The sequence below is a fragment of the Arvicola amphibius genome, chromosome 11, assembly GCF_903992535.2.
Source record: "Arvicola amphibius chromosome 11, mArvAmp1.2, whole genome shotgun sequence".
Classification (NCBI taxonomy): domain Eukaryota; kingdom Metazoa; phylum Chordata; class Mammalia; order Rodentia; family Cricetidae; genus Arvicola; species Arvicola amphibius.
This window is the reverse complement of record NC_052057.2, coordinates 118623831-118768009: the sequence shown is the minus strand read 5'-3', so window position 1 is coordinate 118768009 and position 144179 is coordinate 118623831. Positions and strand designations below refer to the sequence as shown.

General features: G+C 46.0%; 1 protein-coding gene across 1 annotated transcript; it reads right to left on the bottom strand.

Moving 5' to 3' along the window:
* Positions 1-82486: 82486 nt before the first annotated feature.
* On the bottom strand, positions 82487-141203 carry Cdh17 (cadherin 17). The gene is made up of 18 exons (XM_038347954.1): positions 141146-141203; positions 130656-130725; positions 126597-126695; positions 118237-118368; positions 117338-117476; positions 115224-115382; positions 114927-115126; positions 113456-113587; positions 113023-113170; positions 109063-109278; positions 105781-105857; positions 103758-103949; positions 98832-99076; positions 96604-96734; positions 94011-94250; positions 86096-86212; positions 85851-85964; positions 82487-83416 (listed from the first exon to the last, which is right to left on the bottom strand). The coding sequence occupies exons 2-18, from the start codon at positions 130701-130703 to the stop codon at positions 83316-83318; spliced, it is 2490 nt and encodes an 829-aa protein (XP_038203882.1). The 5' UTR covers positions 130704-130725; positions 141146-141203; the 3' UTR covers positions 82487-83315.
* Between the last annotated feature and the right edge of the window lie 2976 nt (positions 141204-144179).

Here is a 144179-nt window from a genome sequence, read left to right as displayed (position 1 = left end):
AAAAAACATAAATAGAAAAAGAATGTAGCAAAAAAATTCCTTATTAGGAAAATGCCTTTTTCAGATTTTTTTCTTTAAAATGTCTCAAAAAAACATCTGTCCGAAAGAGGTTAGATCTGCGTCTCCTTTCACATTCTAATAATTAGCTACAAATGATGTTCTTTTCCATGAATTCATTTTCTGACATAAAAATGCAGGAATGTCACCTTACCAAAATAATTTTCTCGAGAAAAAACATATAAAAAATTGTCTCCTATAATTTGAAACGAGTTGGCCACGGTCGTCTGTTGGGATGGGTGTGGTATACTTCCTGAAATACGTTTCTTAAATTTCATACATATTTTATTGCTGGTAAGCTTTGCAATATACATGTTCTCAAAAGTAAAACTTCTTAGAAGATGAATTCAACTTAGATCAACTTGATTGGTGGATTTTATCAGCAAGGTAGTTTGCAGAACGAAGTTGCTCTTTGCTGAAACCCCCACCTCATTAACGCTGCTCCTTTCTTGTTCTTCAGATAAACCTAATCCCGTTGGTAGGAGGACAGTCTCTCGCCTTGACGTGAGTCTAGTGAGAAGCAGTGTTTTGTTTCTTTGTTTGTTTGTCTTAACCTGGTTGTGCATGGACGCCGAAATCACCAGGAACTGATTCTGACACTGGCTCCGTTCACTTACTTCTTGTTTGTCCAGACGTTCTCCACCTCTCCAGGCTGTGATGTAGGCAGAGACAGCAGGGACATGAATGATGGCTCCAGCCCTGGTGGAACTCATACCCTAATGACTTCGCTCTGTGTATCTTACGAAGCTGCTGTATTTCTCCGGATTCTGTTGTTTGTTTTGAGACAAGATATGGCTGTGTACCCAGGCTGCTTCAAGCATATCACCACTATCTCCTCGCTCCTCTTGAGTGCTGAGAAGCATAGGCTTAGACCACTGTGCTCAGTCCTGGGTTTCAAATTTGTTTCCCATCCTGGGATTGTATTTAAGGCCTCACACACTAGGTGGGCACTCAACCACAAAGCCTCATCTTCAGCCTTTCCTTTATAGTCTTACTAAGTTGCCTGGGTTAGCCTTGAACCTTGAATCCAGACTCAAACTTTCAACTAGCTAGGACTGCAGGCACCACCAAGCCCAGCCGAGCTTTCTGTAACTGTGAAATGTCTAGGAATGGGTAGGAAAATGAGTGAAGCTTCTCCTTCATTAGACTGCGGTGAAAATGACTTTAAAAGCATGAATTCCCTGATTTTGTGGAGGATGGTCTTTGAATACTCTCAGAACCGTCCCTGTTTAATTAAATCAAATGTGGCAGCAGAGAGCAACGACGTCCTTGGTCACCTCCATTGTCTGAAGATGCCCAGTTAGGCTTTACCCATTGCTCACTGAAGCTCTCCTCTGGGCCTCTTCTGGCTGGGGATCTCGGGTAGTTTACCTCATGCTCTTCAGGGTTTTGATGGATCACAGTCACATTGTCATCCACGTTCTGTTCTGCCTGCCCTGACTTCCCTCACTAAAGCATGACCGTGTTTCCCATTTCCCGGCTCCTCTGGCTGCTCGCTCTCTTCCTCTTCCTCACAGAGCACATCAGCACCGCAGAGATAAAACAGGAGCAGCTGCTGAAGCCAGGTTTGTGAGCAGCGGCAGAGCGATGCGCTCGGAACCGTGGACGGCTGCCGAATCGCTCGGAGCCGTGGATGGCTGCCGAGCAGGGCAGTCAGGCCTGTACACCACTCAGCTGATGAAGTGCGAATGGCAATTCTAAGACAAGTGGTCCACTCGGGGCCTTAAGTGGACTGTTGTCTGGACCAGCATGATAAAAACAGACACGGAGGAGGAAGGCGAGTTAAAGGGAGCCAGGAAATTACAGTAAAATTGCCTGGAGAAAGGGAAAGATGTATAAAACTGTAGGATGCTTAACCCATGCACCCCAAATGCAGGGCCGTCTCATAGCACCCCAGATGCACTGCCGTCTCACGGCGTCCCAGATGCAGGGCTGTCTCACGGCGTCCCCAAAAGGAGACAAATCCTTTTGACTTTGTACTTGCTGGTTACACATCTTAAATCTCATAGATTGGCTGATAACCCTCATATAAACTCTGCTTTTCTTTCATGGCTGTATGCTCTTGTCCTATGCCTCCTTGTATTGTTCCAAGTTCAGATTGTGGCATCTAGGAAGTAGAGACCAGATCTGTTTGGCTGGCAGAGATTCGTTGGGAAATTGGCTGTCACGGAGCTGGGCACCCTTTGAGGACTTCTTCCGTTTATTGTGATGGTGGAGAACAGAACAAGTTGACAGGGAGCTGACGGAGGCTAGGACTAAGTGGGGAAAGGAGGTGTCTGTCTTTCTCACTTATTCCTTCATCTAGAATGAAGTATGTAGGATGATAAGCTTCTAAAACACATCTGTGTGGGAAGAGAGCGTTTTTTTCCAGCGGGCGTGGTGTAGAACTTCACAGGCCGGCTCTGGAACACGGGTGTCCGCATTCATGATGGGGCTCTCCTACATTCTAACTATGGGGATTTGAAAATGCCTCGCCCTCTTCATCCCCGGTTGTCTCATCTGTAAAATGGGCTGTTAGTACCACTCTGCCAGTCATATGGCTATCTGAAGATCAGTGGGGATGCCCTGAGAGCGGACAGACAGATATCACTCAGCGCCTGCCCACTGCTTTGATGGCAACCAGTCCTGAATGGATCTCAAGATCCTTTGCTCCAGATAATTTTAAATTGCTGTGATGGAGTTTGTGGCACTTTTTCTCGTTTACTCTACAGACTTTATGCTGATGGTCTGTAGAAATGTATCCTTGAAATTATTTTTGGTCAGGACTAGACGTTACTACGACATTAACCCAAAGAACAGAACACAAGAGTCATCCTGGTTTTCCCCTGAGTGTGAGAGCCTGAGACCAGGTGCCTTGACAAGTGAGACATCTGGAAGAAAAGGCAATTACGTAGCTAAAATCTAACAGCTGCAGGGAGCACGGAAATAAACAGCCTGGAGATTTGTGTAACTGGAGGGAGGACGGACCTGGGCGAGTCCTGTACTGCCTGGGAAAGCCAGATGAGAACCATCTGTTCAGGAAATCTGGGGGATGAGATACTTTCCTGTCATTTTAGAGCATTTATTGCCATAATGTTGACTTCTCAAAGGCAGCTAGCCTGTCAGCCAGCTGTAGGTTATTGGCGCGGTTGCCATGATGAGCCATATCCACGCTTATTGGCTAGTCAGAATTTCTAGCCATTCCTCCGGTTTGCCGGTGATTTTTCCAGTTCTCATGACTTTTCCTTAATGGTGGGCTTTGGAAGGGTTTTAATGGTTTAAATAAATGAAGGGAGAGGTAGAAAGAAGAGAGGAGGAGCCCGTGATAGTCTAAGAAATGAGCAGACAGAACAGTTGAATGCCAGTCAGTATAATGGCGGGACAGCCTTGTGTACGTATCTCTCTCTCTTGCAAATTGTAGCTCAAACCTTTGCTTATAAAAAATCCACCCAAGCTGTTTGGGAAGAGAACGAGGGGGAATAGAGAAAAGTACAGCCAAGGCAATAGGGGAGTGGAGTGTAATCAAAGTATAGATTATACACATGTGAAAATGTTACAAGGAACTTTATTACTTTATCTAATTAGTATTTGCAACTAAACTAGGGGGAAAAATAGTCACCACTGGTTTGGCTGGTGATATAGCTCAATTATAGAGTACTTGAGGCCTCTAGTTTCATCCCAAGAACCAAGGAAGGAAGGAGGAAGAGGGGAAAAGGCAGGAGAGGGGCTAGAGAGATTGCTCAGCAATTAAGAGCACAAACTGCTCCTGCAGAGAACCTAAGTTCAGTTCCCAGCAACCAAGCAAGATGGTTAACTTGACTCTGGCTCCGGGAAGTCCAGTGCCCCCTGCTGGACTCCACAGGTACCTGCACTCACATACACATACCCGTGCTTCCTGCATAGTTCGGGGGCTGAGAACCTCACAGTCGTTCTATTTGCAGCCAATGGGAATGCCTTTGTCTGCCAGAACCACAGGCTGATGCAGGACTATTTGAGTTCCTGTTTGACGTCCTTCAGTGATGGACTATGATGAAGAAGTATAAGCCGAATAAATTAGCTTTTCTCCACCTAAGACAGAAATTGGTACCAGGATAGTGGGATATTGATGTGATGTACCTAACCATGGTATCGGAGGGATTGTGGAAGAACTTTGGAAGTCCGGCTGTAGTATCTAGTCCATTGGAGCTGAGGAATATGCATAATTAACGAGAGACAAGAATCGCTAAAGAGAAACCTTTGCTTTGCTGGAACAATGGATGCTCGTCAGCTTGGGTTGAAGAATCAGCTGTGGTTAAGAAGAGAGCAGCATCAATGAGGTGAGGTCTGGAAGGTGCTCCTCAGGGTCAGCACACAGACGCTGCGCTCCAGAGGCAGCCAAGGCTGTACCTCGTGCTGGCAGCCGAACCTGGTAGCGTGAGAGTCACCCACGTGGTACTGATTTTGAAGGCGTGAAAGGGTCCTGGAGAGCAGCTGAGGCTTGGCAGGTGTGGCAGGAGTGAAGTCCCTGGAGAGAACCCCTAAGACGCTAATTGGTGAAAGTGCATCTTTGTTGCAGGAAGAGACCCCAACATTTTGGAGATGCCAGGACAGTGGGGTGACCACCACAGACAGCAGCCGTGGAGAGGAGCCAACCGGAGCCCTTAAGAGGAGTCCAGAAGATCGTGAATGAATCCCAGACACTGAATGATTTAGGCTGTTGGAGTTGGTTTTTCTCTGTTCCGATTGTGGCGATGCCCTGGTACTTTCCTCTTGAAGCAAGAAAGTGCTTAATTTATTTTTGATTTAACAGAAGTCCAGAGTTGAGAGATTTTAAACTTTTAAAGAGATTTTGGAATTCTGCAGAGACTTTGGATTTGAAGAGGCTGGAGTTTTAGGTGTTTACATTTTTTTAAGACGGTGGGGCTTTCACAGCTTGAAATGTTTGCACTGCGATGTTGATATTCACTTCTGGTCTTGGGGATGAGCAAGAAAGGAAAGGCTGTGACTTGAGAGTGATGTGTTTGTGTATCGGGCTGACAAAGGGCCGGTTGTGCTGGCCGGTTTGATGTCAGCTTGACACAGGGTGGAGTCCTTTGTGAGATGGGGACCTTAATTGAGAAAACTCTTCCATAAGATCTGGCTTAAGCCAGGCCAGTACAGGGCATTTTCTTAGTTAATGAATGCGTGTGTGTGTGATGGCTATTCTTGGTTGTCAACTTGACTACATCTGAAATCAACCCCAAAATGGAGGGAACACCAGTGAGGGATTTTTGCTTAATTTGAAGTAGGGAGATCTACTTCTAATCTGGATATTTTTTTTTTTTTGAGGTAAGAAGACACACCTTTAACCCAAACATTTAATCCAGATCTAATCTTGGTCATACCTTCTGCTGGAAGCCTCTGTAGGGACGTGGAAGCAGGAAGCTTTTGCCCTTTACCTGCCTGTTCTCAACTTGCTACCAAGTGTGTTCCTTTGCTGGCATTAGAGCCTACTTCTTCAGGATTCTGCTGTGTACTGAAGACCAGCTGAGACTTCCAGCCTCATGGACTGGGCAACTTCTGGATTCCTGTATATTCCATTCACGCCCATGGCCTAGGTTACTGCCAGGGACCGACTGTATACTATCTGTGACCCCTGCTGCCCTGGAGGCCATGTTGACGTCCTTGGCCTGTGCCACACTGAGGGTTATAATGGTGCCCACGGTCCATGCCGCAGCAGAGGACCTTGTTGGTATCTGTGGTCTGTACTGCTGCTGGAAACCAGGCTGAGGTCCGTGAGGTCACGAGGCCAGAAGCCATGTGGATGTCTGTGGTTTCTGCTATCACCAGAAACCTTGTGGAAGTCCATGAGCCACACTCCCACTAACTAACTATAAAGGGAAAGGAAGCTACTTTAGCAGTGGTGTTAATGACTGCAGACTCACAACTGAGAAAGAGGTGTGTGGAAGGCTTCTCTGACAGCCCCTATCTCCACCCCACCCCCACAAAAGTAACAGACTAGACAGAATGCCATCAAAGAGAACTCTCAAAAATGGTGGTAAGGATGCTGAGGTGTAGCTCTCCACAACTGAAGGCTTCTGGGGGGGGGGGTGAGGGTAGCGAAGGACTCAATTTAAGGATCTGGCACCCACTGGGAGTTTGACCATGCTCCAGTGAGCATATGGGCACTTTTTTTCCTTCTTTTTTGGGGGGGGGCAGTTAAGAAAGGGTGGACTTGGGAGTACTAAAAAGTAAGTGTGATTGGGGTGCATAATATGAAATTCCCAAATAATCAATAAAGATAAAATAAGATAAAAAACAAAACAGGCCGACCAAGCCATGTGAAGCAAGGCAGTAAGCAGCAGCCCCCCGTAGTCTCGGCATCAGCTCCTGCCTTCAGGATCCTGCCCCTTCCGCGTGCCTGTTCTGACCTCCTCTGGTGACGGGCGACTGTGTGGAAGCCTAAGCCGTCAAACCCTTTCCTCGCCCACCTGCCTTTGGTCATGGTGCTTGATCAGAGAGACAGCAGCCCTGACTAGGACGGTTACTACCCTCCAGTTCTCAGCCCGAGTCACTCTCCAGCCCTTTGTACCTTTCTGGATCTTCTTATTACTTAAGTTATACTCATTGCACGTGCCTCTCGGCCACCCCTGGGCTGTAGCCCTGGGTGTGAGCTCCCGCAGGCTGAGCATCACGTCAGAGAAGAGCGACAGAGGAGCGTGTAATTATCTAAGGCAGCGGTCCTCAACGCCCCTAGAGCCGTGACACTTCACTACAGCTCCTCATGTCGTGCTGACCCCCAACCGTAACATCATTTCTGCAGCTATCTCCTAACTGTAATTTTGCTACTGTTATGAATTGTCATGCAAACACTTGTGTTCTCTAACGGTCTTCGGCAGCCACCGTGGAAGGCCATTCGACCCCCAAGGGTGGTCACAAGCCACAGGTTGAGAACCACCGATTTAAGGAATCGCCCAGGGCATTTGAGCAGGTAGGGATATATTGATTAAAAGTGGCTACAGGTGCATCGGCGAAGGGAGAATAACATTAACAAGGAAAACAGTGGTTGCCATAAAAATCTAGAAAAAAAATACCAGGGGACAAGAATTTGGCAGTGTTTCTCCATTTGAGGCCAAGGTTAAAGAGATCAAGTCAGAGCATTCAGTCCCAAGATCATTCCCTTGCTTCTCTGGAGCCTGAATGGAAATGCCTTTGGGAGCATCCCTTTCATGCGCTTTTGTAAATCAGCATCCGGCCACGATCTGATGTAAACGGTCCTTGTTCCGGGGTTCTGCATGGCAGACATGGGCATTTTGATCTCTGAGAACAGCTGCCCCTTCTTGTAATTACTGAACTGGCATTCTGGTTTATGTGCGCTTTGTGCCCAGACCATTACTGATGCAAGATCAAGGTTAGCATTTGTCAGGCTGATGAACAGACAGCGAAGATAGGTCAAGGGCAGCGGACCAGTCTTCAAGGTTTGAATACCCTCCAAGCTGGTGCCCGAGCCGGCATCACTGAATGACGCAGGAAGCTTTTATAAACATCCATTCCTGGCCACCGCTCCCGCCGTTCCTGAGCCAGTATGAGATGAAGTCAGGAGGACGGACAGAGGAGCTATGATTTTCACAGAGTCCTTTGATACTCTTAGGCAGCAGATTTGGGGAATGCTGTCCAAGACTGCTTTACCACTCCTCTTGAATGTGTCCTTTTAAAATCCTCTGCTCCAAAGTAATCACTGAGTTTAACGCAATTCTCAGTGCTGTAGACTTAATCATCCCGTGGGTAATTGCATTTTGAAATAAGAGCTTGTTAGTCAGATAAATCCCTTCAGCATTAGGGCTTTCTCATCTTCTGGAGCAAAGAAGGTCAGCCTCGGACACAGCGCCCTAGTGGTCAGGTTCCTGCTCCTACTTCTGGGTCCACTCAGTCTTCCTTCTCCGTCCTAATACAGGATGTGTGTTCCCATGGTATGAAAGGTGCTGGCACCCGGTTCTGCTATGCATAATTTCAGCTGACTCCGGGAGATTCCTTCAGGGCCCACCCTCCCCAGAGGAGCATCCACTGCCTTCTGTTTTCTTGATAGAAGAGAGGCCATCATTAGCGTTAGGGTCTTGGGATGCTGGGATTCAGGGTCCTTGTTGTCTTACCTTCTGCTTACTGTTGTACAACTCAGAAGCCAATCGGAGTTAGCAAAGGATGGAGGGTTTCAAATTCAGTAAGCTGGAAAGTGGCTCTCATGCAAGAATTGGGTGGATGCTCTTTTTACAATAGCTGTTTCGGAGAACATGCTTCTCCAAACTCATCTTTATTCCTATAATTCTCATATGGGTAGACTTTTGTTATATTTTAGAACAAGCCAAGTGGGAAAACTTAAAGAGAAGCATTGGTTACTGACCAAACCTATGGCATGGCGCCCTCACCCTACCGTGCCAGGGTTAGAGGGTACAATTGTCATCAGTGCATAGCATGAGGGGTGGTAACACCCCCACAGCTGCAAAGAGCCCCATTCCATTTACCTAATTCTTATTTTATTCAACAAATACTTGTCTGCAGTCTAACTCATACAAGACATCTTTGGAGATTGTGCTGGCGGGTTTTGCATGAGTTGGGGGATTTGAAGGTGTAATTCAGTATCTATTGAGGTAAAATCTGGGGATGTCCCCGAGAGCCACATGAACTTGATTGCCAAGTCAGCTTTCTCTGCAGCAAGAAGAACCCACTCATGTACTTCTGTGCCTTAAGACAGGTGAATACTGACTCGGACACCCTGTGGAGTTCACATGCAGTGAATGGCAGAAGCATTCCTCACAGAAAGCTTTGTACGGTCAACGGAAGAGCCAAGCGAATGGTAGAACTCCTCACCTGCCAGGGAGTAGGGAATAAGCATTTATTGCATAAGTAGCCACCTTGAATGACGCTGGGCAGTGGATTTGTTAAGTGTTTTCTTCTGAACTGGTACCTTTCAAGGTGAATCCAATGCCATGCCGTTAGTGTATTTCTATGCAACATAAAGAATTTTCTGCTTTCAGGGGAAAAAAAAGAGTAGCTTAGTCAAACCATTGAATAGAATATACTGGAGTCAAGAGAGGTTAAACTAACTTTTTCCCTTTCTTCTTAACTCTGAAACTGTCTTTAAAAATCCATAGTGATTCACTCATCTGGCATGCTATCAGACATATTACAAATACTTATATCTACTTATGAATTGCCTCTGTCTCCTAATTGCCTGGCAGAGTTATGAAACGGGTAAATCTTTGAAAGTTTTATCATTGTAAAAAATTAGTTACATTGTAACATATGTTACCATATATTATCACATATATACCACATATTTATGATATCCTAAATTATAGTAACATTCCATTATGACACCCATCAACCTTGATCACGGACTGGTGGGTGAAGACAATGAATAATTCTTGAGCATATGAACATAAGAATTTGAGACCTCCTGCGATTGTGGCTTTAAACTGGGTGGTGATGTAAACAGAGACTGCTCGCTCATTTCCTGACTGCTCAGACCTGAATAATCATACAGATACTATATTAATTACAACACTGATTGGACAATAGCTTACGTGTATTACTAGCTAGCTCTTACATCTTAAATTAACCCAGTTCTATTAATTTGAGTATCACCACAAGGCTGTGGCCTACTGGTAAGGTTCCAGCATTCGGTGTCTTCTTCCTTCTGAAGCTACATAACATCCCTTTGACTCTGCTTACTCTCTCTCTTTATCTCTTCTAGCCTGGCTGTATTTTGCCCTGCCATAGGCTGGAGCAGGTTCTTTATTAACTAATGGTAATAAACATATTCACAGCATACAGACGGGAAGCCATATCATTGTGAGACACTAAGAAAAGGCAAACAAAAGGTGCAAAGATAAATGGAGGGCGAAGGAAGCAAGTGGTCCACTAAAGTATTTCCACACAAGGCCTTGGAGGAAAATGCTTAGCAGATCTCCTCTTGCAAGGAGGAGGACACATCCACACCCATGCAACAGATCTCAGGAGGAATGCCTTGAGCGCCTGCCCAGGATGGTGGGAGGGAGCCAGCTAAGGGCTTGTACTTCAATGGTTCCCTACGGGCCTTTCGCTTCCCTCACTGTCTCAGAGAGTCCCCTAGGGATCTTTAGGATTCTTTTCCCACCTATACCTTTGCTGTTGTTCCAGAGTTCAGTCACCCTAAACACATGTCTAACAAATGCCCGAGGGAAAAAAAAACACCCCCAATCAGAGCCATCTGAAATTCCGTGGGTCTCAATCCAGTCCAACGGGAGGCTCGGATCTTATACAGCGGAGTCAAGGGCTGTGTGGAGAAGAAAACCACTCACAGTGGTGGGAAAGACAGAGTGGGCAGCGTGGCTTCCAGAGCCAGCACAGAATTCATCGTCAAAACACCTAGGCTTTAGTCCCAGCTCTTCCATCCCGGCTTTTATTCCTCTCTACGCTGTGGGTTGGCGCGGTGCCTCGGGGTCGACACCTGCGTATTCGAGTGATCCAGTGAATGAACGAATGGCAGCTGAAGAACGAACCTTCTGTTCTGGCAAGATGCAAATGGAACATCATTTGCTGGCTGTAGAGGTTTGTTTTGCTGGTGATATCAGAGAATACACCTCTCAGTTCTGCAGAAACCACAAAGAAGCCTGAAAATTCTAATAATTTTATAGTTGATCTAGTTATAATAGTAAGTCTGGGATTATGGAGTCTGTCTGTATCAAAGCTGAATGAGTATGGGTTTTAGAATCTGCAGTATCTGCTTCAAAACCAGGCGTGGGCTACATCCTCAGCCTGGTGGGTACTGGATTGGAATGCAGGACAGACAACAAAACTAGGAAAGAAAAGATGGTATAAAAGATTTTTTCATAAAGTACTTTTATATAAATTTCAGGACAATAATTTTTTAGATTATGCTTTTTGTTCATTTTTGTGTCAAGATATTATTGTGAAAATAAGATTGTTTAAGCAAAAATCCCATTGCAAGGTGAGGGATATTTCCTTGCGAGCTGTGGCCAAGGAGGACGCAGAGGCTCCTGACATGATTCTGGCTATTAGCATGGCTCTTAGTCGCCTACTGGAAATAAATGATAAAGAGCACATTGCTGGATACAGCACACGTCTTAGATGTGGGGCACAGAGAAACCAAGCTGCAACAGAGCAGGAAGCTTTCCACTGTCTAGCTTATATTCATAGCGGCAAAAGGTGCTGTTCCACAGGCTGCTGGAAGAGAAAGGTAATCATTGTTCCCAGGTGTGAACCCTGGGCGTTAAAATACCTAGAAGTATACGGAACAGTAGTGGCATAACTGTGTGTGTGGGGGGGGGCGGATAACCAGCCGTTCTCTGAATGGATTTGAAGCCCACTTAATAAGAAAGAATGTATTTCCAGTACTGGTTTTATAAACCAGGAAATCACAGGTGTGTGTGTGGGGGGGGGGGGGGTTAACTACTGATGTTTGCTCAATGGACTTGTCCTCAAGTGACCGTCTAAGTATTTATGTTTAGCTCAGAGAAACTCTTTCTGCAGTGAGCTATGGTTGCTGCAGAGATCCATAGCTGCTCGAAATGCTGAAAAGAAGGGAGTGCTAAGTGCCCAGTCCTAATTGGAGCAGCTCTATCACGGCCCGCAGGGCTCAGAGGGAGAGGAGACTTGACACACGGCCATGGCGGTCATGAACACACAGCAGCCGTGACCATCTACAAAAGGCCTACACAACACTGGACCATTTAAACCCCACCATGATGCAGACCCACAATCAAACATTAGGCCGAGCTTGGGAAATCCTGCAGAAGAGGGGGGGGGCAAGGGATTGTGGGATCCAGAGGGCTCAAGGGCACCACAAGAAAACTCAGGGAATCAACTAACGTGGGATCATAGGGGCTCACAGAGACTGAACCGACAACCAGGCAGCCTGCATGGGACTGACCTAGGCCCTCTGCATATACATGACAGTTGTTTAACTTGGTCCTCTTCTGGGACTCCTAACAGTGAGATCAGGGCTGTCTCCAGCCTTCTTACTGGCTTTGGGGACCCTATTCACCATACTGGGTCACCTTGCCCAGCCTTAATACATGGGAGGTGCTTATTCTTACTGCCATGTTTTGTTGATGCTCATGAGTACTTGCCCTTTCTTAAACAGAAATGGAAAAGGAGTGTATTGGGGATGGGAACAGAGGGATGGGTGAGGGGGAACTACAATGAAAGGAGAAAGGGGAAACCACAGTTAGAATGTAAAATAAATTTACATATATATAAGAAATTCCATCATGAATGCAGGGGGTGTTCACGAGGCCCACAATCCTCCCCCAAGGAGCTGTGGACAGCCAGCTGTCATTGGGGGAAGGGGTAGAAACCTTCTTCTCCCCCAGCAGCATAACCACGAGTAAGTTGTCCATTGTCTAGTAAATAGTTGGCCTACCGATGCCTGTGTGAACAACCCTACTTCAACAAAGTGAGTACAGGGCGGAGGCAGGATGGAGACCAGTCTGGAAGAAGGTCGGAAGTGAGGGGGCTCAGAGAGGGCCGTAGGGTGGACATGATCACAGTACATTGTACACATGTATAAAATGGTCAAAATTAAAATTAAAAATGTAAGATTGTGTCAGTATAGATACTGGCGGTGAACCTGCTCATCCAGCAAGAAATGGGACAGTGCAACTCCTCCAATGCCACTTCTCACATTTTTCTTTAAATTTACTTATTTTTATTGATGTGTGTGGGTGTTTTGCCTGCATGTTTGTAAGTGTGCTGAGTGAGTAACCTGGAGCCTGGGGACTAGCAGAGGACACTAGATCTCCTTGAACTAGAGTTACAGACAGTTGTGAGCCACCCCGTGGGTGTTGGGAATCTGGCTGGGGTCCTCTGGAAGAACAGCCAGTGCTTTTAACTGCCGAACCCCCTCTCCACTGCCACCCTGGCACCTTATTTAGAAGTTTTATCCATCCACAAGTCTTCAAGTTTAGGAACTATCCCCCTAGGAGAGTTCCAGATGTATGTACAGGAATGTGGGGGCTTTGATGTCTCTGTCTGGTTCTTTAACCCACTAGGTTTGGCAATTACAGAAAGAGTTCAGATATTGTAAGTTAAACACTTTTGTAATGCCTTTCTGTTCTGTTTCTCAAATGAAACAGAGAGATACAAAAATAAGTTTGGTCCTTATGACATCTCTTACGAACAAGGCAAATGGATGATAACTCTACCTTTGAACAAAAAACAAGAGCCCCAGCTGAAATATGAATATGAACCAGTGTTTATAACAGTTTCCCAGCTAGTTTAATTAACTGGGCGAAATGAGCTGCCTGTTCTTATTCAACTGCGTTGATATTCTCCATCTTCCAAAGTTACTCTTTTAAGGGACCAGATTGGTATTTAGTTATATTCAGTGTTGATATGCAAGTCAGTTCATAAGCTCACAGCAGAGCATTAGCCTGTTAAAAATTCGTGGACCCGAGATGGCAACATAATTCACTGCTGAGGAGTTAACTAGAACTGGCCTAGTGTATGCAAGGACCTGGGTTTGATCCCCTACAGCACATTTTTTTAAATTAAGCTTTATAAAAAAGAATGTTCAGTTTTCAACTGAATTATTTATGTGAGTGAAAGTTACAGTATTTGTATCACCTTTAAATCCTTTGATGTTTTCAGGTCATTCTCTGATTTTCAACTCTTTTGCCCCCAGTTCTCCCATATGATTTCTCCATACCGTTTGCAATGTTTGAGTATGACCTCTGTCTTAGTTATGGTTTCTATTGCTTAAAGAGACACGACCATGGCAGTCCTTATGAAGGGAGACATTTAATTGGAGCAGGGTTATAGTTCAGAGGTGTAGTCCATTGTCATCATGGCGGGATTGCAGTATGGTGGCATGCAGGCAGACAGGGTGCTGGAGAGGTAGCTGAGAGCTCAACATCTGGATCCACGGGCAGCAGATGCGACACCCTGGCCAGGCTTGAGCTTCTGAGACCTCAAAGCCCACCCCTTAATGACACACCTCCTCCAATAAAGCCACACCTACTTCAGCAAGGCCACATCTCCTGATAGTGCCTCTCCCTGTGGGCCTATGGGGCCGGTTTTTTTTTTTTTTTTTTTTTTTTCCAAACCACCACCACCTCATGCTAGGAAAAGTGCGGAGGATGTTCTGGAACCTGTGTGTCTCTCCGCAGGGTCGTCTGAGATTCCCATCCACCCACGCCTCGGTTTTCCACAGTCATGGACTCGTTGTTATTTAGTTTACCACTTCGAGTTCTGTAGCTGCACAGACTGCACACGCGTTTGATTTCCAACACATACAAATCAGAATTGTCGGTGTTTAAGAACTGATCTCTTCAAACTCACAGAGAAACTCAAGGTCAACCCACCTTCCCTGGGTGTCTGTGAAGTTTCAGTCGTCACTCTTGAACGGCAGCTACGAACTCTCTTGCCCACCCTTTGGCAGACACGGTTCTATGAGGACCACTCTATTCCACAGATGGGCAGATAGCACGGGGTTGCACCCATGTCTCAGGCAGCACCAATGCTTGAGACACATTGTTGGTTTCATGCCATCACTTAACTTAAGGATTTGCTGACATATCTGACCCCTTGATTAGGTGATACTCAATGCAGCTTAACGCTTACTTACCCATGACATCTACTGGGGTGGAATATCAAAGTCCAGACATAGCCCACCAGGATTTATAAGCGGCCCTTAGTTTTGAAACTGGCTGGAATCGTGCGCCATGCTTTTTGAACTCAGATTGTCCTGTTTTTAGCCCTAGACTCCCTCCATCCTTACTGATTCGGCTGACGCTAGACACTGAGGATGGATAGCGTTCCATTAGAATATGCTTACATATTTTGTAAAGGGTTTTTTTTTTTTTAAATTGTGGAGTTTCTAAATTTAAGTGCCGAACCATGTTAAATCACTTATCATTTTCCAAATTCTTAATTCCTCCCCTCAGTTTGTCTCTGTCCATGGAATTCCCCTGTGTGGAACCTCATAATAACCTTTCAGCCTGACAGAATCCTATACACCCTTCACGGCCCTGTTCGGAAGCAGCCACACCTGTGATACTCACCTGGGCTCCCGTGCTAACCCATCTCCTCTCCTGTATGAGCATAAACAGATCACGGTTGCGCACACATAGGCCTGTGTCTCCCACTAACCGCAAACACCCTGGAGAGAAGGGGACACATTTATCATTCCTGTATTTCCAGTAAGTACAGCACTTGGCCCAGGGCAGACAATTGAGTAACAACAAAGCACTGAATGGATGGAGGTTAAGGACTCTGCATGACGTCGCCTGCGTTTCTCTGTCTCATTACTTCCGTCCCTTTCTGCTGTTCAACTGTGTGCAATGCTAGGAACTCGGGATGCGTCTCGTCTACCAGATCAATGTGAGTGACTTTTGCAAAATACCCATGAATGCCATCTACCGAATTACCTTCTAGAATGGAGCTAGACAAAGCTTTCAAGAATTTATCAATTTAGATGAACTTCCCAGTGGGGCTGGTTAATGGTCTGAGGCGCAGGGTTCATTGTTAAATTCGTGAGGACTCTTGTCGCTTGAGCTACGACACAGCTCTTCTGAGCTCTGAGTTACATACATTGCTCCTGGAAGCCCTGGACCCCAGCAGCAATTCCCAATCATAAATACTCTGTCACCTTGAGGGTGTTTCATGGCCACTCATGGCACATGGCTACAAAGCTGACATCATCCAGCTTTGCTAACCATGGGGTACAGATGAGAAGCTGCCCAAACAGCAGAACACAGACTGGAACATCCAGAGATTCACAGAGGCAGGTGGCACAGCGGAAGAGAAGGGCCTGGTCTGGGGTTCTAACTTTACAGATTCAGCAACACAACTCTAGTTCGGCCCTGGCACACTGGGCTATGTGATCTTGCATTGCCTTAAATGGTTCCCTTCTTGTCTCCAGTCATCTCATTCTGTAAACGGCTGCTGCTTCTGATAGGACGCTGTGACTGCACGCTGTCTCGGCAGCATGTGTCGGGACTGTGTTGGTTCCCTTGCGTTTACCTGTGTTTTGGGTAATTTGACACCGAATGCAGGTTTCAGCTCCTCGTCTAACTACTGCTGAATTTCTTTGTGCTAAGGCAAGAGCAAGTATGTGAGTTATGATGATAATGACAGGGTGTTTACACTAAGTAACGTGTGTCGTACGTGTGCACGCGTGCAGAATTGCCTCAAGGGATTCACCCCTGTAGAGACTTAGCCGAGAAGAAGCTTCCAGAAAGGAAGATTCAAGTATGTCTGAAGAATGCAGAAATAAATGGCCAGGCTGAGATGTCTCGCCAAACCAGTGGTGCAGGGGATAATGGGGTGCCCTCCCCTATGGCTCCACAGGAAATAAGGGATAATAACACATGTTATTAAGATGATGGCTCAAACTTTAGACCCACCATTTCCTGTATGTGTGACTGAAGATACATTATTTAAAGCATTTGAGCCTTACTGCCTACATCTGTGAACTGAAACCAAATCAAGTCCCAGGGCAGCTGAGCTAATCAAAGTGATGGACTCAATGATTTTACTCAGAGGGGGACTGACACGCAACGTGTGTTTCAACTATTAGCTTACAGGAATCACGTCATGGGGGCTGAAGCGATGGCTCAGTGGTTAAGAGCGCTGACTGCTCTTCCAGAGGACCCGGGTTCAATTCCCACCCAGCACCCACGTGGCAGCTCACAACTCAAGTTCCAGTGGATCTGACTCCCCCAAACACAAAAACACATAAAATTAAAAAGGGGAGGAAATCACATCACTCAAAGCTGATGTTGCTCAGGAGACCCGCCTCCTAGGTAGAGTACTTCAGTAAAGGACGTGTGGAGATAAGGAAGGGGCTCCGTGAGAGGAGACACTGGTGAGGGTCGTTCATGTCTATGCACAAAGTGAGGAGAAGTGATCTGCTGTGGGCAGTCAGGACTGGGTAACAGTCTTCTGGGACATGCGGGAAGACCCTCAGCTCTCATCCTGCATGGGAGGATGCCCAAGGCTTTGGGGCAGTGTGCCATCCTAGGTGGGTCTGTTGGAGGCTCTACTATGCATGTCCCAGATGTCAGGGTGAACTTCCAGGTAGAGCTATGGCTGAATGTAGCGTTTGAGGGACTTAGAGTCTCACAAAAGGAAGTCGCCTGAAGTCGACATGGGTGGACTGACTTTCTGTGACCCGAGCCCTATTTGCCTTGTGATTTGTACTTGAGCAATATTCTCACCTATCCCATATCCCATGTTGATTTTCTCCTATATATGCTTACAGTTCCCAACCTCCAACCTTCATTTCTTCATCTGGCTACTTTCAGTAAATTTTTTTGACATTTTCAAAGCTCAGCTGAGGAATCACCTCCAGGATATCTTCCCTGAGTTCCCTGAGTTAAAAATAGAAACCGTCTATTGGGTACTTAGCTGAGTGGAAGGCTAGCACAATCCCATGCTTTCTTTGTGTTATGTAATAATACTTCAGCAAAGGAAATGGGCCCGGGCAAAGTGGAGTCACCTAGTCAAGGTGGCCTCTAGAACCAGGACGTGCTGGGACCTGGGTTTTCAGCTAGATCTGCTTACACACTCATGGTTTCCAGCCACTGCTGTGTGCTTCTTGCCTGCACCATGTGTCTTTCCAGAAAGCACCCTCACCGTCTGAGATACCACATGGAAATAATTATCATGTCTTTTGGTTTCTACCAGATAAAGACTCTTCCAGCAGACGTTATACATGGTTTTATCCCCAGTTCTTTACTTGGAGAGCGTCAGAGAACAATGTAGGGTGTGTAAATTGCACCAACGTGTAAGAGACTTAATTTTAAAAGCTAACAGTTGAGTCCAGAGATACTTTCATCTAGTCAGAAAGAGAAAAATTTTAATAAGCAAAATAATGGGTGTTAGTCGTGTGGCCCCGGCTCTGGAGCAGAGTACCGCCACAGTGGGGATCACCACAGAGGGGCTGTGCAGTGGACACAGCCTCTTCCCATTATGATGGACAGGGGGCAGGAAGGGGAATGCCAGTGCCCGCCAATTTTCTTCTTTTGCCCTGTCATTGGGGCCTCCAGCCCACACGGTGACACACACATTCAGGCTGTCCCTTCCGCATTCACTAAGTCCTCTGGAAACACCCTCAGAGACACCCAGGAGAGCGCTTCACTCTGCTAGGTGGCTGCACACTATTCAAGATGCCAGGGGAGATTAGCCCACACAATAGCCATGAACATAAAACCTAAAACATAAAGCGTCTGGGGACTCTAGGACTAGAAAGCCCTTGTAACTATGCGTTAAGCAAACATTGCTTAGACAGGGACAATAAAGGTCTCCAGGTAAAAGAAGGATTTAATTAAAATTCATCATCTGAATTCAACAAAAGCCATTGCTAAGGCAAACGTCACCTGGATGAAACCTTCACAAGTCTGACTGACCGAGGACTTCCAGGTGGATAATGTAAGTAGCTCCCACAGCTGATACTAAAATCACAAGTAACCAGTGGGAAAAAAATAGAAGACTTGGGCTGATATTTGTCAAAGAATATACAAAAAAAAGCCAATATGCACCTGAGATGCAGATGCTGAATAAATAATCCAGCCACAGAAGAACACGTAGACTTCAATGCGGTAGAAAAGTCTGAAACTTTTCCTGCAGATGCCGGAGGAGTCGTGGCTTCTGTAGTGGGACAGGAACGAGGGACCTTTCTGGGGCAATGGAAAAGTTTTGAGTCTTGATTCTGTTGGTTGGCACTTTAGAAACTGAATTCTTCTTCTTATTTATCATCATGGTCATGCATTGTGACATGTATGTGTGTGTGCACGTGTGTCACGGTGCACATATGGAGGTCAGCCCTCTGGAGCTGCTTCTCTCCTACCTGCACGTGGTTCTGGGAATTGAGTTCAGGTTGTCAGGCTTGTACAGCAAGCTCTTACCTGTCGCGTCCCCTCATTGGCCCAGAACTGTATTCTAAAAGCGTACTTATTTTGTGTGTATATCACTACACATTACAACTACATTCTAAAAGCATATTTATTTTGTGTATGGACATTGCACTCATCTGGACCTCCTTGTGGAGAAGCCACAAGTCAGTACCAAATATCTTTCTTAATTTCTCTCTACTTTATTTCTTTTTAAACAAAGTCTCCCCCTGAACCCGAGACCTTCCAGTTCTTGTTGACAGGCTGGTCAGTGAGCCCTGAGGATGGGCTGGTCAGTGAGCCCTGAGGCCTGTTGGTTTGCCTCTATGTCACAGTGCCAGAATCACGGGCACGCACGGCTGCACCTGGCACCTCCTAGGTGATGTGGATCTAAACGCATGTTTGTGCAGCAGACACTTTGCAAAGGAAGCTGTTTCCCCAGATGATTTAAATCTATTTTATAAAAGTTACCAAAGAAAGAGAAGCACTGTGTTTTGTTCAGGTCACACATGAGATACTAGGCTTGATTCTTAATAACATTTTAAAAACAACTCTAAATTTAACTATGCTTCACTACAGAATAAAGATGAGAGCTGGGAATCCATGGAAATCAAGGGACTGGGAAGAGTAGGGAAGACAAGAAAGTGTTACTCTCTTCAGCCTGTGGGAGGGAAGCCATGCAGAGACCCTTATGTTGATTGTCAGGTCCCCAGAGAGCACAACTAGGAACAGCAGGTGAAAATGGCCAAGAGACAGGGCTTTGTGGATGCCAGAAGGTGAAGCTTTGGAGTAAAGCAGAGCCTAGACAGTCCTTCAGGAGACTGCAGACAGCTGGGCACATTCGCTGTAAGGATGGAGGGGCCCTTCTTGAGGGGGAAGCAGACCTGAGAAATTGCAGGAAGCCAGTTTGACAAGAATACGCAACACATTCGAGACAGGATGCATTAGCGACGGCTTTCGCATTTTGCCTAGTGTGTGTCATATGGCCGCATGAATCATGCTAAGGTGTTTCAAATTTACACCTTACAATTTGATTGTGTATGACTAAGCGACTGAAGTGGACTTAAAGAAAATGTGACTGAATCATAGCTGCTAGAACGGGAAGTCAGACCACCCACTGCCCAAGCTTTCCAGGTAACAGGGTGAGCTGTCACCCTCGATCCCGTCATTTCCTGCACTGAACCCCCACTTCATGTTTTTGTTTATTTATATTTCATACCATCTGTCTCTGCCCACTGGGATCTGAGCTTCTAGAAAGCAAAGACTGAGGTCTCTTCACACTCTGTGCCCCGGTTCCTAGAACACTGCCGGGAAGGAGCTGGTACTCAGTAAATAACGAGGGTTAGCGGAGTCTATGGCTACAGTTTCCTGGCAACAGGCGTGAGGAGAGGCTGCAGCAGCGAATCCTGCGAATCCTCGGGCAGATGGATGGGTGCTGCAGAGGTTTCCCAGCCTCCAGGCAGGGCACTGCGCCCACAGAAAACACATGTCGATTGTTTGGGAGGAGAGGGAGCAAGGCTTGGGAGAGAGGAAAGAAAGGTAGCCAGAAAGACTCCGCCTTTCTCTCGGGGTCCATATTTCTTTCTCAGGCAGTTTTCCTTCTTTGAATTGAGGTAAAATTCACTTATTGTAGAATTCACTTATTTCAGGCGTACAACCGAGTATCATTTCATCTCTTCATTATTGTGCAGCCCCTGCCACCCAGTTCCCCACCATTCCATCGCCCTCGCAAGGAAGGCTTGTGCCCACCCAACAACTGATCTAGACTCCCAGCCCCGTTTCAACCCTTGGCAACAGCTGATCTGCTCTGTTCCTATATTTCTCTATTCTGGGTATCAGAACAAACAGTATCATATGCAGAGTGTGGACTTTTCTACAGCGCCTCCTTGCTTAGCATGTTTTTGAGGTTCAACTGTGCTGTATTAGAATGTTTTTAATATCGGATTTATGGAAATAAATCAGCTTGTCTGCCCTTCCTCGGTGGATGGATGTTTGTTCTTTTCCACCTTTGCACTCATGTGATTTCGCTGTCATACACGCTTGTATTGGATGTGAATGGGTCCCTGTTTCAATTCTGTTGGTTGTATACTTGAAGTAAAATCATTGTTTTTCATGTGTGTTTCTCTCACTGATGTTTCCGCTTGAGCCTCGGGGACTCTGTTAATTGGATCACAGAGAAAAACCAAAGAACCCCCTCCCTTTTGAGAGGCAGTTTCTCTGTGTATCAGCTCTGACTGGCCTAAAACTCACTCTGTAGACCAGGCTGGCCTCAAACTCACAGAACTCTGCCTACCTCTGCCTCCTGAGTGCTGGGATTAAAGGTGTGCACCACCACCTGGTCCAATGACCCCTTTTTAACTGCATACATGGGAAAATTTAAGGGCACTACCTAATACATACCACACCCCATAGCCAAAGCGGGCTCCTGCAGGAGGGGTGAGATGCTTTCCATGCTTCACAGGAGGGCATCAGTCCCAGCCTCAAATGGACTGAGCTCTGGTGAATATCAAGAGGATGTGTGCATGACCACAAACCCAGCTTCCATACCTGTCAGTTTAACCAACCGTAACTGAAACCATTCAGAAACAACACTTGCTTCTCTACTAAACACATACAGGTCTTTCTGTAGTTGGTATTCCCTGAGCAGTTATACACTAATTTTATATTAGCTGTAACAGGCTGGCTAGAGGGAATTGACAGCCTCTGGGAGGATATGTGCAGTTTATGTGCTAATTCTGCTGCAGTTTGCATGAGGGCCTTGAGCACTTAGGGAGCATCCTGGAGCCAATTTCCTATGGGTATCAAGGGACGACTAAACAGAGATGTCTGTACCTCGGTGGAACTGTTCGAAAGTACAGACAGTATCTCCATGATCTTGTTTTTAGTTCTCTCCTGGGAAGCCTTTCAGCTGTGTGCTTTGTTTGTTTGTATTAGTTACCATGTAAACATTATCTACAAAAATAAAAAAAATTAAATAAGGAAAAAAAAGACTCAACAGTGAGGGAGCCCAGGCTCAGTTCTCGGAGTTAAAAAGTAGCAACTGAGCCCTGACAATGTAGCTGCAGTGAAAGACTTTCTGCTTTCCACTGTGGGAATGCCCTGCAGACTGCATTTGGAAACATGTCACTGTGCCAGTTTTAGAGATTAAGTCACTGCTGGCTTTGATTAGCTCTCATTCTAAGAAATGCATGCCATTTTAAACAACTGCTCCAAAGTTCTCTCTAGCACTTGCCGTGTCTTGGGAAGTGGAAAGTTACTGACCTGAGTAACACACACAGACACATACACACACAGAGACACACATATACATGCATACACAGATACACAGACACGCATATACACAGAAGCACACATATATACACACAGGCACACACATATGCACACACACACACAAAGACACGTACACACACAGAGGCGTACATATATACAGACACACACATGCATGCACACACACAGAGACACATATATGCATACAGAGACATACATATACACAGAGACACACACGCACATGCACACAAACACACACACAGACACACATATGTACAGATGCACACCTATATACACAGAGACACACATATATACACACAAAGACACATACACACAGAGAGACACACATATACACACACATGTATACACAGGATCATATACACATAGAGACACATATATACAGACACACATATACACATACACACACACAAACACATACACACACGGAGGCATGCATATACACAGACACACACATATACACACAGACACATGTATACACACACACACAAAGTATTAAATATAATCATGAGTGCTCAGGTCTCTTCTCTACCCTGACCTTTAACTCAGCTCCTGAGAGCTAAGCATGAGCTGGTGCAGCGTGCAGGGGCCTCTGCAGAGCAAGCCCTGGCTCTTCCTTGCCCTGTTTCTTCCCCCAGCCGTCGTGAGCACTCAGAGCCCACCCCAACCACCCCAGCCATTTGGACTCAGATTTTCCACTGTGGAGGAGTCACTGATAGCAGAGCAATGGAACAGAAGTGGAGAGGCTGGGAAATATAAACATCTGTCCCCAGATCCTGGTGGGAACTTTGCACTGACCTCAACTCTTGGCTTCCAGAATCCCGGGTCAGCAGGAACAGCCCTTTGGGTGCCAGCTCGGTGTCTTGATTGTTAGCTCTCCTCTTCATCAGTCTGTGAGCGTGTTTTAACTGGTGATGGCTTTCACAAGAAAGCTGAACCTAAACTGTGAGATCCCATGCACAGCTTAGCAACGTCCACAGGGAAAAACGCCACACGGAGGTACATAGAGTTTTACCATCTTCACCCCCAAACTGCAAACCTTCCTAGGAAAACCAAGGTTTAAACTCACTCTATGGTTCCAACAAAGCTTATTTTCTCCTTCCTTACTCTCTACTCCCTCTTTATCCCTCCTTTTCTCTTCAATCTGTGAGAAGAAACACGAAAACAATGTCCCTCGAATATCAATAGTTTATACAACGCCTTCGTTAGTCCAGCACCATGCAGTGTAAACCTTAGGACACGGCTATAAGTCCCATTTCACAGACAAAAAGGTTGAGAGTTAGGAGGAAATAGGCTATGTGGCCAATGGGACTTGGAGGTGAGTAATTTACCAAAGAACACTAAGCAGGGTCCTTCTACTGTCCCTCCTGTGACAGAGTTTGAGACCCTTAGCTTCTGTCCTTGGATCCGGTCCATCTGCTAACGTCCCTTTAAAAGAGGCAACGGGATGGAATTCATCCAGCCATCCACATCTGTGGGGCAATTACTTGGAAATAAAATGCAGTTTCTCTCTGTTATTAGGGCGATAAGAAAGGAGAGGACGCCGTGAGGCCGTGAGGACCGCACCCTGTACAGGACCACACGTCTGAGTGGCCGCTTATCACTACAGTAGAGTATCCCATGCTATTCTTGTTTCTGCAAGGTAGCCCTCCAAGTCTACCCTAACTTCCTTGGCTTTCAGTCCTAACCAAAGGAAGAAACACACTTATTGGCGTTTACCCTTCAAAGGAGTTTATGGCTCCTGTTCTTCACCCACATCGGTTTATTTTCCATTTTATATTTAACTGATTCAGCAATCCATGGACTTTGCCTGGAAAACATCCCAGAATAGCGTAAGGGGCTCAGTTTCTAGTCCCAGCCCTACACTGACACACTGATAAGTACCGTTGATCTTGGGCAAGTTACTTGATCTTTCTGTGACTTAGACAAAGAGAATGGGCCAATTCCATTTCACTGCTAAGATCATGTTTAAAAATCTCACTGTGTATATAAATATGAGTTTTCTTTTTTTGTAACTAGCAATTTTGTTATTTAAAACCACTTCACGATTATCTTAGTTAAGCCCTTTGCGAAGTGTTCTGAGGGGATAATACCCAGCATTCTGCATGAAATTAAGGAGGGGGGGGCAGAGTCTGAAAGCACAGACCTGACCTTCAGGGTTGGCCCTGGCTCAAATATCATTCTGGCTTAATCAGCTAAACCCAAATTCTGCTGAAGAACTCAGTGGACCCAAGGGATTGCCAGGGGCAGGAGAGGTCACAGCCCACCTTCCTCACTGTATAAGAAATGCTTCCTGTTTTTTAATCCTATTTGGCTTCAGACTTTTTTTTAATGCCTGAAAAGCTTCAAAAAAACATCTCCAGCGGTTCTCAGCAATGAAATCTCTACTTCTCATGCTTATGAGAACTCAGTGCCTTCCCCCGACTCTTGGTGGTGAGATGTTTACACCATCTGTGCACTTCCCATGTGGAAATTTGGAAGTGACTGCCTGTTTCCCCAGTGCACAGGAACCGGCTTTCCCTTGACTTCAAGCTTCACGGTTTAGAAGCCCGATGACCCCATCTTCATGATACTGAGGAAGCTTTAGGAGCTTGGCCAAAGCCATGTAAGATTCAGCAAAGCTTTGATAAAGATGGGGTGGTGACTAGGGAAATAAGTCTGTTCTTCAGAAGCCACCTCACCCGAAGAAGAATTCGACTTGGGTAGGACCATTCGAAATCCCTCCACAAGGAGCGTGATGGCACCCTCGTGTGCCCTGGAGACCTTGGGCTCTGGCCAGCCCACACAGCCTGGAGCACCTGTGAAGCAGAGTACAGCAGTGGGGACATCCAGGCCACAGTCACCACCAAGATCTTCCTCTGAGCCCCACAGCTCAAGGGCAGAGGAAAATTCACCAGCTCTTAACTTGTCTCCTGCAAAATTAATGTTCCCGGGAGCCTTCCTCTCCTGCAGGGCCCGAAATTTCCCCAGGAATGGCCTGTTCTTGCCTCCCAGAAGCGAGCAGTCAGCAGTCTCAGGAGCTCCAGAGGAGATACGGGAGTAGGGTGCTGGGAGACTAGAGGAGCCCGAGGGAGGCTGTGATCACCCTGCTATTTCTCAAGAGGTTAAGAGGAGGCAGAGCTGGCATTCGTGACAAGGTAAGAGGGTCCCCAGCTCAGCTGCAGAGAAAAGCAGAGTGATGGCCCAGCATTTCACGAGGCACTTCTGTGGATAACCAGGACCCCTGTTTCAGCAGCTGGTTCTAGTGTTTTCCCTTGAGAACAATATGTTGGGGTTGCTGCTCACCTTTGCCAGCGGTGACGTTGGCATGCTGTTTGCAGAGCAATGCATTAAGAAAGTCACCAACGTCACCAACGTCACCATCTTATTAACAGCCTCCTTTGTAGCTAAGGATACAGAGGCTCACTCAGAGGAGCTTAGTGACCTGGCCAAGGGCTCAGGTGAGTGGCGGAGGCAGCAGAATAGCCCATCTGGTCCACACAAGCTTGTGCCATTTCATCAGGTGGCACCTGCCACTGACTGGACATTTTCTGTATTGAGTGATGCATTCTGTTGTTCCAGAGAATTCTAGGCACTGAGTATCAGCAGGAGAATAAATTAATATGCATGAGAAAGTCAGGCTGGGGCTTTGCAGTGTGCTGTGAGCAGAATACAAAAGAGAATGCAAGGACGGCAGCTAAACAAGGAGGAGGATGGGCAGGGACACGGGTGGCACCAGGACAACTATAGAGAGAGCCTTCAGGATGGACTCAGGTGTGCCACAGAATTGTCAGATAGGAGTCTGAGGCACGCGAACCTGGCCTGCTCCAACAGACTCATGTCCTGACTCCTCTATGATCACAGTGGACTCGTCCTGGCTTTGGGATCATCCCCTGTCCACTAGGGAGGACATATCTACTAGAGTTCCCAAGACAGGTTTTCCCTCTACAGACTGACTCCAGAGATAAGTGCAGAGGACATGGCTGAGAGTCAGGCAGGCATCCTTTCCACAGAGTTGAAATATCTAGACAGAATTACAAACTCACGGGCTTCTCTCTGTACCTCTTTAATGGCTGTAATCATGGCTTTTAGTAGGGCAGTGAGCACTGATGTTCAGATGAAAGGGAGTGTAGGGAACAGAGGGTCCCCTATTACCATTCAGCTCAGGAGTTCCCATCTTCATGTTGGCGCAGAAGCACATTCATGCTGCTCCTTTCTTTCCACTCCCAGCCCAGTGTTCAGCGAATTATACGATGAGACATTAAACACCTTATTACAAGGTAGGCTCTGTATTCGACGGCTTTCATCTAGCTGTAGGCTAGTGTAAACTTTCTGAGGACACGTAAGGCAGGCAAAGCTGAGCTAAGATGTTCCTTGGGCTAAGAGTAGTAAATACATTTCTGGATTTCAATGAATGTCACATAAACAGCCCTATCATAAGTCCAGGAGCACGTGAAACAAGATTGGCACTGTGCCAAACCCAGTAACCCAAACCATATTGTAGCTTTCACTGATGACAATGGATGAGAAGAAGCCTTTAGGACACAGATGGGAGAAATCCAGGGCCAGTTGAAGACTCCTTTATGGGACAGATGGGGAAGGATTTCCTACTGAGAGGAGCAGGGTTTCCCACTGAGAGAGGCAGGGGTGAGGGTGGATCAAATGGTGGGGAGGCTGATGAGCCAGAGCTGGTGTGAGACAAAGGTCTGTATTCTGTCAATTATATTTTAAATAAACACTGACTGGCCAGTAGCCAGGCAGGAAGTATAGGCGGGACAACCAAACAGGAAGTAGAGGCGGGTCAATGAGAACAGGAGAATTCTGGGAAGAAGGAAATCCTAGTCTGTAGTCGTCACCCAGCCTCAGAGGAAGCAAGATGTGACTGCCTTGCTGAATAAAGTACTGAGCCACTTGTCTAATATAGTCAAGAGTAATGGGCTAATATAAGTTATAAGAGTTAACAAGAAGTCTGAGCTACTAGGCCAATCAGTTTATAGTTAATGTAGACCTCTGTGTGATTTCTTTGGGACTTAATGACTGCAGGAACCGGGCAAGACAGAAAACAGTCAACACAGAGCCAATCCCCTCCTAGGCACTCCACAGATATAACTCGTTCTCACAGATGCTCATGGATCCTATGGTTGCTGAGAAGACACTGCCAAAGTGTAAGATTAAGACTGTGTGTGTGGTGAGGGACTGGAGAGTTGGCTCAGGGGTTAAGAGCATGGTTATTCTTCCAGGGGACTTGGGCTCAATTCCCAGCACCCACATGGCAGACATATGTCTGTAACTCAAGTTCCAGGGAATCTGACACCTTCACACAGACATACATGCATGAAAAACACCAATGCACATAAAAAATAAATAAATAATTTTAAAAAGAATTGTGTGGATATTACTCTCATCTACTTTTCAGTATTGTTTCTATTCTATAGTAAAATTCAAAATAGAATTTTCAAAGTTCTGTAAGGGATTCCCACAGTAAATGTAACCCACAATTGTACCCATGTTGCATATGTTCTGCTCAAATTAAAGCCCCATAGGATGGTCTCTGAGCATCCAGCCTTAGAGCAGTGCACTGTTTGCTGTTCACCACCAAAAGCACAGGGTTAGCAAACCAGAGCAAAGGTTACATGGGCTGGCAGAGGAGAAGGAGGCTCCTTAGGGGGCTGGGTTTGATGGAGCTTCTTAGCTGATCAGAAATTGCACACCCTCCACCAGCGTGCTCCAAGGTGCTCACCACACAACTTTCTGGACTAGATGAATTCTGTTTGCCGTCATGTCTTATTTTTCCAGGCAGACATGCAGATAGCTGAAAATTCTCTACTTGGCTTGCATTATCTAGTTGCTGGCAACTGAACCTTGTATTGTAAGACCCTAGGAGAGGGAGCTTTGCAAACCACAGATGGGCAGCAAAGATGTCTAATGGTGGTCAAACCATGTACATGCCTCGTCCACACTGGTAGGATGGAGGAAATGCTGGGGTTACCAGGAAACTGGCTCCTCCATGTCTGTAATGGAATTTCAAGTGTATTTTAATAAATGAAGACTGCCTGAAGATCTGAGAGTAAAACAGTCCCACTGGTCAGCCTTATAGACCAGGTTATGATAATACACACCTTTAATCCGAGTAGCCACACTAGTTGCCATAGAAACTGGGTGGTGCATACCTTTAATCCCAGCCCTAGAGAAGATTATAAAACAGGAGGAGACAACTCTCAGTCACACAGTCTCCTTCTGAGACTCCTGGAGGCAGGAATATCACTTTTGGACTGGGGTTGAGGTAAGAACCAGGGGCTGGCTGTTTTGCTTTTCAGATCTTCAGGTTGAACCCTGAATTTTTACTAATATTGCTACACATGTCATTCCCTGAGTCCGAACTCAGAAAAGAGAACTTAATCCAGTCCTTCTGCCCTCCATAATTTTTGTTTTGTTTTGTCTCATTTTCTTTTCACTATGGCTGTGCTAAAGCTGTTGCTTACGTGAATTTAAGAATTTAAATGTAAGGGCCTGTGCCGAGAATTAACAAGAAGCGGTAAGACAGCCACATGGCGCAGCTGATTGGATTCAGCAGGGAAATCGCCCACTGGCCTCAGGGAGAGACACGTGCTCCAGCAGGGTCTGGTGTAAGTCACTGTGAGTCACAGTCACGTGACCTCATAGGTTTCCCCCCCCCCCCCACTCGGGGTCATGTTACCTGATACAGAAATAGCTTCTTCTGAGTGTCTGTGATAAATTCAGCTCCTCATCAGGCTTGATAAGGAAACAAGGGCACAGTGTAGCCTGTTTAAAGTGGCAAGTTAAAGTTTAGAATGCATGTTCCTTTTGCCATCAGACACAGAAAGATTCCCCCACCCCACCCCCCAGAGGGGATGTAAGCAGTCATCACATTCCTAAATGTGGTTCAGGTGGCCACAGGGGAAGGCTTGAAGACTATGTTGGGTGACTGAGGAAGGCCGGCTGAGTGTGACAGTTACCTCTGCTGGAAATCCTCAAGGCAGTCACAGCGAGATGTCTCTTCATCGGCTGCCATCCGCTCCCCACCCTTTCCTGAGGATCCACTGCCTAAAAGTCGTGAGTTGCTGTATCTCGTTTATCACGTGGGTGGTACAGAATGGGCCACAGGCACACACCACACAGGCTTGTCTCAGGCAGTGTCCCTGGTGGTGCTCATCAGTCAAGCCTGGCTGAGCAGAGAGGACCAGTCATGCCCATCAGGAGCTGGACGCCTTTGTGTGGGATTCCAGGAAGAGGTCAGCTCCAGCAAGGGCTCCAAAGTCAGAATGAGTTTAGTGCATGCAAGAGTCAGGAGAGCAGGGGTCTAGAAACAAGGTAGAGCAGCTGTCTCTATAAAGGTGGGCGTGTGGGCGTTGAGTTCGAGTCAAGCTTCTGAGGCAAGAGATGATGGTGTCAGGGGTGCAGTAGAAAGGATGCCAAAGAGAATCTCTGGAGGCAATGCTGGGGAACAGGAGGTAAAGAGGCTTGTACTGGCCACAGGAAGGATGGGGTGACCATTGGACGCTGATGCTGTTGCCTGTAACGGCTGGAGCTGGGTTTTGACTCAGAGTTTGAACACCTAGCCAGCCCCTCACTTGGCTCCTGCTCCATTCTCTACTCCCACAGCTGTCTGCGGGAGAGATTAGCCATATAGGGACCTTGCTGGAGGTAGAAAGAAAACAAGTGAAGGCCATTTTTCTTCCAAATGGTCGTTGCCAGGCTGTCTGGAGGCTGAGCCCTTCCCAGAGGTGAGGTCATCCAAGCTAGTACAGGTATAGACTCGAGAGCTGTTTTCTTCAGCCTTCCCTTTAGCAACTCAAATTCAGCCTACTTATCACGTTCTTATCTAACAAACTGCCCCGGAATCTTAAAAGAACGGAGCTACATTCCAGAGGCTCACATTTTGCGTGTGGGACTTTAGACACCTCAAGTCAAGGCCTTGAAACGGCCAGGCAGGGTGCACGATTGAAACCTGAGCACTCTGTGTGGATAGCTTTGAAATCGCAGCACTAAATCTCACAAGTACCACACCTCCGTCTAAGTCCTCTCTAAGAAAGACAGCCTGTTAAGAGAGGTGCCCAGTGATCACCGGGTATAAACCAGAGACCCAAATTGTGGTTCTAGAAAGAGCTGTAGTTTGGTTCTTCCTCTGTAAAATGTTTTATAGCAATTGTACAGAGGTTATCCTCCATCACTGAGTCTGGGGCATTTCAGATATAAGATGGCTGCAAAAGACAACAAAAGACAACGACCTGAGCCATGATCAACACAAAACACCAACAAATGTGTGTGTGAGGAGCATGTGCCCTCCCCTCCCCCAAGTCAAGGAAGGCCTTGAGAAGTTATACACGTTAATGCGCTAAACTCAAGGCCCAAACGTCCCCTCCTTGGTTTCAGAAGCGCCGCAGCAGTGAGCTGCAAGTCCAGGAGCAACACTAGCAGAGGCTAGAGGGTGGCTTTCCTCTGCAGAGAAAGTGAGCTGGGTGGAGGCACCCTGAGGGTTATCTCTTTGCTGAAGGAACAAGTTGGAAAGACCTTTGATAGAGCCTGAGAGAATACCCGAGCTAGAGAAAGGGCCAAGCTCTGTCCTGTCCTGGGGCCACCCCTTTGGTCCCTGTGCTGTGGTTCTGGGATTTGGGCCTGGCAAAAGCCAGTGAAGTAGGCTGGCTGTCAGAAAAAGCACAGTCTACACTGCCTTGGAGGAGGTGCTGTGCAGACATGGCTCTGCCCTCTGTAGTGAAGTGGAGCCTAAACTCTTGCTATTCAGCTGAAGCAGCAAGCAAGGCAGTGGACCCCAGTCATAAAGGAGGGGTCTTGGTCCTCTGAACTGCAGTTGGAGGAACTTGGACTTCTTCCGGAGTGGCCAGTGGAACTCTGGGATGCTTACAGGCATCATCCTTGAGGGACACAGCAGTGAGGTACGCAGACAGTAAGCAAACCATAGGCACTGGAGCTGGGGGTGAGTCTCGGCTGTGCCACTTAGGCCTCCATGACCTTGGACAGGTTCCTTGACTTCTGCAGTCTCCTTTCCTCATTAATAAAAAAAGAAGGCCAACAAGACTGCTCAGTATAATAGGCGATTGCACAAGCCTAATGCCCTGAATTCCGTCTCTGAACCCATGTGAACGTGGAATGAGAGCCGACTTCACAAAGCTCTCGTCTCATCTCTGTGCACGTGCTGCTGAAACAGGCCCCCAGACCTTTGCACCATTGACGCCATGATGGAAGGACCATGAAGGCCATGGAACCCAGCACATTAGGCAACACCGCCTGCCAAAACAAGAACCGAGACCCCATCCATCAAAGCCCATAGTCTGGGAAAGCCCCTAAATTACTAACCTTGCTCTTTGGCCTCTGTAGTTCCACTTTGGGCTAACTGTTCTTGTTAACTGAGGGATGTTAGAAGCTTGTGAGAAGGGCTTTGGGCTGCTCTCCAGTCCCAGACACACAATGTAGTCGCTGGTCAGCTAATAAAGACTTTCTATTGACTGAAATCCATGGTCGAGATGTCTTTTCTAGTGTGTACTTCATAATACTAAGGCATGTGCACGCCCCCCACCACACATACACAATAATAACAAATGAAATAAAGTTTAAAAAAGAGATCTGTGAGCCGGGCGGTGGTGGCGCACGCCTTTAATCCTAGCACTCGGGAGGCAGAGGCAGGCGGATCTCTGTGAGTTTGAGACCAGCCTGGTCTACAAGAGCTAGTTCCAGGACAGGCTCCAAAACCACAGAGAAACCCTGTCTCGAAAAATCAAAAAAAAAAAAAAAAAAAAAAAAGAGAGATCTGTGTAATAAAGTTGGTGATAACTGGGTTCATGCAATGTCCTTCCAAGAGTGCGTGGCAGAACTAGGTGGTCTTCTTGCTTCTCTGTCTTCTGAATGCCGCCCAGAGTTTTGTCTGTGGAGAGAGAGGGACAGCCCATCAAACAGCTACCTGGCTTCGCTGAAGTTTTTGTGTCCCACTTAGTCTTGTGTAGACCCCTCACAGAACCCTGGAAGTCCTCGGAGCACCACAAACCAACTTAAAACTACAGTAGATGGTCCCATTCCAGGTTTAAGGACCCATGTGATGAAGAATTCCTCCATAAAATGGTTTAGTCTAAAGTACCCACTTTAAAGGGAAAGTATTTCCTCTGGGTCCTGATTTGTAAAAAGCTACAACAACCAGGCCTAATTCCCAAAGCCTCTCCACGTCTCTTCCTGTAGTCTACAGCAACCAGGCGCCAAAGGCTCTGGCTGTCCAGGACACCCAGGCAGGATCCCCAAGTCTTCAGCCTACTTCTGTTTCTTCTCATGAGCTAGGGCCTGGTCCTGCTTTTCCCAGGCCTTAATCACACTAATCAGGGTCTAACTGAACTTGTATCTCAACCAACAGCTTCTTCATTATCTTCCATATCTTGCTCCGGGTCCCTCAGATGTTACTTTCCCAACGCAATTGAAAACTCGATCCCATTCAAAATTGCAACCTCTGCTCCCAGACTCTTCACACCCTTGAAGGCAACCGTGGTGATCCTCTGCTTCCAAGAACATGGAAGGGCCACTGACCTTCCCATCATTGACATAAGCAAATATAGAGGCTCGCTTTGAAAACCAACCCACTCAGCAGGAGAGGACAATGGGTTCTTGTGATGCCGGGGCTGACTCCGAAGTACAAACTTCAAAGTGGCGTGCCTAATGATAAAGGTGCTGCCTCCAGTCCACTGCTAGACTAGCAGCATTGGCTGCTCATTACTGCCCTCTGGGGCTCCCCGTGATGCCCAAATCCATGGAAGTCCCAGTCCCTTATAGAAAGGAGTGTAGTGTTTTCACAGAGCCCACCTACCTCTCCGAAGCCTACGTACTTCATATCATCTTTGAGTCACTCGGAATAACTGTGTGATGTCCTTCCTTGTGAAGAGCCACTGTGTAGGGTACAAGGACAGGAAGGAAGTCTGTTACACATACTAAGCGAAGGTATAGTTTTGTTTTAGAATGTCTTCAACCCACCGCTAGCCAGCTGTTTTTGCAGATGTGAACCTTGTGACTATCTTAATAACCTGGAAGTTTTTCTCAGGGAGATGCCTGAGGTGAGGAGAAGTCTGACCATTGAAATTTAGAAACCGCAGGCCTAGAGTGATTCAAACGTGCTGCTGTGCCCTGCAGAGACTGTTTGTTCTGAGGTGGGTGGCCTTGGCTTTGCAGTTTGAGCAACCATCAGTGCTTCTCACCATGCATCCAGGGCTGACAGAACTCTCCTTTTCTAAGTGGTTCTACTGGAGGTGCCTGAGCTTGGGAGCTTGAGACACAACTTCTGTCTCTGCTTCATCCACATCGACTCCAACTTCCACCTCTGCTGTTGAATCATAAGCTTAACAGGAGAGTATACAAATCAATGAGTTTCACAAACTTTAGTGTTCTAGAATTTTCTATAGAAGGAAACAAGAGAGTTGATCTTTCCTTTCTCCTTTCTGAGAGCAAGACACATTTGCCCGTTTCTGAATTTTTTTAGACTGGAGAAGACCACTCTGCATGGCATGATTACTTGACACAAAATCAGAGGTGTATAGGAGAGAGCTGGGCTGAACACAAACTTGTTGCCCATCTGTAGGCAATTAGATGACTTCGGGAAGAAAACACGAGGCCTAAGGAAGCACAGACAGAGCTTTGAGGGTTTGGAGTGGGGTTCTTGCGAGCACTGCCTTCCAACACTGGGATGCTTCATCTGCCAGGCTTGTCTAAACATTGGCCGACAGCTGGCATTTTTAAGTTTTTAGTGTCAGATTTTCTCAGAGCCCCAGCCAGACTCTTCTGGTAACTAGGCAACAAACCCAAACCTTGGGTAACAAGAGATCGGAGCCAATGTGTAAAATCCCGATCTGGGGACTCTCCTGTGCACCGTTACCTTTTGAGACAATAGTGAGAGCCGGAGGAGGAACATAGAGAGGGAGAAGATGCAGGGTGACCACGGAAGGGGCTCAGGCAGGAATATAAAGTCTCAAGGCCTTTTAAAAGCTGCCTTTTATCTAAAATGCTCATCATAAAACACCAATTGTTCCACATCCTGCCAAGAGTTGGCATGATTAAGCCTTTGTTGGTTTGGCTAATCTAGTGGGTGCACCATAGGAGTTGTGAGTGGAACCTCTCGGTCAGCTGGAGAGGTGAGACTCATTTCAGACGTTTGATTTTTTTCCCTTCTATAAAGTGACATGTTTATACAATCAGCAACTTCTGGCTTTGCTGACCTCTGACCAGTAAGAGAGGAAAGGGGAAGAGTTACAAGGTGTGGGAACAGGGGATGCCCCACAACTTCTGGGAAAGAGACGTGAAAAATGTCACTTGAAACATGCTCTGAGGGACAGACCGTCATCCCGTCCGTAGTTCTGTTAGCGTCTTAGTCAAGGTTCTCCAGGAAAACAGAACTGGATTGTGTTGGTTATGGTCCAACCATTGTCTCCCAGTGTGAAATCCAAGAATCCTTCATAGCTGTACCCAGCCACTTGAGTTTTAGCCAATTCCAAATGCAGTCGCGTTGAAAACCAAGAACAGCCATCCCAGTTAGGGTTTACTTGTGGTTGTATACTTCCTGTATGAATATTCAGTGACTGTACCCATCACTACAAACATCATAGAGTTTTCCTGCCCTGAAAACCCTCTGTGCTCTGCCTGTCCATCTCCCCAACCCCTGGCAACCGATGACCTTTGCTGTCTCCATAGTTTTGACCACTGCAGAATATTACATAGTTGGAATGACACAGTATGTGCTTTTCCACACCCATTTTTCTTCACTCAGCAATATGTATTTAATTTGCCTCTTTGCAGAATATTTCATTGTAATGACAGATATGTGCTTTTCCACACCCATTTTTTTCTTCTCTCAGCAGTATGTATTTAATTTACCTCTATGTCTTCTCATAGCTGATAGTTCCTTTCTTTTTTATCACTAAACAATATTCCATTGTCTGAATGTATCATACTTTGCCCACTGAGAGCTGAAAATTTAAACAGTGGCCATATACTTCATAAAAATAGAGCCGTGTTCCTAGACCTGCAGCAGCCTGTCCTGGAAAGCAGCTCCTTTATTCTAAGAGCAAACAGCCACAAAAGCCAGCTTGACATAGGTCAGGAAGCTAGATTGTTCTCTTGTTGCAATCCAGGAAGATAAACAGTAATTTCTACAGTTGGCCTCAGATGGCCAGGACATGATCAATAATTGACAGCTTCTCAATCTGTTCCTGCTTCCAATCTGGGACCAACCAGAACAGGATAAATACCCATCCCCGAGCCGTCATGTAGGATACCCCAATCCTCCCCTACACCAACAGCTTCCCATTGAGACCTGCCTCTCTAGAAGGCTTCCCACTCTTTCCTGCCTTTGAGTACCTGCTCCTGATGGTAGGGACTTTTCCTCGGTACTGAGTCCAGAGTAACTAGTGCTTGCTTCTCTCTTTGGTAGCTTTACCTTTATTTCCATACTGTCTGCCTATGGAAGGATGTGTCGATCACTTCTAAGTCTGGGAAGTTAGGGATAAAGCTAATTCTATAAATATCTGTGTGTGGATTTTCAACTGGACATTGGGTTTTCATTTATTTGGTAGGATGCCAACGAGTGTGATTGCCGCATCTTAAGAGGAAGATGTTTGGCTTTGGAAGAAGTGCCCAACTGTTTTCGAAAGCAGCCATACTATGTTGCCTTCTCACCAATAATGAATTCCTGTGACTCCGAAACCAGCACTATTTGACCTCGTAAGCCTTTCTAACAGGGGTGCAGTGGCGATGCTTGTTTTGTTGTTATTGGTGGTGGTGGTGGTGATGTGTGTGTGTGTGTGTGTGTGTGTGTGTGTGTGTGTGTGTGTGTTTCCCTTCTGGCACAATGACAAGCACCTTTTCCTGTGCTGTTTTTATCCTCTGTTTCTCCTGTGGTGAAGTCCTTCTTGTCTGCTATTCTAATTGGGTGCTTTGCTTTCTTGTTGTTGACTTTGAGAGCTGTTTGCATTACAATCTTTTTTTTTTAAAATTAGACATGACTTCTGGAAATGCTTTTTACACATAGTGATTTGCGTTTTCAGCCCCTCAGCAGGATCTTTTGCAGAAGTTTCAGGGCACGCAGCTCATCAATGGTTTCTTTCATGCATAGTTCAACAAAAGACCTCCTGCTACCAGAAAGGCTGGAAGAGTTTGGAGACCCCTATGGGAAAAACTAGGGGAAAGACAAACATATTTATTACTAAACCACAGTTAGTTAAAGTCAAGTTATTCTTCATGACCTGTTTGTTCAACTCACCAAACACAGCAGAATATGGCTTTTGAGTTTCCTTGTTATTAAGTAAGATATTTTTCAGGCAGGCATTATGGAAATCCCAGTTAGTCATGAGACACAGATAAGCATGAGAATCAAAAGTTCAAGACCAGCCTGGGCAACATATCTGTACCCTGTTTCAAGATGAGAAACGGGGCTGAGGCTGTGACTCAGTGGTAGAACACTTGCCTAGCATGCTCAAGGCTTTAGGTTGGCAAGGGCTAAGCTTTTGAAAATTAGGGAACATAAATTGGTGAATTCCACCAAAATATATACCCCAAGTTCTATGAACTTCTAGGGTCTTTGGTACCCATTTCCCCTCAAACTGAGAAGACACGCCAAGTAGTCTCTAAAGGCAAGCTGAAAATATTTTCATTTCCACTGTCTTCCTGGAGCTGAAACACGTGCCCTGAGCCACAGCACTTGAGGATGAAGACTATTTGGGAGTAAAATTTTTCCAGGTCTTACCCACAGATTGTGAAAAATCTGTATATTGATTAAGTACTTGAAGCCCTGAAGGACGTTCATCAGATTGACGTCTTCTGAGACAAAAACCAGAAAAGCCGACCTAGAGAGGGGATGGCTGGATATAATTTTCATATGCGAAGTGCCATCTCTTTGGCAAGGCAGAGTGCTAAAGTGGTGTGTTATTCCACAAAAACCTTTGATGTGTGGAATGTGGAAGGCCTTGCAGTTTTCTAAATTTCTCTGTTAAGTTCCTCTGGGCAGCTGTGTATGCTTTTTTTGTTTCCTGAAGCAAAGCCTATCTTATGCCTGGCCCTCCAAGATGAGGGTGGAACAGAGATTGAGATCACAAGCGTGTGGTCTCTGGAAAGTGAGTGGTATACACCCAGAGAGGTTGTGGTGTGTGCTGATTGTGGTGGGTGCCAATCCAAAAGAAACTCAGGACTCATGGCTAACTGTGATGCCTGTTAGCACACCAAAGGATGCTGGCCTCCAAACCCTCTCAGCCAGCCAGGACCTGTTATAGATAGAGTTTGAGTTCATGTCGGTATCTTGGCTCCTCTAGGCTCTCCTCACCACACCCGTTGCCCTAAACTTCTCCACCCCATGGGCTTCCCTTCCCCCAGCTTTTCATTCCTATAGAACCCTGCCATTTTGGCCATGTGATATCTTTGCTCCCTCTCTCTCTCTGCCCCATCTCTAAGCTCTCTCCTCTCTCTCTCTCTCTCTCTCTCTCTCTCTCCCTCCCTCCCTCTCTCTCTCCCCTCCCCCCTCTCTCTCTCATTTTCCTGAGTCTGTCAAGGACTCTGGGGTGTTGTGGGTAACCTCCTCAATAAGATGACCCTCTGAAGGAGGATATAACTGTCATCCACTAGCAGCTCATACCCACAGCACAGGGACAGTGAGTGTCCTTTCTAAGGACTACCCTCAAAGCCAAACTGCCATCTTCGGGAGTTCTACTGGGCCCCGTCACAAGAGAGCACAAAAAGGCGGGGCCATTATCTACCTTTACCCAAAGAAGGAGGGGGACAAGAGGATCCTGGGACCTTTACCTGAGTATCTGGCTACCTGTCCCAACCAGTTGTATGCAGTTCTCTCTGCATGTGATGTCAGGGGAGAAGCTAGAATATATAGGCAGGGAAAGAAGAAGGGAGGGTGCTCTGTGTATGAAGCCACGTGGATGCCGTCATCCCTCCCTATCTGCCAGTATGTCTGCTCTGAGGTCATGTGTTCCTTGTTTAATATTGCTTATGTTGGTTGTAATTTTATACTTGATATCTGTTCCTATTGTATATAGTTTTGAATTGGGTTTGGATCGCTCTTGCTTAGGGAGATGATGGGGAAAACCTTGTTAGCCAATTATCTTTAAGAGGTGGAGCCCAGGTAAGGTGAGGTTTACTGGGACCCGAGGAAAATCCTGTGCACTGCCTGGGTGTGCGCTCTCTCTCTCTCTCTCTCTCTCCTCTCTCTCTCTCTCTCTCTCTCTCTCTCTCTCTGTCTCTCTCTCTCTCCCTCCCCCACCCGCCATTCCCATGGGACAGTGCTGTGCTTGGATTTCTAGTTTCCTCTTTCCTGAGTTTTCCCCTTATAATAAATAAAAATATAATTGTTATTCCTTTAGCTAGCCTGGTTATTTCAACACTAGGACTTGCTAGACAGATGCATTGGTTGTATACGGTTAAATGGAAAAAGAAAAGCTCTACTATACATAATAATAATTGATACCTTAAAGTGCTAGTCATATATCAGACCATGTTCTCCAACTATTTTACATGACTATTTTAAAGTTGTTTTTAATCTATACAAATTTCCCTTTGATCCAAAGGAAAAAAAAAACAGAAGAATTCAAGAATTCAAGATCGCACAGTCACTAGATGTGATTGGTGTGAAGTCATACATATATATTATTGGCATGAAGTCATACATTATAAGTCATTCATTATATATGAAGAAGGTCATAATAGCAAACTGAGATGCAAGCCTTGCTGACCTGATCCCCAAGCCCAACTCTTTAGGCTCCACAAAGAAGCCATTTTTTTCCTTCTCTCTTCTGGGCTAGCCTCAGCTCTCCTGCCCCCTTCTGGGCTGACATCAGCTCTGGGCTCACCTGATGAAAATCTGAGACTGGACTGTGACTCGCAATGTGATGTCACACTGGGATGACTCGCAGACTTGGTCCAAGCACTTGCATCTGCCGGGCCCTTTACTTCTTCAGACTGAAGGAGTAGCCAGGATGGTAATGTTCCCACGTGCTCACTCCCAAGAGCACCGGCATTCGTGTATGCATCCTCTCAGGTAGGCCAGTTTGCTGAGGAGCTGGGCATGGAAAGGCAGAGGTGCAAGTTAGAATTGCAACAACAACAGTCCCTAGTGTCTGATTAGGACCCATCCCTCAGAGCTGAGGATGTGGCTCGTGGCGCAGCATTTGCCTAGCTAGCATGCACAAAGGCCTCCTGGCTCCTATCCCCAGAACCTCAGTCCATCAATTAACAAGCAAATCCTGCATTAGAAAGAGCCAAGTGTTTACTGAGCTGCTTTAGCTGCTGCCCACCGGCTTCTAATTCTGCAGCCTGTGTTCTTGCTCTGTGTCACTTTGACCTGCACCTGCAGGCACTCGCTCACTTTGTGGGAGGAGAGTTCGGTTTCCTAAAGAGCTCAGTCTCTTGGGCCAAGTTAGAAATATCAACTTGGACTGTAGAGTCCCAATCTAAATAGCCCACCCTGCCACATTACAGAGCCGTGAGCTACACACACCTTCCATGTAACAGAGCCACCAGGGGCACAAAAACACTAAGAGGGCTTATGTGGGATAGAAAAGGAAAGCTGTGTGTGCCTCCTTATCACAGGGTGGCTCCTCTATAGAAGCATGAGGCGAAAGAAAACAGACACCTCGACCTGCACGGACTGGAGGGAGAGGTGACTTACGGGTCTCCCAGCTGGACTGCCCGCGTCTCTAGGCCCGGGGCAGAACCCATGTCCTTCCCCCTCCTGTCTCAGCCCCAGCAGACAGTCAGCAGATAAGACTCCTGTGGGTAGAGGAGAGGGGACAGGAGATGGAAACATGAGGGATTGTGATGGTCCAGTTGCAGGGGGGATGGAGGAGGAGAGCAACGAAAGAGACATCTTGATAGACGGAGCCATTATGGAGTTAGGGGGAAACCTGGTGCTAGGGAAACTCCCAGGCACAAGGATGTCCCCAGCTAAGACTCCTAGCAATAATGGAGAGGGTGCCTGAACTGGCCTTCTCCTGTAATCCTATTAGTGACTACCCTAATTGTCATCATAGAACCTTTATCCAGTAACTAAAGGAAGCAGATGCAGAGACCCACAGCCAAGCACTGGGCTGAGCTCCTGGAGTCCAGTGGAAGAAAGGGAGGAAGAATTACATGAGCAATAGGGTCAAAGTCATGACAGGGAAACCCACAGAGACAGCTGACCCAAGCTAATGGGAGCTCAGGGACTCTAGACTGACAACTGGGGAGCCTGCATGGGACCAGCCTAGGCCCTCTGCATGTGGGTGACAATTGTGTAGCTTGTTCTGTTTGTGGGGCCCCTAGCAGTGGGACTGGGATCTATTTCTGGTGCACAAACTGTCTTTTTGGAACCCATTCCATGGTGGGATGTCTTGCTCAGCCTTGGGTGCGGTGGGAAAGACTTGGTCCTGCCTCAACTTGATTTGCTAGGCTTTGTTGACTCCTGATGGCAGACCTTACCTTTTCTGAGGAGTGGATGGGGGTGGGGAGAAAGAAGGTGGGGGAGGGAACAAAAGGAGAGGAGGGAGGGGAATCTGTGGCTGTTATGTAAAATAAATAAAAAATTAAATAACAGACAACTCTTATGTGGGTCTGGAGAACGGAGGAGGGAGACGAGCCACTAACACACACGGAAAAGGTAAAGGAGCTGGAGGGTGCTCAGCCTTCCATCATGCCAAGTCCTCCTGATGCCACTGACATCTGAATATGTAGCCCTGCGAAACTTCCAGGAGGTTCTGAGTAATGCAAGACTATTTCAGAAACGTAGGCTGAATAAATAAACGTCTGCCCTTTCTATGCATGAATACAGTCCCAGGACTAGTAATGTGGGCGTGTCTCGTCTTCTCTTCTTTGATCTCACACAAACGCCTTGTGTTCCTCTTTGGACCACAGTCTTTGGCAAGAGGAACCTCACTTCCCAGCCTTGCAGAGCCACTGTTAAAAGCACACAGGCTCTAATTTAGCTCAGTCATGTTAGATACAAGTATACACTATCTTGACAATTAAAACTTATCTCAGGTCCTGAATATCGATTTAAGACTTGGTTGAATTTTGAGAGTCATTTTCTAAATGTTCTTGTGGTCCCTACAAAAAACAAATAGCTCACTGTTATGCCTTTATTTAAAAAAAAAAACTTAAAAATTCTGTATTCAAGGCTACATGGCACTTGCTTATTGTGAAGACTGATCCTTAGAAATTGTGGCAAAACTTGCATTAAATTTTCCAATCTTGCAACGCCTAGCTCTAGGCTGACTAACAACTCCGAATGACACCAACTAAACATTGATTAAATGTCTTGAATAAAACATTGGCTGTAGTCATGCACCTTGGCCCGTGTCCTGCAGTCCTCACATCGACTATAACTTAGGGCACAGACTGTGGAGAGAAATGCAGCCTCCCTCCTTCCCCCAACCCTGACTCTACTACAAGGTCATTCTTTGTGGCTCTGTTCTCTGAACTTTTCAGGGGATGCCTGCCATGCTGTTCCCCTCCTTCCCACTACCCCTACTCCCTCCACCCCCACCCCACTCCAGCCATGCACTCTTTGCCACCTAAATTCTGCTTCCTTCCTGATGAAAACCCTTTGCTGTCCCCAAAGGCCATCTATTTGCAAAATAGATGCAACAAAATTTTGCAACAAAGTCAAAATTTTGTAGCTACCTTGATCCCCACCACCACCAGCGCTTCTTCTGAGTTACTTTCTCTCTGGGGCACCCGAGTCCCTACTCTGCTTAGCAAACTTCCCTCCTCCTCCCAGGCCCAGCATAGGGAGACAGTGAACTTGTTCCCATGCAAGAGCTGGCTAAGAGGTGCCCTCTCTCCAGAGCTTCACCAAGAGACAGTATCGGGCACCAAACTGCCTTCTAATTTAGTTATTGACTGTCGTCTCTTCTTTGAAAAGTTAAACTATTTAAATTCCTTATTGCTAATTCATGAAACAAATCATGTGTTTCTGGGATAGTTTAATTATTTTAGCACTTTTTTATAATTCAAAGTAAAGTATGAAAGGTATGTAACCAGTGGCCCAGGATTGCTCCATCTGCAAGAGAAAGCCAAGTCTTGTGTCGTCAGAGGACAGGTCTGAATGGTGGCCCCTGGACTGTGGCACCTTTTGAAAGACCCTAATTTCTATGGTTCAGGGAAGGATCCCCCAGACTCAATAAGCCATGCTAATGGATGTAAACAGTAAGAGGTTCTTTAATGTCAAAGGCGCCAACGGGAAACTCAATACTCCAGTGAGACTGAGCCCCCGGTTTTCTTCCAGCAAGCATTTATAGGGTCTCAGAGTTACATAATAGGGAACCATAGCAACAGCAATATCATTGGTCAACTCAAATTAACATATGGGGGGATCAATATCAGGATGAAAACAAGTCTAACAGGATGAAAACAAGTCTAACAGGACGAAAACAAGTCTAACAGGATGAAAACAAGTCTAACAGGATAAAAACAAGTCTAACAAGATAAAAACAAGTCTAATAGGATGAAAACAAGTGCATTTCCTTTTGGTAGAAATGGTCCACAGCACTAACTGGTAAAGCTATTGTACAGTAAACTGTCAGTATTCTCTGGTTCAGCATATCTTATAACCTATATTAACTGTATAGATTGTGCACTTAAAGCTGTTACCAAGTTATCAGAACCTTAAGAACAAAACAAGTCTAAATTAAGCCAGTTTTCAGCCAGTTTCTGCCTCCTGAGCTTTGATACACAAAGGACTGGGTGTTTTTCTCAAGACTGCTCCTGCCGCCCACAGATATCCTATTTTGCCCCTTTGGCAGGTGCAGCTGGTCTTAAGGCTGCTTCTGCTACTCATAGGTATCCTGTTTTTCCCTAGTTGATCACAAAAACATCTTAAGATGGAGACTAGGGTTGGGGTCTTTCACTTTGTATCTTGGGAACTGGTTAGCAAATTCTTAGGCCTCACCCTGCTGGTCTAGTGGCCAGCCCCTCTGGGTGAGCCCTGCCATGAGTCTAATGCTAATTAAACCTACAGAGATATTGTTCCGTGAAAATGACAGAACTCTGTCTGGGAGCAATTAGCTGGGAGCAGAGGAGAATCCTCAGTCCCCAGCCACCTCTAAATCCCCCTCACATCTCAGGTTTTCTTACCCTCTAGGGGACAACAAAAGACAGAAATGTCCCCTCTATCTGCTGGGCCTGTCACAGGCCTGTCATCCAAACCACATGGAAGGCTAAGGCAGGAGGATCAACGTTCAAGACTGGTCTTGATAAATTTAGCAGCACCCCATGTTAAAGAATCATATGAGGCCAGAGCGTAGCTCAGTGGTAGAGTGCTTGCCTGGCGTGTGTGAGGCCCCGGGTTCAATCCCTAGTTTTGAAGGGGAAAAAAATGAAACAGGAAATAAAAGGATAGAAAGAAAAAATGGTTCTTCATAGCTCCCAAGAAAGAGATTGCAGATTTTTTCATAACCTGGCCAAGACCAGTTCCTCTGCCTCTGTAGAAGAGAATCAGCTAGGCATGAGGTTCAGTTTAGTCTCTTTTCTGTGGCTATAACTTGATACCACAGGGGCACAAGTTTATAAAGAATAAGGTTCGTTAAACTTCTGGCTGTGGAAGGTAGGAGACCCAAGGCCAAAGAGCTCCTCCCTGTGAGCACCTTCTCGCTGGTGGGGATTCTCTGCAGAGTCTCAAGGTGACAAAAGACATCACAAACACAGAGCCAGGCTGCCTACTGACCTATAATCTCTGTGTATGAATAGGTTACTCCAGGAGCAGGGTCAGGACCAGTCACCTCCAAGTATCCCACCGGGGACCCACCTCCAAATACTTCATAATGAAACTCAATAGAACTTGAGTCTCAGTCTAATTTCTGTTGGGAACCAGAGCAGAGGGTCTTCCGTGACTCAGTTTACTGCCTCAGGGCACGCTGAGGAGAGAACCACTGACCTCAGTGAGATTGCCTCCTGTGACCACCACCCACACAAGTGCCCGAGAATCCGAACATCTGAGCGTCTGAACATCCGAGTGCCCGAGCATCAGAGCGTCCGAAGAAGGCAATGGAAAGGAAGCGTCCCTCAGAGCGATGGAAGAAATCCACCTTTTGCTCTACCCCAGGTCATCAGTTTTCCTGGCTTCCCTCCACGCCTGATCACTGTGGGAAATCAACTCCCTTTGTGGATTCCAATTAATTTATTTACTTTGGAGGGAAGAACTAAAGTGCCCGGATCATGGACGTTTTACAATGTGTAGGGAGTTAGCTGTAAGCAGGAGATGTGAACGGTTCTCCCATATCAAAAGCCTGGGCATTGTCCCAAGAACAGAATTTTCCACAACAGAACATCTTCTGTTTTTAAATTATTCTAGAGGTCAAAGGCAATCAGAGTGTGGAAACAGTTAGAAGGTGCCAAATAGGCGTCTACTCCTGCCCAGTAGTCCAGGGCTGGTCACTTCCAGAGCCCCTAAACTTTTACCGGATGATGGGGCCACACGGTGATCATGGGCAATGTGATAAGGACAAACCAGAAGGGCCCTCCTGTTGTTTTCTTTCCTGCTTTTCATTAGAGTCTAAAGCTAGAAGTTCACTTTGCTTAGCTCTCTGGTCAAACATCAGTAATATTCAAAGTTTAAAGCCAAGCACGGAGATTCTTACCTGTCATCCTAACACCCAAGAGGATGAGACAGGAGAATCACCACAAGTTCCAGGCCAGCCTGGGCTATACCATGAGTTGCAGGACATCCAGTCTATAGAGCAAGACCTTGTCTCAAAAACCAAACCAAACCAAACCAACAAAAAAGTATTTAATTCCGAACAGTTAGCCTAACTCTCTGTAGAGCCATGGTTCTTGGCAAAGAAAAATTACATTAAGTTCTCGGGGAGAAATGTCTTATGAAAATGTTCATAAATTTTACTTTATTGTCTTCCTATCTTTGATTTTTCCCTTCTGCAAAGTCATGCCTTTCTCATTCAGCTCCCATTGATCACAGGCTCGTTGAGGCCTGATCGCTTGTTCCCACAGTGCTGACACCTGGGAGCTAAGGGGTAATTACCTCTTCCGTTTTTCTCCCACGAAACACCCATTCCACTGCGCATGCTCTCAGACCCCATAGCAGCCCAGGTGTTTCAGAACAGAGTAATTATGACTGATCTTCGTGTAAGCCTGCTGCCTTCTAAATCATGACCTGCCTCCCTGCTCGTGAAGATGCCCTGAAGACCCCAAACCACTGGACTCCAGACCAGCCTGCCACTCAAGTGAAGCAATCCTGCCATGGTTGACTGGGTGCCTTTGTGAGCTGGCAGGCTCAGAGGAAGAGTGGAGAGCGTGGACCAGCAACAGAGAAGGCCCTGGGTCCACACGCCTCAACTGTTAAGCAGTGTCTGTGCAGAATGGTGTTTGAGGGAGGCAGAAAACACAGGGACAACCCTCTGTTGTCCCTGCCATGGGGAGCTTGCACAAGTCCTGCGGAATGAAACAAGCTCACAGTTACAAACTCACGATGGCTCATGACTTTATTGGGAGCTGTGAACAAATTTCTCTTAACCTCAGGTGGGTACCAACAACAGACCAAAGAAGTGGCTCCACCCAAAACTAGATCGGTGAACCACTGGGTTCTGGGGGTGTTAGCTCACAGGAGCACGGGTGAGAGGTGAGCCACTGGGTTCTGGGGGGTGTTAGCTCACAGGAGCACAGGTGAGAGGTGACCTACAGGAAGGCAGCAACTCCGTGAGAAGTCCTCCGTGTGTGGGTGAAGACCCCAAAGCTACATCCTGGTTCTTGCTCTTTTTAGTGGTTAAGATCGCCACTAGCTGGAATTCAGGATGCTTTCTGAAGCCATCAGGAGCTAGAGAAACAGGAATGCAGTCCTGGATTGACCCAGATAGGAGCTTGCTCTTATTTTCTGGTAAATGATCTGCAATCATCACTTCTGTCTATGGCAGACCGTCAACGAGACGAGGGGAGCTTGCCAGGCTCAAGCTCCTCCGGGCTGTTTGATCTCAGAGATCCTATTAGCTGTGAGGGATCCAGCACTCGGCAGAGTGCAGGAAAAGAGCCCGTCTGGAAATGTGTGCTGACAATTACTTCTCTAAATAAACATAAAACTAAAATTCTCATTGAGGATTTTTGATGGAAAGTAAACATACATAACATATATGTATAAGATCTAATAAGCACACGTATCACACACATATGCATTGGGATAGAGAGTTGCCTATCATTATAACGCCCGGGCAAAACACGTTAGCCACTGGTACTTTAAGTTGATGCTGTATGATTTGACTTTGGTTTTGTTGATTTGACAGACAGAAGTCTCTAAGGCTTTAAGGTAGCTGAAGTTCACCATAGACATTTTACATGCACAGATATCCTACCCTCTCTGTCAGTTTCTTTATTGTCATATGTAACCTTTGCTTTTGTAAGTGGCACTGCCAGAGAAAGCATTATGATAATAATTTGCCTTCTCCTTTAAAATTAACGTGTATTCATTATAAAATAGTGGTTTTCATATGCCATTTTTGTATGAACATATATAAATATTATTTTAATAAAAAATCTAAAACAAATCAAGATATCAAAATTTCAGTATTTTTCCTAAGCATCTAGTTTTTAATTAATTAATTAATTAATAACTTTACATACCAACCGGTTTCCCCTCCCTCCTCTCCTCCCATCCCCTCCCCCACCTCCCTTTTACCCTCCCCATCCACTCCTCCTCCCATCTCCATCTCTGTTCAGAAGGGGTAAGTCCTCTCTTCCATGGGAGTCAACAAAGCATGGCATATCAGGTTGAGGCAGAAGCAAGCTCCTCCCTCTTGCATCAGGCTGGGCAAGGCCTCCCATCATAGGCACGGTTGAGCATCCTTTGGATATATACCGAACGGCGAACGGTTGTCACAAGTTGACTGTTAGGCAGATGGCGGATGAGTTTGTCAAATGTTCTTTCAACATGTGTGATTAATAACAAGACATTGGGGCATAGCAGTGCACTGACCTGCCATTCACACGTGACTTGAAGATCTGTCGTTTTGTTTTTTGTTTTGTTTTTCAAGACAGGGTTTCTCTCTGTAACACTCCTGGCTTTCTAACACCTGAGATGGAGCCACTGGCGAAGGGACAGGAGTAACTTCCCAGATGCTAATTAACAAGTGTTCCCAAGTTATCTTCAAGAGACTCACGCCAACCGTGTACACCACAAGGCCTCCCTCGGGCCATGCCGCCATAGAGGACATTGGTTTGGGGAGCAGCTTCCTACTTTTATTTCAAAACAAACAACAAAACAAAAACAGTATCACGCAATTTCTTTGCTGAGGCATATGTTCGAACACTTATCAGGTTTTTTTCCTTAGCTGTTTCTATTTTCTTCTTGAATTGTAGCTTTGACCCATTTTCCTTTAGAACTTGAATGTTTTCTCATGTCCCTGAATGGGTTTTGACTGACTATTTCTTGTGGGTGACACATTCTACATTCAAAGGTTTGTGACATCAAACAGTCACCCTGGCCTCACACAGCCCCAGCTCCAGAGATGACCTGTGCAGAGCTGTTTCTTCTGGAATTGTCTCTAAATGGCATGTCATTTCTTCCTTTTACAGACTTTTTTTTCTGAGACAGGGTTTCTCTGTAGTGTTGGATCCTGGAACTAGCTCTCGTAGACCAGGCTGGCCTCAAACTCACAGAGATTCACCTTCCTCTGCCTCCCGAGTGCTGGGATTATAGGCATGCGCCACCACCACCCAGCCCCTTTACAAAGCTATTAATACATAATTTAAAAACTCACTGTAAATTTTTATTTTTTTCATTTTTAACTATCTCTTTTTTTCTTTTCCTTTTTCTTTATTGATTTTTATTGAGCTATACATTTTTCTCTGCTCCCCTCCTTTCCTATCACCTTCAACCCTCTCCCATGGTCCCCATACTCCTAATTTACTCAGGAAATCTTGTCTTTTTCTCCTTCCCATGGTGATTAGATCCATGTATGTCTCTCTGAGATTCCATCTTACACCTGTAAGAATGGCCAAGATCAAAAACACTGTTGACAACTTTTGATGGAGTGGTTGTGGGGTAAAGGGAACACTCCTGCATTGCTGGTGGAAGTGCAAGCTGGTACAGCCCCTTTGGAAATCAGTATGGCAATTTCTCAGAAAATTAGGAATCAACCTTCCTCAAGATCCAGCAATATCACTTTGGGGTATATACCCAAAGGATGCTCAATTGTGCCATAAGGACATGTGCTCAACTATGTTCATAGCAGCATTGTTTGTCACAGCCAGAACCTGAAAACAACCTAAATGTCCCTCGACCGAAGAATGGATAAGGAAAATGTGGTACATACACACAAAGGAGTACTATATAACAGAAAAAATACGTAGTTTATACACTGAATTTGTCCATGTTTTAACTGTGCAGTTTGATTCTTTCCTTATCTGTGATTAAAAACAAGCAAGATTTATTCCTGCTAAATATCACCCACTTCACAACTCAGAACACTGACCACATTCATACTGCTGGCCCAAAGATCTTTAAAATTTCTCCACCAGGCAAAACTAAAGCTGTATCTACTGATTGGTTTTCCCTTCCCGCTCTGTCCAGTCCTCAGCAAGCACAACTCTGAGCTCTCAGGGCTGTCATTAGCTTTACAACCCTCATGAAAGTGGAATTATGCAGGGTCTGTCTTCTTCTGACCAGCTTTTTACTCTTAGCATGGTGTCTTAGATTTAATCTATGAGATCTGATGGGGAAAGTTTCACTTTGAAGGCTACAGAATGTTCCATTGTATGCATTGACGCATGAGGCTGCTTCCACGTAAGATTTATGGATAATCCTGTATAATGATCATGAGGCTAGGCATATCTCATTAAGTTTTGTATTCAGTTCTTTTGCGTAAACAGGTAGGAATAGGATGGTTGGAATGTGAGGTGATCCTGTTTGGGGTGAGAAGGGTATGGGGGACTGAACCCCGGGGCCTTGTGAGTGCCAGGCAAGGGCTCCACCCCGAGCTCCCCTGTTTTCAGGGTGCTGCAGAACTTTGACTGAGTACTAGCTCCTCACTCATGCTCTGAGAAGTTTTCTGTTTAATACTTAGATTTTTCTCTCTGGAAAGCAAGCTTCATCATAAACCTCTGGTATCCATTTCCAATTCTGCTGTCTTCCACGTGTATTTATACTAGAAACCGAGGTGAAATTACCATTTTCTGGTTACATTTTTATGGGAGCGGGAGCATTGTTTATTCTGTTTCCTTCCTGCAAAGCCTTGTTTATCCAGAAGTTAATGGCCATCCTATTTTTGGTGCCTCGTGGTTTTCACATATTTATCAGCAGTTTACAGGCAGGTTCACCTTGAGGTCAGTTGCTCGCAGGGTAGCCAAACGGGGCTAGTAGCCTTATTACAGGGGTGTCCCTCGGAGACAGCTCTTTGCTCACATCCTGCTCCCCGCTTTCTTGCAGCTTGCTGTGGAGACAGTGTATTAGAGGTCGCTTCCCACACCCTACTTCTCATTGCTTGCCTGCATTGGGTCCCTCACTTCCTGAATCCTATACCAGGGCTTTAAGGCTGCATACTTCACTTAAATTTGGAAGCTGCATGCTTTTTGGAATTAGTTGACCTTTTTTTTTTATTAAGAAGTGAATTTGAATGTGTATAAATAATTTGACAATGCAATGGGTATAAAGACCGCAGGGTTTTAAGATATTATGGCTGATTACATTTTTATATTCTTGGTAAACAAGAGTGCCTTTTTTAAGCAATCTTTTTCATAGAGTACACTCTCACGGTTTCCCTCCCCCAGCTCCTCCCAGATTCTCCCACCTCCATGCTCATCCTTTCTCTCTCTTTAGAAAACAAACAGGCAATCAAAATATCTAGAATTTTTTTTAAAAAAAAAGAAAGAAAACCACCAGAAATATACACACACACAAAACACACAAAAAATGCAAAATCAGAAACCATAACTAAAAAACAAAAGACAAGCGAGACTAAAATACCCCAGCAAAGCATTAAGAGAGAAGATGACCGAGGGGGCTGGAGGCCCCGCTCAACTGTGCTCTCCCAGGAGACCTGACTGGGGTCCCAGAAGTCACATCAGCTGGTTCCCAAGCATCTCCCTGTCATTCCTTCTCCAGGAGATCCGACGCCTCTTCCGGTCTCTGCTGCCCCCTGTACACACGTCACAAACACACACTCAGACAAGCACACACACCACAAATAAACTAAAAAGAGGACTGAGGGTAACAAGGCAGACTTCGTGTTACACACTAGGAACAAGAGAAGCGTAGGGGCTGGTGATGCTTGAGAGAAAAGTAATGCTTGAAAGAAAGAAGGAGGGAGGAAAGGAGGGAGGGAGGGAGGGAGGGAGGAAGAAAGAAAGAAAGAGGGAAGGAAGGAAGGAAGAGGGAAGGAAGGAAGGAAGGAAGGAGGGAGGGAGGAGGGAGGGAGGGAGGGAGGGAGGGAAGAAGAAAGAAAGAGGGAAGGAAGGAAGGAAGGAAGGAAGGAAGGAAGGAAGGAAGGAAGAAAGAAAGTCAGACAGACAGACAGACCCGTCCCTCTAAATCTATCACTGTAGGCTGGTCACTGTGGTGGTGGTGGTGGGGGGGGGGGGGACCATGGTAGTACAGATATGATCATCGGCTCCTCCCATAACATATTCATGAAAACGCTAGCTGTGTGCATGCTCTATCCGTCCCCTACGGACGCCCACAGCTGCCGTTTGCCTTTAAAAGAATGGCCTTCTCTGAAGTGATGGAATGATTCACACGGAAGACTGCAGCGTGGCAAATGGTATTTCACATGGATTTGTCTCCTCGGTTCTAGGCAGCTTTGAAAATGAAAGAAATAGAGCTTCATTAGCCGTCATGCTATGCAGGATAGTGTTATGATATATCATTCGTATAAAAGGATTGGGCAATGCATGTATTTGCATAAATTGCATATTTGCATATTTTTCTAGAAGGATATTCAATATAATGTGGGTACCTCCCAGAAGGGGTGGGATGTATAAATATGTGTATTTTAGAGGAGAGTTTTTAACGTGTCCAAACCTTCTACTGAAGGTGAACCCTTTCAACCATATGCATTTATACCGTTTCTATGGTTAAAAACTATCTGCAGTAAACACTGCTCATGTAGCCATGCACAGAACACCAGTAACCCGTTTAGGAGAACGACTACAATAGAAAACACTCTGTCCTATAATCCTCCTCAATGACGCTTCTCCGAGCATTCTCCAGTCCCGGGTAAGAGCTTGGACAGCATCCATACTGGGGAGCGGAGGCCAAGGATGCTGTGCTGTCAGCTCCACAGCTTTGCTCGCTTCTGGCCTAGGTCAGAGAGAGATGCTCCGCTGTTCTTGGCATCTCTTCATTCCTCTGCAGTGGTCACAGTCTGGACGAGAGCCAGAGCTTGGACTCGCAAGGTTAGCGTTAGACATAGAACAGCAGGACCGAACAGATAAATCCCTCCGGCAGTGAAACCAGTTGGCTGAGATCACCGAAGTGGTCAAAGTGGAGATCCATGAGAGAAGAAAAGCAAACATCAAAAGCAAGATGCAGGAACACAAGTGCCCTGAGGTGTTTATGGATTGTCATCCCTGAGAAAGGTAGCTGGCCTTTCAGGTAGCCGACTCAAGATCTCAAATGTGCTCACTCAGTCCTCCCAGCTGTTCTGATGCCCGCTGTACAGATACGAACACTGAGGCTGAGTGGTTTACCGGTCATCTAGCTGGTAGATGTTGGTTACTGACATAGTACCTTACCCCAGAGGCAGTAACTGTACCAAGGGTAGGGATAAGGCACTCACAGCATCTGCTTCTGCTTTCTCTCTGAAAGGCAGGAAACTCCAAACTGAGGGAAGAAAGCTGAAGAGGTTTTAAAGATAGTTTATAGCCGACATGCTTGACAGATACATCAAGGTGGGAGAGAAGACTTTTTGGAAGGGGAGGAGCTTAACTGAGACCCAGATTTCGATTTGTCACCCTGAAAGGCCAGAGCAAGGGATGCAGAGAAAGAGAGAATGAACAAGAGCAGATTTCTCCTGTGGCAGGCAAGGCTTGAGCGTGAAGAAAGTGAACATAGCAAATGCTGGCTGCTGCCAGGGGTTAGCCTAAGCCAGCGCTGGGGAGGTTGATGAAATCTTGGGTTAAATCTTGGCCAATGCCAAGACATCTAGTATTTATGGGAAGTGCTCTAGAAGGAAGGCCTCAGACTTCTCACAGGGAGTCGGCATGCGCTTACAGGTCGGCATCTATCACTCTGCTTGTCTGGACAAGGACACATCCATTTTGTCCCTCTGACTCCTGCCTTGTGTGTCTCCAATTCTGGGGCAGCGCCCGGGTTGCACAGAGATAGGATGGAGGACGGAGGCCTCTTCCAACTCTCTCTACTTCTTGTCTGGAATGACTCACCATAGAGGCAGACAACTGAAGGAAATTTGGCTAAAGCCAAAAGCACATTTTGTTGCAGGGCTTTTTGGCTTTCTTTACTCTAGGCTTTCAAAACCAATACAAATAAGAGATGGACTAGATGCCAGGGCCCATTGATTTGTATTTGTTAGAACAGAGGTAGATGGCAGCAGTGTCCCCACGTGGCATTGCCCTTCTGTGCCGTGCCAGAATGGTGCTGGAGAATGCCTACAACATGGGGGGTGAAAAGCTGGGAACACGGCCCCCCCTCACTTTCTTTATCTAGGTTATGCACAGTGGCAAGGGCTCTGTCTACCGTAGAATTGCCATATTCTGTTTGCTAAACTTTGGGATTTTAGCTGGCTTTTCATTCCTGTAAAATTGTCCATTTAATGATCAGATGGCAACTGGCTATTCAAGAATGTACTAAAGCCTGGGTATGGTGGTGCATGCCTTTAATTCCAGAACTTATCCCAGATGGAAGGTGGAGGCAGGCAGATCTCTGTGAGTCTGAAGTCAGCCTGGTCCACATAGGGAGTTCCAGGCCAGCCAGAAAAATAAAGTAAGATTTTGTCTGTGAAAAAGAGGGGAGAGAGAGAGAGAGAGAGAGAGAGAGAGAGAGAGAGAGAGAGAGAGAGAGAGAGAGAGAGAGGAAGGAGGAGGAGGAGGAAGGATGAAGGAAGAAGTGAGGGAGAGACAGAGAAAGGAGGAAGGAAAGAGGGAAGAAAAAGAAGGAAGGAAGGACTGCTGGCATTACAGAGATTCATCCTTGACCCTCGAATGCTAAAGGGCTTTAATGTAGGAACTGCTGCATAAGGGGTGTTAGCCTCATTTGAAGAAGGTCCTCCCTAAAGTCCGCTCCAACAGTACTAGACAGGTAAGCTTATGGCTCTCAGGGTAGAGCAGACTCTACAACCCTGAGCCTTAAACTCAAAAGCCGTTCGCCAACAATACTCCCAGGACCCAGAAGAAAAGAGCGCGTGAAGCAGGAGTGTTGGCCGTTCATACCGTGGGATGGCCTCCAAGTCACTGACAGGTGACAGAGAGCATGATGGGAACAGAGTGAAGTCAGTCACATTTGGGGAGGTCAGAGAAAGCCCCAAAAGCCACCAGTCTTTCCACACCTCTTCAGAAGGACTCCGCTCAACCCTCCCTCTTGGAAGAGAGTTTGTTTGCAAAGCATTATAGTTCAAGGTCCCTGCCTGGCCTTCTGTAGCTCTTGTCTCCCTGTGTGTCTGCTGGAGTCTTCTGCTTGTATTCCTGGCTGAGCAGCAATGGCTAACATTTATTGAGTTCTTACTAGGACTTAGCCACTGTCCAAAGTGAGTCTCATCCCATCCAGCCTCAGAACCCCACAGTGTGGTTGCTTTCTTGTCCCTACTCCATAGATGAGCTGCGACATGGAGGAACTCATGGGTTATCCAAAGCCAGAGACAGAGCCTGGAGGTCAACGGGCAACCATTCCGACAGTCCAGGACATGCTCTGAACCAAGAGAGTGTCAACCATGCTGGACACGCGCATTCGGCCCACTGTTTTTAGGAAGAAAGTTTTATTGCAAAATAATTTTACCATTCCCTTACTATTTTCTGCAATAAAGACATTTAGGTAGTTGTGACCATGACTGTATGCCCCCTGCAAGGCCTAAAATATTTACTATCTGACCCTCCTCAGAAAGGGCTTGCCTGTCCTGTCCTTGACACAACACTAAATGACCTCCCTTCCAATTAAGTCTTTTTCCCAGAAAGCCCAGTCTGCCCGGTCATCACTACTTATCCAGTAACCTCAAGCCTGGGAGGTTCTATCGCTCATATACTCCAGTAGACCTTAAAATGCTTGCTCAAATGAATGGATTTAGTCTATGTTTAAACAATCTTAAATACCCCTCTAAATATGTAAAGACCCAGGCAAAAAGGGCATTTACTGCAAGCTTCCTTGGACGAGACAAATCCCGGAGGTCAAGACTGATGTCTCTAACAGTGTAAGAAGGACAACTCTGAATTAGAGTGAAAGCTACCTCTCTAGCAATCTCTTGTCAAAAATGTGTTATTCCTGTGAGTTAGGTCTGCAATAAACTGCCTGCAGGAGAAGAAAGAAAAAAACAATATATCTTTCACCACTTTGGAAACTGGAAAGCACACATAAGCAAAAACATCAAGGAGAGAAGAATAAATAAGGAAAATCTACATTTAGCCCCTGGCATCTTGCAGGCAGCCCTGGTTGGAGAAGCCTAACGGAGGGATGGAGCTGGTGGCTCTCGGCAGCAGAGGGTAGGGATGCTACCAGGGGCTTTCTGACCAGGAAAGGGTACTTATTCTGGGCAGTGCCCGAGAACTAGGTGAGAGCTTTCCCAGCAACCCTACCCAAGCTTTCCCAGAGTTTCCTTGTTTCATTGTGGTCTGGAATGAGGAACATCAAGCTGAAGGGGAGACCTGGGCCCATTCTCTGGTGACTTCCTGACTGCATTCCCGGACCCAGAACCTAACCAGCAGGCGAGTAGCTGGCGGCATGCACGAGTGAATGCCCGTTGGCCTTCTGGGATGCCAGTGCTGGCGCTAAGCCCAACCAGGCCTTTGCCAGCTCTAACGCTTTATGTAGTCGTTTGTAAATTAGGTTAACACCTCTTTGAAAGCAGGGCTCTGTCTTTGTCTTTTGATTCCCAGGACCTAGGAACCAGTAGGCTCTCAGTGTTGAGTGGGCAAATCTTCTAAACCTCTGGCCAGTGTGACCATGGAATGAGAGAGCAACTTTAAGTCCCAACAGCCGCTGCTAGTGTGGATGAAGAGGACACTGGGAATAACATCAGTGAAGCAGGATCAGTTTCTGTCTTTCCGTTTCCTTAACAACACAGATTCATCAATGCCTGACTGGATCACATCTGTTAGGGATTAAGGTAGAATGATCGCAAAGTGGCCTTCCCCATCTCATAGAAGTCTGCCTCTCTCTCCGTTCTAGTGTTACCCGGACCCTATTGCTCCACCACCCAGTACAGGAGGTAGAGAATAGGTGCCCAGCAAACATGTGCCAAGGCCAGCAGCCATCAAAAGACACAGAGCAGTAGATTCAAGGAAAATGATGCTCTACAAATGACCTTTCAGTTCTGAATGCAGTGGACATTGTAGTTATGCTGTAAAGAACCTTTGCCGGGCACTAGAGAGGTAGCTCAGCAGTTAAGCTCAAATACTGCTCTAATGCAGGACCCGAATTCAGTTCCCAGCACCCATGTCTGGTGGCTCACAGCTCATAGAATCTGACATCCTTGTTTGGTCTCCATGAGCACCTGCACATACTCACCCACCCACCCACCCACCCATAAATACATACATTAAAAATAAAGTAAAAATTTTATCTTCAAAAGGAATATAATCTGGAAGCAAGTGATTCGCCAATTGTGTACCACATGCCAAAGCGCACACTGTTGATAGTCTCCTGCTTTGCCAGAGTCAGCATTCCAGATCAGTGTGCCTTCCAGACATTGGTTCATGTCTTTCCTGAACTGAGAAAAAAAATGTCTGTTCCTTGTCCAGGTTTCTGACATCTTTGGTGTCAGCAGAATCATTTCATGAATAGTGTTTCCAAACTTGCTGGTCAATTGCATGAGCCCACTGCTTCCTCAGGTCACAAATGTACTTCTTACAGAAGCCACCGAAGCCCCCCCCCCTCTCACTAGTCAGCAGATCAATGATGTTTTTAGAGGAGTTAGTTTTATGGGTAAACATCTCTGGAGTCTCTCTAGAACCCCAGATGTGATTAATTTAACTCTCGACGTTTGTGAAATTGTGTTTGGCTGCAGCTGTAGGTGAGCACAAGGGTAGAGCTCTTGCCTGGCATGCATGGGGCCCTCCAAGAAAACAAACAAACAGTCCCACAGCAGCAAAGCAGATCCTGCATTCTCTGCAACTCCTGCATTCTCTCCTGCTCCTGTAAGCCCTTCCCAATGCGAGGGAGGGAGACAGGTCATTCTGCTGGGAGTGGGAGTCATTTAAGTTGGTCATTGGTAAAACTTAGTGTATAGTAGCAACAGGTTGAAAGAATTAGTTGCTTATAGCCTACAGTGGTTTGAATGAGCATGGCCTTCACAGGTTCATATACTTCATAGTTTTATAGGCTGCAGTTAGTGGAACTGTTCGGGAAGGATTAAGAAGTGTGGTTTTGTTGCAGGAAGGGTGACACTGGAGACAGGCTTTAAAGTTTCAAAAGCCACTCCCAGTTAGTATTCTCTCTCCTTCCCTCCCTCTCCCTCTTCCTCTCTCTCACCCTCCTTCCTCCTCCCTCCACACCCCACCTGCCTCTTACTTATGGGTCAGATGGACGCTCTCAGCTACTTCTGCAGTACCATGCCTACCCGCCTACTACATTCTCCACACCATGACGGCCTAGTATTCTAAGTCTTTGACACTGTAAGCAAATCCCATTAAAGCCTTTCTTTTAAAAGTGCCACAGTCACGGTGTTTGTGCATGCCAGTAGAAAGTATCTAAGACACAGCCATCTCGCATCTGCCTGTGATGCATTCATGTGTATACATCTGTAAAAATCTTCAAGAAAAAATGAAATGCATGTACTTTGCTGGAAAAAAACAACCCAGAAAATCAGTTAGAGCAAAGTGTCAGGAGTAAGATCATGGGCAGTCAGCCAGATATGAGCAGCACACATATTAGTATTGATTGGCAGAGTAGGGAAGCACCAAGCCGTGTCCTTGCCTCACGGTTGCAGACAGGGCAATTGATCCAATCTAAGGTTCTTAATCTTCCCTTGCCAGTGTGACAAGGGACTTCTGTTTCCTACGCAGCAACAAGCATGACGGTACTGTTCTCTCCTGCTCTGGAAAGTGCTTCTCAGTGCAGGGGAGGTGGGCTAGCCACTCCACATAACCACCGCTATGGCCTGTGTGTGCACGTCCACATCTCCCCAAACCCACACCATGGAGACGGTGATCAGGAACTGGGGCCTCTTAAGAGGCGGTTAAGGCAGGAGGCAGCATCCTCCCGAATGGAATCATGCTTTTATAGCAGAGCCCCAGAGAGATTTCTCGTTCCTCTCATCAAATAAGAAAGCAACATTGACTCTGGGCCGGGCCTAAAGTCCTCACCAGACATGGAAACTTCTGGACCTTGATCCTGACCAGCTTCTGGAACTGTCATACAAACTTCTGTTGTTTAAAAACTATCTAATTTGTGATATTTTGTTATAACAGCCCAACAGAAGGAGACAGGCTTGGGAAGAGCGCTGCCTTCTTCCAGCCAGCCAGAGCCCGACTTTAGTCTAGAAGGCAGGTCAATGATACTAAGTATCCACTTGCATTCTAACACCCCTGAACCCCCCACCCTCAGACAGCCCCCCACCCTCCGACAGCCGCTCACACACCCATTAATTTAACTTACACACTTAAATTGTGTTTTGTACATTATTTGTGTGTGTGATGGGGTATAGGGTGCTCAATGTTATCGCACATGTATGGAAGTCAGAAGGACAACTTGTTACATAATCCTCTCTCTCTCTCTCTCTCTCTCTCTCTCTCTCTCTCTCTCTCTCTCTCTCTCTCTCTCTTATGGGTCCTGGGCATTGAACTCAGGTGGTCAGGCTTACAACAGGCACCTTAACCACTGAGCCATCTTGCCAACCTCAAAATTTACACTTTTAGTTGAGTTTTTGAGATCATAATAAGTAAAAATAAAACTGCAGCTGTAACTTCCAGGGGAAAGATAATAAATCTAAAATCCAGGTTCTGCTGTATAATATAGCAGCCTGGAAGTTAGGGGATTCAAACAACTAATTCTTCAAATATTTGTTACATTGAGTGGTTGTTCGGGGCTGGCTTGATGGCCCAAGACAGCTCCCCCATCCTGGGATCTCAGCTGACAAAGGACTGGGAGGTGCCCAGCTGAGGCCCTTGGGGGATTAGCCAAGTCACATTAATGGGTTTGTTTTCCAGGGCTGGGGACTGAATCCGGGGCCTTGCACGCATTGGGCAAGCAGCCGACCACGGCGATGCATCCTCAGTCCTTGCAGCATTTGTTATTGAAGAGCAGCAAATCTTATTAGCAAAGCATTAGGAAAAAGAGCAGAATGCCATTCTGTATCCAGAGGTGGGGGAATTACATAAAGGGTGTCTGAGGGTGGATCAATGCCAGGCACAGTGGAGCCTTGTCTGCCAGTTAAGGGGGCTGTTTATATTCATAACTCGGAGACTGGGAAGCAGGACCACTGTCCTCCTGGCAATGTTGTGGCCTTCCTTGTGTCAGAATGCATCTTAAAGAGACAGAGGAAGGAGTCCGAGTTTTAAGGGGGCTGGGTGTTTGGAGTTCGGTTGGCAGTTGTTGGTTCTCTGAAGGCAGGGCAGGAGCCTTTCCTTAGCTGCAGTGGGAACACCTGCAATCCCCTGGACAACCTAGCATTGTCCAGACAAGAACTCAGGGGTGGCAGGAGGAGCAGCTGTGCTGGAGTCAGCTCAAGTCTTCCAGGGCGAAGGCAGCCAAGGAGGCAGATGCGGTCACGCGCTGCGCCTTTCCCTTCTCAAACTTGTTGGCACGTGCGCTAACACACAGGGCGTCTTGATGCCCGTTAAAACGAGGCAAAAGGCACCCTTCAAGGAAGGTCGATGAGAAAGAGACAAATTTCTGTTGCCTTCACGTTTGCTTACATCTCATTGGACAAAGAAGGTCAGAGGCCCACCCCCTTCTTCAAAGCAGGAGAAAACCGTCTTCATGTGAGACGGGAGGGGCGCCAAGCTCATGGGGTCAGAAGGTTTACAGTCATCTTGGCAAATAGCCTGCCACCACTTCTCCATCCGCGGTGTGACCTTGCCCCCAAGCCCTTCTCTCCAAGGGGGTTCGGGAGTGGTCATAGGACAACAGTGATCACATGACAGCATTTGAGCTGCACTATGGTTGGTCACTTCCACAATCCACTCAGGTAGAAAGGGTCTTTCTGGAATGAGAGTGTGCTTGTGTAGCCCTCGTTCTTCCTAAGATGGACAAAGATGTCTAGCATCTGGGCTAGACACTGCATTGTTGTCCGTTTGTGTCTTGAACTTTCTGTGACGCTGTTGAAGTAGGACCCTCAACCTTGTGTGCCCAGCCTTGACCAGCTAGAGCTGAGGCATCTGGAGAAGAGGCACCTCTTCCCACTGGCCGGTCTAGACAGATATCTCTTGCCTTATTTTGATACCATAAAAAAACTACATGTTACCAGAACTTTCCCCCCTCCCCTAGTCCCCTGGGAACTAGACCTTATGCTCTGGCTATATCTATAGGTGGCTCTGCAGCCAGAGACTCCCTGGTATCCATCAACCTCCCACAGTTTGCTGGAATCAGGGAGCACCTGGTACCTATATCAGCCTCCATCGGCTTTTTCAAGTATAAGTGACACCCTAGGTAGCCATCAGTGGCCCTCAACTGGGGCCACCCTATGGGGTCTGATCAGTGGTGGTGTTTAAATAAAAACTTTCTTGATTCTGTTCTTGTGACCAATGACTTCAATTTTCACAAAGTTCCAGGTTGGTTCTCCAGAACTACAAAGTGTCATAGCAGGCTTCCAAGATGACACAGCTGCTCCCCAGACTGTTCCAGACAGACCCTGACCTTCCTTGAGTTCCGTAAAAGCAAGTATTTCTGCCTTTGGCCTGTCTCTCAACTTATCCTGCACCCAAGGCCACGGCTCAGAGAGGGGAAGCAGGAACCCGAGCTTCTTTTCTCTCATATCTCCTTCTTACAGTCCCCGGGTCTAGAAAGCAGTGAACCCCCCCCCCCATCCTGTTCTTGCTTCCAATTCCATCAGACACAGGTGTACCTGACCTTTTCACCTATTGCTACACGATGTTTCCATCTATAAAGTTAACACAATATCGTCACACTAGAGTTGCCAACACACCACACACACACACACCACACACACACACGTACCACACACATGTACCACATATACTCCACCCCCCCACACACACACAGGTGGAGGGGTCTTTTAATGTTTTAAATAAGATTACAATTTGCGTCATGCCACAGTCATAGCTATCCCAAAGTTCATGGGAAGCACAGGTTAGACCATAGGAAGGAAAGAAAATTCCTCTATTCTGCAGACATGCCTGTATACTGAGTGCTTCAAGTCTGAACTGTCTTCCTTATTTACTAAAACGAGGGCTAGATTTCTAGATACAGAAAAACATTTCTCAAGACAGTAGACAACTGACTGCTTGTTACAGAATTGTACTCCGTGCTTTAGACAATGACACCGAATCTTTGTCTCACTTGGGGACAAAGGCTCGTCTGTCCCACCCCCTTTGTCTAGGTAGCTGGGCAATGGAGGCACCACTCTGCTGTCCAGAGACAGCAGCAGCTCCCAAGAACTTGTCAGGCCTGCAAATTCCAAGGTCCCACCCAGACCTACTGATTCAGAATTTTTTGGTGGGTGAACAGCAGGAATCTGTGTTTTAACAGCCTCCAGGAGTCTTTAAAGTTTAAGAGCACTAGATTTGGATAACAAAGTGTGTAGGATACTTGAAAATCAGCTGCAAAACTGTTAGTATTTACATGGAAGAGTCTAGATCATCTGGGATGGCTTGGAGAATATGTGTAGGATGGTCTCAACCCTAAAGGAAAGCAGCTGAGCAAGGAAGGATAGGGACCTGGAGAGCAACCCTTTTCAAAAGGAAGGCCAGCCCCCAGAAGTGACTTCTACCTTAAAATTCTGCAGTACAGCTTTGGATGGCTAGAGGGCGGCAGAGAGCGCATTGTTTAGGCCCGTGACTGGGTAGTGGTGAAGGGATAGACATGCAGCCTAGGGTGGCAGATAAGTTGGCAACAAGAGCCAATTATGACATAGACCAAATACAAGTCAACAGCCGTTGCTAAAATATTCAACTCAGGAAACGGCAGAGTCAAAGCAGATGTCCGGAATGAAGAGGATGGAGGTTAGAAATGTGGGGAGGGCGCACAGCTACACACACACAAACACATACACACATACATACACACACACACACATACACACACATACACACATATATACACATACACACATACACACACATACACACATACACACATACATACACACATACACACATAAATACACATACATACATACACACATAAATACACACATACACACATACACATTCACACATACACATACACACATACATGTGCACATATACACACATAAATACACATACACACACATATATACACATACACACATATATACACACACATACACAGACACATATACACACACATACACACATACCACACACACCACACACACATACAAGGACTGACTTGTTTGTCCTGGTCCTATAATCCCACATGTTTTGCCCACCAAATCCCCCATTTGGAAATCTTCTACCCCTGAGTTATAAAAGCTTTATCTCCCTCATATCTGCTAGGGTCCTGGAGAAGTCCCACAGAAGGCCACCGTCCACATATGAGATCAGCAAGAGCGTTTATTTCAGCATGCTGGGGCTGTCAGTCCCTTAGAAAGGCGAGACATGATGACCAGAGAGGAGCACTCAGGCCTCTTTTAAGCACAGCCATGGGGAGGTCCCAAGGCAGGTAGGGCATTTTAGATATGACTGGCTTGAGCAAGTGGCAATCATATTAGTCCATTCTAATTGGCCAGGACTAGCAAGGGGCTGGGCAGGACTGCAGTTTTCTAGTTTGCAGCAGGCCTAAGTAAGCCGCAGACCCCTGTCCTTGAGCTACCCTGGAGGCTGGCTAGCCTAGTCTGTACTGACTGGGAGCTGACTCAGCGGCCCACGTTTGGTGTGTCCCTATGTCCCTTCTCCACATTGACAGGGGCGTCAGTGATTCATTGCCTTTCATTTGTGGCTCTTTCAAAAACTGCTTGTTCAGTCTCAGGGAACTGAAATTGAGGTCTGATCTCTGAGAGAAGACCCAAGTAACCTGTTACAGCATCAGGAAACTGAAATTGAAGTCTGATCTCTGAGAGAAGACCGAGAAGCCTGTTACAGCGTCAGGAAACTGAAATTGAGGTCTGATCTCTGAGAGAAGACCCGAGTAGCCTGTTACAGAGTCTGCTCAGTCCTCTCAATATCTGATGCTGACGTATTGAACCCTGCCTTGGTGGGGGGCAGCCTGTGTACACTAATTTAAAAAAAAAAGGCTTACTTTAATTAATCCTTTGCTTTAATTTATTTGCCATAATGATTTGGGTTGGTGATCTGTCTTCTGAATCTTTGGGATTAACAAGACATTGGAATGTAGGAGAAAGGAAAGCAGGGAGTGCTCACAGAAGTCTCACGTCTCACACAGGATAGTTTCAGACTAGAACAGTCCATTAAAGGAGCAAGATCTGCCTCAAGGGTCCTGTACACTTGCTGCCGCTGCCTCGGTCTGTCAGACTGCATCAAAATGCCATGGTTTATTCTTCGTAAACCTTTAAACACAGCAGAACTTTGTTAGAGGGTTTCCACATGACAAGGACCATGGCAGGGCTTTAGGCACGGCTCCATGGAAACTCCCTAGCAAAGGACCTTGGCAATAAGAATGGTTTCTATTGGCTGATAAAGAACGCTCAGGGCTAGGGCCTAGAGGAAGGATTTGTAATAAGTCTAAGGATGGGTTCCATTGATGGAGGATGCAGAGCACGTGGGGACCTCTTTCATAAGGATGGGTTCCAGTCAATGGGGGACAAGGCTTGGTATTAGGGCCTACACAATGCTGAGGATGTTGGGGGATCCAGGAAGGCTCGGCTCCAAAGAATAGCAAAAGATGAGCAGGTTGTCAGACAGCATCCGCTCCAGCCTTCTGGGTGACCGGCCATCATTCATTTCCTTAAGTGAAGAAAATAGGCCCACGTGATGAACAGTCCTGGTTTCTACCATGCTTGCTCTAAGCTGTGCTTCCTATGGTAAGCATTTTCTCTTTATTCATTTTTAATTTTTATGAAATAAGCATGTATTTTTTTAAGAAAAAAACGTTAGAGACAGTGTCAAGACTTTTCCAGAATAAGGATGGAGTCCAAGTCAGTTGCCAGCAATTAGTGGGTATGATGATGTATGGAAATTATTTCTGAACTGGAAATAATGCTGCTTCTAACCAACCAAAAGCTCTGGGACCCCCGAGAGGCATTTGAGAAAGAGAGCCTGTATTTCAGAGAGCTCATAAGTGAGTCTTCACTGAGAAATGTCAGCCAGAGCATGGAAAGACACCTGTCAATCACCAGCTTGTCGACCTGTCCGCCTGGAGCCGGCAGCCACTGGGCCCTGGAACTTTTGAAAAAGCAGGTTTATCCTTTTGTCTTTTTCTGCTCCAGGGTGGCTCCCATTCCAGTTGTCTCTCTGAGTTTTCTGTTAAACCTGAGCTTACTGTAGCTAAGCTGAGTACCTGTGACATTGGGCCAGCCTGGGACATTCTCCTTACCTGTGTGCACTGGGCCAGCCTGGGACACTCCCCTTACCTGTGTGCACTGGGCCAGCCTGGAACACTCCCCTTACCTGTGTGCACTGGGCTCAACCTTCTGTGATCCCATGTAGCACAGGGATAGCCTTTACCCTCCAGCCTATACTCTAATACCACAGGGATGGGCATTTAAATTTGAAAATCATTGCACTTATGTGTGCATGTGTATGTGTGGCATGATGCTACGGGCTCAAGGGTGGAGGTCAGAGGACACCTTGCAGGAGTCAGTTCTCTCCTTCCGTGTGTCGATCTTGGGAACTGAACTCAGGCCCTCCACCTTGGCTGCAAGCATCCTTACCTGCTGAGCCTCCTCGCTGGCCCACCGGTTACACTTAACATGTGAAGCTTTGAGTGAAAATGGTTCGAATTCTCTTGGATACAGTCTGACTCTCTGCCTATGTGAGTATTAGGATGATGAAATATTTTGAGTAAAAAAGCTAGCATAGTGCCTGACACGTCATATAACCTGGCAGTTGGTAAAATCTCACTTTCCTTTTCAGTAGGAAATACACGTGTTAATTATCCAAATCTGTCTGTTTGGAATAGTGAGAATGTTCGTTTAACTCTTGACTTGTGGAGAACAGAAGTCCCAGATCACCAAATAACACTTTATCTCGTGTGCCAGGCATGGATTCCTTTGTTTCCAAGCCAACCAGTTGTCTTCCCTGATTTCATTAGGGTTTGGAAGTGTGGATAGTTCTTCGGTGCTATCTTGCTTTGGTACTCTTGAAACAGGCTGTGTGTGTTCAGTGTGTGTGTGTGTGTGTGTGTGTGTGTGTGTGTCCCACAAGGGTCAGTCTTGATGTCATTAAGGAGTTAATCCATGATGCTGTTCTTGACACTCCTCCCCACCCCTGCCCTGGAAAATATTAAGTGTGTGTGGCCTTCAACATAGACTTCTGATCCAGATGGTCTCACGAAGGAAAAAAAAATGCAGTCTATACTTTGGAATGTTCTAATGTGGAAACCAATATCCAAGAATGAGCTGTGAAAACAGCATCGCTGCTATTTTTAGAGCACCCAGCCTCTCTCTTCTCCTCCTCTTGGAATAATGGGCCTGACCCCGACACCCAGACTTACGGTTCAAGAACCGAAAGCCAACAAAAACCGCATCAGATTCACGTTGACAACGTTATCTCTGTTGTGCTCACTGAGATGCTCAAAATAGCTCCGTCCAAAAGGAGACTGGGCTACGGCAGGTGGCTTCATGTACTCACACATAAGCTGCAGGGAGGATCGAGCAGAGTGGAGGAGAAAGCAGAGCGAGCTTCTGCTAGCCAGTCACTTCCGAGAACAGGTGTTTTCCTTCTCCCAAATGGGGCAGCCAGAGCCAGAGCCTTCCTGGCTGCTGGGAGGACACCTGTGATTAGCGTTGGTTCAGAAGAAAGTTCTGGATGGCTGTGTGCTGGAGTTGGCCCTTTTTGTTTTGTTCTCTCTTTTTTAATCTTTTCTTTTTCTTTAAAGTATTGTCCTGCAATTCTTATTGATACTGGAAGTTGCTGTTCTTTGTAATGACTCCATGGTCACCTGCCTGAGTCTTAAAGGAACTAGAGCCTGGATGGAGAGGGTTTGGTGTGAGAGAGAAGGAGACCAATACTACAATTAAGTTATTTATTGAGCACTCACCATCCTATTCCCTCTGTCCCTGCCATCAGCCTGATGGAGCACTCATAACGGAGCCCCAGGAAATAGGCTACCGAGCTAGGATAGGCAATGACTCCTCCCAAGAGACCTGGCCCTGGAGAAGGTTTTCCCACTAGCTCTGGGTTCCAGTACTCACAGCGACATCTACACATGTCTGTCTCCTGACTTTTGTTCCATATATACTATAGTTGTCACATGATAACGGGCAAGACAGAAACAAGTTGAGAATTCCTCTGTCTCTAATTCTGACCCCAAAACATAAATTTTTGAGAAACTTGTGTTTTCCGTGTGTGTGTGTGTCTTTTTCTCAATGTGGGTGACTATTGGGACCCCAAACCATCAGCTGATAATAGTGGCTCAAGGAAGTCTCAGTTGCCCATCTAAAATTCATTTTTCCCGTTCTTCTGTTAAGGAAAAAAACTTGAGGCAATTCCAGATGGGTTTATTTGAGCAAAGAATGCCTCAAAACAAAGGAAACCGAGTTCTACTGAGCAGGGTGGGCAGAGAGCTTTTATAGACTGGGCCCTGGAGTCAAGTCACGATTGGCGTGATTGACTTCAGCTAAGTATTTGCCTTATTTGGGAATGTTCTCGCCAGTTGGATATGTGTTACCAAATATGCTCTTAGATTAGATTTAGTTCATGTGCTAAGTTAAGTTGTGGTTTGTGAATCTGCAGCCCAAAGCATGGAGACCACCTCACAGGACAATGGCCTCCTGCTTGTAGAATTTAACACTTTTGACTGAACCCCGGTTTCCTTCTTAGAGTAGCCTTGGGTAAACTAAATATATCATCCCTGCTCCACACTATGCGTGATTCACACAGGGCAACCTCTCCTGCATCCTAGTGGCTGACTTGAGAGCACAGTGAATGAGAGGAGGAGGGGGTTGCCCCTGGATTTGTCTCAGAAAGTTGCCTTTCTCTTTGGTGTCTGGAAGAGCTTCACCGTAGAGTTGGTCAGCTAAGTAGAGCCAGTCTTGACCTGGCAGAGCCAGAAGAAAGGAATAAATTCCTGAGCCACACAGGTGAGCCACTGAGTCAGTAGCCTTGAGTTCTAGATGTCTATTTGCGTCATTTTGTGTTCTTGCTGAGTGAGTCAACTTGAGTTGAATCATTCCACGTGTCCTGCCTGATGAGACAGCAAAATCCCTGTCTTCACTTAGAGACTAAATCAGGCAGCTGAGTAACCTGTGCAAAGCCTCTCCCATCAGTGAGTGAGGACAGAGTTCAAGGCCATGTCTCTACTGTTGTGACAAGTTCTAGCCTACTAATGAATCTGAGAGTGGAGCCTAGTCTCGGGAAGGCAAGCTATTAGAACACTGGTCCAGACACTCAAGGGCCTGGAACATCAGAAGGAGGGATCTAATTTCTCGCCAGATGGGAAGCCTGAGGCAGACCCCCTACGCAGTGAGGTAACACAGTGTCCTGACCTTTGGGTAGGACGGTAACAGAGAAGATCCCTATGGGCCTTCTAGAGCAGTGATTCTCAACCTGTGGGTCAAGATCACCTCGGGGTGGAACAATGCTTTGACAGGGGGGTTGCATATCAGACACCCTGCATATCAGATATTACATTGCAATTCGTAACAGCAGCAAAATTACAATTATGAGGTAGCAACAAAAATAATTTTATGACTAGGGATCACCACAACATGAGGAGCTGTGTTAAAGAGTTGCAGTATTAGGAAGGCCGAGAACCAGTATTTTAAAGGGACATTAACCACTCGTAATATTAACAACACATTTCCACAGCATTTTTCTATATGCAAACTGCTTTTCTGATATGACCTTTGTTGTTGTAATTCTTTGAATAATCCAGTTGAGGTCTAAATTGTCCCCATTTTATGGATGAGGAAACTGAGGCTCTGTGCAGTTTAGGACTTGTCCCAAGTCTTGCATCTTAGTGACAGACCTGGGAACTTGATAGGTAAGGTTCTGACCCTCTTGTCCTTTCCTTGTTGCTATGTTTGTGGATGTGACACATGCTCAAAGGAAAATAGTTTAAAAAAATTGGTGTGGTCAAATCTCACCCTTCTGAGGGGTAGAAAATGTGTCAACTGCCTTGACAGTTCCTAAGCATTGTCCATTCCCAAAGCCAGGGAAACCTCAGTGAGCCTGCTGGTTAACCCACCTGTGGGATTCGAACCTGTGGCACAGACAGACCTTCCACTAAAAGCCCTTCTCTCAACCAGTTCCTTGAGTATGAGGGAAGAGTCAGAGGGAAGAGGAAGGGCCCCTATGTCTCTCTTCTGTCCCCTCACTCCGTCCCCAGGGAAACAGTTTTCCTGAGGATTCAGGGAAAGACCCGCTGTTGGTTCCCTGAGCTGGGGGTTCTCTCTGGTGGGTTGTGACATGGCTATAAGCCGGATTATCTCAAGGGAGTGCGCCGGCCACAGATCCATCCTTTTGTCCTGACTAACAGCAATGCGCACTTCCAGGAGAGGCTCCTCCCTGACATTCCTGAAGAGATTTTAGTTTTTGATTTCTTAAATTTTTCTGTTGTGTTTCTTGTATTTTTAATTAATTAAAATATAATTACATCATTTCCCCACTTCTTCCCCCCCCACCTCTCCCTATCCCCCTTCCCGAATTCCTCGTGTGTGTGTGTGTGTGTGTGTGTGTGTGTAAATAAATATGTAAGTGCAACCTGCTGAATCTACGTAGTATTGCTATATGTATATGTTTATAGGGATGACCACTTGTCCTAGATAACCATGTAGGGGAATTGAAAAAGGACGCTCAAAAGAAATCCCACACGAGCTCAGAACTGAGAGGTGGATGGTTATTTATTTAGGGGTAGACTCACAAATCAGAATCCTCTGCTTGAACAGAAATCAGAAACCAAATCCTGCAGCCAGAAAAAAGACCGGACGCATGCTCTACATCTGCATATATAGTGTAAGAGGCCACGCCCAGTGGGCGGGTAACCACTGGCTGTAAGACTCCCCTACAGCGCCGAATCGTCCCTGGGAAAGACTAATTTTTCTTCTCTCAGAAATCTTTAATGGCCCATGGCTCTTCATCTAGGTGTGAACCCCATGAGATTTTCCCCATCTGCCCAGGCATGTCGTCTAATACGGCCACTGTCACAGGCATGTCATCTGATACCGTCATTGTCATAGCATGTCATCTGATACAGGCATGTCATCTGACACCGCCATTGTCACAGGCATGTCATCTAATACCGTCACTGTCACAGGCATGTCATCTGATACCACCATTGTCATAGCAAGTCATCTGATACAGGCATGTCATCTGACACCGCCATTGTCACAGGCATGTCATCTGATACCGTCATTGTCATAGCATGTCATCTGATACAGGCATGTCATCTGATACCATCACTGTCACAGGCATGTCATCTGATACCGCCATTGTCCAGGTCTTGTTTATGCAGCCATGTTGTTGAGATTTCACGGATGTGGTTTCCATATCACATCTAGAAGACTTAATCTCACCACAGACCTGCAGATCTTTCCTCCTCCTCTCAGATGTCCCCAGAGCCTCAGGTGGAGGAACTACGGAATAGCTGTAACCCCTGGAGCTGGGCACCCCACTTTTGACCAGTGTGGCTTTCTGTAATGTTCTCTATCTGCTGCAAAAAGAAACTCTTGGATAAGAGGTGGGAGCTGTTCTTCCCAGCTTCCATATGAGTGAGCTACAGAGAGGGTTTAGTTTTTTCCAGAGGACATTTTTTTAAAATACCAAGTGCCGACTCCAACCTAGTCTTTAATCTTTACTGACGGTGCCTGCAATGGATTTCTGAGGACTCTGAAGCTTCCTGAAGATTGACTGAAGTCCAGGCTGACTTTCTTAGTGAACCACAGTAGGTCTGAGTTAGAAAACTCAGGGTTCTGTCAGGACTAACTTGCATATCATACCCACATGACCAGACAGTGGACAGAGAGCAAGGTCTCACAGCAGGTCTGGTCTATGTATTACCTAAATGCTCGGTGAATCTGGTTGGCCCCCAGCCTTGCCACAGTGAGTTTCTAGTTCACTGGAGACAGATGTCATGGGATAGACTGCTAGGTGGACCCAAGTATGATGCAGACAGAAGCAATTGTAGGGAATAAGATGCTACCTCTTAGCGGGACTATCCAGGATGGCTGCCTGAAGGAGCCCCCTTTTTCAGGGGGATAATATCAGAAAGGAAGAGAAGAGTCCACACCAGATGCTACTTGGTTGATGAAGGCAGAGCTAGGGTTACTGAGCAACAAATGGGTCATAGGTCACCAGAGATGGGGGATTCTTGAGGTTAATGGGACTGAGGAAGGGGCGAAGTGGAAACTACAAGCCGTGACACTAGAGAAGATGCACCACTGCAGGTAGTGACATGGGATGGATGTTAGAGACATCAGCAGCAGGACAAGGAGTGGGGTTGTGACATTATTGGAAGAGGGGATGGAGATACAAGAAGGACTAAGGAAGAAATGAGGAGAGGACCCATGGAGAGGCAACCTGGTTTGAAGGAAGGAGAGAGAGGAGTCATGTCTCCGAAGACTTTGTGAATCAGATATCCATGACATCCATTTTCAACAGCCGCGTACAAAACTCTACGCTGGATTGTTGTCAAAAAGAAAGGAAAACTCTTTTAAAATGATATCCGTGGAAGTTCATCTGGAGAATAAATCTCTTTGATTGCAGGAAATATCTTTGAAGAAATGGGAACCCAGTAGAAAGCTTTAAACAGGATTGGCAGCAATACAAGTACAGATGCATAAAATTCAGCTTGGCGAAAGAGGAAATCAGGGGTGGGATTAGCATTAAGTACATCTAGGGCAATGGAAAAAAACTGTCCTAAGAGACCGCATTAATAGAGAGGGCTTATCAGTGGCAGAGAGGGTAGCTGATGCCTCTCCTGTTGTGGAACAAAAGCAGCCGACTTAGAGCACTGTGGGTTGTTTGGGGGAATCCTGTTGTGGGGGACTCTCTCCCCTTGGCAGCAGGCAAACTCAGCTCTTGTTCCCCTCCTCATCTTGACCTTGCTCTTCACAGTAGACCCCAGTGTCTAGCTTGCGTGGACTGTTTTCTCTCTCTCACACTCTCTTTGGTTTCTTTATTTAACGTCAGAACAATGATAATGATGATTGTAAAAGACTCTCTGCTGCAGAACTGTAACAGCTAAATGCTTAACGCACTGAAAGCACTAAAAACAATACTCTGCATTCAGTAAGCTCGCAATAAATGCTTACTGGTTCATCATTATTGCCAAGGGGCTAGTATGCTTATTCTACACAGTAGGAACTTGCATATTTAAATTCCTTCACTAGTGTTAGTTAACCCAGTTAGAGAGAAAGTGCTAGGGCTGGGTGGTGCCAGGGACTGTCTTTTTATTTTAAAACTAATTGGAGTGATGGGCTAACTGCTCCAGGCATCAAGAGAGAAAAGCGAGGCCCTAGGATGTATGAGCACCACCCTCGCTCACTCTCCCCTACTGCAAGTGGTGGGTGATTCAAGCTCGCTCTTTGGACTTGTCATTCCCTGGGTGGCCATGGTTACCCCTGGGTGGTGGCCATCCTGTGGAATTTTGTGACCATTTGTTTCTTCCCAAATAAATAGAGTAGAAGCCATTTATGGGCAAAATCTCTAAACCTTGACCACAAATATCTGCTAAGTGACGCGTTTTCTCAGCCGTTTATCATATAAAATGCAGCACGGGTCACGGGATTTGCAAATGAGTCACAAACCAATAAAGCACCGACCTATGTTCCTGTCGGCAACACACTGTGTCTAGGGGCGTGCTCCCGCTCGTTCGAAGAGCTGACTCCACCCCAGTGCAGTTCCTATATGATATCAAAACCTAGCTTTGTTCATGCTAAGGAATGGCACTAAGATATCACCATCAGTCAAGGGAGATGCTAAACGAATATAACCCCCTCACCTTGTCTGATGGTTTTTTTTCTTTTCGTCAGTGGGGTAGAGATACTTTGTGACATGGTCTCCTAGGAAACCTGGAAACCATGTGACTCAGGATGGAGAGCAACGCAATCAAATCCCTTAAATAAAAATTTATTTACAATAAAAAAAAAGAGTGTAGGTGGTTGCGAGTAAATAAGACTGCTTAAAGAGACGGAGCCTTCTCCACATTACAGGTTCAGCAGCTCACGCTGTCCAAGTGTACCACCCTATCCCTCCTTCCTTAATCAACTTTCTCTTGTTTTCTTTCTTCTTCTTTTTATAAAAGAAAACAAACTATTTTTTTTCATTTTACATACCAATCCCAGTTCCCACTTCCTCCCCTTTTCCCACTCCCTCCACCTTCCTTCCCACCCCACCCCCATCCACTCCTCAGAGAGGGTGAGGCCCATTGCTTTGAGGAAGGTCCAAGGCCCTCCCTACTATATCTAGGTTGAGCAAGGTATCCATCCAAAGAGAATAGGTTCCAAAATAGCCAATACAAGCAGTAAGATAAATCCTGGTGCCACTGACAGTGGCCTTGCAATCCGCCCCAGTCATACAACTGTCACCCACATTCAAAGAGACTAGTTTGAACCTATTCTGTTTCCTTCAACATCCTTAGCTATCAGGGAAATGCAAATCAAAACAACTCTGAGATACCATCTTACACCAGTCAAAATGGTTAAGATCACAAACACCAATGATAGTTTATGGGAGAGAGGATGCGGAGTAAAGGGAACACTCATTCATTGCTGGTGGGGATGTAAATTTATAGAACCACTTTGGAAATCAGTGTGGCGGTTTCTCAGAAAATTGAGAATCAGCCTACTTCAGGACCCAGCAATACCACTCTTGGGCATGTACCCAAAGGTTGATCAATCATACTACAAGGACATTTGTTCAACTATGTTCATAGCAGCATTATTTGTAATAGCCAGAACCTGGAAACAATGTAGAAGCCCCTCAATTGAATAATGGATAAAGAAAATGTGGCACATTTACACATTAAAGTACTACTCAGTGATAAAAAACGACATCTTGAAATTTGCTCAAATGGATGGAACTAGAAAAAAACATCCTGAGTGAGGTAATCCAGACCCAGAAAGATGAACATGGTATCTACTCACCCATAAGTGGATACCAGCTGTAAAACAAAGGATATTGATCCTATAGTTCATGATCCTAGAGAAGCTAAATAACAAGGTGAACCCTAAGAAAAACATACATAGATCCACCTGGAAAGGGGAAATAGACAAGATCATCTAACAAAAAGAGCATAGGGGTGGGGGGAGAAGGGAGGGCAGAAAGGGAAGACGAGGGGAGGAGGGGAAGGGGTGGGGAGAACTTGAGGGAATGGGAGAGTAGAGATGGAGGAAGGACAGAGATGAGTGTAAGGGAAGAGAGATTTTGATTGAGGGAGCCATTATGAGGCTAGCAAGAAGCCTGGCACTTAATCAACTTTCTAAACCCTATTTTATACATATTAAGGCAGTCCTTTGTAGCCAGCATGTATTTGTTTGCTCTTCACAGGTCTGGTGGGACCCAGCAGTGAATCCACGTAGTCCTGACCTTTTACTGCTCCAGTCTCACTACATGTTCAGAGCAGAGACGGACGATTCTCTGGGTTCAGTGGTGGGTGTTGTGACGTCACCTTTTCCTTTTGACATCACTGATCCGGTTCTCTGCCTTTTGGCTTACGGGATTCATGGTCAGTTTCCTTTCTTTGCAGGGGACCTGATCTCTCCTCATGTTCACATCGTCTCTGTTTGTTCATTCCTGTCTGAACCTCTACCAACTATCTCCTTGGATTGTGTTTGGCATCTTCCTGTTCTACAACCTCAGGATTTAGATTATCTAAACCCTCTGATGTTTTAACATCGGCACTCAGAGAAGAGCCTCCGGACTGCCCTCACTGTGTCTACAGGGGCTTGCACGCTGTGATTGCATTTCCCTTCCTTCTGGGATGTTAAGCCCCAGCCACCGCGCACTCGCCACTGAAGGTTCAGCAGCAGGTTGTTAAACTCCACAGCTGCTTTTATGACACTGACTCTTTTCACTAAGATCTGATAAAGAAATGATTTTAGGTTTTCATAGTATCTATTTTGACTTGAAATTTGTGACCTAAACTATGATTTGTTCTGGCAATGTTTCGTAGACTGCTGAGACAAATGTGTATTTGTAGGTGTCGGGCTGAGCATCCAGTGGAGACCACTAAGTCCATCAGAATAGCCTGTGGCTTCTTTGTTGATTATTGTTGTTGTTGTTGCTTCATGACTACTGGAGAGCACGGAGCCACCCACTGAAACTGTACTGTGGCCTCTCTGTCACTTAAAGTCCACCAATGTTTTTTTGATGAAATTGGGTACATTAATACTTAGTTCATAAATATTAGCAATGATTACAACTTCTTGGGGTACTGTTCTGTTTAGCAATACAGAGGCCTTCTTTTTGGTCATATATTAACTGTATTTCTTAGAGTATTTTCTAATCATGAATGTAGTTGAGTTAAAGCTACTGTTTGACCCATTTGACTATATTTTTTCTATTTTATCCATTTATACTTTGCTTTTTCCCTCCTTAAAAAAATCACTTTATTTCACATTGAAGAAATACAGTAAACATAGATGCGCATGTGTGGTGCTGGTGTAATACGCATGCTGTTTCACAGGAAATGTTCTCATGAGTAACATGAACACACCTAATGATAAGGTACAGGAACCTAAGTACTCTGTGCTGTATACAACTGTATTGTTATTCTCTTACAAAGCTAGCAGTGTGTCCGGTTTGTAGACATCAGTATCCCTACAAATGCGAGTAATGTGTTGCCCATAAGCCAGCAGGTACTCCCACATCGTGAGGTTTAGAATATGCACTGCCAAATTACAGCATCCTCCGCATAGTGCTGTAACATGGCATACGGTCCCTTACCGATGTCCTTTATCACCTGTTATACTTGTGTGCTACTTTCTTATACATTTTGTTGTTATGCGTCATGTATCCAAAATATATAATTTCATCTCAAGTAGCCAATTATGCTTCAAGGAAAAATTAGAAGTCTCTCATGTTTATCCCCATATTTGCTATACCCATCATATTTCCTCTCTGTTGTAATATGCATGGTTCTTCAGAGACTCAGCACCAGTAGGACATATTAACTTATGGGAAGAGATTAACTGTAAGGATTGGCTCTTCTGGTTATGGCGGCGGGCAACGTCTATGACTTACCATATGCAAAATGCTTGTCCTGGAAAGCGGTGTTCTAGCCCACATCAGAAGTTTAGGAACCCAAGGGAGGTACTGGCAGAAATCCTAGCTGAAGTCAAATGCCCAATAAGCATTGTCTGAGGGCAGAGAAGACAGCCAGCCCAAGTCAGGCAGAAGGAACATGTGTGCCCTCTCTCTGCCTTTCTAGCTCATTCACGTTACTAGTTAGATGATTCCAAACCACATTGGTGAGAGCACCAGTCTTAGTCAACAGATTGAAATAGAAACCTCTTTGGTACACATCTCCAGAGACACATCCAGAAATAATGTTTTGACCAGAGTTCTTGGGATTGCCTAACCTAGCCACGGTGACATGCCTAACCTAGTCAAGGTGACACTCACCACACCTGTGTAGATTCCAAACTCTGTCAGGTATTATTTTTGACCTTTTGCCTCCCAGATGTTATTTTAACAATTTTTAGTATTTCTAGTATAAATATCATTGGTAACAAATCCCTTATCTTCTGTTTCTCCGAAACAGCCTTACTTTATTCTCATTTTTGAAAGTTGATTGGTGGCTTTTGTTTTTTGCATGTTTGTTTCTGAACATAAAAAAATTATAGGTTTTATTTCAGCATTAAAAAAATTCCCATCATCTTCTGGTCAGAATGGTTTCTGACGTCAAGGCTGTATCTTTCTGTTCTTCTGCTCCACCCCCTTGTCTTTAAATTTTAGTCTCACCACAACCTTTCGGGCACTTCCTTAGAGTGTTCTATGGGGTCCTCGGTCTCGGGGGTACTGGGTGAATTGATAGGTATTAGCTTTGGAAAATCGGGCTTGGATGTGGCTCCATGGTAGGGAACTCACCTAGCATTGATAACAGGCTCAATTCACCTGGTAGCAGGAAGCCTCAAAACGCAGGTGTCTAAGAGCTCTGTTGTTTCCCGAGTCACTAACTGTATTGATACAGCTGCTAAGCGAGTCTCAAAGTGTTCTTCCCTGGGTGCCTTTTTAAAAGAGAAAGGGAATTTAAAGCAAATACCATTTTTTTTTTAAAGAAAACAAAACCACAACAGGGTCAAAAATCTCAGCATGAACAGAGAAGAGGGGTTCAGGGAGTCCTACTTGCAACGGAGACCCTGCTGGGGATGAACGGCTGCTGGAGAAAGGAGAATGTGGCCCCCGAGCGTCTGCACATATTCCAGCAGGCGGTCTCACACCTGTGCACATACAGACGGCAGAGCCAGCTCAGTGGGGGTGGGGTGAACACTCATGAAGGGAGGAAGAAGCTCTGAGGGGAGAAACCGGACGGAAATGAATGGGGGTAGATTTGGTCAAAACACCTATTCCTGTGTGAAATTCTCAATTTATATATAAAAAAGAAAGAGATAGATAAAGGAAAATAAGATAAATGAGACACACAGGGTGGGGTGGGAGATCACGGTTTGAAAATTATTTGGGTTTTGACAACCTGTCCCTTTAATCAAGCTAGATTGGAGTTTCTTAGAATTTTCCTTATTTTTGTTTTTGAGACAAAGTTTCATGTGGTCTAGAGCAGCCTTGAAATATCTGTGTGGTTGGCCTGATCTTGATCTCTTGCCTCTACCACACAAGTACTGAGATCACGATTATACCACCACAGTCAGCTCTAGATTGGTATTTTCCTACCAAACCTTAAAGTCGTGAATCAAGAGACCAAAGTATGAATTAACTCTGCGGAGACATCCATCTCGCGAGTCCTTCAGGCGGTGCTGTCTTCTGCATCTTCCCTTAAGCCTGCAGCCCACCCTTCGCTGCTGCTGGATGAGGGCAGAGCTACAGTGTGTTCCTCCTCGTCACCGTCGATGGGCAAAGGAAGGAGCCCTCGTCTGCTGCTGCTGTCCCTAACAGGTCGGAGACAACAGTGTGGGCATTCGCCCTCAGTCGCTGTCTCCTGCCATGCACGAAGAGTCGTTTTATTAGGACAAACTCCCAGGGTGCATCCTCATTTTCCTCTTCACTGGAAGTTATGGTTCATGGGTTCACTTACCAATTAAATGAACATTTACCAATCATCTAACGTATAGTGGAGATCCCTAAATCAGTTCCTCTGGATGACACAACCATCTTAAAGATTAGATTCCTTTGGATCAGTGGTCTGAGGTTTGTGTATATTCAGACTGCAGCCCTCAAGGGAGGACACACCAGAGACGTCTGCTGCCCCATCCTGCCGCTACCCAACCTGACAGCATCTTCAGAAGTAGGCGGGGCGGGATGGACCGTTCATCTTTTCTCTGTTTTCCATTTGCTCTTGGAACATATGACTCGGTTTAGAAAATTGGTGATGTTTGTCCCAAATTTGTTCATCTGAAAGTGATTTAAGGCAAATAATTTAATGATCGGAACATTTGGGAGTTTTTTCCAGGGCACTAAAATTCTTAACATGGTTTATGAATTTGGTTTCCCTCGCCTGTCTGCTCCCAGCTGTTGAGCAGCCTTTCCCAACCCCCTCCGCCGTCCCACAGCAGGGCCTCACAGAGATGGGCTTTTATAACGGCATTTAATGGTTGGTCTCAGAATGGGGCTCTGATTGTGGTCAAATACCAGAGGTGAGAGTGGCCCAGGATGGGCAAACGTCACAGCAAATATGAACAGATCATTTAGTGGAAGAATCCTTGACCCGAGAATCTGGGTTTATCCAAAAGAGTACACAAAGACCAGACAGGGCTACAGAGTAAATGGAGAAGTAGCATTAAAAGCAGACATTTGTGAGGTTGCTTCTCAGGGACAAGAAAATAAGGAAGGTCATTTGTGGGTCAAGCTGTGGAAATCTGAAAAGGCTTCTTAGCTGACTTGGGGCAAGCACCCTGCCCGCTGAGAGAGCTTTCTGGGTCCGGCCTCATTGGCAGCAGGCGTCCCCTCCACTACAGACTGCTCACCTCCTTGATTTCTTGTCTCTCCCTTCCTCACCCTGAGCATTTTGCCATGCTCCCTCTGTATCCTAAATACTATTTAACTAAGGAAACCCCTATGGGTGTTACTAACACTAAGGTGTTTTTGTTGTTGTTGTTGTTTTTGTTTTTCGAGACAGGGTTTATCTGTGGCTTTGGAGCCTGTCCTGGAACTAGCTCTGTAGACCAGGCTGGTCTCGAACTCACAGAGATCCGCCTGCCTCTGCCTCCTGAGTGCTGGGATTAAAGGCATGCGCCACCATCGCCCGGCCAACACTAAGGTGTTTTAAGGAGCAAAATATATGTCAAAAGGAAAATCATTTCAGGTAGAGTTCCGGAAAACACATACCTAAATGATTTCAATCCTAGTCCTGTCAAACGACCTTGTCAAGGCCAAAATGTAGCAGTCAATATATTCCCTTCAAACTCTGGAACAGCCAGAAGCTTCGAGAAGTGCTGCGATTTTGTTAGGAGCTTTGAACTGTTTCAGTCCAGCTGAAAGTTATTTTGAGCTCATTCCTTCTGCTCTCGTCCAATCAGGTCTAATTTGGGATAAGGAAAGGATGCCGGAATTAAAACGCAAGTCAGTTAAGACTTCTCTCCTTGTCTTCGACAGGCACGGCAAGTTTGGGGTGCGATGGTGTTTTGACCAGTCTTCCATCGATGTAATGAAATAACTGAGGACATCAACTTGAAAGGGGGAGTGGTTCATCTTGGCTTGTTGAGGATTCCATGCTTGTCCCCTGGCTCTGATGTTTGGGGTCTCCAGCTGGAAAAGCAGTGTGGAACAAAGAGCAAAGCCGCTCGCTCACCTGTGGGGATGAGGAATTGCCGAAATGGGAGGGGGAGGCAAGGTTCTAACACCTCCTTCAAGGGCACACATCTGAGTCTTTCCAACAGGCCCCACACCCTAATCTGCCATCTCCCAATAGTGCTACAGGCTGTAGAGCAAACTGTCAACTCATGGCCTTTGGGGACACTTCAGATTCAAACTATATGTAGCCAATGGTTAGCAGATGACAAGTCTGAACTCAGATGACTAGAAACGATCTGCCTTAGTCCACAGGGCAAAACACGGAGCTTCTCAAAGGGCTTGTAATTCTCCAGCTTTATTTGGTGTTTAGCAGGCAGCTGTTAAAGATTCTACCACGGGGCAGTGGCAACACGTGCATTTAATCCCAGCACTCGGGAGGCAGACGCAGGCGGATCTCTTTTAGTTTGAGGTCAGCCTGAGGGGAAGGCCTGAGGGGCTGAAGAGATGAGTCTCCCCAGATAAATTAAAGGGAAATGAGTGTTGAGCACCAACCAAGACGTGCACAGGAGACAAACCGTGACTTTTCCTTACCCTCAAAATCTATGCTATGGGAAATCCAGAGTAGCAGAAGCACGTTTCTGTGTGGAGTTTTTATAAGACTCACAGCACAGACGATAACTGGTAAGGACAAGCGATGTTTCTAAAACCTTGAATGAATTCCAAAATACAGCCGCTTGAGAGTCTTCTCTGCTCACAGGGACTTTGTCATGTCACGTAAGAGTAAGGAGAACACCCATAACCGTGTTTCCAGAACATTCTCTCTCCTGTGCCAAGGATCCCACACAAGTTCAATTATGTGCTCTTTCCAGGGAGTCCCCAAAACTACACTGGAAGGAGCCAAATAAGCCTTTATGGTCTTAGCCTCGTGTTCCAAACATGGAAAGGAGGACCCAGGTGATCTTGGAAGCCAGATGTATCCAAATAATGAAGGAGCCTCAAACCCACGGGGAACAGAAAACTACCCTTTGTCTTTTCAGGGGATGTTTCTCCCTGGCTTTTCCTCTCTGACCACCCCTGGTTTTGGAATCTGCCCAAGTGTTTACAAGTATAAGGTATCCTGGCCATTTAGCACACATGAGTTCTTTAAACTGTACAGCACATTGCTTCCTGTGTCATATGTACATATTGACCCTACAATTAGATTCTTTGTGTTTGTGCTCAGGTGTGTGCAGGTGCGTTGTGGGGCCGTCTGTCATGTGTGCACATGCACATGGAGTCCAGAGGCACCATACCTCCTGATGGGGGTGACAGTCATCCCCTGACATCCCATGGCAAGACCACTGACCCAAAGACACAAGCTAATATAAGATGTAATCACACACATGGAATGCTGTAGGAGAGAAATTCACAATGTGCTACCCTGGAAAAGGACAGAAAGACTGTCTCTGAGGAGGCAGCCTTCACACCGAGATGGGACAGAAACAACCACGTGAGAAAGAATATTCCAGAGACGCTGAAGGAATAGAAAGAGAAAGAACATGACTTCAAGGAAGCAGCAAACAGGCAGAGGGGCTGAAGACTGGTGAGCAACAGGGAGGAGGAGGTGAGAGGGTCGGAGAGGCAGGCCAGCAAAAGGACGTAGTATTATACTTCATTCGATTCTTGGTGTTCAGCCAAGGCTTCAGCAGTCCTGGCATCCAGCACCAAGCTTTGCTTGAGTGAACCGGGCGATGGAAATGACTGACAGGCCCCAATCGTGTGCTAGTGCGTCTAGAAACTTCTGCCCACCCCTCAGCCCCAGCATGACTTTCCAGGGTCTCCCTTCGACTTCGTGCTGGCCACCTCCACTCCTCACTCAGACTTTCTTAGGAAACAGAGAGTTCAGTGGACAAGAATGGTTTGGATGAGCAGGGCTTGTCATTAACTCCCTTGTGTGGATCACACTGAAACCTGAGCCACTCTGCCCAATCTTCATTCTGGCCTCAAGCTGCTATGCTTTGGGGAAATCACTTAACCACTGAGCCATGAATTCCCTACCTACAAAACAGCTCTAAGAAGGGCACTTTCTTGACTATCAAACCATGAGCTTCAAGAGTGAGAGACCCTGTGTCAATCCATGAGCTTCAAGTTAGTGAGAGATCAAATAAGATGAATGATTGAGAAGGACATTTGATGTCAACCTCTGGTCTCTATCTGTGTGTGTATTCACACATGCACTAGCACACACATGCACACACACACACTTCAACAAAAAAACAACAGCAATGGGGGAGAAGGGCAGACAGAAAGACAGACTGTGCCAGCAGGTTAGAGGTCTCCAACTGCTATAAGGACCATGGCTTCACACTTGCAGCAATCATGGTCATCCTGGAGCTGAGTGGTTTCTTCCCAGCAGTGGTCCCATAACAGACCTTCTTATAGTGGGATTCTCCATCCATCTAGCTCAGTCTTAGAACTATATGGTGGCCTGAGACTCCCAATGACCCTTCTTCCCACCTACTCCTAAAGACCTATGTGTCTTCACTGGTCCTTTCTCTGTAGTTCTTGTTTTCCACAGCCTCCACTGCTTGAAGGTCCAGACCGGCCTATTGCAGAAACTCCTGGAACACACTGGTGCCTCCTGGAGCCCAAATAACAATGTCAAAGTTTCTTGCATGGGTGTGGCTGGCCCTGCCAAAGAAGCCAGCCTGAGAAGAGGGACAGACAGCCATGAAGAACTTAAATACCATGGAGGTTTGGGGGCCAAAGTTCAAGACAAACTAGACTAGAACTTTGGCAGGTACTGATTGGTCATATTTGTTTACACATGAATCCCTTCTCCCTTCCTCTTCTCCACGAAGCCATCGGAAATCTCCTTGCAGAAGGGAGAACGTTAGCCAGGGCCTTCACATCCTGGCCTGTGCCTGACCTAGCAACTCCAACAACCTTCCCTGATTCTCAGTGGCCTCCTTTGGCTGTGATGAGCAGAGGCCTCAGGAAATGCTGCCTTTGGGATCCACTCTTGGCCAAGTGCCAGAGAGGCGGGTGGTGTTTTATGCTACCCTAAACACCGATGTTGCCTCTCAGTCTTGGGCTTAATTTAGGAGGAACTACAAATGCAGGGCAAGCACTGTGTTGTTTCTGTTCCCACTTCCCCTGCCTACAGCCCCTTCTCTTCCACACGGAGCCTTGGATTCTAGCCACCCACACTAGCCCAGCTGTTGCAATGACAAACCTGAAAACACTCCTGGGTCAGATGACACTGGCTGCAGGGGCCTGCCTTCCCGTGACGTTCCTGTCTCACCATCTTCCCCGTGGGCACTCCCAGAGTGAGGAGCTCCCGGGAAAGGGGACCTTTAGTTTCTCTCCAAAGAAATTAGTGACTTTAAGGACAGGTAACATGTGGAAATCAGAATTACAATTTGTATTTCAGCCATAACTATTGAGTCCTTGGCCCCCAAAATCACTTCAGAAAGCTGTCTTCCTGGCATGACTGACACACAGCAGGTCCTCGGCAAGCCATTTAGAAACGCTAACTAGAACTGCTGCATGCTGGGTGAGAAAATCCAAACATGGGTAAATCTATAAAATAGGAAGCAATTGTATCATAAAACTATCCTTTTTATAACATTGTCAGGATAAAGAGCCACTTCTCCAAGTACATGTGAGAGGGTCCTGTCTGAGAGTCTCTCTCCTGATGAAGAGGGACATTGCCCCGGGGTGCTTGGCTCTGACCTCCCAGGGAATATCGGGGATGGGAGAGAGCCCCTGCCTTTTCTGCTGCGTCACAGGGTTCGCAGGTGACGAGGTGGCAGCATGATCCAGGATGCCGTGGATGAAGGATCTCTCAGGTGGAGGGATGGCTTTCCCAGTCACAGTGCCTTTCCCAAGTCCCACGTGCATCTTTGGGGAGTCTGGACAGGACCTGCCGGGGTTCCATGTGTGTGGGAGCCAAGGCGTGCAGTGGTTTAAAGGTTTGTGCACCCTTCCTCTTATCCTTACTCCATATGACAGAAACATTTGAAAAACAACAACCATTGCTTTCTGGACCTACCTGCTCCCCCAACATGCACACACACACACACACACACACACACATACATACACACACACACACACACACACACACACACACACTAAATGAAACAGACAGATCAGAGAAATAAAAACAACTGAAACCGACATTTATTTCCAGTTTTTCTCACCACTTCCAGGCGTCCTTGTTTCCGCCACATTATAAATATAAAACAAAACTTCAACGTACAAACAAAACATGTGCAGCTTGTATGTAAGCGTGTAGTGGCGAGGAAACCCAGACAGCTCTTCAGTCCTGTGCCCAGGGTCATGAAGCCAATCACTCTGGAAACGGAGCAACTGTCTTGAAACCTCCCATAGTCTGCACGTGGCCAAGCTGGAGGATCTCCATCCAAGATGGTTAAACACACAGAGAAGCTGTTGCTCACGCTAAGGAATGAAGCCGCCCACTTTTCTTTTCCCCGAGACTTCACTTTGTTCTTTTGCGTGACATATTCTAAATTCGATGTAACATCAAAAGATGAAGAGACACAGGGGTGGAAGAGAAAAAGAAGAAACAGAGTCTGGGAAGTTTGGAGGTGGATAATTGGCGGGTCTCTGAAGCACCAGAAGACAGGAAGTATAATCAGCTCATCTGTCTCAGAGCGCAAAGTTTAGGGTTTGTGGCTAAGGGTTTTGTGGAAGAGGAAAATGTCATGGGAAAATGGAAAATAACTCTCGTGTCTACAGCACATAAAATATCCCAGCAGTATAAAATATTACAGGACAAGAGTGGCGTGCTATCAAAGAAATTATAGCTCACATTTTGGATGACGCTGTGAGATTAAACAGCTGGGGCCCTGATATAGCACACGATGCATAAACTCTACCAATTATACTTCACATTTTGGACAAAATTAAACAGCTGAGGCATTGATGTGGCACTTGGTGCATAAACTTGACCGTTTCTTTTCCGATTCAGCTTCTCAGAGGTCTGGCTTCGGGGGACTGAGGGTTTTCAGCATTCCCCTTCCCTTCGTCTTTCTTCATGCGGTAGAACACCACTGCTAGAATCCCAGCTGAGAAGAGAAAGCTCGGGGTCAAACCAGGGCCCTCTCTAGATGGGCTACCGCAGTCACAGGGTCTTGGCGGTAGGAGTGGGCAATGACTTGTGAGCCTCCACTTGGGGGATTTAACGGTGCTTCGCTGTTCTAGTGTGAACTCGGGGCATTGGCTCTCTGGCATAAGTAACCAGATCACTTGCTCTCGGTGTGTAGGAAACCCCGATTTATAAGGAATCTGGACGCTGACAGGATCTCTACTGGGAATAGAGAAGCCCGTGTCCTAACTCCTCTGACAGAAAAGCACGCGAAAGAGTGTCTGAACTTTGTATGGACCCAAATGTTTATTCTAGTTTTCCTTCCCCAGAGAAAGGAGTTGAATCAGAACCAGGGAGCGGCCACATCTGCCCACCCACCTAAAGCCCACTTCCATTCTACCTACAAAGCTTGCATCATTTTATGATTTAAAAACAGCTTTAGTTTCACAGTAAGGGCTTGGCATGCAGCCAATGGTAGACACTTGTCAGACACACCATGGGTACCTTCCTAGCAAAGCCAGCCATCCTGAGGGACCTCGAGTGGGCTTCTACACTTTCTAACTTCTCCTACCTCTCTGAACTGTTGCAAGATCACACTGTGCTTTTTGGCCCTAATCTGAATATCAGAGCCCAAAGGAAAGGGGGTTTACTTTAAAGAAATTACTCCTCAGCAGTTATAGGAGGCACCATGGTGGAGGAGACAAGATGCTCAGACGCTTCCTAACAATCTTGTAATAAGTCACACACCCCATTTGAAAAGAACAAGGGTCTGAAATAAAAGGCCCTGTTATTTCTATTTCTGCATATCCTCAAAACTCCCCACTCTTTAACTTAGAGTCGGATCGTGGAAGTGAGACCGTGGGAGGAAATTGTAACTTGGTGCATGAGCTCAATCCTCTCAAGGTGGGAAAACAGTGAGAGGTGTAAAGGCAGAAGGAATTTGGGGGATGATATCTCTCATATCTCGCTCTGAGCCTGAGGCAGGGAGCATCCTGAGTTCAAGGCCAGAATTAACTACAAAGAGGGTCCCTCTCTCAAAAGAAAGGAACTTCATCTCTGTTGTATGAAGTACGTGCAGCAGACAGAGGTTCTCAAGGTCACCTGGTCACCATGCATGATAAAGGGAGTGGCAGCCAGGCTGCCAAAGCCCTCCCATATCATCCATGTCGTGAGGAGTTTGCACTGAAGAGCATGGGGAGAGGGCAGTCCTTACAGGGCCCTGTGTTCAAGTCCAGCGTGACAGATTGGGACATGAGAGCAAATGTACAGATATGAAGGGAATGGCTGAGAAGACTTTGTAGAAAGGAGGAGATGTGGATTATTCTGGGAGACGGTGTGAGACTGTGTTAAACCCTTCAGTCATGTGCCCATGAGAACCAAAGTGTCTTTCTAATTAACTACCGTGAGGACAGCGGTAGGGAGAGCATGATTATTGGAGGAGGGGGGAAGGCCCTCCAAGAGAGGAGTGCTGTCCAGCCAGGTGGAGAGCCAGGGCCATGCTGCAGTGAGGTTACTCTGGATTATAAAGAACCAGGGTCCAGAGTTATTAAAGAAAAAGCCCTCAAAGCGAAGGGAAACTCGGCAGCATTTCAGGCATTGCAGCATCTTTGCTTCGAAGTCCACACCCTCACCTATTCCACCATGGGCAGGTGAGCCTGGGGCCTCTGTGAGTAAAGAATCATGTGGGCCTTGCCCATCTCAGTACCAACCCACAGAGTCGGTGCCTGACCCTGCCTTTCCCCTTCAGGAGGAAAGCTTATTAACTAGGCTCAAAACACAGCAATTTGTATGCAGAGCTTTATATGGCTTCAATCTTGCATGTCCTCTGAAGGTCCTCAATTCAGCACTGCTAGCAGGTGGTAAAAACTATAGTGAGCTGGAGTCTCCCCTAGCCCTCTTGAAGGCGTACCCTCCAAGGGGCCAGTAGGACCCTAGCCCCTTCCTCTCTCATCTGTTCCCACATGGGAAGCAAGCAGCTTTACTCAGTAAAGAGCTGCCCTGGCATGGACCCTCAAGCAATGGGCCAGCCAGTCATGGTTCAGAACCTCTGAAACCACGACACAAAAAGGAACACGTTTTTAGAGTTGATTATCTTAGCTATTGCTTACTTAAATAAAGACTGATTAATACAAAGAGTTGCATGGTATAAATGTCAGCGTGAAAATCCAGGGCTAGAAATAACAGGAGGAGGGAGGGCTTCTTCTGACATCGTATCTCCCAACCAGGACACTTTGACAGGACCGACTGTTTGGTGCCTCTGTTACTAATACTAATACTAATACTAATACTAATACTAATACTAATACTAATACTAATACTAGTCTAGTACTAACCCTCCGTTAGTACCCAAGCCAGAAAACCCCTAAGTAAGATGATATGATGAGCTCACTTTACAGCCAAGAAGTCATACTCACCAATGACCAGGAGGGTGGTCAGAAGTATACCGACTGCCATGCCCACTGTGGGTATCCCATCGTGGCTGGCTGCTGGCCGGAAACAGCTTCCTTCCACACATTGGCAGAAAGTAACTAAAGAGCAGAACAGTATTTGGTAGGGTAAGTTTTCAAGGGAATAGCTGCCAAATCCCACTGTAAAGACAAGCACTCCTTACACTGCCCATGGCAACGGGTATTCCACGTCATGTATGCGAAGCCCCTACCTGATAAGGAGACCGTGCCTTCCATGGGTGGCTTTCCCTCATCGCTTAGGAGAATCGGGATCTCATAAACACCTTTCTCGAAGCGTGTGTGCTTGGTGGAGAGTCTAGCATGAGTACCTGTCAGAACAGGGAGAAAACGGACTCAGAACCCTTACTTGGCAGGAATAATGCTCATTTTTGCATTGCCTATGATCAGATAGGCTGTAACATAGCCTGATATAGGTGATACTTTGAGTAATTTAACTTCTAATTTTCCATGTTGCTTACCTTTAAAAATAGACTAAAGCATCCTTTAACTTCTCCCTTGGCTATTTGTATCACCTTCTCTCCTTCTTTTGTCTATTGCCCCAAGACTTTACAAGAGACGGGAGGGTGAGACCTCCTTGTCTTGTTTCTGATGTTAGTGAAATGATTCGAGGTTTTCTCCACTCATCACGATGTTGGCTCTGGGCTTGCTGCATATTGTCTTTGTTCTACTGAGATGTGTCCCCTGTATTCTTAGACTCCCCAGAGCTTTCATCATGAAGGGATGCTAGATTTTGTCAATGGCCTTTTCTGCATCTAATGAGACAATTGCTGGTTTCTGTCTTTGGGTCTACTTATATGATGCTTATTGATTTCCATACGTGAAACCATCCGCAAATCTCTGGAATTAAGCAGATTTGATCCATGTGCCTGCCATGTGTTCTTGAGTTTGGTTTCCAAGTGTTTTACTGAGAATTCTTTGTGTCTATGTTCCTCTGAGATTCTGGCATGTCAGAGGCCATGGGAATATACAGCTTGTGTTCAGATGCCAATCCACCAGAGGAATGATCTCTGATGGAGGGAGCAGGGCCCAGCCAGAGACCTCTGTGGGGCCAACAATATCTTATAGACTACCAAACATTACAGGCTATTGCCAGTGCCCTTGGTTACTATCTAGAACTTAAAAGTGAGATTCTATTGTTGAATGTAGCACATATTTAAGTGATAGAACATGAAGAAGTCAATCTAATATTCAACTGGAATCTTAATACCTACTGGGTAGCTTTCATAAATAGAAGGTACTATGTACGGTTCCAGAGGAGACAAATATTTGTCCATATTACCCAGTTATGGACTCTGTGCTACAATAACAACCAACCTGGCAAGACATACTCACTAGTACAACAATGGCTTGGATATCAGAGGAGTATCCAAACACTTTCTGATTGTGATTAGATTTAAGGCCACTTCATGAGATGAAACCCATACCTAGCACGGCTATTGGGTCCTGGGGCTAAGACCCTGTGGCTAAACATGTCATGAATTCTAGGGGGAGAACCTGACATTATTATTTTTATAAATGAACATAGCCTTAAATTATACAATCAAAACACATTGTACAAAATTCTCAAAAAACTAATTTTAAAATGTTAACCCATCCGTTAAGTTTTGAATTAATGATTTCTTGATAGAACAGCAACTCTATAAATCTGTTCCAAACAATAAAATAATAAGTATTGAACATTTGCTCCTCAAAGAAATTCAGGGTTAAGTTTCTGTGACCTTTAACTCCAACATTTTAATCAGGATAAATGTGTAAACTTGTTTTCTGCATGCTTTTATTGAAAGCTATTTTATTAACATGTATTAAGTTATTGACTTTGAACTCCTGGCCAGCAGCACCATAGCTTACGTCTGCACAAAATGCATCTGGGAACATCACAAGGGCTTTGCTCTTAGGAACACTAGAATGGCTCCAAAGGAGGAAAAAGTGCTGTCTACAGAAAAAATCACCAGTAGAAAGCACAAACAGGCAAACACAAATTAGACTACAGAAAGAACACCCATCACATTCTAAGATACTGAAGCAAAAGGATGGTGTTACTGGCCTCAGCTGTGGCTGGGTACTTATTTATCTAGTAACTCAAAGTTTTCATGACTGTCAGTATTAAAGCTTCATTAAACATTGACTTTCTGTTTACAAGTTTTAGCTAGTAGATACATTATATATATATATATATAAAACCATATATATATATATATATATATATATAAAACCATATATATATTCCATTTATTTATATGCCCAGACAATTTCCAAATCTGAGACAAGATCTTTGCATTTAATTATTATGGCTTAGATTTCTATTCCCAGAAAAACTGAAATAATATGATCTAGGTTTAGCATCCAACCAAAGACAATGAAAACAACAGATAAATATAGGAAGACACTGGATGTTAAAGGAAGAAAGATAAAGGTCCTACAATTGCCTCCAGCTTGCTGTTAGCTCTTTAGTCTCCTTGTAGGGAAGAGGAATCCAGTCTGGACTTCATATCCAGCTTCAACAGCACAGAATTAAGGCGAGGACACAGCGCTACAGTCCAGATTGGTGCAAGTATGCACACGTGTGCTGTGTGGATCTATAGAGCCCCTTGGAGCTGAGGTTGTTCAAAGTTCTTGCTGTGCAAGCGTGAGGACCTGAGTTCTGATCCCTCGAAAGCCAGGCATGGCAGTGTGCCCATGACTCTGGCAGGAGTGGAGAGGAAATGGGCAGAGACTGGTGGATCCTTGGAGCTCATTGGCCAGTCTGCCCAATCCATCAGCTTCAGGTTCAATGAGAGGCCCAGCCGCAAATAATAAGGTGGAGACTGGCACGAAAAAAAGTCAATAAAATGATTCTTAATAATATTCTGCTGTAGTCATTAATCAGTGCCTAGGCCAGTGTCATCAGAGGGGACATCCAGCAACCAATGGGAGCAGATGCAGAGACCCACAGCCAAACACTGGGTGGAACCAGGGGAACTGGGTAGAAGAGGGAAAAAGGATTGCAGAAGCCAGAAGGCACCAAGACACCATGAGAACACAGCCGAGTCAACTAAGCAGGGCTCAAAGGGGCTCACAGAGTCTGAAGTGACAAACAGACCCTGCAAGGGTCTGAGCTAGGTCCTCAACATATACCTTATGTCGTGTAGCTTGGTGGTGTTGTGCGACTCCCAACAGTGGGAGTTGGGGTGTCTCTGACACTTTTGCTTACACTTGGGACCCTTTAGGACCTTTTCCTCCTGCTGGCTGTCACATACAATTGTGGTAAGAGTGTTTGTGCCTAATCTTATTGTAACTTGTTACATCACGTTTGGTGGATATTCCTAGGAACCCTGCCTGCTCTTTATTTTATTTATTTATTTATTTTTAGGTGCAGGGAATAAAGGAGGGGCTGATCTAAGGGAGAGGAGAGGTGGGAGAGGGGCTGGGAGGAGTGGAGGAGGGGAAAGGGGAAACTGTGGGGGTGATATAAAGTGTGAGATAAAAATAAAAGTTTTAAAAAAAGTGGAAAGCAATTGAGAAAGACAGGTCAGCATTTGGCCTGTCCCTCCCCCTCGAATGCATGGAAAGGGCACACATACTGAATAAAAGTTCTAACTAGCTAGAGAGTCCCCAAGTCTTCAGCTAAGTGTTAGAGCATGCACACAAATGAACTTCCTGAGGCCAAGAACGAGCCACGGTCTGCTCCTGGGACCCTTTTCCTCCTGCTGGGATGCTGGGTCCAGCCTTGATGTGAGGGTTTATGCCCAGCCTTGTTGCATCTTGTTATGTCCTGTTCAGCTGATATTTCTGGGAGGTCTGCTCTCTTCTGAAGGGAAATGGAGAAGGGGCGAATCTGGGGGAGAGGAGAGGTGAGGGGAGTTGGGGGAAGGGAGGTTGCTGTCAGGATGTACTGTATGAGAGAAGAATAAATAAAAAGAAAAAAGAAGAACAATGGAACAGCACTTTGAATTCACACAGGGTGGATTCCTGCTCCCAGAACCAAAGCCAAAACCACTGGACCTCATAAGGGTATCCAATTAAGCTCCTAGGGGCTCAGCTCAGCTCAGGCAGAGCCAGAGTGATTTTTTTCAAATCGCTAGCCAAACTTTATGGTTCAAAATAAAACTCAATATTTCAGGAATTAAAAAATACCTTATATTTAGTAAAGATTTGTCAACATGCTAGAAAATAGAATAAGAAATAAGAAAACTGCCAGGCGGTGGTGGCGCACGCCTTTAATCCCAGCACTCAGGAGGCAGAGGCAGACGAATCTCTGTGAGTTCGAGGCCAGCCTGGTCTACAAGAGCTAGTTCTAGGACAGGCTCCAAAGCCACAGAGAAACCCTGTCTCGAAAAAACAAAAAAAGAGAAAGAAATAAGAAAACTAACCAATCAAATACAAGAAAGAACAGATAAGGATCAGAAAATAATCTTATATTCAAGAAGCTAGACATTTAAGAATATTACACATAGACATGAACACTATGAAAAAGACCCAAATTAATATGTAGCACTGACAACTAAAATGTTTTGGTGTGAAAAATATACTTGATGGAATAAATGGAAAATAGAATACAAGAGAAAAATCAATGATCCTAACTAAAGACACTGAAGAAAACAGGAGAAAAATGAATGTACACTTGCAGAATATTTGTAGACGCATTTCTAAGCAACCTATAGGACACAAAAGAGGATTCTGCAGTTTTGTGAACTGCTGAAGATGTGGAAGGCAGGCAAAGTCATCCTGAGAGAGTCGGTGGCACTATGCGCCTATCTTAACAAAGAAAAAAATCCCAAATTAACTGCCACAAATTCCACCATAGTAAAAGCATAAAATAGTAACAAGAAAAACACATCAGAAGAATAAGGAAAAGAAAGCCCAGGAAAGGGCGCACAAAACACAGAGCAAACCTATCTCCAAAAGCCCGCTCTTCGAAGCTATGGACAAAATCAATAAACTTGCCCCTTACTTGATTAGGGAAAAAGAGAATTAACTTGGCGACATCAGAATGAACTGATATCATTATACAACTATAGATACCGAGACTAGAATGTTGTGAGTAACTCTATGCCAATGAATTAGACAAACGAAATGAATTAGGTAAGTATTCGAAAACTACAGACTAACAGCCTCAGCCAAGAAGACACGTGTAATTTAACAGACTTACATAACAAAGAAATGAACCATGCAGTTAAATTTTCCACCAAAAAAAAAAAAAAAAAAAAAAAAGCTTTCTGTTCCCAAATGTATTCATCGGTAAATAAATTCTCCCAAATATTAAGGAAAAACAGAGGTCAATTTCACACACACGGCTTCCAGGTGATTGGATAGTAGCACACCTCCTAAGTTACTCTACTAGATCACAGTTGCTGATTTCCAAAGCTAACTTTTAAAAGCATTGTAAGGAAAAAATATAGGTCAATTTATATAGTTATTAATACAAACACAAAAAGACTGAATTTTTAAAAATTAAATTCAAAATTACATAAAACATTTCGTCTCCAAATAGACCTTATTCTATTCTAGCAATGCAGCTCTTTTAAGATAAAAGCCATTATATCCCACCAATGACTGACCCAAAACCTCCAACTTAACCATACAAAGAGAAACAGTTCTCACCGAGTCAGGATTAGAAAGTCCAAATCAAATACAGACCACCTATGAAATATACTTGCCCCGAAGATGGGCATCTTGCCCTCCACTCTTAGAGAGCAAGGCAAACATTTGGGTTCTCATTACTTCCACCCTCCTTACTGAAAATTTTAGCCAATAACAAGACAAGATCGAAAGGGAAGCAGTAAAACTGTCAGTCATAGACAACGCAGCCTATGTGGAAAGCTGATGGGCTCCAAAGACTATAAAAGTTAGTACACGGTGTCAATAAGGTGTCAAACAAGAGTATATCTACAACCATCAGTTGTGTGTATGCATCTCAGAGATGTATAGAAATCTAAATCTTACAACTCTATTTAAAAGAGCAGGTCATTTTTGCAAGAACTACACACTGAAAGCTAAGCTATGTTGCTGAAAGAAATTAAAGATCTCAGTAAGTGGAGACACTGTCTGTGTTCATGAACTGAAGACACCCCACTCCCAAACGCCCACACAGACTGGGCAGAATCTAAACCCAATCTCCACACCTTCCTTTTGACAGAGATGTACAAGCGCATGCTGACATTTATACTGAAACCAAAATACCTAGAACAGATGAAACGGCTTTGGAAAAGTGATAGCACCCAATTTGCGTCTTTTATGGATATACAATACTATAACGATATAGTATTGTAAGGTAGGGGTTTTTTTCCATTTGAATTTTTCTGAAATTTTCAAGATTATCCATGCTGAAGAGGTATTTTGAACGAATGGTGTTAGAACAGTTAGGTATCCATACTAAAAGCAAAGCGTCTTGATTGTAGCCACTTGCCCCACATAAACAATAGCATGAAATGGATCTTCTTTTAGTGACCTTGTGTTAAGTAAAGATGTTTTCATTTTTGGCTTTTTTCTTACTTTTTTGTTTTCAATACATCCCTACTGCGGTTTCCCCTCCCTCCACTCCTCCTCTGTTTCTCTACAGAGAAGAGCAGGAACTTTTAAAACTCACAGATTATACAAGAAACCAATAACTCTGACTCTGATAATTTTTAATTTTCTGTTTAAATTGTGATGGGAGCTGGAGAGGTGACTCAGCAGTTAAGAATGCTCACCGCTCTTGCAAAGGACCAGAGTGAGTTCCCGGCTCACCAAATAGGCCACAGCTGCCCTAACTCCAGTTCCCGGGGACCCGGCACCCTCTTCTGACCCTGCAGTCTCTCACTTGCACACACAGGGTGCACAGGCACGAGGCACACATACATAATAAAAAGTGAATCTTTAAAAACATGGAGAAGACATTGCTATAAAAGTTCAGTTTCCTGATAAAGCACACAATACACACACACATACACACACATACACACACATACACACATATACACACAAATACACACACATATACACATACACACACATACATACACACACATATACACACACAACACACACAACACACACACACATCTACAATTCAATAGAAGCTGAAGAGCTTGGGAACAATATTTGATCAGATGCTTCACTGATGTATGGATGGCAGCTCACCACATGCAAAGAGGAGAGACTTTAAAGCATTAATCACTAGGGAAATAACAAACAAAAATATAATAGGAGACTGGTGTGCACCCACTAGAGGCTAAAATTAACTAAGCCTAGCAGATGCATTGAGAGGGTGCTGAGCAGCTGAGGATCTCATGCGCTGGTGGGAATGTAAAATGCGAAGAACAAATTGGGAAATGGTTTGACCTTTGCTTAACTAGCAAAGCATTAGCCTACTATGTGAGGCAGTCATCCACCTCCTTGGCGTTCAGCTAAGACACATGAAAGAGCATGCTCCTACCAGATACTTGTCCACACACGTGCCCAGAAGCTAACAATTATCAAGAGAACAAACACTAAATTGTCATAGTACTAGCGCACAATGAAGAAAAGAAACTCTGGAACCCAAAACGGGAATGCAGCCCCAAATAATCATACTAAGTGGAAGGAACGTATATAACGTTACAAAAACACACACAGATTTGTAGCCACGGAAAGATGGGTCACTGGTTGAGAAAATGGGGTGGGCATATGGAGTAGGCAGCGGTAATAAAAAAAATAAGGTAAGACAAAACTTGAGAGTGGCAAAATATTCACTTGATTGTGCTGATCTTATATATGTGATTTTATATATATACATATATATGTATATATATATATATATAAATTCTTGTAAAGTTGTACACATTAATCAGATGTGATTTACTGTATGTGAATTATGTTTCAATAAAGTTTATAATAAAATCTGTTTCTCAGTCTTCCCTGGAAATTTACAACTGATGTTCAAATTGTTCATTTATCCATGTACCCCAGCCAGGATGTATGCGGTGCCAAGCTTCCCTTCCCACAAAGCCTGGGGCTTTGAAGACTTTTCCTGTGTGTTCCCAGAGCGTGAAAGGCTTTCTTGGAACAAGAAGAAATTTCCGTGCTAAGTTATAAAGCCTAACCAAGTGGGGAAGAAGCACTAATCCCTCATCCACACTGAGTTTTCTCCTTGTACGTCTGATAACTCACCGTTGATTTTGGAAACTTGCCAGTCATTTTTTAAGCTTTCTCTGCCAAGAGCGAATGTGAACTGGGACCTCCAACGTGACTGCTGGTCGTCGTCAGTGACCTCAAAGATGAGACTCTCCGCAGCACTGAGGGGATGGCAGAAGAACAAGCCGGTGTACTCCTTAGCTAGGCGTGGGGGGTTGTCATTCACATCTGTGAGGGCCAGGTGGAAATCTGCCACGGAGCTCAAAGAGGACCCACCTGAGAAAGCGAAAGATTAGAACATAATGTCAAGCATTCTCATCATCCTGTAGAAGGAAGCATGTTTCTCTTTTTAAAAAAATCAACATTTAAACAATCAAGTCTGTTAAAGTAGTAGAAAAAAAAGCCTTTAGAATTAGAGACCTAATTTTAGTACTGGTTAAAATGTTTAAATAGAACCTACGAATCTACGAGATGACTCAGTGAGTGACTGTACTTCCTGCCAGACCTGTGACATGACTTTAGTTCCTGAAAGCCCCGTGGAAGAAGAACTAACTCCCCCAAATTGATTTTGGCATGTATACACACAGACAAAATGTAATAAAATGTTTTCAATGTTTAAATCGTAATACTGACAAGGGATTGTGTGTGTGTGTGTGTGTGTGTGTGTGTGAGAGAGAGAGAGAGAGAGAGAGAGAGAGAGAGAGAGAGACTCAGAAGCTGCATAACTTCGCTAAATTCACACAGCTAGTGCCCACTGGAGACGGTGCTGGTCTCCTCCTGAGGCTACCAGCCACCAGCCGAACCCTCGATCACTTACCTCTGCCTTAAGCATCCTAACTCCGCTTTCTAAGCATCATGGTTTTCAGCTGAGAAGCATGTGGCATGGCATGGCGTGGCGTGGCATTGCGATGCTCTCATGTATAAACAATGGTTGCACACATGTCGTCTGCCATTCTAGACTAGTGAAAACCATGTCCTCTGCTGTATGACCCATTGGTAGCTGTGTGCTCTTGGGTAAACCAATTTCTCAATGCCTTGGTATCTTTTTGCAGAGTGTGGCCAATAACAGATGCACACAGGAGGCACCCCGTGGCACAGCCGACCCGGACTGTCCTTGCCTAACCTGAGACAGATATGGCATCAATGGCTGGACAGCCATTCCCCTAAGCCATTTTCTGACTCCTGCTTGGATTCCGGGAAGCCCCATTTTGGTTTTCCTCACAGAGATGACTGACTGTCATTAAGCCAAAGATAAGCCCCCGATGTCCCTGAAGTTGTTTTGTCTGTTTACGTTATGATCTCAGTGCCAACAGCTGAAACTGGAACTGGGCTTTGGCTCACGGTCACAACCATGAAACCTCCGAAAGGTGAGAGCCACTCAGAGAACTCGGGCAGAGTGCAGCATGGATCCCTGTGAGTTCACAGGGAGGGCATGACCCCCCCTCGGACTTCCTGGGAGCTCTTAAATCACCAGTTGACCGTACACAGCCTGTGAGCAGAATGCCCAGCAGCTACTTCCCTTCCTTCCTACAACAGCCTGCGGTTCTGTGCCCTTGCTGTAGTTGAATGTGACTGAGGTCATTTTGGCTTTCTCCAGCTTTTCCCATACATTTTTATGATTCCTTTCTCTGCTCCCTGTGTCTGCCTCTAATTTGGGGTTTTGCATTTTCTTTTCTTTTTAAATTATTTCTATTGAGCTATATATTTTTCTCTGCTCTCCTCCCTTCCTCTCCCATCCCCTTCTACCGTCTCCCATGATCAGGGCTTTGCCTTTTTAAATTGTTTTTTTATTATTATTTTTGGTTTAAAACTTTGTTGGGTAATAATTTGTTCCACTCTCATCTTTTTCATAAGCTAAGCAGACACATTGCCAGCTAATTGAGTCCTTGACCGGCATAAGATCAACAGATCTCCTAATGTAGGATGGAGAATTCCATTTAAAAACGCTCAGTGTTTTAATCACCAGCCTTTTTCCTGGTTATCTTACTATTCCCGTGAGTCACCTTTATTTTAATCCGAAAATTTTCCTGGCACTCCATGTCCAAAGCAAGTGGACAACTTGTATCACAAATGAATTAAATAGGATGCAAAGAAAATGCAGGGATGGCTCAAACATCTGGCGTTTATCTGTGCGATTGCCTTCCCTCTCAAAACTATCCTGCCTCCTCCAAGGAGCAGATCTCCAGGTCCCCGACACCTGCTGGTGGTCCAGAATCGCCCAGGATGGACTCCCAGGTCACTGCTGGTGGACAGCCTTGTATAATACCTTCCGCGTCAGAAAATTGCCTTTTTGGTAGAAGCCCTCAATCCCGTTTGAGGAGGTAGTGAGAGAGGTTATCTAAGAACTCTAGAACATTCCTAGAAGTGACTCTAGTCCCTGCAGGAAGCTAGAGATGGCAGCGTCCCTGTTACCCTGGTAGTCTCAGAGTAACTCACCTGGTAGAAATCCAGATTAGCACAGGCGTTCTCTATCACAGCCATTAAGGAGCGCACGCGCGCACACGCACGCCTGCGCACACGCACGCGCGCCTTTGCACCTGTCTCACCTGGCTTTAGGGTTGTACTCAGGCATGGTTTTTAACCTTATGATATTTTCCCTGATAATCTGGTTCGGCTTGGTTTTGCTCACCTTTTTCAGTGGCCACGACGCGTACCCGATACAGACTTTCTGTTTCCCTGTCCAGCGGAGCCGCACTAAATATCTCCCCGGTGACGGAGTCGATTTTAAGCCAGCCTCTCTTATCGCCGCTCAGGGAATATCTTCCATGAAGGGAAGAGCAGAAGAAAACACGTTACTCTGAGTGAAAACGAAAGGTAGTCTGTGCATTTATACTACGATGATATAACATTAGCGTTTGGGTGTACCGCGGTACAGAGTTACCCAATCAGCATCTCCGTTACATATCTCTCTTCTGAAGAACTGTCTTTACAGTAGTTCTCAACCTGTGGGTCGCTTGCTTTGTTTTAAAGGTCCGTGTGGACAGCAGTGTACAAGTTGACTCAGATGGGTAGGTTGGGGCTGGTGGGAAAGGCTGGGTTCTAGCAAAGATAGCAACGCCTTGGACCACACTGGAAGTAGTCAGAAATACTTGGGATCTGGATCCGTGTCAGCAAAGGGGTCTGTAATGTTGGAAGCTGGGCTGGACTGGGTCTGTTGGTGCTGATGGGCTCTCTAGGTACCCACCTGGAGAGTTAAACGTCTCAGTCCACAGCTTTGGAATCTGTAAAGTTAGTTCTTGCCCACCGTGTGCATCTGGGCTGCCTTGATAATTCCTCATTAGTTTGCCGTCCAGAAGCGGACTTTACAGAACACCCCTTCCTTGTCTCCCTTTGTCCACCTGATCTTCCGACCGCAACTCTGTGGTTTTATGTCCCAAACCAGTTTTTGATCCACCAGAGGAATTTCGTTAAATGTGTTTTGTCTCTGTACTGACGTGCACATACCTCTGGCCAGTATTATATTAATTTATCTTTTATCTTTTAATTACTACCAATCATTTTTGTAACATTCTTATGAAGGATGTAGAGTCATCTCTTAGACAATGATGGGCTGTGGAATTAGATACTTTGGACCCCATCGTGACTTGCAACTCAAAAGAATAGCTTCGTTTCCACAATGAATAATGCTGTGTAGCCCTCACTAGTTGGTAGCTTTACTCCTTAGCATGAGATGATGTGAGCACTGCCCCCCGAAAAGTTCCCATGTTAGAAGCCTCTTTCTCAGGTGGTGAGTTTGTCACCTGCAGGACCTTTGAGAGGGAGGGATGAATGGGCTGTCCTTTGGTCAATTGGGGATATGCCCTTGCGGCACTGTGAGACCCCCGCGGCTCCGGATTCCTGCCTGCAATAGGATTCTTTCCCTTTGCTGGTGTTGCTGTTCTCTAATAACCACACAAGGCCTTCACACTCTGCCCGTGATGGTGTTGTGCCCATACGTGTCCAGAGCTATGAGCTAATAAACTGCCTTTTTGAATAAAGTTACCTGCTTCACACTTTTTGTTATAGTAAGTAATACACTCCATGCAAGACAATCAGTTAAGCCCATACAACTGAACCTGAGTGTCCATAGAACAGCTCACTAGGAAGGAAGACTTGTAGAGAATCTTAAATACTGGCCATTTGGAACCATATGCACCAGGCAAGTCATGCTGAAATGTTTGTTTGCCATATATGTTCTGGACAATATTGTACAAGACAAGCAGAAGATCTGAGTTCAAGTCCTATCTAAGCCTACTAACCATGTGATCTTTAATATCATATAGATATTATTCAAATGTATATATGTGCATGTGGTAAGTAAATAAATCGTTGTACATTATTGAGACCAATGTATGTAGGGGCTGTCGCACCAAAAACGAAAAGACTGAGAATGGTTGAGATAGAAATACGTCCACATTGCTTAGCGTCTCACCTCGAGGACTGACTGGTCCCCCTGAGAATGTTGCCCCAGACTACCTCTCTGGAGGGAAGGGGAGCCCCAGATCCCCACATCTAAGACAATCCCTTCAGCCTGTAAGGTGGCCTTCTCTACTCAATTGGGCTTTTACCTCTCCAATCCACTTTCCCTCAGAAACTTTCTCCAGAACCCCAACAGTTCAAACCCAGTGAATGGTTGGGGGAGGGGAGACCTCCTGACTTTACCAGACCTTAGCTGAGACCTGCATCAAGGGAAAAGTGAATGGCACCTGATGCCATGGGTCTGAAACACCGAACCAATGCCAGAGACCTTGCTTCTGATTTCTGTTCCATGGCTCAGTCGTGCAGCCAGAACACGCTGCTTCTCCCCATTCCCAGCCCTCCTTAGCCCCCTCGCTGTGGTGGCAGCAAGTCGACCTGCACAGCCCTACAGTCCTTTACCTCATAGCCAGGCCTTCGGGGTCTCTGGCAGTCACATTGCCCAGGCTGGTGCCTACAGCAGCATCCTCACTGACTTTTGCTTGGAATATAAGTTGGGGAAACACAGGCGCTTCATTCACATCCGTCACAGTCAGCCTGAATGAGGCATAAGAGCTGGCATTGTAAGATACACCGGACACCAGGGGCTCAGGGTTTTCTGCTTTGAACACAATGTTGGCAACCGGTTGGGCTTCAAAATCGAGAGCCTGTGGAGGAGAGAAAAAGAGGAGCAATTAACCCTGGGGTGAACGGTTCCCTTAAAGGATTCATTTCTTTAAACACTCATAGTCTTAATGGAAACCTGCTTCTCAGGAAATCCACAGGGAAAAACAAAAACAGAGCTTTCCTTCAGGTGTTAACAGGGCGCTGGGCATTCCTGTGGACAGTCCTGGAAGCGGATCTACTGAAAACACCCTCGGATTCCTTTAACTCCAGCATCCCCTCAGCCAAATCTCGATTCTCCTCCCGCAATGACAGCTAGGAAAATATACGACAGAGAAGTCCACATGGTATAGGGAATTCAGAACCCAAGACCCAAAAGAACAGATTCTAGGAGAGGTGAGCGGAGCCCGTGCCAGGAGGCGGATGTGTTCTCATTCCACCTGGCCAGACAGGACCCGGAAGAAGAACAGGGCACTGCTTCCGGTTCTGTATGTGGGAGAATTTAACAAGCAGGCTACCTAAGAAAGAAAGAGTTGATTCCGAATTCCGAAAGTTTTCAAGCATAGGCCTAACTACACGTGCCAGCACAGGAAGGCTCAGCTATCTTATAAGCAGTCGGCCCTATGGGGCCTTGTGTCCCCATCTAAGCAAGTGTCTATGGTTCTATAAGAGCAGAAAGGCCAAGAAGTGGAGCTAGTCCCTGTCACCGGTGGCGATCTCTGAACTCAAGGCTCCCATAGGAGTCTGAGACCCTAGAGACTAAAATCTAAATACTGCGTATGTGTGCGTATGTATTGTTCTTATTTTAGTATGAGCACATGTGGGCTTTTAAAATACTATTATTTATTTGCATGCATGTATGTGTGCATGTTGATGCATACATGCATGATATATGCACTGAGATCAAAGGACAACGTGTGAAGGTCAGTTCTCTCCCTTTCCCACGAGTGTCCCAAGGCTCAAACAGGTTGTCGGGCTTGCAGAGTAAATGCTTTCATCCACTGAGCTGCCTTGCCAGCTCCAGTCAGTCAGTCAAGTTCTCAAAAGGATCTAAAACCTCACAGACTAGGGAGGACCAGTGCAAGGCCCAAAGGGTATTACAAATTAAGGAAGCAACACCCGAACTTTATGTGGTGCATGGTTCTGGAGGACTCGAGACTCCTGGGCGTAGCCTTATACCGTGTCCTACCAGTGACACAGGCAGTGACATCCATTCACGGAGGGCAAGACAGACAGGTCACACCGGCTCAGCCTGCCGTTCTGACCTCTGGAGGAATTCTTCGCTCCCGGGAGTTGATCAGTACATCCCCTCACCCCACCATATTCCTGAGCCAGACGAGCGTCACCCAAGCCAGGGCTCTAGCTGTGCTCTTCCTGTTTTGTCTCATCGGGGTCGTGAGCTCTGTGCGAGGAGGAGCTTTGTCGCATTCCTCTCGGGTCTTACCTCCCTGACACACCGCACCCACAGTCTATCGGTTAGCGGGTGCACAGTTAAGGCTTGATCCTTAGAGTTTCAATGGAGAGAAAGTTGTAGAGACCATCCTTGCCCTCCCCGCAACCTCTAGAAATCCCCCACCCATGCACATATTCTGGCAGCTCAACCCCTAATTCATGAGCACAATGAGAAACCTGGGAGAGAAAATCATATCAGCCATGGTCACCTGAAGTAAAACCTAAGAAACATTAGATTTGTTTAACTGTGTGACTATGAGAGGAGAGGCTGGCCATAGAAATCAGTGCCCACTGATTGCCAGGCAGGGGCTCTCAGTGACTTAGTGATCTGATGATCAATGACCTATTAGGACTCTTCTGTGCTCAGAAGTCCCGGGAATCACTCCGAATCCCAGAAGGTGACAACAGTGTTGTCTAAACAAGGCAAGAACCCAGGAAACCCAGCAGGAAGGAAGAACCCTCTGGGAAGTCAGGACAAGAAGACAAGAACAGATGGGACTCCACTTGATGTGCCAGCCTGCCGTGACAGGAACGCTAATCCAGACTCAAGCAGACAACACAAGTGTCTACACACCTAGGCAAAGGAAGCCATCCATCCTTGCCACCACACAAGCCCTGAGTCCCTGCCTAGCTTTCTCATCTACCACTACAGCCCTAGAGGTACAGGAGTAAGGCGGTGAGACCTGGTGTCTGCAGATGAAGGGGACACTGTGGTGCTAGAATAGAACACATGGGCAAAAAGAGGAAGATGACAGAGACGCTGACATCAAGCCGGAGACCTAGGGCTTTATTCCTGACCTGCAAGGTCAGGCCGTGTTTCAGAAGTGGTCCTTCGATGCTGATTCCATGGGGGGACCGGAACAAAGGGAGCCGTTTACTGCTGAGCAGCTGGACTCTCTGCCCAGCTCGCACATCTGCCTGACTTGACCACATAACCAGACCTGCTGTAACAAGGAAAGTTAGAAATGGAGGGCACCAACTCAGCAAACCCTGCTGAGTCCATCCATGCCGGCTTTCACAGCACTGGAGACTGAAAGCCAAGTGAAGAAACCCATAGGGACACATTCTTCAGAGAAGCAGAACTCTGCCTTTGCCCAGAGAGCCCCTCTGCACCCGACTGCCTCAAAGGTGAAGCCGCGGTTTAGATTCAGTCTGGGAACAGACAGCATGACGAGAGCAAGGGTCAGGGGGAGAACATGTCACATTTTCACTGCACAGAAACCTTGTGCATACTGGCTTTCCAGATGATGCCTGAGTTAGTTACAACGTCCATGACCCAAGAATTCAAAAGTACTACCCACAGTAGGGAATGGGAGAACTTTCATATCAAAATAAGCACCAAAGCAAACTCTGAATTTCAGGAAAAGAGGTCTTGGCAGAATTACTAATGTACCAGAAAACAACTAGTATAATAAACAATACCAAACACCATTCCTCATTACTAACACACCAACTCAGCCCAGAGAGCATGACCATCCATTGCCCCATGGAGCTCAGAGAAGATGGATAAAGAAAATGTAGCGCATTTACACAATGGAGTATTACTCAGCTGTTAAAAAAATGACATCTTGAAATTTGAAGGCAACTGGATGGAACTAGAAAAGATCATTCTGAGTGAAGTAACCGGGCCCAGAAAGACAAACATGGAATGTACTTATTCATAAGAGGTTATTAGCTAGCTGTAAAGGATAACCATGCTACATCTACAGATCCAGAGAGTCTAGGTCACAAAGAGGGCCCAAGGCGGGCACATAGGGATATCAGGAAAGGGGAAATAGAAGAATTTTTTGTGGGTAGACTGGGGGCAGGTGGGGATGGGAACATGAGGGATCACGTTGGGGGGAGGGGAGAGTACTAAAAGAGTCAGTCAACTGGAAAGAGAGGGCATTTAGGGTGAGGTAGAAACCTGGGTGCAAGGGAAACTCCCAGAAATCAGCAAGGATGCCCACGGCTAAGACTCCTAGCAATAGTGGATGTGTAGCCTGAACTGGCCATCTCCAGTGACAGGCAGGACTGTCAGTGGAGGGATTTGGATGACAGCCCAGCCACACTAACTTTGACCTGCAGTCCATCCTGCCTATGTCTCTGTGTGTGTTAAGTTGGGGAGGGGTGCAGAGATGGTGGGAATGGCCAACCAATGACCTCTCACCACAAGAATGGTGCCTGGGGTATCAAGACTCTGAGGCTGGATAGTCCAGAGACCTGGGATAGAACCAAACACTATTGGAGGGAGAAAAAAATCAACATAAAGATGCCTAATGAAATAAAAAAAAAAAACTTTAGCCGGGCGGTGGTTGGCGCACGCCTTTAATCCCAGCAGTCGGGAGGCAGAGGCAGGTGGATCTCTGTGAGTTCAAGGCCACCCTGGTCTACAAGAGCTAGTTCTAGGACAGGCTCCAAAGCCACAGAGAAACCCTGTCTCGAAAAATCAAAAAAAAAAAAAAAAGATGCCTAACGATATTCTGTTATACTCAAAGATTGGTAACTACCCCAACTGTCACCAGAGAGCCTTCATCCAGTAACTGATGGAAACAGATGTAGAGACCCACAACCAAGCATTGGGCCAAGCTCAGGGAATCCTGCTGAAGAGAGGGAGGAAGAATTGTCCAAGTGTGTGTGTGTGTGTGTGTGTGTGTGTGTGTGTGTGTGAAGGACATCCTAAGGAAACCTACAGAAACAACTAGCCGGGCGGTGGTGGCGCACGCCTTTAATCCCAGCACTCGGGAGGCAGAGGCAGGCGGATCTCTGTGAGTTCGAGACCAGCCTGGTCTACAAGAGCTAGTTCCAGGACAGGCTCCAAAGCCGCAGAGAAACCCTGTCTCGAAAAACCAAAAAAAAAAAAAAAAAAAAAAAAAGAAAAAAAAAAAAAAAAGAAAGAAACAACTAACCTGGGCTCAGGAGTTCACAGAGTCTGAACTGACAGCCAGCGAGCCTATATGGGACCAACCTTGGTCCCTTGTGTAGCTTGATCTGCTTGTGGGACTCCTAGCAGTGGGAACAGGGGCTGTTCCTAACACTTTGGCTGGCTTTTGGGAGCCTATTCCTCATACTGGCCTTGCCCGGCCTTAATACAAGTGGAGGAGTTTAGTCTTACTGCAACTCAGGCCATGCTTTGTTGATACCTATGGGAGACCTGCCCCTTTCCAGACAGAAGCAGAGGAGGAGTGAAGGTAAGGGAGCTCAGAGAGGATGTGAAGGAGGGAAAACTGCAGTCAATGTAAAAACAATTGAATAAATTTAATTAATAAAACAATAATCAAGTGGGCTTTCTACCTGTTTAATGGTGACGTATCCGGCATTGGTCTGGGGGTCTGTGATGACTTCCAGTCTCCCCTCGGGATCTCCCTCTACAATCTTGTAGAGGATTTTAGAACTCCCGGTAAAGGGTTCGTCCGCATCAGTGGCTTCGATGACCAGGATGGTGGATCCAATGGCCGTGTCTTCAGGGAGAGTCATGTTTCCATACTGAGGAAGAAATGGGGAGGGGAAAGGAAACAGGATGTCCACTGTCACTGAGCTTAACTGTCAAACTCAAGCATCTCTGGGTCCAGAACAGAGGTCACAGCTGAGACTAACACCCAGCACAGGTTTCCCCTGATGAACATGTTACAGTTGGTTTAACATCATTTGTACCCGTGAACTGAAATCTATGCCAAGGAACATACCATCTTAGACATTCTAGAAGGATTCTAAAATGGATTTCCCCTCCAACATCCAGCATGCTTAAGAACTATAACTATTTGAATAATCATGATATAAATAGCTGTAGTAAGTGTAGCCTCTGATGTGACAAGTACTTCTAATGCGTCAATAAATTAAGCAACTGAGATTAGGAGCTCAAAACACTGACATCAGAGTTGGCTACAAATCCTAACCTTGCTATATGTCAGTTGAACAATGCGAGTTATCACATTTCTTCCTAGACGGGCTTGATCGCTGGTCTAAAGGGAAGATGTAACCTACTGTTTGAAGACAGGATGCCCGTAACGCCCCTGAATGGCTTGTACACATTGCTGGATGCCCGTAATGACCCTGAATGGCTGGTACACAATGCTGGATGCCCGTAATGACCCTGAATGGCTGGTACACAGTGCTTAGAAAAGATGGCAGCACAATGCCCTAGAGGGTGCAAATTTACCAGTGACATTTGACAGAGGAGCCAAGGGCCAGCATGGTCAACCCTGCCCAGGACAACATGGTGTGATCATACCCAGAGCTTCAAAGTCCATGTTCCCAAAAAGCATTCTGACTCCTCCCAAAGCCCCAAGATCCACTCTTTCCCACATCATGATCTCAAAAATGGCAACAGCCAGGGTCAAAGAGAGGATGCTGGCAGCAGCATAAGCAAACTCTTTCTCTCCAGCCCGGTGTACAACTCTGAGCTTTAAACTCTCCCTTGCAGAGTTTTTCTGCTCAAACTACTTGACCACTGTTTGGTAAAATGCAGGGCAGTCGCAACACTAAGAAGGAATAAAATGCCCTGGAGGATCGAGGCTGAGAAGAAATGAGTCCTTTATTTCACGCTTACTTAACCCCAGTGCCTTTTGGACAAGCTAGGTCCTATTGCACTTCTTCTGGTGCTGAGCCTTATCATAAATCAGTTCCCTCCATTGTCACAATCTTGTCCCTGTGCTGATTTATGGACATCATCAGAGGGCTATGAGCTGCCTCAAAAGTGACTTCTAATGCAACAGGCTAGCCAAAGGGTCTCTACTCTCCCTTGAGCTAAATAAATCAGGACATCCCTTTTAAGGGTGCAATGGTAATGCACACCATGACTACAGCATTCGCCTTGATGTTCTTCCTATATTGATCCTTCTGACTCTCCGCCCAATTCTAATTCTTGCAAATATATGGAACATATTCTTTTTAGGCTTTTTCCCCCTTTCCTATTACCTGGTTAAATACAAAATGAATTAAAGTTGCCAGAATTTCTGATGCTATTTTTTTTTTATCCCAAATGCTTGCATAAGATCAAGTAGCACTCTAACTGCTGCCTATTGCATGCGAAACTCTGTGACAAGCCACAGGCAGCCACTCACCTTTCAGTCTGAAGAAGATTGGGGCTGTAGTGTCTAAGCAGCCTTTGGAATGAGGAGCTGCTGGCAGGCATTTGTAAACAGACATTCCCAGATATTATCAGTACATCCTAGTGTCCCTGGAGACTAAAGATGCTAAAGATGGTATCTGGTTTTGCTTGGTACATTGGCCAGGCTTCCTGCTACTTTGTCTGTGTTTTTGTTTAAATCAAACAGCGATCAAAATGAAGATAAAACAAACGGTGGCATCTACTCACGTCTGATACTTTGAAGATGGGAATCTGATCGTTGATATCGATAACGTGGACTTCCACAAAACAGAGGGTATGGAAATCTGAAAACCAAAGTTATAGCACAGAATTCTCACTGGAAAGCATACATTGGCATCAGGACTTGGCAAGGAAATATCGGCAAATGATGTGACAGCCATTGTGACCGTTTCACAGTTCATGGAAATGGAGGCTGCTTGCTCCCTACCTCACCCACAAGCAGGTCGTCAAGGGGATGTGGAAGCTGGACTGGGCCCTGAGATGCATCCCTGAGCTTCCCACTGCCCCGTCCAAGGGAGGGCCTTTTCAGCATGCAGGATGGCTGCTTTTCTGTGAAGCAGCTTCCCTTCTTGGACAGGTGGATGCTATGTACTCTCTGAATTCCAAAGCAAAACTGTCCTTGAAGGGATGAAGCTGAGCATCCCACAGGCTGCCTTTCCTTCTCGGAGTACATCTGCCCAGCATCCGCCCCATTTGGCACGGTAGAGCAAACCAAGGTCACCAGCGTTCCTCCCCTCCAAGTAAGAGAGAAAGTGGCATAATTCACCTCCAAAGGAGGCTAAGAGGTAGCTCACAGAACCCTGGGGAAATGGCACAGGCTTTGAGGGTGGTTTGACAGGTCAAGGATAAGTCTGAACCAACAGTTGGAGCTTAGATAGATGAGTAGGTGAGCTTGCTGGTAAGTGTGTTGTGAGAGGCTATCTAGGGAGAAAGCCAGAATGACAGAAGAGAGTAACTTGTTCGGGGAGGCTGCCATTTTTTGAACTATAAAGCAGTGTTCTCTGCTCTGGGACCTCATTGTTTGAATTCTGGCTTTTCCATATCCCAGAAATGTGGGGGCATGGGAGTGTCACCGTATGTCTCTGTGCCTTATCTACGCAATGTCTTCCCAGTGCCCTGCTAGCTTTTTATTCTACTCTGTGCTCAGATCCAGGCTGTATGAACCTTATTGGTGACATCCTGTCCTTCCACTAACAGCTGGTTTCTGCCACAGTGACTAGGCTGGAAACTAGAGGAAGGACAAGAAGAAAGAGGTGGCATGTCTCTCTTCCTGTCTCCTGAAGTCCTTTCAGGCTTCATGGTGGTGAAGCACCCCTACTCCCACCCCTCACTCCCCCACATCCTGCCTCTTGTTGGCTTCCCTTCACTGTGTGTCCTTTAAACTATTCTGGGTGCCCCTTTTAGAAAACCTTTTTCTTCCAGCTGTCATCCTCGCTGATCTGCCCACATAATCACCCCTGGAGCTGCCTAAGGCATTAACCAGGAAGCTGAATACAATCTCTAATCTGATTATAACCAAACAGATATTGATGAGAGTTGGAGCTGATCCCCAGAACATTTGCAGATAGAAATGGGTTGGTACAGGGCTTGGAGCCTATTAACACTAGTCTCTGCAAAAGCCTTGTTTGGGACTTGATGGGCTTCCTGCTTACCAGGCTCTTTCTTCTTATTAATGTGTGCACATGCACACATGCTTTTGTTTGTGTGTGCATGCATACATACATATGCACACATAAAGACAACCTCCGGTATCATTCCTTAGGGGCTATCCACCTTTTTCTTCTTGATATGGGGTCTCTCACTGGCCTGGAACATGACAAACAGGCTAAGCAGACAGGGCATGAGCCCCTGGGGAAATTTTTGTTGTCTCTAACTCCCCAGTCCTGGGATCACAGATGCATGAGACAAAACCCTGTTCATTTGATGGATGCCCCCTCCCCCCCAAAAAAAAAACAGAGAAGGATATTGAGTCCTCTGGAACTGGCAGCTATGAGCCACCTACTATGTGTCCCCTGGAAACCAAACAGAGGTCACTCTGGAAGAGCAACAAGGGCTTTTAACCCCTAAGCCATCTCTATGACCCCTATACTCTCGCATTTACGAACTACTTCAGGTTCTGATGTCTTTGCACATGGAATCCCCACTCTTCCGTAAGTTATCCTTCAAAACTTTGGGAGTGAGGTAGACTAACCTCCTGACAGCCTTGCCTGCTCTTGCTCATCTGTGGGCTCCCTTATGTGTGTCCCTGCAACTTGCTGGCTTGTATGTCCATCTTCCTTGACAAAGGGAGCACTCCCTTAGGGACAGATGCTGGGTCTTGCTCGTCTGTGCATTGCTAATGCCTTGTGTGGTACCTTGGCAAGGCGAAGGAGCAGACACTGGAAGCGTGAGCAGCCAGTGGTGTGACTCTGTCACTCCCCCACGGAGAGGGGGTTTACTGCATCTTTTAACATAGTGCTGAAGCGCATCAGACCCTCACTATGAGTCAAGTTACTAGCTTTTCTGGGAACTTGAAAGACAGGCATTTTGTACTGGAGCTTGCTAAACTCAAGTTCTCCCAGGATATCATCAACCACAGAAAAGCAAAAACGAATGAGACATACATATGAACCAATGTTCTTTTCTTCCCCACACCTGTGTAAGCTGTGGTCCTCAGAAAACAATTACAGAGCTATTTCATAGAACAGTTATCTCCTAGGAATCTGAGTGCTCCAGAAATGGTACCACATCTGTCGGTGGATGTGGAGATAGGTTTGAGAACGGGAAGTTTCCATGAGATTCCTCTGCTCCTACAGAGGTTAAGAGCCACCCACTTTAACAATCTATGAGGATTAAATGTCTCCTGGTATTGTGCAGCAGGCACTGAGAAGCAGACAAGAAAGGGCAGAACCCTCCAAAGACATCTTCTCTACCACTTTTATACGCGGATACTTTAGATCTGAAAGCAAGAACAGGAAAAGAGAGGTCGCTCTCCTGTTTTGGTAGCCAGGAAACTGTACCTGGAGGACTTCTAACAACCAGACTAACATCCTGGTGGCTGCACTGTTATGCTGTGAACAACACTGCATTTGCACCAAGGCCTCATCCCCCATAGGCTGCCCCCAGCCACTAGCAAAAACAGGCCTATCCCCAGAGCTAATGCAGAATTCCTTTCAGCCGTTTGGAATTCTTCTCAGATGGTTCCTGGTCCGGAACATCCCCGTCAGTGCTCCTTCCATCACGGTCAAGCCAGTGTTCCTGTCTGGTGATCTCCGGGAGTTCACAGCTTCCCTTCAATTCTTCTCAAAAGCATCTCCTTTGAGATGCTCACAAGTCGTCCCTCTCAACTCCTGGCTCTCAGAGGACCAAAGCCAACAAAAAGGGGCCCTGATCCGCACCTCTAGCTCGTGTCAAAACAGCCACACCTGGGTTTCTCGAATTCACAAAGGAAGCAGAGAGTTCTAGAAGCGTGAGGACGGCCTCTTGACTCTTACGTAGGGGAAGACCCACCTTTGTCAGTCACCTCTACTGTCAAGTTGTACTGAGGGTTGTCTTGTTTCCTCAGGGAGCGTTTCCCCAGCTGAACCTTTCCCTCGTATTCTTGAATGAGAAAGAGTCCGTCTGAGGGAACTTTGGGGGTTTGGTCTACAAGTTTGTACTTCAGAATACTGTTGACAGTGTTGGCTTCATCCATGTCGCTGGCACTCAAGTACCCGATGCTGCTTCCTGCGGAGAGGAAAGGAGAGCCGCTCACTCCAGCTCTGTGAGATTAACGCAGCTTCCTAGAAAAGGCAGGGGACACTGGGGGTGTTTTTGTATTTGTTTTTCTTTCGTTTGCTTTGAGATAGGAGAGTGGATGCTCTCTCTCTCTCTCTCTCTCTCTCTCTCTGTCTCTCTCTCTCCCCTCTGTCTCTCTGTCTCTCTGTCTCTCTCTCTCTCTCCCCTCTGTCTCTCTCTCTCTCTCTCTCTCTCTCTCTCTCTCTCTCTCTCTCTCTCTCTCTCTCACACACACACACACACACACACATACACACACACACCTGCTATCCCACATGTCAAGGTCCTATGTTTTAGAATTTTTTTTTTTTTGGTTTTTCGAGACAGGGTTTCCATGTAGTTTCTAGAGCCTGTCCTGGAACTAGCTCTTGTAGACCAGGCTGGCCTCGAACTCAGAGATCCGCCTGCCTCTGCCTCCCGAGTGCTGGGATTAAAGGCGTGCGCCACCGCCGCCCGGCTTAGAATTATTTTGATTCCTCGCATTTTCTCATGGATGCTTTGTTGAACACTGCGCGGCGGATTAATTAGCCAATACTGGCAGAAAGTATCGTAGATTGAGAGGATCAACAAAAACCTGCTTTCTCCGAGTCCTAGAGGCTGGAAACCTGAAATCAAGTGTTGACAAGGCGGCTGCTCTCCCCCAAGCTGCTCTCCCTGGCTCTTTCTTCCTCCCTACGCATCTTCTCTCTGTACCTTGGCATCCAAATTCATCACAGGAACTCCAGCCAGATTAGATTCAGGCTGACCATTGGGTCCTCACCCTACGTGCCTGTGTGAACGTTGGCATACATGTACATACGTGTGGATGTGGAAGTCAGAGGGCAACCTTGGCATCTATCCTCAGAAGCTACCCACCTGTTTTTGTATTTGTTTTCCTTTCGTTTGCTTTGAGATAGGAGAGTGGATGCTCTCTCTCTCTCTCTCTCTCTCTCTCTCTCTCTCTCTCTCTCTCTCTCTCTCTCTCTCTCTCTTACACACACACACACACACACACACACACCTGCTATCCCACGTGCTAAGGTCCTATATTTTCCATGCCCAGGGGCTCCAGAGGTCAGTGGATGTGATTCCATGTCCCACCAGCCCTGGGAAAATTCTGATAGATTCTGGGGTCATCCAAATCCATACAGTGGGAACAGGAACTATGGGTTTTCTTACACACAGCAAGAATCCCACTTGAGGTTTATTTGAATTGAACGTTGTGTTTGAATTGGATTACAACCTTCCCTTACCTCAGTTTACCCCACTGGCTTGTGCAGACTCTTACAAGAGGTGGGTTTGAGAGAACAGAAGAGGGAAGTACTGTATCTGAGTGGTGCTGGGCACCCGCAGGGCCATGGCCTGGACTTAGGGACCGTCATGACTTTGTACTCATGGAGCAGCAGTTGCCTCTTTCCAAATGCCCCACAATTGAGAAAACTTTGTGGCAACATACATCCTCCCAGGGAAAGTATCCTGACCATTTTCCCTTGGTAAGCATGCGCGATGCTAAGAACGTGGTGCTGTTCTCTCCACAGGAAACTCCCAGCCGCCAGAGGCAGAGTGAGGGCCGTGGACATCACAGATGTCCCTTGGCGAGAGGTGGGTGGCTCTGGATGAACCAGAGTGAAAGGAGTACCCCACCTCTGAAGGACTGAAGCCAAGACAAGGGACAACCCAGGCTGATTCGGACACATACAACCCTGGAGGGCATCTAGGAATATCTTAAGGAGGGAGGGACTTCATGAGAAGCTCCAGTTCCTGGTCTCTGTCCCAGGGGGTAATCAGGAGTTACAGTTTGTACTGCAAAGACCTGGGAATACAAGTCCTGCAAGATACTGACAGTACATAGACACCAAAGAAGACACTGTAACCTAAAGAGAAATAAATCGGTGTTTTGTGTGTTAATGTTTCTACCTGTGTGTATCTTGATAGCTAAACTGAGTAGCAAGCCCTCAGGAAGGAGGTACATTGTCTATGCCCCTCACAAACTACACATAGGAAATGTATCCAGCTGGTTTCTAATAGACTTCCTTTTCCTTCCAAGACTCCATGCTGTACTTTTACAAAACAAATTCTTACTTCTCAAGAAACAGGTAGCATCCTGAGACCCTGTACGATTTATTTTACTAACAATGACTTCGCTGGTCTAAGAAAACTACACTGTCGTCTTCCCCCATGAGGCAGGCAGCCTCCAAATGGCCTTGACCCTCCTCATCTCCTGGATCTGTGCCCCGTGACTTCTGCCTTCCCGTCATGAGTGGAGCCTAGTGCCTGATCCTGATGAGACGAATGTGACTCAAGTGTTGGGACGTCACCTCCAAGTTCAGGTTAGAGAAACCCTGTGACTTCTACATTGCTGTTCTACCTTCCTCTCCCTCCTCCTTCCTGTCACCCTGAATATGAGGCCCCAACTGAACTGCAATCAGATGCATGCTCACAGACACCAATGCAATGAGTGTCTGCCATTTTAAACTGCTAAATTTGGGAACAATTTGTTAGGTGGCAAAAGATAACAATTATAACAAAAGTACATCCCCGTATGAAGAGATGTACAGGGTTTGCCACCTTTGCTCAGCACCGCAGACCATTCCTGTTTCATCAGAGCAATAGTCCCACAAGTACTCGTTGCTGATTTGTGTGACACCACTATACAATCATCACTGTGCCTTTATTCCTTACATCGACCCAAAATTTCCGAGCTATGATCCAACCCTTCCCATTGAAGCAAGAATTGCTCTAAATAAAACAAAGAAGACCTCCACAGGACACAGGGACAGTAACCTCTGTGTGACATCTAACCCCAGGAGGAAAAGAATGACCACAAGGGAGGAAAACCCACTAGGCCACCAGGAGAGCAGCTGCTGTGTCAAAGCTGTGGAGCAGCAAGAGCGGAAGAGTTCAGGACACTGGTAAGAATGTCCATCGCTAGACGCGTAGACCCCGCCCACGAGGAGAGCAAAGTTGCCAGTCTCACAAACCTAGAAAGCACACCATTCACACACAGCCTACTCAAGGGCTCAACTCCAAGAGGGAAACAGACAAAAATCCCAAATCCAGGAAAAGACAACGAACTCAGAAACCATTAACATTCTTACAGTGTTGTTCCTATACAAACTTAACACCGTCAGGAGAGATAGTTTTTTCAAATATAGAAAGATCAAAAGGACAAGCAAGACTGGGGTTTAACTTCACTTGCCAGCTTCCTCAGTTACCACTGTCTACGGGAGACTTGGGGTCAGGTTGAACCTGGTGTTACCTACTCATTGTAAGGTGTTGGCCTGGGGATATAATTGATCAAGTTCTTTAGCGAGTTGGATGAGGTTTTATCTTTTTTTACAGTGAGTTGTTTAGCAGTCAAAGGAGATAACCGAAGGGAAAACCTTGCAAGGGGGGCACTCCTGGGAATGCACACAGGATGTTGCTACACAGTGATCAAACTATGGGTGGTACTGAGGGTGACTGCCATTAAACAAGGGGGGGGGCGGGTAACAGCATTCATAAAAGTCCCAACTGGAGGACTGGAGATCCTGCTTATTCCAAACCAGTGTGCCTGCATGACTCTCCCAAGACCTTCAAAATCTGTGCTGCACTAGCCGTGAACAGTGGCCTGCAGCGTGCAGCTACCTGACGTTCCGAGGCTAGAAAGGGCTCACAGAAGCATTAAGGAGGACAGGCGCACAGCCTTGGACATGGACAGCTCTCATCTCTTACCCACTGGTTCATTCTCCTGGACTTCAAACACAGTCATAGCCGGACATATTGGTGGGTTGTCATTAATGTCGATAACTTTCACATGAACTTCCACGGGGTATGCAAGTGGTTTTCCACTCTCGTCCTTGGCAGTCGCATAGAAAACGTGCTGCAATACCAAGGTCAGAATTAAGACTCCTCCCCGTCCACTTTAATAGGAAGAAGAGATGATGCTTGGTTCACCCCCTCTGGCCTTACTGTCAATGAGAAATGGGGGTAGGGGTGCGGGGGATGGAATGGGCTGGGCTTGTGGGAAAGTTAGCCAATCTTTGAGAGCCCATTAACGTCTGGGATCTAGAGCACGGGTTTTCCAGTGCACAATTAACTTTGTCCTCAACTGTAAGCAGACTTAAGATTTGTCTCGTCCCCTGGGAGACTTTTCCCTCCTACTCACTGATTCCTTTTCCTCTCGGTCCAAGGGTTGAGTCACATAAATATTTCCCTCCTGGTCAATGGAGAATGGGAACTGCGGCAGCTTCTCCTTGTTGATTAAGGAATAATAAGCCCCCGGGTCATTCCACTGCACCTGTGTGGCCAACGTGCGCGGTGAGCAAAGAGGTGTACTGGTAAGCACACCAAGAAGGGATGCAAACAGCTTCTCGGTTCTCACTTCAGAACGCTCGCAACTCTGTCTGCATGTCAGTGATGTCTTAGGACAGCTGAGTTGAGCTTTTACAGTTCTTCAACCCAAACTAATTTTAAAAACAAGCAGACAAGGGAATTCTTCCCTCCGTGAAACAGTCCTTGCAAACACACAGAAGCATTGTGGGTTGTTTTCTTCTAGAACTCTGACTGGATGTACCATCCAGTTGTGAAGCAAAGAGTACTTCACAGCTGGAGTACTGGAAGACTAAACCGTGATGCATGCTGAGCTGCTGGAATCCACAATTAAGATGAGTTAAGACCAATAGAAGATGCCTTAGACCAGGGGTTCTCCACCTCCCTGGTGCTGTGACCCCTCAAAATGGTTCCCCGTGTTGTGGAGACCGCCAACCATAAAATTATTCCCGTTGTTACTTCAACACTGTAATTTTGCTATTGCTATAAATTGTGATGTAAACATCTGATAAGCGTGTGACCCCTGTGAAAAGGTCATTCACCCCCCAGAGGAGTCTCGACCCACAGGTTGAGAACCACTGTCTTAGACTCTTCGTTCATTTTGTGGAGACACGTGTATAAATGAGGTGCATCCCTGCAAATATTTAAGTCTGGAAAACTTCAGGCATAAAAATAACCGCTAATCCCCAGAGTTATTTTATAAACAACAAAATAAGTAGGTTTTTTTTGAGATAGGGTTTCTCTGAAGCTTTGGAACCTGTCCTGGAACTTGCTGTGTAGACCAGACTAGCCTCACTCACAGAGATCAGCCTGCCTCTGCCTCTCGAGTGCTGGGATTAAAGGCATGCACCACCACCGCCCGGCTAAAAACAAAAGTACTCTTACAGTAAGACCTGTTACCTAGACAGTGCCTGCTTCTCTGACTTTGTTACTGACAACACACACTGAGAGTTTCCCACATGCCACAGAGCCCACTACAAAGCAATCCTATTTCACACTACTTGATGTGAACAATAAAACAATAAAACACTACATCTCCTTCTAAAGTCTCCTTTCTGACTCTGTGTGTGTGTGTGTGTGTGTGTGTGTGTGTGTGTGTGTGTGTGTGTGTGTGTGTGTGTCTGCGTATTTCCTGCTGGTGATGATAAACTCCAGAGATGTAGGGCCTTGGCTACTTAATTTTCTTTGTAACTACATGATGTAAAACGTATCCAGTCAAACAACAAGAAGACAGTGAGGAAAGACCTGTGCACCACAAGGTGTGGATTGTAGTCAGCAGTCAGCTGGCGATGTCACCTGGACGCTACCTGGGTGATTTTGATGGGGTGTGGCTCCGTTGAGTTTTCGGTAATCTCCACCTGTTCCGGTGCTTTCCAGATGTTCTCCTTCACAGTGATGTCCACAGATGTGGTGTGACTGAAGGAATTCTCACTCTGGCCCCCCATGTCCTTCACGGAGACCACCAGGCTGTAGAAAGAGTTCTTAGCTGGATCCAGTTCCTGGGATCCTAAAGTAAGTAGGGGAGGAGACAAAGAAAGGCTGCATCTCCGAAGGTGTCAGGCCTTGCCCTGACTGAGATTCGCGAGGGACTGGCCTTGACTTACCTTCTTGGGTGAGCGATATTCCTCCAGTTTTGTTGTTGATCTGAAAGTACATGACATTGTTGACCAAGGGAAGCTGAATGGCAATTTGATAAAAAAGCTGGCCATTAAGAGTGTTTGGATCATCCAGGTCTGTGGCATTGACATACATGAAAGGCTTTCCTGGCAACAAAGCACACAGAGAAAAAGAGAATTAAAGCTTAAACCATCTGTATCTAATTTTGCCTCCTGAGATGCAGAGATGAGACGGGAGAAAGTGCTTGAGTCCCTAAGAGTGGCAGCATTAATCTTCATCTTTCTCCCTCTCCCTGCAGTAGGGTTTCCTCAAAGTATGGTCCAGAAGCCTCCAGGAGTCCCTGGGCATATTTCAAGATGTTTATGATGTTAGAAATCACATGTGAGAAAGACCCATTTAAGAACAAGATAATTTGATAGAGTTTAATGTAAAATAGAACAAAATAGATTATTAATGAGGGCTACTCATATATAAGAAACATCTACTTTTCAAGTTTCAGTATTAAATCAAAGACTGTCCACGATATCTGAAATTGTTATTAAAATAAATTTTTCCTAAAGTACAGCTCTGTATGAGGCTAATTTTTGTCACGTACGACTTCAACCAGAATAGCATATGGGAACAGCATGAATGTGGAAACACACCATTAACCCAATTGTTTTTATTCATCCAGACATTAAAGAAATTTGCAAAGATTCAAACAATGTCATTTTTTCTTACCAAATTATTTTTGTCTTGAAAAATACATTTTCTTTAAACTCTCTGTGTTCTTTTTAATTATTTAATAAACAAGTGTTTTGTTTCTAGGCAGTAAGTGCGGGCAGATGTCAGCCAGTGCTGCGCTGGACTCACCGTGTGACAGCGTAATTTTGAATTTTCAGAAATTTTTGAGCCAATTACTTTTAAATTTTTTATAAACTTGCTTATAAAATGGTGCAAATAAAAATATCATACACTAAAACTAACTAGACCCAAAGTCTATAAAACTCATTTATTGATAGCACCAATAATTTGAAAAAGGCCAGGGTAGAGGATTTGTACCATGAAGCCTTGCAAATACCACAAACCACTCTCCTCTCAGTCACCCCGGGAGAGGCAGCCACTAAACAGTGGACCAGGAAACCACGAGGTGTAACTCACGGGTTCAAAAGTTTGTGTGAGTTCCCCCCAACTTGTAGTTAACACAGAAGTCCTGAGCCACCAAATTTTGAAAATTACTTCTCTAGAAGATTTGATTCTTGGATAAAAGGGATGTCACTGTCTGGAAGATTCTGATGCAGCGAAGTTTTCGTGTGTGAGTCGTTGGTGTGCCCCCCAGGGACAAGGGACAGGGACAGCACGGCTATCCCTGGATGGTTACTCGTGGTACTGCAGACTGAGAAAAGGAGAAGGGTGAGGACACAAACGGTTAACTGACAGGAGTGGATGGAGATATCAGGAGGAGAGGGCCACAGCTGGGGGCAGCCATAAGGGAAAGAACCAACAGCAGCCCTGAGCATCCCACAGGCTGTGGGAGAGCAAGCTCGTCTTTCCGGACAATTCTCGGGTATTCTAGGGCTGTATGGCGTTTGAAAGTTGGCTAAAGAGGGATATTTTTGCGTCTCACAGTACGTTTGGCAAGCTCTGGAGACTCTTGAGGATTTACTTTGTTTTTTTATTATGTGGGGAGAGTGAGCATGTGTGCACAAATGTGGGTGCCCACCAAGGCCAGAAGGCACTGGGCCCCCTGAAGCTAGTTACAGGCGATTGTGAGACACCCAGCACGAGTGCTTGGAACTCAGAACAGGTCCTCTGAAGAGCAGCCAGGGCCCTCGCTGAGCCGTCTCTCCAGCCCTCCCACAGTCTTTTTTATTGTCACAGTGTAGAGTGGGGGGGGGGGGTGTTTCTGGCACCCTACAGTACACAAGCCTCAACAGGACCAAGGATGGGGACTCTGGTCCAGAGCAATAGGTACAATCACACAACACTCAGATCGCCACAAAATGGGCATAAGGCAGCAGGTTCTTGAGGAGGGATAGTGGCAACTGTCAGTCACACAACCCCACTCCTCAACCACACCCTTTCATCGGTCCGCAGACATAGCCAGGCTCCTGTCTATTACCTGGGCGAGAGTTCTGCCTCACTGAGCCTTCATATTTTGACTGGAGAAACGTGGGTCGGTTGTCATTGATGTCCTTGACTTCTATGGTGATGGGGACTGGGCCCTCCACTATGTTTCCTTGAGAATCCAGGGCTGCAAGCTGTTGTTGAAGAAAAGAAAACTGCCTTAGTGTCCCTGGGCTTCAGATCACGTCCCCAGAATCACTCCCGGGACCAATGGCCTGGTGACTGCAGAAGAGAAGAACCCACAAAAGCCCACAGTGTGTGTTGCTAAAATGGGGGTCCAATCGGTTCGGTCAGCCTAAGGATGGCAGCGGCTTCCCAGCCGCGATGGATCCCGGCCCCAGGCACATCCTGCTATAGATGATGGTGTGCCATGACTCCTCAGAGCTGGTTCAGGGGTCAGTATACAGAGCCGGAGCAGGTGACAGAGCACTGCCACCCCCAGCTATTCAGACAACCACTGGGAGGCTCTGGGGAAAGGAAAGGAAGGGCATTTCCAATAGGCCTCTGACTATCCATTCCTTTTGCATTCTAGGGCCCCAGTGGCTCTGCCCAGCATTGATGCTGTCTTAATTATGGGTGTGGATCCCGCACAATGGCCACAAGCCAAGCACCAGGGCACATCAGAGGCTTATCACTGGGGTTCAGCCCCGGGACCTGAATGAGTAAGGTCATCTGAGGACTTTGGCCATGTAAATTGAATTACTCTAGTCAAAAAGCCACGCCCCTCTGTAACTGGTTTTAAGCCAGGGTGGGAGGAAAGAAGGGAGAGTGGGAGGGTGTGAGGGAGGGAGGAAGGTCATACGAGGACTGCACAGTTTGCCACTAACTTCAGGAGGTGCTGGGGGGCTCCGGGAGCACAGGTGCTAAAGTTCCAGCGCGCTGGCCTCAGCTCACCTGGAGGTGATGAACAGCCCTGGTTTCTCTGTCCAGGGCTTTGGTGTAATACAGAAGTCCATCTTCTATCATAAAGATATCATCCGTCTCCCCTGTTAGCTCAAATTTCACAGCTGGACTGTTGGCCTTAAACTGAGAAAAAGAAAAACACCGGTTAGACCCTGAGGGAACAGATGTTCTCGAATCTGTAGAAAGTCGCCAGCTTCAGTATTTTATTTATACAGACACTGAATAAGAAGCCCCGGGCCCTTTGCAAGGGTGTATGCTGAAAGCTTGTTGCGTTCCCTATGTAACATAGCGTTCAGAACATATTCCTCCCAGGAAAGGATCCCACTATTCAACATAGCGCAGAAAGGTTGCCTTGCCATAAACTGTGGCTGAGGTGAAGATTCTTTTCACTGAGTATCTGAGAGCTGTGAAGTAACCAGCATCTAAAACCATCTCTGCTAATGTGGCCTTATTGCTGGAACAAGAGGATGTTATTTAGCTCTTTCCAAGTTGTGACCGAGACAGAGATGCAAGGTAAAGTTAAGGAAAACAATCCCGTCCTCCTGAATGTTTGTCTCAACAATCACATCCTCCTGAATGCTTGTCTCACGGTGACTTCTTATGAGAGGGAAAAACTGACCAGCTATCAGCCACTACTCATGAGGCAGTTGTAGCTCCTTTCAGGATGACAGCTAAAAAGCAGGAATTTTACATAAAACTAAGAATATATAAAAGTTGCTCGACTTCATTAATAATTTTAAGTATATCTCATAGGTATCAGACTATAAAGAAATACATATATTATTGATGGAGTGTAATTTATATAACCTCTCTAGAAATGACATGAGGCTCAAAATATATTCTTTGGTAGTAAACAATGCTATAAAAAGTTTGTCTTGGAATTTTTTTAACATGAATTATATACTTAGAGTATAAAGGGAACTATTTCCTACACTAGCAGAGTGTAGGAAATTCAGGCATCCACACAGTTGTGGATTCTTAAAGCAAAAGTCTCTCTGTGGACAAGAGACAGCACTGTCGCTGTGTGAACGCCAGGCTGTGGCTGCCACAGAGCCGAAATGTGCATGTCAGCGAACGAGAAAATAAATTTTAAAACACACAAGATGAACTGGTGTACAACCGAAGTGAAGTTGGGCCTTACATAGTTTATTAGACACTGAAGGTCAGCGGTAGTGTTTCCAGAGAAGTCTGACGTCAGAGGAAGAAGGACGGACACTGATGTCCCCCATAAAAGCAATGAAAACATTGGTAGGAAGCTGTAAACATCGACCGTCTGAGCATCAGGAATGAACAAAACCCTACTGGATGTCAATAAGCCCCACCGTGCTATTATTAACTCTTCTTTTCCCATTGACACCCTAAAAACCAGAAGTAGGCTTGGAGACCAAGAACTGCACCTGCACAGTGTGACAGAGGACAGAGGGGACAGGAGCTCCCAAAGCCACTGCCAGAGAGCCAGCATCATCCAGCCAGCTGCTGTCAGCGCTCGCTCACTACAACACCCCTGGACATCTATTGAAAAGAACCATCAGCAATGTGTGGGAATCGGAATTCACACTTGCCATCTCGACACTCGGGAGGCCGAGGCAGGAGGATTACTGCAAGTTTTAGACTAGCTTAGGATATTTAGTAGGCACCCAGCCAACCAAGGCCCCTGCCTTGAATAAATAAATTCCATGCTTAGCAGGAAAAAATGTAAGCGCTGAGGGGTAAAAGGAAAATGTTGTCTTTTAGTCATGGCACGGTTGTTGTACACAGGAATGGAGTTAAAATTCTACCGTGGGTGAGGGAAGGGTTAGTAGTGCCGTCCCTAGTTGAGGAAGTATTGGCGGTTGATGGCTGCCGTGAGGAGGGAAATCGTTATTCTTAGGAGAGGTCTGGCCCTCATAGGCTGTCTATGCCCCAGTGGATAACCTCACACTATGCACACATATAAGGGCATCACTAATTGGATTCAGGGGTTAAAAATAACATTAATAAAACAAACACTTAAAAAGAGGACCTGGAATCATCTGGGAGATATATTGGGGACGTCCTCGGAGGGGGACTGAATTGGGGAGTGGAGGAGAGAGAGTTGATTAAGATACATTGCAAATAAGAGAACATTGTACTTGCAAAATTTTCAAAGAAGAAATAAAAATATTTTTTTAAAAAAAATCATTTTAAAAACTGTCAGTCATAGCTGCTTTGAAGCTGAGGCAGGAACTATAGCTGAAGCCAGTGAGAAACTGATCAGAAGGAAACACTGGGGCACGCGCTGTCCACAGGAGAATGAGCTGTCCTTCCTTCTTGGAGGCTCACCCATTAGCAGAGGGGCCAGCATGGCCAGAACAGGCCTGAGAGGGCCCTAACCTCTCAATCTGGCTAACTGTTGAGACTCTGCACAAGTGGGAAATGAAGGGAAAGACAGAGCTGTAAATTGCCTGCCACTCTACTGAAGTTGTGTTCCAACACGCTCAAAGTGCCCGGTGGTACAGGCTGAGATTAATTGGTCCAATGCACCTAAAATCATCTCCGGCTGGTACTAAGTGAGCCCCAAGCTGAGCGGGGACTTCGGTGGCTAACTGTGACAATGTATACTGCTTTGCAGACTTAGTTCACAAAAGCCACTTAAGAAGTAGCAGTGAGGCTGGAGAGATGGCTCAGAGGTTAAGAGCATTGCTTGCTCTTCCAAAGGTCCTGAGTTCAATTCCCAGCAACCACATGGTGGCTCACAACCATCTGTAATGAGGTCTGGTGCCCTCTTCTGGTCTTCAGGCATACACACAGACAGAATATTGTATACATAATAAATAAATAATTTTTTTTAAAAAAAAAAAGAAGTAGCAGTGGCAGTACGCCCTGGGGAAGAAGAATGTAGGGTGTCCAGATTGCCACATCACATTATTGAAATTGTCTAGTTTTCAGCAAACGACTGTGTCCTACAGCTAAACAACTACTGCACATTGTAAATATAAAAATTGTTCCTGGGAAAAAAATTGTTCCTGGGGAAGCCGTGACGTTGAACTTACTAAACATCTTAAGTGACCTATTTTAGCTCTAGAGCCAAGGGAAGCCATCTCTAGAGGACTAGGAAAACCATTAAAACAATGTCTTACCAAATAGGGAATACAGACATAAGTCTGTTTTTTTTTAAAAAAAAAAAAAATAGGAATTCTGGACTTGAAGGAATAAAAATTTGAGGGAGATTTAAAGAATACTTGACTTAGTAGAAAAAAAATTTTAAAAAAATAGAGAACTTGAAATGGGTGATTATCTACCTTAATTTCAGAAAGAAAGCAACAATATCAACAGAAATGAATGCCTGGAAAGGCCAGCAGGGCACCACCAAGCAAGTGCACACAAGTGTGTAAGAGTCCCAAGTGGGGACGGTGAGTGAAAGGAGACCTGAGATTGTCTGAAGACAGAATTCCTGAACTCCCCAAGTGTGAAGAAGACACTCACAGGCACGTCTAAGGACCCAGTGAACTCTGGAAGGCTGAAACCAGTCCTGTGGTCCTAGATCGCCACAATCAAGTCTTTGAAAGACAAAGGATCTCGGAATCAGCAGGAAGAACTCAACAAATTGAGGGCGCGTGACACACGAGAACTTCTCAGTGAAATAAAGGCAGCGAAGTCCCACACTCCAAATGCTACAGGAAGATTGGTGAGCAAGGCTTCCGCTCCAATAAAAGAATTCTTCAAAGTGAGGGCGGAGTGAAGCCGTGAAATCAGACAAAACAGAGCTTAAGACATTTACTGTTACAGATCAAAGGGAGAGCTAGGCAGGGCGGCTGACACCTATCATCTCGGCACGGTGAAGCCAAGGCAAAAATGATTGCCATGAGCTTGCTAACCTGGGCTACATAGTGAGTTACGGATAGCCTGAGCTACAGAGTGAGATCCTGTTCAAAAGGAAAAACAATACGGGGCTAGTATACCAGAAAACTGTAGCTATTGCAAACATTTACATGCCTGATGGTGGTCCCTAAAATGCATCAGAGACTGAGCTCACAGAAATAGTGAGAATAACTAAAAGTCATCACCGACAATTTCAAGACTTCACTTTCAATAATGTATAGAACAAACAAGAATCAACAAGGAAATACAGCCTCAAATAACACCGCAGACAGACAGCCTTGAAGCTCACAGACGCCAGCAGAGTACTCCATCCGACAAAAGCAAACCGTACAGAATATTCTCCAGGGTAAATCCTATGCCAGGTGATACAATCTTGGAAAATGTCAAAGGATACAAGTCATACAAAAAAATTTTCACCTACACAATGGAATGAAAGTCAGAGTCTAATGAGAGACAGGAAGGGTGTGGATGGATGGGAGAGGAGGTGGGAGGCACTTGGAAGAGTAGAGAGAGGATATATTATCTGCGGGGGGGGAAATCTACTTTTAATAAAAGGAAAAATGTCAACCCTGAAATTTGATGTTCCCCAAAAAGATGGAAAACTTGTTCTCATAAAAAGTTGCACACGAGTGATTGTCCTTGCAGCTGTAAGCAAGATCCACCCAAATGTCCATCAGCTGTTATGTGAATATTCAAAATGTGGTATAGCCATGCAATCTTCAGCCATTCAAGAGTGAAGCTCAGACACATGCTAAAACTTGAATAAACATTGAAAACATTATGGTATGTAGAGAAGCCATGCACAGAGGACCATGTGTAGTATGGTTTCATTTAGAAGAAAAGCCCCAACTAGGCGAATCTCTAGAAACTGGAAACTAATTCATGATTTCAGGAGCTGAGGCAGGGGAGGGCTGGAGAAGAATTGTTCGTGGCACAAGGTTTTTCCTGGCTCTGGTGAAATGTCCTGAAATTTGATGGTGTGATGGTAGTGCAGTTTCATGACTGCAAACCACTGAATAATAATTTTACTTTTAATTTTATTATTTGTGTGTCTAAGGGTGCAGCAACATGCCTGCGTGGGTCAGAGAACAGCTTTATGGAGTTGATTCTCTCTTTCCACCTCTGTGTGGGTTCCATCACTAGGCCGGCCCCACATCATCTACACACTCACACACAAATAAATATCAAAAAAAAAAAAAATAGGAAAACCACCTCTTGATAGTACTGCATGGGAATGGAGTTTCAGCGGATGGATTTGGAGAAGCATCAGCATTTTTGCACGTCCTTAAGCAGGGCCCTGTTGCTCCTCGCTGGACTACTGGTCACCCAAGACCCTTCACTCTTTCCCTTCAGTCTGTGCTCATCAGGATCACAGACTTAGCTTGTGCCATCACAAATATATGTAGGGAACACCTTTCCAACGAGCACAGGATGGCGGGCCAATCTAATCTACGCTGAGTCGGCAGCTAGCAGACTTCGTGTCCCCCAGCTTCCACCCTCAGCTCTGGGCTGCCTGTCTCCTTCTTGCTCAACAAACATCTCTGCCATCTGAACGCTGCTGACCCAGTGACCGCTCCCTTCTATACCTTCTGACTCCAGCACTCAGTACAGAGATGCTGAAACCATCCTGGTCACCCGCTACCATCTTCCTTGAAAATCAATTCTGCAAATGGTATTTGAGCTGATACATATTACATATAGTAATTGATTCAATGTATGTGAATGTGTGTGTATATATATATATATATATATGTCAAATATATATACATATATATATACTTGTGCATGACAAATATTTGTGTTGTTTGTCAACTTCAAAGCTAAGCTCATCACTTTCTTCTACTGCCCTTTGACCTCCAGCCTCTCATCAGACTCTCCCACGCATTTCAGTTCCTCTGCTGACCACGAAGCTCACCAGGGTAGGAGCTCATTGGTGCTCCTGTCGTGTGGAAAAGGGCTTTGTGTACAATAGACGTTCTGCTTACGCTTAATTTTAAAAATGAACAAAATGCCTAGTGGTGTGCACATGTCTTATCAGATCGCACTGCATGTGAAGAAGATGAGTAGAGAATGTTAGGGGACCCTAACCTGTGCTCCCTTCCCTGGCAGGGTAGAAGATGAGGAAGCCTTGTGCTGGAGACCCCTGCCTTCTCCCTGACTCTGTCCAGCTTGCAGCCAGAGGAGGGATTTTTCTGACAAGAGACTTAACTCAAACCCATTTGTGATGTGTGGGATACCGATGAATTGTCATATGCTATTTAAGCTTGCTGAACACGGACTCTGGGAGCAAGGAGGGTTCCTGTCCCAGATTCCAGCATGTTTATGTCAAGTGTCCTCTAAGATCTGTCAGAAATGAGCTGGCCTCTTGACTCTGTGACAAGGAGGCAGAAGGAGAGCAGAACAGCACAAGAAACTGTGTCCTGGAGGACAGTTAAGAGCCAAGCTGTTCCCACGCAAGGTCACTACTGTTTGTCCCACGTTATAAAGATGCTTGCACGGGGAGAGAAGACAGAGCCATCTGTAGAGAGAACACTCTGCCTAGACCTTCTGATGCGCTTCCAGGGTGTTTCAGTGTCCTGAGGAGCCGTGGTTCCTCGCTCAGCTTTCAGTTCAATCCTGTGTGGTATATGTGTGTGTATATGCATGTGTATATGGTTTTGTGTACATGTACTCATGTGTGTGTGTGTGTGTGTGTGTGTGTGTGTTAAGAGTTCAACATGAGGAGTCTCTCTTACTATTCACATTATCTCAATGATGCATGTTGTATGTGGTACACGTACATGAGTGTGTATGTATGTGCACAGTGTACATGCCCCTGCACATACACAAGAAAGCTAGGGCAGAACATTGGGTGCCTTTGCCTACTGCTCTCTGCTTTGCTGCCTTGGGACAGTCTCTCACTGATCCAGAACTTGCTGTTTGGAGCAGGCTGGCCAGTCAGTGAAATCTCAGGATCTGCCCCCCTTCCCTCAATGCTGGGGTTACAAGCACATGTGGCCATGTCCAGCTTTTTATGTGGGTGCTAGGAATTCAAACCCAGGTCTTCGTGCTTGCAGAACAAGTGCCCTTACCCCTAAACCCATCTTCCTATGCCCTCTACACTCTATTTTTCAAGACAGAGTCTCTCTCTGAACCTAGAGCTCACAGACTTGGCAAGACTAGCTGGGCCGGCAAACTCCAAGGACTGTCCCAGCTGTCTCTCCGGTGATGGCGTTATATATGCTCCATCTGGCTTTGTATATGTGTGGGTGCTGAGGATCCAAACTCAGGTCCTCACGCTTCTGTGGCAAGCGCTGTTTTATGAACTGAGCCGTCTCCCTGGCCCCTGCTGCTTTCCATGGGAACCTAATCACCTCTCAGGACTATGGCTTGAATATGAATCACCTGCCCCAAAGGCTCATGTGCCGAAGGCCTGGTCCCCAGCTCGGGATGCTGATTGTAAGGGTGTGAACATCATTAGCAGACTAAGTCATTAATGAGCTCATTTGGGGAAGTAGGGACTCAGAGGAATGGGTCACTGGGAGGCGACCCCTAGAGTACACAGGTCATCGCTGGGCCCTTCCTGCTGCCTCTGCTTCCCTCCCCTACAGGCCAAGCAGTTTTTCTCCACCTTGCTCTACCTTGCCACTGGTCCAGAAAATGGAGCCAAGTGACCAGGGATTGAAACCTTGAGTCAAAATCTGTTCTCCCCTGAGCCATTTGCCCTCCACCCTCAGTAGCTGGTCACTATTGTTACTCAAACGTGAAATGCTACCCACCGGCTCATGTGTCAAATCCATGATTGTGAGGACCGTAGGGGAATTCCAGGAGGTAGAGGCCAGTGGAGGAAGGGCATCACTGGCTTTGAGGTTTTATAGCCTGATCCCACTTCCTGATTTCTCTGCTTGCAGAGTGATGCGCTGTGACTATCTCAGTCCTCCTCCACGTCTTCCCTACCATGATCTGATCACTATGTCCTCTCCCGCACCGTGAGCCCGAACACACCCTCGCTGCCTGCATTGCCAGGGCATTTGTCACAACAGAAACTGAAATGAAAAGTTCCACTGCGCAGAAAAGATGACTAACACGTCCAGCATGCCTCGGGCAACCCACAGGCCAGGACATCAGCCTGCGGGCAGAAGAGGTGGACGGGGGACACACCAGGCTATGGGCGCACAGTGACGACCGGCCTTCAGACATCTCATGGGCCAGGCTCCTATTGGTCAAAAGGCCAGCACCGCCCCCAAATCAGTGCCTTTTCCACTCAGGGCGGAGGTAGAACCCACAATGCCAACTCCGTGTGATAGGAGCAGGAGAACTGGCCGCAGGTACAACTACGGAAGCCTGTGTGAGGGTGCCGGATCCAACTCACGGGTCGCTGTACCCACCCACCCCTGCAACTCAGCTCCCTGAGTCACCGCTGATAAGCGCCGCCAGCCTCCATGTTACTCCCCGATGTTCCGGAGAGCTGGGAACAAAGGTCCACTGTGGGCAGGAAAAACCGAGTTGGCAAAGATCAAACGCAGCTTTACCTGGAAGATGATTTGGCTTGGTTCTTGGCCTTCAAAAATAGAGAAGGTCATGGGCTTCAGGGGACCGCTGAACTTCCCCTCTTGGCCACGGCCGCCCGCCTGTTAGTAAAGAAAGAGAAAATGAGCGCTTACTGCGAGCACTGCGAGCGTATGGGGGTCACTTAGGGTTCCATTAAGGGACTCTCCTACCCTGTCACGGTAGTCTGCAATGAACTTAGCGTTTTCACATTTAACCAGGAGAGCTGCCATCCCATGGGGAAGAATCTCAACTCCCATATTACCAAGGAGACTTCCAAGAATGAAGCCCAGAGTGGAGCATGGGTGTGAGAAGCACAGACTTAGTGCTTTGACCTAACTTAACAAGTCTGGCCTCCCAGGAGCCACTCCCATGCCTCCGCCAGCTTTTTGGAACACTTCCCACCATGTCTAATATTCTCTGACAACATTTGTGCACAGTCCCAGCATCCTGAATGGTATTTATAGTCATTTCAATGACAGTTGAATTTAAAGGGGGAGGGGTATGTAGATAGTTTACATAATGGTTACTTGGCACAGGGTCGCATGGCAAATTCTAGTCAAACAGGAATTACGGTGTTAAGAAAAGCTTAAAGTGAGCTCATAATTGACCAGCACTTTACGTTCATTTAAAAATAATAAAATCAAAAAGTGTTTACTTCAAACAGTGGTCCCTCATGGTTCTAAAGTCCAAAGACCTTAGGAATCTTAGCAGCCTTCAGAGTCACTGGAAAGCAGGCCAGGAGGTTGAGGAGGTTGAGGAGTCTACCGTTGCTCAGCTAGTATTGGCGGGAGTCTCTGCTAAGTGCTTTAACCCTGGCCATGACCCGACCCACTGAGGAAGGGTGGTGCAGAGCCCTGTTGAGACTAGGCATGGAAAAGTTGTGTGCCCACAGAGGAACTAGAAGCTGGATTTGAACCTACAACTCTAGAACCGGCCTTCTCAACCCATAGGCATTATTGCCCATCAGGGGGTGAAAGGGTGTTGGGAGAGAAGTTAGCTATGGCAGGAGGGGCCTCAAGGTGTGATTCCCACCATTCCAAACCCTAGAGCATCTTCCACGGCCAAAGGGACAGCACCAAGGTCCCTTACTACAGCTCCTGAAGGGACATGGGGCAGAGTAGAGTGGGTGGAGAGACAGTCTTACACCCAAGACCAGATTTCAGGGTCCTATCTGGGCTGCTGGCATCTCCTCCTTCCTAGGTGCTCTCTTGGCCTCCTTGGTGTGATGAGCTGAGCTGGGTTAAGTTAGAGTCAGGCACATTCATTTGCAGTTTTTAAGTGAAGACCGTTAGTTTCCCTTCTTCAGGGAGGACAAGCGGTTGCTTGCCACCAAGCTACTTCCTCCTGGGAATAACCCAGTCAGCGCCCAAGGGACAGGGGGGTGGGGGGGGGACCCTGAACTGCATCTCAGCCACCAGATCTTGACTAGTTGACACTGCTGGTCTGATTTTAAAAAGACAAATGAAAGCAAGGGCCTTAAATTTTGCTCCTCTCTCCCCTCACTGTGGCAGCTTCTCCGACAAGCTGCCCTTAGCCACCGCCAGTCTCTCTGCTGTCTCCCCGCACAGAGGGAGGAAAGTCAAGCATTTCCTCCCAGGCTCCCTTGCAGATGGAAGCTGAGCCCCATACTTCCTGTTCCTGACAGGAATGGGGAGGTGGGGAGAGAGATGAAAAGGCTAGGTGTTCATTTCCTCGTGGGAAAGACAGATATGGCTGTCATTTTTGCCCTGCTCTGTGATCCTCTGAGAGGCAATTGGCTCTGGATCTGCTCCTGGAGCAGTCTCCTGAGCTGTGAGGAGACAAACCAGCTAAACCGATAGAGGCCCAAAGAGAAAGGCATCCCGCCTCTGATACACCAGGTATGGTTGGCCCTGCCCTGAATGTACCACTTGGACCTCCTTTTATTTAATCCCAATTTCCTGTTATTTGCAGCTAAAAGCATCTTTAACTTCCACAATAATTTTCTAGATTTTTCAGCCGCCTCCTCCTCTCTGAGCTTTCGGAACCTTTCCCTCCTTCTCAGGTCTCCTCCAGCCCCATTACTAGGGAAGGTGAAGCAGGCAGGAGGACAGGGCACAGCTGTCCACTGTCACCTCGGTGGGTCTAAGACAAGGGCAGCATTTTGTTCTGCGGCTCTCCCAGCAAGCTCCAAGGCTCCACTCAGACCACCCAGCAAGCAATCAGCCTTGCAATTACCCACAGCAGTGGAAACTTCATTAGCCCACAGAGCTCACAGACAAGGCTCCGTTTCCCACATACGGACCAGCTAGCACTGCAGGGAAGGAGAGGCAGGTCCAGGGTTCAAAGTCGCATCCTCGTATCGGAGCAGCAAATCTGCCTCCCTTCCCATTAATACGACTATTGGGGCCATAAAGATTTCAAAATGAATGTGTACATTATGAGTCACCAAACCATACCGCCAGAGCTGAGATGGACGGCCTGGTGGAAGCGGCAAAAACACAAGACAGTTTCCATCCCGAAGGAGAAATGCAAGTCACCTCAGACACCAGCAAAGTATTACCATCGAGTGTCATGCTCTCTCCGACCTCAATGCTGCTTCCTAATTCGTAACCATGTGATTCATTTCCAGCTCAGCTCCCAACTCTGCGTTAGGTGCTGAGGCTGCAAAGGCAGCTAAAATGACCTCCTTCATCAGGAAGGTCAGGGTCCATGTGCCTGTAAGTGCTTGACGTTGAAATGTCATGATACTAATGGCTGGTACCTATTCAGTGCTTAGGCCTCTCTGTTCTTTGATCCAAACGCTGAGATTAAACCCATTCCAAAGGACAGAAAACTGAGGTTTAATGCCCAAAGTGACTCAGACAGTTTCTTATCGTGGACAAATGGCAGCCACAAATTTGAAGCTGGCTCATATTTTACTGTCCCCCTATGATGATATGGGTAGAAAAGAATGTTAGAAAAGCTACGAAGAACAGGGTCAGACAACGGGGTTTGGTATGATCATGAGACTTCTCCTAGGGACTGAGCAGCTGTCCCCACCTCAACCTTGAAGGAGGTCCTGGAAAGCTTTTGTGGTTCTATTTCACAATGTAAAAAAACTAGGCATGGGGGAGTGATGGAAAGACATATGTGCAAGTGCTAAAATGTGCACGTGCATATGCATAACGTATGTGAGTGAAACCATTAAACATGCAAACTATACAGGCCATAGGAGGCATTAAAATTTGAAGTCTTAAAATTTGATTTATTGGTTTGAGGTGCCAGAAAAAAAAGGAAGCAAGATTTTAGGTGTAGCAATCTAAAACTTCCTTTTATGGGAGGAAAAAAAAGCAAAAATGCTCCTAAAATCGTGGCTCATAAGACAGTGAAACTTTGGACAGCCTTCTGCATCTCAGGGGTGCAGAAGTAAAGCAGTAAAGCAGGGGCTGTGTCTCCCCAAGCTCAATGATTGGGGCCTGGCTTCCTTTCAGTTACACGCCCAAAGCCTGTCAGACAACAACAACAGCACAGGACATGACTAAAAACAGGCTTAACTAGGAACCTCTGAGCCACTTATAAAAATAAAAATACAGAGCATAGAAACATAAAAACAGGGGAAACAATCATTTTTTGATGTGTTTCTGTGACTCGTTTTCATGGTTGTTTAAAGATTGGGTGACAGACTGATAGACACACGGCTGCCATTCTTCTCTGCAGCCAGAGGCGACAGGTGAAGGGTGTGTCAGGTTTAAACTCGGGGCCGTAGCTCAGTGATGCTTGTCTGTGTACTAGGGCCTGGGTTTGGGCCTCAGTATCATAAAAATAAACCAATAAAGCCACAAACATTGAGCTAAGCCATGCCCATGACAGGGTTTATTGGCTTCTAAGAAGTGAGGATATCATGTCCCCACCAGTGATGGGCAGCCACGGGGCTTGTGGACCCTTTCTTAGATACAGCCCGTGAGAACATATCGCACCCATTCTACACGACGACTTAATTTTGATAGGCCACCTTTAAAAAGAACAGGGATGACTGTTCTTTACATGGTGTGGAGCAGAAGGAAGTCAGAAAATGTCCTACAAACTCCCTTTGCGCTTACCAAATAAAGTGTGAGAAGACACAGGAAGTGGCGCCAGGCGGAGGCCATCTTGCTATCTTCCCTTGGACTCCTGGGAGGGAAGCAGAGATGAAGGACGTTAGCTACCAGACTGTCAAATCATATCTTTCCAACACTCAGGATCTTCGGAGGATATCCTGTCACCAACCTAGCAAAAGAGGATCCTGAGAGGCCAGCTCTCCACCATGTGGAATGACCACTCTTCCAGAAACTTCTCTAGCCCTGTCCAAAGCAATACACCAGCCAATGTCCCCAGATGGGCTCTGTGATTTCATTTCTGTAATTGCCTTTCTTCACGGAAGAGTCTTAAATCATAGGCATAACATATTTCTTTCACCCATTTTTGCTCAGCGTTTTGTTTTATGATTTTTATTTGTTCCCCAAAATGAGATATGCTGCAGCCGATGCCAGGAGAGCGAGGTCAGAGAATTTACACGGTTCAAAGCTGCAAATGCATTAGATTCCTCAAGCGCAGGGAAGCCAAGGCTGTCTACAACTCTCGGGACCTCGCCAGCCGCCTCCTGGGTCTTCTGACTATTAGTGCAGCCTGTGCTCTTCAGTGTTCCTAAAAGACCCGTGCTCTTTTCCCACCCCTCCTTAAAGCTCACACTGCATGGTTTTCTACGTTGACTATGTATTACTAATATCAATTGCATAGAAAAATGATTAAAACTTTATGGCCTTAAGAGGAACATGCTATCCCATTTTAGCCTCACCAGAGCCCTGGGAGACAAAAACAACATATGTCATCACCTTCAGACCTCCTGGTTGAAAAGCCCTTCGAGCCAGCCCGGAGTGGGGCAGACGGTGGCATATAGCCAGGCCGCCCAGGCTGCTGCCCAGCCCTATTCCAACCATAAGTAAACAATTTCACTGCTCCGTACCCCAGTTTCCTCGTGATTACATAATGACAGGCGTGAAATAAAAAATAATAAGGAATTCTTGTTGGAATGTTAAGGATGAGGAAATCGGACTCAAAGTTGAGCAATCTGCCTGAAGCCCCTTAGGCCAGAAGTGGCCTGGGCAGACGTCTCACAAGAGAGGTGAACTCCAAACTCCATAACTCCAGAGCTTCTTTCCGTTTCTTCTTCTATGCGTATGTGACGCGGCAGCAGCAAAGACACACACAGCCACACAGGTGGAGGCATTTATACAGTGCACCATCCTCACACACCATCTCAATTAAACACCCTCTCCTGAGTTCCCATGGCTATTTTAAGAAAAAGCTAGAATTATGGTCCTTCTGGAGTCTTAGATTCCTTAATTCCTTGACTGTTTAAAAGTTAGCTTTTGTAACAGAATAAATTTGGTAGGCATGCCAAATATTTTAGATTAAACTCATTATAAATAAATACAAACAACGTGGTTTTTTTTTTTAACTATTTGGTTATTTGGTTTGGGAAAACGTTGAAACAAATTATGAGTCTTCCATATTCTAGAATAGTATGATAGGAAATACAAAGACAAAGAAATAGTAAGATAGAAAATACATATGTCCACAAATTCCTAATGTGCAGATTCAACTAGCCACAGGTTAAACAAAAAATACCAGAGGTGGCCAGGGGCGTGTGTCAGCCTTACACACATGGGAAAGTTGTTTCTTATCGTTCCCAAAACCGGGCAATGTAACGATTGTTTCCATGGCACTGCAACCAAGCAGGCACTCAGGCTAGGGAGATGTCCCAGACAGAAAGTGTGGTACCGAAAAATAAGGTTGCCGTGAGTGAGTGACAAGAAACCATCATGTCAAGCCAAGTACAGCCGACTTGGAAAGCAAATGCTGAATGTTTCCCCCTTATATGCAAAACCTAGTCTTAAAACGCAATGCGCCTGGCTGTGGTGCACACTCTAATCCCAGCACTCGGGAGGCAGAGGCAGGCGGATCTCTGTGAGTTCGAGGCCCGCCTGCTCTTCAGAGAGAGTTCTAGGGCAGCCAGGGATACATAGAGACGGGAAACAAAATAGAAAGTGATGTGTGTGTCTGTATTTCTGTGTTTGTATTTGCAAGTTATGAAATTAGAAAGGAAGTTATGAGAGAGGAAGGAAGAGATTTAGGGGGTATGGGCGACAGAGTGAAGTAGTACAGGGAAGAAGAGCGACAGGAAGGGGAAAGGAAAAGCGGGAGCCAACCTTAAAGGTTAATTATTCTTAAATGAAAGCCAGTTGTGCGCTTAGGTAATAGAAGCTGGCTTGGAGCGTACAAGAGGAGGCGGGTGGTTACCTACATGGCACCCTGCTACCTAAGGGCCTGCATCTGGTATGCGTAGATGTCGTAGATACCCAAGGGGTCTTCATGGGTCCTGAGGGGTGTGTCCTTAAGCTTAACTTCCTGTTTAACATGAGCGAAATGCACACGGCCAGTTATCATCCTACAGCTTCCTGGTACCAGTGAAACCGAGCTGAGACGCGGAGTCCTCGTCCTCAGATTCCTCCCCAGCCAGGACCTTCACAGGCTGCGCCCGCTCTCTGCACTTATCTGCCACTCCCTCCGCACACCCTGGCCGCCTGCCCTTTGCCCAGATCTGTGTCCTGCGCACGCACTCACGGATCTCCACCCCACCTGCCACAGGCCTGGGGCACAGACAATGAACAGCAGGATTTGCTTATCAAAGTCTGTGTGAGCTCCATTCTCCCTCTCCCTCTGCTCCTCTCTGCCAGCAGCGTCCAGCTCGCTCATTCACTGACAGATGTTCAGCCAGGCTTCTTAACTGCGCCAGATAGGACGCATGGGTCTGCCATTGCAGAGCTGAGCCCTGTTGGTCCTCCCCTCGGGAAGTCATCCTTGATCTCCAGATAGAGAGGCCTCTTCCTTCTAAACATCCTCATCTTCTTATTCATCATTTATTGACTGATTTATCTATCCTCTATTTACTGGTAATACTGCCTCTAATAAAAAGTAAAGACCTCTGGAGTAGTAGAGACCTTGCTACTTTTTTAACCTCCCAGAGTGCTCCGTACCATAACACACATATAGTAAGATCTCAACAGATGTGGGTTGGATTCTACAGTATTCATCACTGCCTAACACAGAAAGCCTGTTAATTTGCCCTCATCTATAAGCCTTCAGAATAAATATTATTCTTATAAAAATAACTATTCACTAATTTGAGATTTAAAGCCTAATCTTCATTCATAGTACATTAATTCTTTTTTATTGATGAAAGGGGTTATTTTTCTGTTAAATGCAATAATAATTTTTGCTCCAATAAATGGTTGAGAAACAGTTGGAATATGTCCTCTTTGACTGAACTAATTTTTTTTGGACTCTTGAATCATTCAAAGAAATACAAGTTGAATGACAAAAAAAAATCAACATTAATAAAATGAACTTCTTATCCTCGTTGGGGATAGTGATCCAAAGACACCTGTTCGTCATTTGCACATGGCATTGCCACTCCCAGGACAGTTTCCTGTGGGAGGGAGAAACAACCACTTGCCACATCTCTGTAAGGGGTGTCATGATGCATCTGAGGACAATCCTCCACGCCATGAAGTTGTAAGCAGCGTGGAGTCTGGAGACTGATTGGCTGGGGTCGGGCTTCTGCACTGGCTTCTGGCTCCTTGCTCGCCAGTGAGAGCTGGAAGAGTCAGGATTAACCCTGGAACAGGGCGTGCCATCCTGCAGCCTGCGCTTTCTCAGTCAGAGGTTTAAACACAGTTGGCTTGAACATCTTCTCTCACAGCCTGCTTTCTGGTTGTCCCGCTCCTCAAGCAACAGCCCCCAAATTGGCAAGCAGGACTGCAAGTGGAAGCCTTCCCCAGAGTATTCACAACGAACTACGCCAAGGCCGAGAGCTTTGTTCTCTCACGCAGATCTTGTTCTTATTTCCTCTTTGCAAGAACATGACTCACCGGGTGACTCTCAGACCCTGGGTCATGAGGAGTCTGACCGGAAACCACTGAAGCAGCCTGAAGGCACTGACATCCACCTCACAGGACGCTCAGAGAGACCACCTGAACAGAACTTAGTTGACTTTCCCATAACCCCGTAGCGTCTCCTCTGAAGGGGTGGCCGAATGTCTGCTTGAAAATTTGGCTATTGTCAGGGTCTCCCTCGGGTGCAAAGACCGGTTCAGACAGTTTCTATGGTAACTATCTGAAAGGCCAAGCTTACCTGCAGTGACAAAGGTCAAAGGCTCTGGGCTCTTAACGAGTTTTAAACAGAAGACCTCAGTCACCTCACCCAGCAGGCGGCTTATCAGGACCTTGACCTTGAACTGGAACTCTCAAGGAGAGGTGCCTTAACCTGTCCACCTAGCCAGAAGTCACAGGCATCCCCGCGGACTGCACAGGACCACAGCACAAAGGCAGTCGGCACTTACTGGAAACAAACCTCTCGGCACCGAGACTTTCATATGAATTATCTTTTTTTTTCTTCAGAGGAACCCTATGAAGCAGATATCACATCATTTGGGATGAAAATAGCAAGAGGTTAAAGTCTGAGTGGCTAAGAAGCTCGTCCAGGGCCACACTGCCACATTCCTCTCCAGACCTGAGCTCGCTCTTGAGCACGGACTCTTCTACCCGAGAGTCACTGTCATACACTATGAAATTTAAAAAGATTTTCCTTGTACTTCATGGTTGTTCTTCCTCTTCCTACACTAACGTGACTCACCCTGCCCTAACACACACACCTCATCCCGTGCCAAGGCAAGGTTGTGTCAATCCGAGAGATTTTGTTCTTGTCTAGAACATATTTGTTTGTATGTTGTTCTCTCTCTGTCCCCTCTGAGCCTCACTCCAGGAGTCTCCGAAGCCTATGTGATCCTCTGAACAGTGTATCTCCCTCCCAAGTTCATATGTCAGAGTGCTAACTCCCAGCTTCCTTGACATGTGATCTCGTGTTGGATTCATCATAGAAAATGAAGTCAAAATGAGGACGTCAGGGTGGGCCCTAATCCAAGATGGCTGCTGTCCCTATAAAAATGGGGAACTTGGCCGTAGATTCATGGACAAGAAAGAAAACCACTTGAACATGAAGGCAGCTATCTACAAGCCCAGGAGAGTACCTGGGACAGAATTTCCTCCACAGACCTCAGAAGGAAACCTGCAGACACCTAGGTCTTCGACTTGAGCTCCAGAAGCGTGGATTCTGGTGCAGTCACTCGTTCCTAATTTTGACTGAACAAGGTGCTGCCATCTGAGGACAGGGTGGCCTCCAAGGAGACTTCTTAATGCTAATATGTTATTATACACATCATGGCATCCCCAAGGTGACACTAGAAGCCCAACTTCTAGTTCCCTTGCTGGTCTCTAATGCTTCTAAAAGGCTTTCTGATGTTTGGAAACATTATTGTTTCTCTACTTCTCTGGGTAGTGACAGGAACCTTCTAAGTCTACAACTTCGAAACCCGTGGAAACTCAACACTGATACATAGACACACACACACACACACACACACACACACACACAAACACACCTGGTGAAAAGCTAAGTGCTAGTCAAATCTTAAATAAGGTCAGTCATCTTGTTTTGTTTGGCTTTTGGGAGAAGAGGAGACACAGTGGACTTTGGAATAACTCATCCAACACCGAGGAATGAGCCATGCAAAAAAAGAAAGGAAGAAGGAAGGAAGGAAGGTTGGTTGGTTAGAAGGACACAAAATGAGTTTATCACAGGGTGGTGTGGGCAGGAGAGGTTGTGACTGGATTCATAACACCAGCACGACCAAGCAGCGCCGCGTAGCCTGTGTGTGGTTTATTTTACAGCTGCATTGTATATTGCAAAGAGCAGCATAAATCCTAGGGCAAGGCCAGATATGAATAAAGATCAGATGGAAAGCTGGCTCACACCATTGCTCACCAAGCCATGCCGAGGTCACCCAAGCCCATCTTCTACCCTAGCTCACAAATCACCAGCATCAGTTACATCAGTAAGTAGGAGCTGACCGGTTTGTACTCTTGACGTATCAGGGACCCAATTAACGCAGCTCTTAATCAGCTAGAAACAAGCACGCAGGGGTAAAATGGGTCACGCTGCAGACTGATGCTCCCGGGATGGAAGTGGCGGTGTGGTGTGCTCAGAGCTGAAGGAAAAGAAAAGGAGAAAAGAGGGAGGGAGGGAGTGCCCACATCTACCCCAGATCCCCACAAAAACACAAGCTTTTTGGTCTCACTAAACTTCTCAGTGTGGATAAGCTAGTCTCTAAATATGAGAATCGGGACTTAAGCATCCAAAAATTGGTGGTGATGATTTTATCAGCAGGTTCAGGATGAGATACATGAATTCATGAGAGGATAGGTAGTTCCCCTAGAGAAGCCAAAAGTGATTTAAATTTACATGATTAATTATAATAGGGATTACTAACCTTTATTAAAGAAAAATAGAGCTCTCAGGAATATTTTGAGGAACATGATCACAGTCTCCTGGCTGGCTTTCTTTCCACCTAGCAGGCTCACAAGCTAAACAAGGACAGGTACAGCTGAAAAGAACAGGTCTGCACTCCAGGGCTCCCGGAACATACTAGCTAGGCTTGAATGAGAAACCCAGAGATTTGGGTATCTGAACACTTGATCCCCACTTGGTGCGCTATGTGGAGTGATAGTACAGCCTGGAGGGAGGAAGCAAATCATTCAGGGAGAGCCTTGAGGGTTCACAGCCTTGTCTGACTTTTCATTCAGGGAGAGCCTTGAGGGTTCACAGCCTTGTCTGACTTTTCATTCAGGGAGAGCCTTGGGGGTTCACAGCCTTGTCTGACTTTTCATTCAGGGTGAGCCTTGAGGGTTCACAGCCTTGTCTGACTTTTCAGTTGACCCTCTGCTTCAGGCTGCAGTTGGAAATGCGATCTTTCAGATTCTGGCTCTTGCCGCCTTGCCTAGTGCTGATTGTCAGGTCCCACCCAGCCCTTCCCATTGTGGGCTCCCCCTCTCTGAAGCCATGGACCCCAATAAACTCTTCCTCCTCCACTGTCCAGATATTTATCACAGGAGCATAAAAATGACTATTGAAGAAGGCAGCTAATACTTCAGCTCCCAAGGGAAGGTGCCCACAGTCATCAGAGGGATGGGGGCTTTGACGTGGGCATAGAAACATGCTTCTTGTCAGGCAGTGGTGGCACATGCCTTTAATCCCAGCACTTGGGAAGCAGAAGCAGGTGGATCTCTGTGAGTTTGAGGCCAGCTTGGTCTACAAGAGCTAGTTCCAGAACAGGCTTCAAAGCAGGAGGAGGAGGAGGAAGAGAAAGAGGAAGAAAAAGAGGAGGAGGAGGAGAAGGAGGAAGAAAAAGAGGAGGAGGAAGAGGAGGAAGAAGAAAAAGAGAGAGAAAGAGAGAGAGAAGGAAGGAAGGAAGGAAAAAGAGAAAGAGAGAAAGAAAGAAAGAAAGAAAGAAAGAAAGAAAGAAAGAAAGAAAGAAAGAAAGAAGGATGCTTCTCTCATAGCTCTGCACTCCCTGGTGTGAGCAGGTTGTAGCCCAGGCACCCTAGGAGAGGTACAGGAGAACTCCATATATAGTAGACCACTGCCATGACCTACAGACACAGAGAGAGGAATGGCTATTTCTCATAAAATATGCCTTCATATTTTTTATGAAGGCTTCTTTTGTATCAAGCAGCATTTCTTCATGTGGATGAAGCATAAGATCACACACGCTGACCTCAAAAATTCAAGAAGAGATAAACCTAAATGCCATTCTATACCACAAGGACCAAGATATTGAAGGATGTAAAAAGTCACCATTTGCTATTGTACTAGTTAACTTGCAAGATGACCTTGAGGCAAGTACAACAGACATACGTAAGTAAGCACACTCATAGCCACGCTCAAGTGCAGGAGGCCAACAGTCTCCCTCCAGTGCTTACATCTTAACCATGACAAGCAGAGGAGAGGAAAAAACAAGAATTTAACTTAACTCGTCCTAATGAAGGGTGCCTAACCCTGAAAAGTTTATAATGGATTGGATGTCTTTTAAAGCTTGCCTTTACTCAACATTTGCTAAAGCTAAGCACTTTGGGAAAGCTATTCATTTGAATACAACAACCCTGTGATGTGTGTTCCCTTATCATACAAGTCAGGAATCTAAGCTCAGAGAAGTTAAGGAAAGGTTTTGTTGACTGAATGTAGAGACCCAAGAAAGAGCCACACTCTAGACAGCAGGCATAGGAGAAAGACGTTCATCTCTAAACGTCTTCCAAAACCCAGGCTAGCATTCTGACTCCCTCCCACTCAAGAACTGCGGGCAGCACTTACCTAACCTGCATGTGGCCCTGGATTTAATCCCTGGCATCAGAGAAAAAAACATACCTACAAGTCATAAGCTTTTAAATGTGCTAAGAAATTATTAAATCTTAATATCTTGGATAAAATTCAAATTGCCATCATTACAGAATATTTTTAAGAAAAATTAAGGTTTTCTTTCACCACTGATGCAACTACCAAGTGTAGCCTAATCTGTTACATATTGCTTACATGAAAAATATCTGTTGTAAGGAAATTAATAATTGTGCTACTGAGTGACTCTCTGATTGTATTAAGTTAACATCTCTCAAGGAGAAGTAAACATTGCTGTTGGTTCTCATAACTTACAAATGGTGTTTATATCTGTCCTCAAGAAAATTCTCTACATTGTCCCTTGTTTAGGCGGTCTGTGGGTAGGCCAGAGACAGGTTAAACCCATATAAATTAAACACCAGAGACTTTTGAATGAATACAATCTTATGCCAACAAAGGCGTATTTCCCCTCCTCTATGCCGTGTTTACTTGTGGACCTTATGAAAACGGAACAAAACAATACTAGTTACCTCTCTAGACAGAAGTGGAGCATGCTGTCTTTCTCGGTCCTTCCTTTGATGGGACACTGGTTATACTTTGACTTTCGCAAGAGAAAGAAGTTACTGCGCATGTGATGGCCCATCTTCAACAGTAGTGGCTTCCTTCAGGGCTTATCTGAGTGATCTCCAAACCTCAAGACTTACATGGGAAGCAGCTGAGGGACTTCTAACCTTTTTGTGCACTGTCTGTCAGAACCCAATCACTTTGTCATTCGAATTATATCAGATCCCATGTTCTTAGCATAACTTTGTGTGTGTGCACGTGTGTGTGTGTGTATGAATGTGTGTGCGCACGACATAGGAAGATCTTTCTGAAAGGTTGTGATGTTGCACTCCTATAACCCCAGCATGCATGAGAGTCACAGGCTAAAGGGTGGCCTGCACTACAGCAGCGAGTGGCCATCTATAAAGACTGTTTTCTGTGGCATTGCTGCCTTTGTCTTCTTTTCCTACAGAGCAAACAGCAACACCTCAGCTTGGCCTGGCTCAGTTACCCAGAAGCAGGTGTTCACGGAGTGTCCCCCATTGCAGTAACACTCTACCTAAGTATTTGCTGCTCGTGATCCCCCACTTAGACAGGCTATATGTTATCTAAATGGAAAAGATCAGGGTTCAGAGTGCATAAGGACTCTGCCTCATGTGCTCTAGCCAATCAAGGATGAAACTGGCCCAACCCAACTGGCCAACCCCAAAGACTCATAAAGTATATGTCCCGCAGTCAACTATAGACTCCCCGGAAAAGATCCCTTTCATTTCTGTAGAAGACCTCCATGTTGCCTGTTTCTCTTGTCATCTGAATGTGTACTCTCTTCTTTTAAACAACGCCTTGCTTGAACTTACATCCTTATAGGAAAATAAAGACAGGAAAGTGTCAGAGAAGGCACGGCCTGAGCAGTCTGGTTGGCACACCCTACTATGGGAGCTTCTGTCGCCTTAATCAAGAAACACAGACAATGACCAAAACTACAAAGATTGATTCCAAGTGACACATGACATCTCAAGAGTCCCTCACGAGCAAATAATCCATCAGCCGTGAGGGGAAACAGAAGGCAACACACGCAAATGCACACACACGTACACACATACACACACATATACTCACACACACAAACACACATTCACTCACAAATATACACACACACTTTCACACACACCACACACACTCACACACTCACACACACACAGTAGCAGCAGTAGCAGACTCCCTTTCCCAACTGTGTGGCAGGACTGGTTCTCTCCCTTTAATTCTTCTTCTAGAACTTTCTTTAAAAGCCTTCTTTCTTCTCTGTGCCTCCCCTTCCCACCACATCCCCGTCTGTCCTAAGAATCAGACACTGGATTTGTCTTCTCTGAAGAGTCGACAGAACCATCTTTAAAGACATCTGAGCGGCATTACGACTTATGAGACTAAGATCCTACTCCAGTTCCTAACAGCCATTCTTTGTAATCGAGATGCTAATTACAAAGAACGGCTGTTACTATCCATTTACACCTCATAGTCATGAGAAGGGACTGTCAGAGAAAGAAACTGTGTCCTCCCCAAAAGCTAAGGACAGCAGGGACAAGGGCCTTTTCTAGGTGTAGCACTGCCCCTTGAAGAATACATGTATCCAGCCCTTCTTCAGTTCCCGCCACCCCACCACGTAAGTTATCCTTCTTTTAAAAAAAAAAATCACTGACACAGCCACGAAGACCAGCCACCCTACCTTCCGTAAGTAAGGAAATACTGCTTAGAAGTTGTCGCCTTCCATCCAGCTGTGGACACCAGGAGAGCTGGAGAGCACAGCAGACACTTCCTCTACCTGCTGTTCCTCTGGACTCCCCTTCACCTCCAGTCAAACAGTGAAACATTAACCACAGACATTTTTATTGATCCCTGAGAGACACTGGGCACCATAAAAGGTATCATTACGTTCAATCCAGGAAAGAAGTTACTTTATATGCCGCAAAGTTCCATTCATACTGAGCATGCTTGCTGACTGCTTGGCTGGGTTGTAATTGGTTTTTTTTGTTTAATATGTGAGCAAATTAGAAGTCAGAATGATGAAGCTGGCTGTGTATTTAGCTGTCTCTGGAGTGAGATCCCTGTAACATCCAAGAGAGTTGTTTTCATTTTATGCCAACGCTTAGTATAGTGCCTGCGAAGCAGACGCTGCAACAGGTACATACATAGGTTCCCTGCAAATGCAAAGGCAAGGTACCAAGTCTGGTGACAATGCAGTCCCCTGACAGCCATGGGCAGGAGAGAGTGTAGATGGTCCAGATGGCATGCTCTGAACGTGGCTGTAGACTTCTGAAAGCCAAGGGGGTTTCATGCAAAGACAACAAAAGGTTTTCCCCAAACACAAGCTGCACACACACACACATCAGGGAAGAGTCCTACCTAAGATTCTTCCAGTCTTACCAAAGTATTCCAGGCAAAATGCTGTAGAATAGTTTGGAAAGTTTTTGTTTGTTTGTTTTGGCGGTTGTTTGCTTGTTTGTTTGTTTGTTTTTGTAACTAATGCCACAGAGGTCTTAAGTCAAGACTTCATTCTGACTAATTCCCACACTTCAGAGCCTCTGGGTAGTCATCCTGAAAATGTAAAGCCGTACCAGTCAGAAGTCCCATATGTCAAACTTTGTTGTGACCTTCTGAAGCTTGTCTGGTTGTCTTTTCCTTCCATTGCTGGGTTCAGGACCCTGAAAGACCTGGCCTGCTCTTGGCGGAAGCCCCTTCTCTCTAAGATCTCCTGAGCAGTTTATGTGAGTCTGCTGAACTGCTGATGGACGGTTCTTTCGCAGGAGAGAAAGAACTCCAGTGCACAGCAGTGGCAGCCTCTGCGGTGGAGCGCAGGGTGGTGGAGCTCAGGGTCCAGGAGCGCCCTTCCTCTTCAGCCTCACTGAGCTTGGAGAAGTCAGAGTAGCGGACCAAGAACTTCTCATGTTTTTACCATCTCTGCTCTCCCGTCAGCCAGATAAAATGACCACAAAATCAAAAAGCCTCAGCCTGTTTCACTTCCTTGAATCAGTCAGTCAGACCCCCCCCCCCTTACAGAACGCTCTGGAAGGAGCCAGCTTCTTGCCTAGTAATCGTTTAATAATGTGTGTAAAGGGTAATTTTTAAGTCTGCAAAGTGTTTTGTTTTGTTGTTTTCAAAAAAAAGCACAGATGGATAACTTTCTAGATCACCATTGTTTTCAGTAATAATACCATGCTGTTGTGCCCATGGCATGTGGGCATATGGGTCAAAAGTGTCTTCTCAAGTCGTAAATAGATTCCAGCTTAGAGACAGCAAACAGAGCAGGAAGGGATTTGTGTCTGGGTGGAGTCACATAGCCCGGGTACCACGGTTAGACCTCTGTCCTGCCGTGTCCGTCTGATCCAAACCCTGGCAGCATCCACGCCTGGACTCTTCTTCCAGCTCTGTATGAATAACAAAGTGAAACCCCCATGGGCCGTTCTTCATCTTGGGAGATGACCATGACCCTGCCTGTGTGCCCCAATTTCACGTTACTTCTTCCCTTGGCTCCCAGCCCAGAGTCAGTTGACTTAACTCTGAAAAGTCCCAAACAGCCCTCCAAGTGACAAGTCGTTGAATTTCTGAACTGCTGCTTCCTTTGTTCTCTGAAATCGTGGGTTCGTGTGGTTCCGAGAGCCATGTCAATGTTTGTCAGAACGGATATTCTTCCCAAATAACTCCAAAGATTGATGATTCGTGTTGACCAATACATGGGTCAGCGATAACAGGAGGAATCCTCTTGGTAATAGCGGGAGTGAGGACAATATAAATGATGATAAAAATTAGTGTTTCTCTCTTTAGAAGTGAAGGACGTAGGATTTTTACAACAAAAGCAACGGAATAGGGATGGAGAAATAGTTTCGTCGGCGGAGTGCCTGGTGTTCAAGCACGAGAACTAAAATTTGACCTCTTTCACCCATGTGGAAAGCCAGGCATGGCCGCGTGGCCTTGTACTCCCAGAACCGTGGAAGTAAGGTCACAAGAACATCTCTGGAGTTTGTTGGCCTACCAGCCTTGCCTAATCGGTTGGCTTTTAGTCCCAGTTGGAAGATTCTGTCTCAAATAAACAGATTCCTGAGGTACACACACGCATACATATTCACACAAACAAAAACGTGCATACACACATGAAAAATTAATATTCATATAAAAAAGTTTAATTGTTAAGTACCCTATACAGGGGGATAGTGTTTCTCCCATAAGCCACAGGGTACCAAAACAAAAAGCCCAACATGAAGTGTAGGGTAAGTTGTTGGTCAGGGGTATCTTAGAGACTCCCCCAAGTGATACAGCCTATTGCTTAGCTGCTCTCCAGAACTTTACACTGAGACTCTCTTACTAGAGACTCACACACTTGGGTCACAGGACATGGAGAAAATCAAGTTGGTACTGACATGTATTCTTTCTCTGTGATAGCTAGTTTGAAATGTACTAGAAACTGCCATGCAGACTTCTGAAGGAGAGAAGTCACCAAGGGTGTCACCCAGCTGTGAGCTCTGAGCACTACAATCAGCATGGCCAGATAGGCTCCTGGCTACAGGAGTGACACACACCTCATGGGGGTAACCAACCACTGTCTGCCTGTTCTTAAGACCCACCCCACAGGAGCTAACACATAACTAGCACTGTAAATCAGGCTAAGAGCCCAGGGTTGGGAGACTCGTAGGGCCAGCGGTAAATCTATCATTACTAGTTTGCTAAATAAACATATTATCCAAATTTGCCATCCAAATTTTTCT

Bases quoted from the DNA above. Each gene is read 5' to 3' on its own strand.
- Cdh17 (XM_038347954.1), bottom strand. From the start codon at position 130,703: ATGGCCTCCGCCTGGCGCCACTTCCTGTGTCTTCTCACACTTTATTTG. The intron at 94,251-96,603 runs GTGAGCAAAACC...TCGCTTTCTCAG, and splicing joins CGTCGTGGCCACTGAAAAAG to GTGGGTCCTCTTTGAGCTCC. The intron at 86,213-94,010 runs GTGAGTTATCAG...CTGTTCTGACAG, and splicing joins GCAAGTTTCCAAAATCAACG to GTACTCATGCTAGACTCTCC.